Here is a 105,783-nt window from a genome sequence, read left to right as displayed (position 1 = left end):
TACAGGGGGGACCTCTCAACCCTCTACTGGACCTATTGTTGTTTGCCATTGCTTTCATAATGGTACAGAGTTCCCCCGTGGTAAGTTCTGATTAATGAAGTCCTCTTTTTCTCTGAAACTCAGTTTCTTCTTTGGCAGACAACATTGTGAATATCCCTTTTAAATTGTATTTTTCTCTTACACAGTAACCTTGACTGCTAAATCAGTACCAAGGAATTTGCAGCATCACTAAAATAAGCCTGTACCCGTCCGCAGTAGTTATACATATCTCTATGGTTATTTTAGTTGTATTTACTGACATTAGTTCCTGGGCATGATGTCATGGCTGCACAGGCCACAGGTAATACTATTCCTGTGCGCATAGTGCCTCATCGGACAAAACAAATCATACACATAATTTCATAGTTTAAGGAAACGTCTAGGTAGTTTAGTTGGTTTTATTTTTTATTCTCTGACCAAGCCTGGAGACATTGGTGTAATAAATTCAGGACAGGAAACAAAAACTGTCAAATAATTAGAAAGTTTACAAACACACCCCAGGTTAGCCATATGTGGAACACAAAAGGCTATTTGTTCCTACAAAGGTCATTACTGTCAGGACGGTTTGCTACAAGTCGAAGGCACGAATTGGATTGTCAAAGTTAAATTTGGCAGTTAAAATTTGATTGCCCCCACAAATTGATCAGCTAATTCGCTCAAAGACACAGTCCAATATGTTACTGTTATATATCATCACAGCTGGTCATTTACAAGCCAAGTTACCAAGCATCAGCATTTTCATAATGGTCTTGTAGAGAGAGGATGGCGAAACTTTATAGACAACTCAACTAACTCTGTTAACTCAGCAAGACTTATCAATGATGTAAAATACTGTATATACTGTAAACTGAAATATATGATATCACATATGGTGTAGGAAATGTGACAAACTTATTCTCAACAATCTTCCTGTGCCTCATTTTCAGGCTCAATAGTCTACAATGAGACGGACCATGATGGCTACTGTTACATAGGGTACTGCAATGAGAACTGTACAGTAGTGCCCATACATCACAAGTGTCCTATACCACCAATAGACTGTGTCAATGTACATCCTCCAAGAAAGGTACTTCTTTAAATTTGTTGCATACATAATTAACTTTTCTTTCTTCACTCAATTGTTAATTGATTTTAATATGGTAATCTATGACAATCCAACCCCCACCCCTCAGGATGGTGAAAGCTGGAGGGAGAGTAACTGTAGTGTAGGAACATGTGAGAATGGTAAAGTGACCTACAACCAGCCACAATGTCCAAATCAGAAGCCTGTAGTGTGCGCAAACAACTACCATGCTATTGAAGTGAAGGATGATGACGGATGCTGCTCTCACTATGAATGCCAATGTAAGTCTGACCTACTAAAATGTTGCTTGGTTACCTAACCATTAGGTTACACCTGTAAAAGCTTAACAGTTGCAATACTTTGTTTTGTGTATATTTATTTGACCTATATTGTATTTTACCTGTATTATATATGCTACAAGGGTTACTTTCGTATTATTCAACCTGTACCAGATTTTCCCATGTTCTTGGGTCTAAGTGACTAACGAGGACAACAATTTTTTAAAATTGTTCCAGTATCAAGCGAGACTGCTGCAAAAACATGTGAAAATAGGGTCCACACATACTTGTCAACCCTCCCAATTTTTGACTCCCGCTCTTCATCGCTCTCTTCCGTTGTCCTCCTGCAGTCACATTTCTCCCATATTTCTCCCGATTTATGATGATTTTTCACACTTTCTCCCCTTTAAATTATCATGACATGTTTCTGGCACTGTTCAGCGTGTGGTCTGCTGTACTGTTGTGCCTTGTCCTCCTCAGTGAGTGAAAGACAGACAGAGAAATGAGGAAGAGAACAATTATTTAAACAACTGTTAAATGCCCTGGAGGGAAGAATTGAGGTTTCCTACATAAAGTTTAAAAGGAAAGAGCCTGGGAAATCTGCCACGTTGATTGTAAATCACAAGGGTCACAACCCCTTCGATCTCCATTGAGAGACTGACAAACAGGGCACTGGCGTGCACAGACTCTCAGGGGCAGGGGCAAAAAAATATGCCACAGATTTATGCAAGTTTACTCAAGAGAGCAAACAACTCTGCATGGTTTTCTGAGAATTTAAAGTAAAATTAAAATGATTTGACACAGAAATGCTGTTGCAATTTACTTTTTACTATTTCATTCAGGAACACTCTCTTCATTGATTAAAACCATTTATTGCAACAAATGGTATACAGTTAGGCTTGGTGCTGAAGGCTCCGCTCCATAAGCTCCCTGGATTTGACAAGCAGCATGCTAAGTCACTCCAGGGAGCGCAATGAATACCCCCCTGCAGGAGTAGAATCGAAGCAACTAGATAAATAAGAAGCCATTTTAGACTCAGACTAAGCAGGTGGAGGCTGGGGTGGTGGTGGCAGTTGTGAGTGCAGCAGTGTTGAAGGAGAGATCAGTGTATGACAGCTTAGATTTAAATATGGATATGATTGGTCAGTGACTAATGCTGATCTGATCAGATGGCTGTCAGCTGACTACAGCTGGAGCTTATGACTTCCATGTCCTACATGAATTTGCGCTATGCTTCATTTTTATATACTACTTTTTTTTTTTTTTTTTCAAATCTCAGCAGAATGCAATAAACACAGTCCTTGAATTTCAAATTTTCCGGCGGCTCAATCCCCCATCCTGATTTGGTTTCAATATCCTCTCTATTTTTGAGGTCTCAAGGTTGGAAAGTATGGGTCCAGGTTGAAAAATATCAAGGTTACCATATAACAATGCATTGGCCAGATGACTTGGAATATAATTTTAAAAATGTAATATCTGTATTGTATGAAGGTATCTGCTATGGTTGGGGAGACCCCCATTATGTCACCTTCGATGGAACCTACTATGGTTTTCAAGGCAACTGTTCCTACTGGCTGATGAAAGAGATAATGCCCAGATACAACTTCAGCGTTATGATCGACAACTACTACTGTGGTGCACTTGATGGCCTGTCCTGTCCACAGTCCATCACTGTCTTCTACAATAGCTACAAGATCTTTATTACCCAGAAGAATATTAATGGCATTTTCACAAACCAGGTAATTAAACTATCATCATTAACCTTGCAGCAACTCTTTTATACATACATTTTCATGATGTACCTGTCAATGAATCATCAATCAATCTTTATTTGTATAGCGCCTATACACAACAAACATAATCTCATGACACTTTCCAAATTGAGCAGATCTAAGAGAGAGAGAAAGAGGGAGAGAGAGAGTAAAAGAAAAAGCTCAAAGAGCCCTACATGCAATTAAGAGAACATTTTATAATTTCCAAATTCCAGTCAAAATCTGGCTTAAAATATGTGATAGTGTCATCCAGCCCATTGCGCTGTACGGTAGTGAAGTATGGGGTCCACTCAGTCATCAGAGCTATACTCACTGGGACAAACATCCAACAGAATCTTTACATGCAGAATTCTGCAGATACATTTTACACGTAACACAGAAACACACCAACAAATGCATGTAGAGCAGAATTAGGCAGATACCCACTGATAATTAACATTCAAAAGAGAACGCTCAACTTTTTTAACCACCTGAAATCCAGCTCCCGAGACACCCTCCACTCCAAAGCCCCCCAAACTCAAGAGCTGAGCCCAGAAAAGAGTCCCCTATGTCAGTTGGTACTGAGGCTAACTGCCCCCTCTCAGACACAGTCTGACCAGCCTCACAACAACACTGCTCTCCAAACACCAATCAGAGTAAAGCAAATTATAATACAATGTAAAGAAACCTACCTGGAACATTGGAAAGAAGAAACTAAAAGCCAAAGTAGATTAGAATATTATGTAGCCCTAAAAAGAGATTATGAATTAGCAGAATAATTTTGACATATCAAAATTAAAAATACTCCTGGGAGAAGGAGACGGGGCATATCTGCTGCCCAATATGTGTCAACATGCCACAACCTGAGGGACAGTGAATGACCGACACACACACACACACACGCAGGCACACAAACACACACACACACACACACACACACACACACACACACTATATATATATATACTGTATATATATTTAATGTAAATCAATCTTGGTGTTGTGTTGGTGTTCATGTTGTTATTCATTGTGTTCTGTCCGAGTGTTTGGACAGATGCTTTGGCAACATTGTCGTAAAACTTTCATGCCAATAAAGCCCCTTTGAATTGAATTTAATTGAATTGAGAGATGGAGAGAGGGAGAGAGAGAGAGAGAGAGAGAGAGAGAGAGGGAGGGAGGGAGGGAGAGGGACAGAGAGAGGGAAGAAACAGTGGGCAAGACAGTCTCTGTAACAGGATGTTGGTCAGTGATGGTCAGTTGTGTCAAAAGCAGCACTAAGATCTAACAAGTGTAGCAATGAGACAAGACCTTTGTCAGATGCAATTAAGAGATTGTTTGCAACTTTAACCAATGCTGTTTCAGTGCTATGATGCACTCTATAACCTGATTGGAAATTCTCATATAAACTTTTGTTAAGTAGAAAGTCACATACCTGATTTGCAACTGTTTTCTCAAGGATCTTAGCGAAATATGGAAGGTTAGATATATGTCTATAGTTGGCTAAAACATCTGGATCAAGTGTCGTCTTTTTAAGAAGCGGTTTAAATACAGCTACTTTAAAAGAACTGTGGTAAGTAAAGGTAGAACTTCTTTAAGCAATTTAGTTGGGATTGGATCTAACAGATGGTTGATGGTTTAGATGAAGATATTTTAGTTAGCTGGTTATTAATGCTGAATAATAAGTTTCTCTGGCATTACGGAGAGCTTTCTTATAAGTTGTCCAGTGATCATGTTCATGATATACTAATCTTTCATAAAGAAGTTTGAAAAGGGTTATTTCTTACATTTATATCATATGCTTTTTGTTGCAGATTTCTGTGAATGACAAGCGTGTAAGTCCTGCTTATCAGAATAGTGACTTCCGTGTAACCACAACTGGTATTGATACAGTGCTCGTCATCCCTAAAATACACGCCAAGGTCACCTTCTCCGGACTCATGTTCAGTATCTACCTGCCATATAGTAAATTTGGTAACAACACCTGGGGACAATGTGGTGAGTTCTACAGAAAATATTAATAGCATCTTACTGTATGTAGAGTCTAGAGATCAGAAATGGCAGTTAGAACCGATTGGACCAATTTAACACATTCTGCATCCAGTGCTGAAGTGTTGAAGTGTTGAAAAAAGAGCTTGCCATTAAATGGTTTCTACATAATTCTAGCAATTGTAGGAATTTTCCATGAAAATGGTAGTGGGCTGACTCGTGTTGTGTCATGGTTTTACTAACGATGAGGCTTTCTCTAGGCACATGTGACAACAACCGGACAGATGACTGCATGTTGCCCAGTGGCAAAATTGATCCTTCATGTCCTAATATGGCACACGAGTGGCATGCAAACAACAGTTACTGTGAACCTCCAGTTCAACCCACACCAACCCCTGTGCCTAACCCCTGCAGTACATCCATCTGTGACATCATCAAAAGCAGGTACTATAAGGGGAAATTGGGAAAACGTGTCAAATTTCATCTCTGCAAAGGCCTTATTTGACAAATTACATTCCAGCTTTGAAACACACCTGCTATGCAAGACATTTCTGGTTTATTCACTTGTCTCAGCTTGATAATGTGCAATAATGCATTTAGTTTGTGTCCTGTGTCAATACTGACTATAAATCCCATCTTCCCCAGTGTGTTTGAAGCTTGCCACAAGCTCATTGACTACACTCCATTTCTTATGGCATGTGAGTTTGACGTTTGCCACATGCACATTGATCACATTGGCTGCACCAGTTTACAAACCTATGCTGATGCCTGTGCTGAGGCCGGAGTGTGTACTGACTGGAGGAGTGCCACCAAAGGACTCTGTGGTATGCAACTAAAATACATAATGTCAATGTCAAGCTTTGTAACACACTCATAATTTAACAATTCACCAACAACATCAATACAATGACCTCTACTAAAAAAAATATTTCTTTTCATCTTTTAATAGAATATAAATGTCCAAGTCCTAAAGTGTATCAGGCCTGTGGCCCTCTGGTGGAGCCTACCTGTGATTCCTGGTAAAGCAATTCACCAACACATTGTTGTTGCTCATCACAATCAATCAATTTTTTCATTAATGTATGCGTAGACTCGCAACAAGGTGTGCCCTTCACATGGTATGCTGTTGTCTCTGCAGGTACAACAGAAAATTCATCTATGCTGTCAATGAGTTCAGTGCCATGCTGAATCTGACAATGGAGGGTTGCTACTGCCCAAATGACACCTTCCTCCTCTCTTCCAACTCAAATGAATGTGTGCCCAGCTGTGGTAAGAGCAGATAGCACTACTGTATGGTGACAGTTTCATTTAAGAATATCCTGCCTGCACTTTTTGACGGCCTATAGAGCGCTGTCGGGATGGTGTATTTTGTAGGATGTTATGTTCCCTCGACGAAAAGCTTGTGCGATTATTGAATTGGATTTTGGATTTTGCAAGATACTCTTCACAGATTAACACTTTAAGGATTTTTGAAGTATAACTGAAATTGCCAGGAAAACAAACTACACTCAATGACTTCAACGTCACCAACACTAAGCATCTTATGACGCTATAGTATACACACTTTACTATAAACTGATCAATCTACAAGTTGTAAAGTTCATTATTTAGAAGTAGGGTATTTATTGACATATTATATTTTGTTGAACCAAACGTTAAAAACTCTAAAGCTTCTGTTAACCCCAGACCTTATTTCAGACAAGTCACAATCACATTCATTATTCTATCATCAAATTCACAAGAGGAAAATGAGCTGTGTGAAATTGCTGTGTAATGCATCAAATTTGGTGCCATAAACCCAGTTTAGCAGCTCACATCTTAGACATACAATTAATGTAGGCTGTTTTTACCTTGACAAGAATCTATCCCTACCTTTAACCAAGTGTTTTGCCATAACTAATCATGAGGAAAACATTCAAAATTTCCATTATCCAGTGTTGCAGAACAGTCAGAAGCATTTTCTTTCCTTTGTAGCCTGCACACATATACACATTTCTGCTTTGTGTTTATGAGTCTCTTCAGTCTATTTATGTAAACAAAAGATGGAGCTAGACTAGCAGTATTTCAGGAAAGCTTGGATTCAAGCAATCAAAGATGTAGTCTGAGTCTGTCGGCAGACTGTGACAGCCAACTAAAAGGAGGAACATGCAAACTGACTTCCTGCAGCTGAGCAAGTACAGCAGCCCTTGGCTCCAACACAATGCAGTGCCTTAGCAATGGGTGAAGGACTTTTAATCTTAGTAATTAATTGTAATTGTAAACCACTGTTTAAGAATATGAAGTTCTTTTAAAAATTCATAGAAATAATTTTAAACCTAATTTCAGAGAGAATACATTCAGCATAGCCTTAGCTCCTGAGGTAGGTAAACCAAAGTCCTCACTAATGAATGGTAATGACTTTATGCTTTATCATTTCTCCTGATAGAAATTTGTCGCATGTCAAATGGAAAATGGACAAAGGTAAATTATCTGTCTTCAGTGCCAGTCATTTTTACATAACCTTGTGACAGGCCAGGATAATGACATGTCTCTTGCCATAATTCTACAAAAATCATTGTATCCTCAGGCCAATACAACATGGACAGAAGGCTGTGAAGTGTGTGTATGTGAGGAGGACACACTGCAGGTAACCTGCCGTCAAGTGTCCTGTCCAACACAGCCACCCCTCACCTGTGACCAAGAAGGTCAGGTCAAGGTCAATGACACTGTTGGCTGCTGTCAACAGGAGAAGTGTGGTAAGTATGTACCAAGTAGGAGCAACCCCTGGATTCACACTGGTTTTATAAGTCTATACTGTATTTAGAAAATGTACATGTACTCCTGTACAACACCTGTATTCAGGATCAAGAGGACTCCTGAAAGGGACAGTTCACCCAAAAAGGAAAATCATCTACTCCCCTCCTAGCTGATGGAAAGTTGGGGGAGGATATGTAGTCCATTGAACATTTCTGGAGCTTCACAGCAAAACAGCATTGCAGCATTATCCTAAAAAATCGAAGTAGATGGAGACTTGTTTTCAAATCATAAAAAAAAAAAAAAAAAATGAAATGGCTCAATACAGTCTGTTGCCAGAAGATCAAAGTGGATGTTATTTACACCCTTTTTAAAGCTGAAATCTTCACTGTGGCTGCTTGATCGAAAGTGATAGCATGCACCATGTCTGCAATGAGTGCATGAGCTCAACTGTGTGACAAAGGTGTAAATAATTAGATTAAATTAGATTACATATGGCAGGCTGGAGGCCTTAGTGGAAGTGGGATTAAACCCTTATCGTATCGTAACAGACCAAAAATGAAGACAACATGCTTTTTTCCTGCCTGCTATGAAAACCACATGCCCTTTGGATTATTTATTAAGGGCTCACTTCTCAGTTGTTGTATTGGTATGAACATTCCCTCCTTCCTTAATTCATTCAATCATTCATTCATTCATTCATTCATTCATTCATTCATCCATCTGTGTCTTTGAACAGAGTGTGATGTTGAGCAGTGCTCTGGTTCAGTGCCATCCTGTCCTATTGGTTTTAGTCTGAATGCCACCATGGGAGTCTGTTGTATCAATTATACCTGCGGTGAGTGTGTGCATGTTGCTGTAAGTGCATAGCCACATCTAACTTTTGCCACTGTGACATTTAAAATGCATTCATCAATTGGTCTGTTTCCCTTACAGTGAAAAAGGATGTGTGTGTTTTCAACAACCATGAATATCAGGTGAGACCTCACATTTGTCGCCTCCATGTCAAGCTCATGTGAATACAACTGACCAGAATACGACACAAAATAATACAGAAATGCTTTGTTTAACTTTGTTGTTTAAAAACTGTGAGATTGTGTCATGATTCTTCATCCAAAATCTTATGTTATGACAGAGATTTGAAAGGAAATTTCTAGACTGATTACTGGTGGTAAAGGTGAATAGTTATGTCATGACTTTTAAAGGTTATCTAAATCTTGTTTGGAAATAAAAGGCTTTGTAGAGGAAGACAACAGTCCACACCTACAAATTCTTTTTCATCATATGACATGGTAATAGAATATTAAACAGAACATCAGTCACAGCCATGAATGTTATGTACCACACCTGGTGAAGAAGAAGGTGTGGAATATGTAGATATAGTGGAAAAATGATAGATCCATCAGTGAATCCAGGGAAAATAATTTCTTCTTTGTCTAATTGTTCAAGATTTATATGACTTACCAAACGCTCTACAAAGTGCCCTAGATCATTTGAGGACAAAGATAGAGGTAACTTTACAGTCAGTAGTTAGGGTTTCAGATAAAGTGAGGCCACGTAACTTCTGACTTCTTTTCTTTTAAATTGACAAACTTCATATGTGTAATTCATGGCACAATTCAAACTCGTGAAAAATATGTTTGTTTCTCACTAATAACGACTGCACAAAGCGAAATAAGGTCCCATGGGGCAGACTGAAAGAGGCAGGACTTCACCTCTCTGCTCCACTTTCCTACCTAGACCTTTAAAACCTTAAGCAATATGCTACAAAAGCCATACATCCTCCTTTTAGAAGGATGAGAGTAACTGCATTTACATGGAGAATATTTCTTTAATCTGATTGAAATCATTCTGATTAACTGAACTGTTTACATGGTTGCTAAAAATAGTCTGATAAAGATGGGTGTTTACATGCCGCAAACATTTAATTAGAATATAACTTTTTTGACATGCGTTGGCTGCCTTCAAACTTCTCCAGCAGTTCTTGATTGGGTCAATCGTTCAGGGGATTCTGGCTTCATCCAAATTTTCAAAAGCTTGTTTGAACAACTTGTTTTTGAGCCTTTCAACTGTCAAGGCAATCTTTAACTCCAACTAGTACGTTTTCTTTTTCTGTGCTGATGTTGATGTCAATCTGTGTTTAAAAAAAAGGTGCTATATAAACACAAGTTTTACTTACTTATTGTCCTGCATTATATTGGTGGTGTTATTATGTTTTACCCACCACATTTAAAAACCAGAGTATCTGTATCTGTGCTGACCTTCTCACCCTGCGCCAGGTTGGAGAACTGGTGCCCATGAAACCATGTGACAAGTGCAGTTGCACTGACCAGACGGATGCCAGCAGCCAACTACACACAATAGAATGTCAGCCTATACCATGTGACACCCACTGTCCTGTGGTAAGACTAGTCTCTCTTTCACTTCCCTCCTTCTCTGACTTAATTACTTACATGTATGGAAACTCATCAGTCGAGCAAAACCATTGGATACAAAAGAGCACTAAACAAATTTAAACACTGATTGTTTTACAAGACCAGATCTGAGCGTATACACCAACAGATTCACAAGTGCAAACATGATTTCAAGAGTGAGCAAGGACAGAATGGTGAGTAAGATCACTTTGTCAAGTTATGTCAATGAATTTGGACAAGCAGCGTCTTTTTTAATCATTACTCAAAACATGCTGTTCGGCGCTAATGTGAGGGGTTTACAGATCCAGTCTGAGGCCCCCTGAACCGCTCACAAACTCATCGGGGCCAACCCCGATAATATCAGACATGTGACATTGATGTTCACGATTTAAAATCTGGATGGTTACATTGGTACTTTTCGAGTTGGAAAACAACAACCGATGAGAAAGGCATCTGACGGTGCTGCCATGCAACGGTAAACATTGAAGCCCTTGAGGCTACAATATTAGCTAGGATTCTATAGTTGACATAAACTTAAAATCTCAACTCCAGTTCTTGCTGAAGAATAGAAAACCTGTGTTGACCACATCTCCCCACTCATCCAGACTCACTTAACCTTCTGCTTTTGTTTTTTCTCACTGCATCATTTTACTACAGCAAGTTGTTGCACCACGCTCATCTCAGTTTTGTTTATGTCTGCTTCTCCATGAGATCACAGTAGAGGGATCATGTGATCTAGCTTCAGTCTGCAGAGCCATGAAGCCAGAGCGCTTATTTATAATTAATTGATATTGAATGTGTCATGTGTCTAAATTGCACCAAGTTTGACACTGCATGTCCCTGGGTCCTCAGTAACAAACCTTGCAAGTGTGAAGTGGATTTGATAAACGGTTCTTGAGATATGCAAATAACATCCTTTGCAAAGCTTTTATCCATCATATGCAAGCTCAAACAGCTTTTTCTTTTGTTTGACGAGTTTATCTGTGAAAAAGTTGTGAGTTTAAGTATCAGAATGTCCTGCTGAAGCCTTTTGGTAAGCACCTTCTCACATTCTCCAGAGTTGAGCATCTGACAAGTCATCTATAGAATGTGAGGACTGAGGGCATGTGCCGTATAGACTCCCCTCAGACCCTCAAATGCAAAAGTAGTCCTAAAAATTTTCCCGTCATTAGGGGGCTCCTTAAGAACTTTTGTGTAACTGTGAAAGGTATGGGATTCCTGTATTTCGGCTACATGTAGTCTATCATCGGCTATAGACTTAATTATTATGGTAAAAATAATATAAATAAATAAATAAAATAATTATTTGGGTTTTTTGGTTAAAAAACTGTATTGCTTTTAAATATTAAAACTATCAGTATTAGCACTGATATCTATCAGTGATACTGGTCTTGTATTACTTAGATATCAGATCGAAACAAAATTTTGTGCTATCCCCCGACCCTAGTATGACGCACTGCAGACACGGAAGACAGGACAGACAGGGCGCACTTTAGACATGAAAACAGATACTCTTTTCAAGGAAAGAAACATGTTAATGTTTTGCATTTAATGCAGAATATACAAGAAGGCACCAATGATTTAGAATTTGCCATAGCTGTTTCTCCAAGTTTTTGCCAAGACTTTACCAGAATGCTAATGTCAACCCTAAATGGAAAACCTGACATTAAATAGCCTCCTTCAGACCTTATTGCTGATTTTCTAATTTCATATTTTGTTTATATGTTGAGTTTATCTTTGTGTTGCTATCCAGGGTTATGAGTACCAGATGACTAACCAGTGCTGTGGGAAGTGCGTCCAAACAAGCTGCGTTGTCATGCTGTCGAACAACTCCACACACACATTAAAGGTTGGTATATGTGTGTGTGCATTTAGTGTGTGCGTTTGAAGAGAGATAAGGAAAAGAGGAGGAGATCAGATTGCATATACTGTATCTATCAGGTCACTGAGGTCTCCAATATATCTACAAGTAAGTACAATAATGATGCTACTGGATCACATTGCATTACTTTGTGCAGGTTCATCTGCATGTGTCACATATATACGTATGATGGCAGCTTGAAGTCAAACAAGCCACTTGATGTGCAGTTGCAGACGTTTTGCAGTTGCTCTTGGTGTTGTAACATGATAAACAAAAGATTTACATAAGTCAAACAGGATCAAATCATTAGAATTGAATAGAATTTCTTTTTATCATTTAAAATCTAGAGCAGACTTTTCAAAAAAGTCTGGTGATGATGTGATGGATAATCTTTCTTACTCAAATATTTTGTGAAATGATTATCAACCAAGGCCACCTGAAATAGAGGCAAACATTATTTAGGATTTAAAAGCCAACACAGAAAAGTCCAAATATGTTGTTATCAGGATGGTAGTGGTACATCTGATGCAGCCCTGCCTGTGAGATCATGTTCCCTAATTGTGTTATTTTTTTAGCCTGGCACCATTTGGAGTCCTGCTGGGAACCCCTGTGTCAAGTTTGAGTGTGTGCAAATCATCAATCAGTTCATCACTGTCGAGGCCAAGACTGTTTGCCCTCCCTTCAACCTTGATGAATGCATACCGGTAGACTGCACACACACACACACACACACACACACACACTAGGAAGATTTGAGTCATGTTCATGATGGGATATAAAACATACATTCACTCAAGACTTGATGCTAATGTTTCAGGAAAAGAGGTAGAGAAACACAGTGGTGGTCTCTCTACCTGGTGTGAGCACACTGCTACTGTATCTACTGACTAATGTAAATCTCTACAGTCTCTACAACCTCGATATGATGATGATATGGTGATATGTGAAAAAATCATTCTCTTTTTCATAAAAGCATGAAACTTGGTACAGTTTGACAGTTTGGAGCCCTGAACATTTTCAGATTTCGACCCATCACAAAAATGCCATCTGGCGGCCATGGTGGCCATTTTACTCTCCGCCATAACTGAATTATGTATTTTGCATCATATCTCCATGACACATAATAATACAGACAAGGTGATATCTTCTCCTATGTTTTTAACGATATGATATATAACATCATCAATTGTTCAGGTGAAAAATTAAAGGTGAATTCAGGTACTTTGTGAGAAGGAAACTAGATGAATGAAACATGACCCAACATCATCCTGATGTAAATGTGTTTGTCTCCTGCAGGGAACAGTCACCACAGCTCCGGATGGATGCTGCCGTGCCTGTATGTATTGCTTCCATAAGTCTTTGATTCCTGCATATTATTTACACTCCTGTGGCCTGACATGTAATCATGATGCCTTATGCCTGCTCTTATAAGACATAATAATGTATTATGAAGGCATCTGTCTTATATGAGATTAATGAGCCCCATAGGGGCTCAACCTAATAATTGCCAAATATTTTATGGTTAAAGCCACATACCGTACATTCAAGACATCATTGATATATTGAGCCTCTTTATATAGCTATTTGTTCATTTGTTCTTAGCCTGTTCATTGGTATTGATTCAGAGCAGTTAACTAAAACTGAAGAGATGAGGCTCTTCCTGCTGAGGTAAAATGCTGTAAAATGCTGTGTCGACAGATGCTATAATCAGTAAATCAGGTCAAATTAGATCTTCTTCACTTTCAACATGTGTCTCCTGCCTTCCTCAGGTGTTCCGAAGGGTCAACCATGCAATGTGTCCACCACTGTTATGTACCTGGAGAGCCAGGGTTGCCATTCCCAAGAGAGGGTCAATATCACATCCTGTAGTGGAGCATGTGGTACCTTCACCTTGTAAGTCCACCTATCATTTCTTATCATCAGTTTATTATTAATATCTGCAAAGAATGTTTCTGTTGTGCTTTTCATCAAATTAAAGGGGAATTTTCATCAGGTAGGGTAAATTGTAAAAGACATTAAATAAAGAATGGTCAAAATCTGTCCTCCTTGGATATCCTGTTCATAATATTGCTCAAGTTTAAAAAATGCTGCATCCTATACATCCCACAATGCAATGCCATACTATCTCTTTATGACACTCCCTGGTCTGCAAAATACGATGTAGTTGATAATTCACAACCACAGACTGATTCTTGTAGAACTAGCTAAACAGCATACCAACCTTAGGGAAGACATGGCCATACTAAATCCAAGAAACGATCAAGCCCCTGCAAGCTTCAGTGGAAGAATTACGTAATACAGTCAACTCTTTTCAAGGCCGTCTTACCACAACAGAGGCTCTGGCAGGCGAATACTTGGAACTGCTTTTTACAGCTGAGGCCACCATCAAATCCCTCCAGGCCCAAAACACGTCTCTATCGAACCGCCTTGAAAATCTGGAAAAAGTTCTCGCAGAGCTAACCTGCGCATCTTAAATATCCATATCCTACATTTGTATCCAAGCTGCTGAAAGAAGCCGTGGGAGCGGACGTATTTGTAACCCCCCAGGAAACTGGACTGAGTGCTCCGCTCACAGGGTCCAAAGCCTGTGGAAGGACTACCCCCAAGACCCTTCATCCTGTGCTTCCATTGTTATTGGGAGAAAGAGGGAACTACACGAGGGAACTGAGAATATATCCAGACCTCAGTGCCATCCTCACTAAGAAACGATCTGCAGTTAATGGGGTTAAAAGGGGGTTTTACCAAAAAGGAGTACAGTTCCATCTGCTTTTTCGAGCTCGTCTCAGACTCACATTTGAAGGAGAAAGTCTCTTATTTGAGACACCAGAAGAGGCCCAAGATTTTTCTGATTATGTTGTTTTTTTCATTTTTTTTCTTTTTACAGCTGAAAGCCCAGATTGTGCACGACAGGTACACACCTGTGTGTGTCTTTTATTTCGTCTCTCTCTCCTTAGTGATTGGACCGACCACTGCGAACATTAATGTTAATTTACAACCGGACAGTTTTAACAAGGGCTCGTCTTCACACTGTACAATGGCTGAGGTCTAAATACTGTGTCAATTATGTTCTTTATGTTCACGGATGCTTACTTACTCCAAGAACCAGACAGACAACTGAGCAATTCAATTTGAAGTCTTACTTTGTTTTTGTTCTTTTGGACAGAACAGTATGGGTAAACTATATCCTATATTGAGTTATGACATCGTCAGATAATGTGTTTAAAAGAGCTGATTTTTTGATGATCACTGTCTGATTACTGGTAATGTTAGCACTCTAGAACTGATATGTACAAGGTGCTTTACTGAAAGAGAATTTGACTATAAAGGAATAGTATCAGTTGGATATAATGGCAGTTGAGAGGTGGAGATAAACATCCTATTGGCTATTAGTTTGATTCCTCCAACCCTGACAAGACTACACAAAGCAAGTAAAATGTTATCATATATTGCCTTGATCACCGCCATATTCTTGTTTCTATGTTCAGACAAAGAAACAAGGTTCTCAGCTTGAAAGGTCATAATGTTAGGTTGTAAAGCCAAAAGTGCTGCAGTGACAGGCTTGGACCAGGTAGGGGCACTGTTGTGACTTGACCTAGGGCCTACACACACACACACACACACATACACACACACATACACACACACACACACACACACACACACACTCACACACACACACACACACACACACACACACACACACACATACACTACTTGTGTATTTGCACTCACTGTTAAATTTTGTTGGTTTATAGTGAAATTCCCCTACACAAGTTAATTGGGAGCCCTTTCAGGTTAGTCAGTGAGAGGATGGTATGTCATGAGGCCTGTGAGTTGAATAGCAGTGTGCCTCAGTTGGGGAGGATTGGTTTTAATGGGTTTTAGGATGATTACTGCCGTAGGAGACGATGTAGAATATATTTATATATATCTGTGTTATGGCCTTATATCGTTCAAGCTCCAAATCGTTATCTCCATCTAAGAGGGCTTGTGCTCTGTCTACATTTATGAACGAAGCAAGGTGCATAGATCCTTGACTTTTTCTCTTTCCACACAACAAAGAATTTTCTTATTTTTTGCATGAACATCTTTCTTTCTTGATTTTTTTTTTTTTTTTTTAATAGATCAAACCCTGCTACCCTCCGTTCAGAAAACTGAATATTCAGCCATTGTAGAATCGGACCATTCACCTGTATTGCTTGATTTGTGTTTTTCATTTAACTGTACAGAACGCCCCGATTGGAGATTGGATTCAATTGTACTGGCAGATAAAGATTTCTGTAGATTAATGTCCACTGCCATAGATGATTTCTTACAAACAAACAAGTCAGACTCAGTGTCACCGTCTATCTTATCGGAGATGCTCAAGGTGGTAATCAGGGGAGAAATAATATCATAGACTGCAAACCGTTACAAAACCAGAAAGCTAAGGCAGGAGCAACTAGATTCTATTCTAGAATTAGATCAGAGATACTCCATGTCACCTTCTCCTGAATTATACAACGAAAGACTGGGTTTACAAATGCAATATAACCAACTATCAACAGACAAAACTGAACTTTCCCTACGCTTCATATATGAGCATGGTGAAAAGGCAGGTCAACTCAGCTGAAATGTAAATCTGCTGCTCAACTTATAACACAGAAGACTTCCAGTGGATGACTCGGATATGCTTGAATTTTTAGATAACTTAGATGCTCCTTCCATAGATTCGGATATGAGAAAAGATTTTGCCTCTTACATTACAGGAAATCATGGGTAGTTTCTTTCCTGTGCACTCTTTTCTTTCTCTCCTTCACTCCCTCTCTTTCTCCCTCCCACTTTCTTGATCTTTCAGCGGGGTAAAGGAAAATCATGTCATCATATTTATTGATAATTATCAAAGTCAAACTCCATGTTAACAGACAGGGCAGTCAGGTGCCGCGCTGCAGCAGCAACGCAGCCCATGTGAACCCAAACGAATAAGCAGCAGCAGCAGCAGCTCAGCAACGCAGCCGCCACGTACTACACAAGCATCCTGTGAGGCTCTGATGGTGTGAAAGCACTGATGAACTATCATCAAGTCTGGCGGACTTTGATTTGAGATTTGGCTTTGCTTATATCTTTTACAATTGAAAGGTGCTTATAAAATAAATATACCTCAAGAAAAGTACAAGGTACACATAACACTGCTGATTTGAATGTTTATCATAATGTGGATCTATGATAAACGTGTGATATTAAGTGGAATTAAATGTGTGAGAGCCCTGACCTAAAATGTTCTATACATTCACAGGTTCTCCTGTCAGGTTTCATTGTATAGATCACAGTTTTGTGTGGCAGTTGGTGTCTGCCTCTTTCAGACTCCATTTTGTGCATATGCACTGTTTATAAATGGCACCCTGATCTCTATGTGTGAGATTGTTGGAGTGCCCCTTTTAAAACAATTAATAAAACTAAGATTTAAATAATAATAATGAAATGAAAAACATCTTTGCTCAGTTCAGCATAAATGTGACTTTAAAGAGCTTTCTAAACTTGTAGCTCTGTTGTCTTAAATTAAAGTTTTCTTCAACTGAATTTAATTTCTCCCAATGTCCTCTCTTGTCTCCCTCACCTCGCCCTTTTCCCCTTTCTCTGCTCTCTCTCTTCTCTTAGCTACTCAAACAAAAAGAAAACCTTGCAGCACAGCTGCTCTTGCTGCCAGGAGTTGGCCACATCTGAGCGGCAGATCCAGCTCTCCTGCCCTAACAACACGGAGATCACCTACACCTACACCCACATTGAAGCCTGCGGATGCCTCAAGACAGACTGCTCCGTGCCAGGCCGAAGTCAAGAGACTGCCACTCCGTCCAGCATCAAGTCACGTCGAAAGAGGAGATAAAGCAAAACTCCCGACCAGCACATTGTCACTTATTAGCATGATTTTTTTAGGACCATAACTGAGCATTCATAATTGAATGAGTCTCCGCTTCATTTGCATACATAATTCTTCTATTTATGTCTAATGTATTAGTTTAGTTAGATTGCGCTTGATAGAATGTAAACCACAAAGAGCTCATGAATAAATATCATCATATATCACATCATTTAGCTGCAGGCTGAGCATGTTTGTTCATTTGTGTGTGTGTGTGTGTGTGTGTGTGTGTGTGTGTGTGTGTGTGTGTGTGTGTGTGTGTGTGTGTGTGTGTGTGTGTGTGTGCGTGCGTGTGTGTGCGTGCGTGTGTGTGTATTGTTGAAAGCCCCCCTCCAGTCAGTGATTCTTCCAGTCTAAAAGTCAACGTTCCTTCTCAAACAGAGAACGGGGTCATGGTTAATAGTCGTATGTAGTTATTACCATCACATCCAGACTGCTGTTCTAACAAGATCAGCGTCATTAGCATCGATTAGTGATATTATTGATATTAGCATGGCAGCATGAATATTAGCAGGGACAGTGCTAGCTGTCACTCAAACAGAAGTTCTTCTTGTGTATTGAGTAGCTGCAGAGTTTATTCATGGTCTGCATAATTTACAAATCATTTACAATAATATTGTCCTTTTAACCTCATAACCTTATTATAGACACTAAAATATAGATAGACATTTGAGTTTGGGTAGTAGTGTTGAGTTCAAAAGCATGTTTTTATTAATTCATAATCAGAAACTTTATGACATGTTTTCCATTATTTAATGTTCAGTGTGGACCTGATATGTACTGCCTCAAAGACTGCCCTCAACAGTAAAACTGAATGTAACTCCATGAATAGAAGACAATTAGGGCCACTGTAAAAAAAAAATTATACAAAAATCAAATCAAATAAAAAAAGAGTTCTGACTTCTTTGTCAGAATTCTGAATTTTCTTCTGAGAATTTTGAGATAAAAAGTCACAATTTTCAGAAAAAGTCAGAATTATTTTGGAGACTGTTGTTCCGTTGCAAAGCACATTGTCTCAGTACTGTCAGTATTTCTGGGAAACAGAACACAATACATGTATGAGGCTTTTGATGGCAAAGCAATCGTGTGTGTGTGTGTGTGTGTGTGTGTGTGTGTGTGTGTGTGTGTGTGTGTGTGTGTGTGTGTGTGTGTGTGTGTGTGTCAACAACTGGCCTCGACCTTGACCTGTGTTAACACTTCACATCAAGCAGTTGTGTGAGAAACCTATCACCTCCATACATACAGGCTGAAGCAACATCCTGCTTCCAGTTTACTTCTCAGCCCTGAGTATTTGCTCATGACGTGCAAGATAAAGGTATCACATAAAGAGCATGGCAAAGCTGTGATGACAGAACTGAAGAGAAAGTTACACACAAAGTCTCCAACAAACACTCCCATAGTGACACAGTGCCTTTGGGCAAGGCGGTCCCACACAGCACACAACTTCTAGTCAGATCTTTCACAGGCTAATGGGTGGAGAGAACATGTATTCATAGAGTCTTGGGTCAACAAGGATGTTTACGAATTTAACATTTATCTAACCAGATACGTCAGTGAAAGCAAATTATCAAGACTGACGTCTCAACACCGCTATGATTTAGAGACACAGGCAATTAGACTGCAGAAGAACTGTGTAGCTGTGAAAGACTCAGTAAAAAAAAGTAAAAAAAAACATCAGTATCACCATGTTTCATTGAAAAGAGTCAGATAAAAAACTCCTTACTTGAGGCAATTTAATAATAATAATAATAATAATAATAATAATAATAATTGTGGCAATTAAATACACAGCTGAGTCGGGTTGAGTTAGATCAACACATTCAAGCATGTGGATGTGAGGAGGTACACCAATTAATCACAAGCATTTACATTTATATAGCATGCAAATCTTTGTGACAGATTCACTCTGTGGTTCCAGTACAAGCAATTTAATCCAGCACTTGCAAAACAGGCTGAGTCTCTCTTTCTCCTTAAATAATCACTCCTCGTGTTTAACACCTGCAGTGGATCAAAGTAAGAGAGGTGTTCTCTCAGTAAAAACTAGTACGAGCCCAGTTAGTTAATCATCTATCCTTTGACCTTGAATAAATGTAATTCTTTTGATGGAATGGAAAAAAAATACTCATTACCACTGAATAAACATTGTTTTTAAAGGTCCAGTATGTAGGATTAAGGGGGCTCTAATGGGATGTAATATCCGTAATTATGTTTTCATTCATGTAAATCACCTGAAACTAAGAACTGTTTTTGTTACCTTGGAGTGAGCCTTTTATATCTACAGAGGGAGCAGACTCTCTTCCATGGAGTCATGTGTCATCACCATGTTTATGTCATGGGTTGAGTATATGGTTTAGTTATTTCCTGTAGCCTAAAACAGACAAACCAAACACTGGTTCAAAGGAGGGACTTATGCTTTATTTTTTGCATGTTTAGCAACCAACGCATGTGAGGGTGAGATGAGGTGCATTCAGCTGGTTGCACTCTGTAACCACATCACTCATTGCCACTAAATCCTACACACTGGACCTTTAGCCAATAATTTCATCCAGACTTCTCATATACCAGTAATGCACTGCATTTATTGCAAGTTGCTTTGGACAAGTGAATGCCAAATAAATGTAATGCAAGCAGCTGGTTTGTACTCTGAAATATGTTGGACCTTCGCTCTGCTCACTAGGGTGACATTAAATTCTGCAGCAAGACCAACTTTGTCTCTCAGAGATGTTAAAATGCCCGTCATCTGGATGTGATTAATAAAAGCATCAACGTAAGGTACACGTTAGACTTTTAGACCTCCAGACAAAATGTTTTAACAAACACACTTGCATGACTTAAACACTGAAAAGTGTTCATCAAGGTATTTGTTGTAATCGTAAAAAGGTGATTGTTTCAACAACTCCTTCCCTCATTCTATATTTTTCCTATCAGCAAGGCCATGTCTGAAAATTACGGCCATTATATTTTTATTTCAGTATTATGAATCTAACTGAGAATTTTTTTTTACATAATAGTGCTCTCAAAACTCCCACCCCAATGAAAAAAGTAGTGTGGTCACAAAAAAGACTCTTTAGAGGATTAACTACTATCGCTACATTTAGACTAATTATGTTTTCCTTCTCTTTAAGTTTATTCATTTATGACCTTGATTCTGAAAAAGTTGGGGCAATGTGTAAACAAAATGCAATCCTTTGCAAACAAACAAACCCCAACAAAAAGTGTTTAACTTTAAAAAGTGTTCATGAGCCCATGTAGTACCATCCTTTATACAATCATTTGTTTCACAGAGTCCTTGCTTGTGAATGACTGAGCCTTTCGTGGATGCCCGTTTCACATCCAATCATGATACGATCACCTATTAGGATACAAATGAACCTGTTTACCTGTGGGATGTTTAAAGCACAAGGTGAGAGTTACGTGAGAGCCAATGGGAGCTAAAGTCCCATAAGGTAGGGTCTAGGTAGGGTCCCGTGAAAGCAGTAAAATCATCTGTGGGGTCTCTAATACATTACCAACAACCATTATTTTAATCACATTATGTTTTACATTAGTCATATAAATAAGTTAAGAATTATGTTTTCCAGAGGACTACGGACCATATTCTCTGGTGAATGACAGTGACAATGACCATGTAAGTATCTCTCTCTGGGGGGTGCACTAGCTGTCATACCTGTTCATAATGTAAATTAAATAACTGTTGTGATCTGCTTGCCACAATTGTTGCAAGAAGTGGGCTGTTGTGTGTTGCGTTAACAATCTAGAGACGGGCATGAACAACAGCAAGATCAGATGAAAGTGTCAAAGTAAAGGAGGAGCTGAAAAGCTTACATTGAAAAGGAAGCAGGCTCAGGCTTTCAAATATAAAAAGATCGACAGACTGTGTGGCCATTAGGGATGCAACAATATTCAATATTTTATTGAACCGTTCAATACGCCCTGTTAGGTTCAATACACAAAGGCAAACAATACAATACAATACAGTACAATACAATACTACAATAATGTTTGCTGTTTAACTTGATTGGATAATGCATATGTTTTTTATGGAAGGCAATTAAGATAAGTGTTAATTTTTTATAATAAGGTTTGTGGTTTGACTATATCTGCTTTTAATTATTTTTACATGCAATATTGCCTTTGCTAGTGTGAGTAGTTTTATATTAAGATATCGAAACCGTACCGTTACCGTGGCCCAAAAACTGTGATGCATACCAAACTGTGGGAAAACTCTACCGTTGCATCCCTAGTGGCCATCATGATCCTCAAGTGTTGCACTGTTGATTTGAAGAGCACACGAAGCATTAAGAATGACGTTTAATTAATTCTAGGCTATAGAAGCTATGTGTTTGGTTAAAATTTGTTTGATCTTACAGAATGACCCCGCTGACACACAAGTTGGTATTAGCCTGCTATTTAATGCACATTAGTGCGTTTTACCAGTTTCCTTTCAGCGCCTCATGAAATGTGTCCTGGAATACAGGTAGACTTTCCAAACTTTCCATTCCAAAACCCGACTTGACGTTCAGAATCACCTGTCATCATAAGACTAGCAACCAGCAAGTACTACGCTGCTGAAGCTAGTGGGCTATGCTATGTCCTTTATGCCTTTTTTCCATTACATCTGCCGGCCTGGCTCTACTTGGTTTGACCCGGCACGGCTGGGGTTTTGTATTTCCATCACAACCGGGCTTCCTGCTTGAAGGTGTGTCTTAAACCAATGACACTTGTCCCGGTCTGTGCAGAACTATCAACGAATCACCGCTAACAAGGTGGCTCCGCTAATTCAGTTACAAACACGTTTCATTCACGTTTCTTCTTCACAATAAAAGCCCCTTGTTATTTAGGCATTTAAAAGCTTTCATTATGAAGCAGCACTACAGGAAACGTTGTGTTTTCAGCAGCAGTAACTAAACATGACTCAGAACCAGCTGAAAGTGAACACGATGAAACAGTAAAACACAGCAGATGTTTGAAAGAACAAACAGGATGAGAGAAACTAAAGAGATTCAGTTAGAAGCTACAAAAGTACTGAGAGATGAACACACTGACTATTAAAATCGTCTTTCTCTCAGGTTTCCTGCACAGACAGGAGTTCAGTATTGCTTTCAGGTGGAGATGGGTGCTTGTTACGGCCGGCTACAGTAGCGAGACATCACTGCGGCCTGCTTGGAGGCGGGGCGGCTGCGGCTTGGCCCTACTCCAGAGCTGGTCCATTGCTGGCTCAGCTCAACTTGGTGCAGTAAAAATGGTAATGGGGAAGCAGATCAGCGCGGCTCAGTTTGACTCAGCGCAGCAAAAAGTGCTACTGGAAAAATGGCATTAGAGTCTAAGACTATGTATTTAAAAAAAGGCTCTGTATGAATAAATCCAAATAATGCAATGATCTTATTGAAAGATTCTGCAGTCACACTTCTCTTTTTCACATTCACTCATGTAAATCTAACAATAACAATGTAATAATAATAATAATATAAATAATAATGATAATAATTAATTGTGGTTCTACATTAAAAGTTGTATGTTTTGTGCCCATATCATGCTTGTTTAGTATATGATAGGACAGCATCATTGTATTTCTTTTAGGTCATCTTTAGGATTAATAGGATCTGTAATATAAATATGATTATTTATTTTAGGACATTTTGTAGGAAAGATAAAAATAATATTATCTTTGCTACAGATATTAACTTGTATTTAATTTTTACAAATCCAGTAAACAGTTATTAATATAGGCTGCTTCTTTGGAGAAAGTATAAAGTGGAGAAAGTCAGGAGGAGTTCTGTATGAACTTTATGTGTCTGTGTACTGTATGTCACTTTTTTGTGAAACACTTTCTACAACACATTCTTAAATACTTGTTCATTCTGCAGTCCGACCTGCTCAAGTCATTGTGTCTGCTTGTCATCTCCCCTCTCTCGTCATCTCTCATGCTCTCTTATCAATAAGGCTTTTTTTATGTTTGGCAAAGAACCAGTGACTCTGGATGTTTTAACTGGACCTAAGCAGTAAGAGTTACACACTAAAATAAACAGAAGGTATTTGCTATTGACCTTGTTTGAAAGAGTCTGGGGTTAGATGAGGCAACCTGTCAAATCCTTATCCTCCAACTCTTCACCCTCCAGTCTGAGCTGCTCTGTCTTTGCTTGCAGTCTCAAACATAATGTCAGACTCAATGTGTACAAACTGTACTCAGAAGCAGGGCTGGAGGTAATGAATTATCTTTACTTTTTTGTTTACTCAACAAACTACTTTTTTGCGTACGAATCAAAATTTGACTCATTTTGTAATTTACTGCATAACAATAATAGTTTTCTGTATTGACATCACAGTTACATTAATGGCATTTGGCAGAACATAAGTCCTTATTGACACAACACAAACACTCTAGTTGGTAAAACAAAGCAGAGTTTTTATTAAAGATGCACCACAGGATGCATATCCTGGACTGAAGGAGCTGAGTCACGGTGGATTATTTACGCAGGCCTCCATCATGAACACCCAACAATCCTTCACCTCCTTAGAGCAACACACATTCTGTTTACACCTGAACAATACACCATATTGTATCTCCATACTCGACTAACTGATGGGTGCGGACCTGTGCACATTAGGATGTCTTACGCACTGAATAAACCACTGATTAGATATTCAGAGTGCAACATGTTTGGGTTTGTTATTCATTTCTCTTAAACAGTCACAGTCACATCAGTGTGTAGATTCTCATTCATCATGGACAGACTGAGGGAATGGGCCCCCACATACAAAAGTCCCCTTTCTAACACATCTGCAGACATCTCATACATATGTTCTTTTCTGTCCATCAGACTAAACATGGCTTTGGACTCAGGGTCGACTGATATGTGCCTATACAGATTATTAGTTATCAAGGAGGCCGATAACAGATACTTGGAACTGATATGAGCATATCTGGTTTCAGTGTCAGTTAGCATGGCCATAGCATACACTACCGGTTTTCTTTCCTGGAAACATGCTGTCAAGTCCATACTGTGAAGCATCACAAGTGAGTGTTTACGGACAGGCTTATGGACATCCTGCTAAAACAAAACTGGTGGCTATGATGTGTCTGTTTAGTTCATTGAAAGCATTCTGCTGCTGTACATGCCAAGTCCATTCAGTGTCTTTGTGTGTGAGTTGCCGCAGTGGAGCTGTCAGCTGGCTGTAGTTTGAAATAAATTTTCCAAGGTAGGTGACCATCCCCAGAAATCTTTGCAGAGCTGAGACATCTGCTGACTGTGGCATCTCACTGATAGCTTTTGTTCTGGAGGGATCGACCTTGAGGCCATAGCTTTTGAAAACATGGCCAACGTAGCTGACCTGGTCCAGCCTGAATCTGCATTTGAGAAGGTTTACCCTTTAGGTAGGCTTTATGGTTACCTCTCTGGCATAGTTGAGCACCTTTCCCAGGTTGGGATCGTGTTCTTCCACGTCTTTCCCTCTGATGATGATGTCTATGATCGCAAAGGGGTATCTTTTCTCTGGTCTTCTCAAAGCAGTGATGCATATCCTGATTTCCTGTTGGTCCTTTTTGTTGGTGGCAACCAAGGATGACACCCAATCAGTCAGCTCAGAGACAACAGTGATGATGCTCAATGTCTGCATCCTGTCCAGCTTAGCTTTGACTATGTCTTTCATAGCCACATGTATGTGATATGCAGGACGAACAACAGGTCTCACATCTGGGTCAAGTGTCATGGAATAGGTTACAGGTAGCTTTCTGAGCTCATGAGTAAAGAGATCGCTGTACTCTGTTTGGATTTGATCAGTCAGATTATCATCAGTGGGGCTTAACTGGTGAACTGCTTCACTGAAAGAAACAAGTCCCATCTGCCTGCAGGCACGTAGCCCTAGCAGCAGCATAACATCCTCTTCCAGAATGTAGAATGGCAATGTGTACATCTGTCCCTCTAGATGGCAGAGCAGTTTAAACATGCTGACTGCTTTGATTTTGCTTCCACCATATGCAACCACATTAATGGATTTGATGCATGCGCTTATCTGTTCATCAGTCATTTTTGATAACACGTTCATCAACTTTCATCTCAACCGATCTGTAATTAACATGCACAGTGACACAAGCTTCATTGTTTTCTTTTTTCTGTGCAGCAGTTGAGTCAATCTGCAGTGTTATACCATCAACATAGAATGTTTCATCTGTAAAGGTATCAGCTGGGTCAGGCTCAAGTTGGTGAAAAGTCCACCTCGGTCTCTGCCTGTTGTTTATTGTTTGGACTTGCAACACTTTTTAAAGTGATTCCACTTTTTGCAGGTATGGTACTGTTGACCAAAAGCAGGGCATTTATCTCTCTAGCTGCACTTCCTCCACAGTTGTTACAGTTAGTGATAGACTGTGTTCCAGATTTATCTGTCTGGCTTTTCATCTCCAAAATGACAGCTTTTTGCTTTGATTCTTAAATCACTGACATATGATTCAACTGTCTCACCAACTTCTTGATTCTGTGTGTTGAACTTGTGTCTTTCCATAGTGACATTCATTTGTGGGCTGCACATCTCTCAAAATTTATTTTTGAGGCATTCCAGATTCCCTTTTTGGACACTGCCTGCTGGGGCAATAATGCGTCCTCCGTTGCCTGACTCTCTCACTTCCTCCGCATACACAAAAGGCTGCTCATGTTTGCTGGCCAGTTGAGGAGAATGTATGCTTGTGTGCGGGTTGGCTTTTCAGAGTGTACCGCCTCGGTTATAATGTCATAGCCTTGCTCAAAGATCCATCAGTTTTTTGGCGACATTACCGTCAAAGATGAGTGGGTCAGGCCTCTGGAATGCATCTGCCATCACTGTTCAGCTGCGTCCAGCAGGCTTAATTGTCCTCGCTCAGAAAAATAAATCCTGTTTGATAAAGAAAAGTCCATCAGTCCGTCTCTCTTTTGACATCATGTTTGATGCTTGCAGGAATAAGGCAACCTGTTAACTTGAGAACCACCACATACACAAACACATAATACACACACACATTTACACACCAAAATACTAGTCGCTAACATATTAGCAAGGGCACAAAACACATTGGAGAAGGCTGGAAGTTGTCCCATTGTCTCCATAAAAATATTCACTGGTTTCACACTCACAAATGTTGAAAGTCAGGTCATAAAAATGAAATGTGAACATGATATTACATGTTTTATAGCAATGTCAACATGGTAAGTACTTTTGAGCAACACATGATTAAATGATGGTGGTTTAGTTATATAATGAAACCTCATGTTTCAAGTCAGCATTGACTTTTTCTGCATTAAACTCTCATTTACTGGTTTATACTGCCATGTTCTGTCACACACTGACATTCATGTGTAAGAGCCTGATGAGCTGCCAGACATTTTTGTATTGATGAGAAAAGATTAGCCACGTTCTGTAGTTCATTAGAGGTCTGGAAGGTGAATAAGCTTCTAGTGAAGTGATGGAAGTGATGACATGTTTGATGAGCAAACATATAGGAACTGCTTCACACTCCCCCCCCCCCCCCCCCCTCTCCCTCTCTCTCTCACCTGAGGGATTAGGTGTAGCTCCACCTTGACTGGCAGGTTATAAATGGATTCATCCTCCAGTTCTCTCACAGCAGGAAAGTCCTCATGGCCAACATGCAGACTGCAGGACTCCAACCCACAATATGGCTCATTTACTTGATGCTGCTGGTTGGCTCACTCACTCAAACTGGTGAGAGATGACCTGAACACTGCTTACAGCTTCACACTGACTGGATACACAAGATGATTAGTGAAGCAGGTCAAAGTGCGGAGGACTAGATGTTGTTCTTTTAACAGAAGTTCATTTTGGTGCATGGTAAAAGAAGGAAAAGCCGCTCAGCTCATGTGATTTCAGATGTTTTATCTCTTCTTGATAACTTCTGCATTTCTCTTGTCTTTCTGTTTTCCTCTTGTATCATAAGAAACCCTAAAGATGTGTTTTCTTAGTTACTTACTTTGACTTCTAAAGTTTCATCCAAAGCTTAAATTCTAGAGCTTATTAAACATATGTTATACATAATGTTTTAAACATATAGAAGACAAAGATAGCAAAGATATTTAATATTTATGAGTTTTATGTATGAGTTCAAGATATCTGAGATCATTCCATATCACTGAATACTCTATTGCATCTTAGGTTTGAATATTTCAGACACTGTGAGCATTATACAAAGGATAGATGTGTGCTAATAAAAAAATATCTGATATATTCTGTACATGCTGTGCAAAAATGTTTTTAAAAATTGGTTATTTCTTTTCTTTACTACAGTAACCCTGATTCCTTCGCTAAACAAACAGATCCTGGATTCAGGTAACAATGCAAATCCCAAATTGTATTTTTGCTCAACTGTTCATCGTAGTTTGTACAGATGCTTGAATATGTTTATTCTGTTGTAGCTAATGCCTCTCACATCGGCCGAGTGTGTACGACATGGGGACATTATCACTGGAAGACCTTCGATGGCAATTTCTTCCAGCTGCCCTCCACCTGTAACCATGTCCTGGTCTCGCAGTGTAAGGATAACTACGAACATTTCAACATCCAGATGAGGCGCAAGACAGTCAATAACATCCCGACTATCAGCAGCATCATCTTGAATCTGGAAGGTTCTGTGTTGGAGCTCTCCAGCAGTTCAGTAGTTTTCAACGGACAGGGGTAAGTTCAATACAGACCAGTCAACCGTATGTGTCCCCGACACACTCTGCCTAATATGTTCTGTACAAACTGACACTGTTTACGCTGTCAGGAGTTTTGTTCAATCAAATATTTGCATCCAGTGCTGCTGCATGGAAGGACGAGTTCAGCCTGAAAGTTTGTTCTCTACCTTGACAAAGTAGCACGACGAAAAACAAACAAAAGTGACAAAAAGTCTACTTGTTAGCTCTTTTCTGAAGCTGTCACTGACATAGCTATCTCTATCTCCTATCTTCATCGACCAAACTCAATTCACTAAGGATTAAAAGCTTCAAAAAAAGACCATGAGTTAGTCATTATCATTACTTCATTAGTTAGTTCATTAGTTCATCATTAGTGCCCTTCTCAAAGGCATTTCACATCAGACTCCTGAATGCTTCAGTGCTTCATTTTTAAAAAAAAGGTTTATTTATTATGCAGAATATGGTTGGTCTCGACCAGTGAGACAATGTCATAGTCAGAACAATAACACAGTGAAACCAAGGGTTGGTTATCGTTTGAATTTTATCGATTCCCGTTCCGATCTGCTTATCGATCCTGGTTCTTATCGATTCCAAGTTTCGGTTCCAATATTGGGTGGAAAAAAAGAAGTCAAATGTTTTGATAAAAAATATCTTTATTCTTTAAGTGTTAACTGAACATTCACAAAGTAAATAAAAATGTATCATCCACACACAGACGTGCATTACAAAACATTAGAGTGAATGTCAAACTGCCATTATTGAACCAAAGGTGAATGGAGCCTTGACCGACGCCAATAACTGTACTTTATGTTACACTGGGCAGCAGCAATGATGCCTTAAGGTAGACAGGCAACATTACAAAAGGAAACCCACACTCAATATGCTGGAACTAAAGTGCATTCAGTGGAACAACTAACTGCAATCACATAAAGTCAATAAAACATAACACCAGAGGGACGTGTTAAAGATGGCTGGATGTAGATGCTTGCGTTGTGCCGGCACGGGCTGAGGCTGACGCACCGCTGACATCAAACACGGTACACTCGTTTACATCAATGCCATGCTGCCTTAAATGTTTCCTCAGATTTAACATGCAGCCTGACTTGCAGCTAATGAACTTCCCACATGCATTGCACTCTGCCTTGTAGTCTTTTTCTTTTACAAAGTGAAGCCACACTTTTGACTGTTGTCCATAGTCCATCTTTTGCACTGTGACTGCTGCTGTGACACGCTAGTCACGCACGCGAGCTCTCCAGCTCGCTGCTGTGTTGACGCGTGACGTAACAGGGCCTGACTCCTGCCAGAGGAAAAAAGGTCCTGGAAGGTAGCCAGATGAGCTGTGGCCTTGCAGATACAAGTAATCTTTGTTTGCACTGATTCATTTGTATGTCACATTCAGGAACCGATAAGCGGAACCGAGATGTATTTGTACCCAGTACTCGGCTTCAGTACTCGGTTCTAATTTGGAACAGAGTGTCAGTTCCCAACCAAGACAAGTCTTTTCTTTTCCTAGCCTACATTCTTGAACCTGTAAAGCGTTAACCATATAATTAAACCCTCAGAAAGTTTGTTATACCTGACGAGGCTGCAGGGGAAGAAGGAGATGTTACTTCTGATGAGGATGAAGAGGGAGGAGGTGTTGCGGTGATTCTCCAGTCGGCCTTTGCTGGCATGGGGTCCTGCATCTCTCTCTCTCTCTCTCTCTCTCGCCCTGTCATGAAAGTTGTGCTGTGAACTGATAAACATTATTAATTCAGTATGAAAATGTTGAGTGGCAACTGATAAGCATAACATATGTTGATGTATTGATTATCTTTGAACGGGCACAATGAAATGAAACAGAGAATTGTTGTCCGAGTGTTTGGACAGATGCTTTGGCAACATTGTTGTTAAACTTTCATGCCAATAAAGCCCCCTTTGAATTGAATTGAATTGAATTGAATTGAATTGAAGTGAAGTGAAGTGAAGTGAAGTGAAGTGAAGTGAAGTGAAGTGAAGTGAAATGAAATGAACACACTATTGTCCCAGGATGATTCCTTCCTCTCTTGGATGAACAGGGCTGGAAAGTGAGTCAGCATTAGTTATTCATTGTTAAAGTAACCAATAAACTAAAGTTATGATCAGCTGCTGCACAGGACTCGCCTCAGTTTCCAACTGACTGAAGTCAGTTAAAAAGTCAATGTCAAAAATGAGCATAAAAGTTTAAATATGAATCTAGAAGTAATAGAGACTCTCTCTAGAAATCAATACTCAGTTTGTCTGGTATGAAAAAAATATTGTATATTGTAAATGGGCAGTTTATTAATGTAATTAAGCATGTTAAATAAGACCCTCTTCCATATCAGTGCAAATGAAAACATTTGGAACAGAACAGGTCAGCAGAAACAGGTCCGTGTATCATTCATTTGATATTCGGTTGAGAAAAAAAAGGCAAGACACCAAATCTCTTGATGACGCACACTCACATGAGCCGCGCTATATGAACATGTCCACTTGTGTCGCACGCCACAGACCCACATCCGTCCAGTCAGACCATATTCACAGCCCTTTTCTTCTGACATCATGCTCAGGTTGGGAAGCTCAAATGTTGAACTGATGTGTTTCAGGTTGCAAGTCTTATAAATGCAGGGAATATGACAAATTGTTATAATTTCACTGATTCCTGATTGAATAGCATTTGAAAAGATGATGGATGGTGAAAATGTTACCTTGAAATACGTCACATTGTCTTTTGACTTTAACAATTTTGAAGCCATGAAATGATAATAATTTTTGTTTGTCATTGGGCCACAATATTGGTACTTAGCAGCTGCATCTTCTAACATGCTGGTACAACTCTGAAGTTATTATTCCACTCAAGTAAGCCTTATGACTTTCTGTCATTTTCCGCTGATGCTTCCTGTTTTATTCACACAAGCTCTCTGTGTTTACTGCAGGGTTTCTCTGCCATTTTCCACAATGGGGGTGAATCTCAAGCGGACCACATCTAGTATCACTGTCGAAGCTAAGCTGGGAATTAAAGCGATCTGGAACCTGGATGACTCCCTGGATGTATGAGGCACACTCCTACATGTGCACACGTCTGTCCTCGGTTTTGTGTTCAGCTGTATTTTCACTGGGTTTTAAACACACTGACACAGTTAAACATTATGAGTCAGCTGTAAACAACTCAACAGGATCTGGCTCCAGTGCATGAGTCTGTTCTGACACCTGCTTCTTATGTATGCAAATGCATACAAAGAAACGCACTTAAGCTGTCAGGTTGTTTGTTTAAAGGATTAGGCTGATGATATCTCATTATTTTAATAATATTATCAGCAAACCCCATGAAAAGACCAAAACGAACACTGAACTTATCTGTCTATCTTTTGTTGCCACAGTCTCAGAGCTTATCCCTCTTTGCTACTGAAAACCACTGATGTCAAAAAGCTTTTGAAACCATATCATTGTGGTGCACTGTGTGCTGAATAGTTCAGCCCGATCCATTCATTAAACTAGTAGCTTCATAGTTGTTTGCTCCCTTTAGAGTGGAGATATCACTCCTCCTGGTGCAATGCAAACTAGAGCATGGTACTCGATTTTGTTGGGCCAATGCCGATGCCAATATTAGGAAGTAAAAAATTCAGATATCAACATATCAGCCGATGTACACACATTTTTTTGAGTGGTCTCTAAAATATGGTTATCAAATACTTGTGACAAAGGTATGTAATGGAGGCAAGATATTTCACTGTTGAACTTAGTGTCTAAAATGACTAATAACTGTAAACCTAACTGGGTTTTTCATAATCATAAATTACCCTAATGTAATCATATTACAGAAAAATATCATATTGGACAACACAGACAACAACATGTGATAGGCCAGCTGATTAAATAAAATCCAAAAATGTGCTTTCGGTCAGTAAAGTAAAACACCTTGCAGTTAACAGCAGTGTAGCACTGCAATACACTCTCTGATAACATATGAGCGCTGTGACTACTGAGCTATGGCCATTGTCACCCAAATCTCCCTAAAAAATCAAGACATCCAGGGTCAAAAGAAAAAACAAAAAAACAAAACAAAGAAAAAATTTAAAACTACGTTACAAATGTCAGCTGTGTTATCCACACCAAAGTCAGTTCTCCCTTGGCCCCTGGCTTAACTTAACCCTGGAGTCACTGGTGACTCTGTATGTCCTGGAAAGATAGGCAAACAATAGTATTTAGCCAAGCCTGAAAAACCACAAAGCAAACATAGCTGTTTCAATAAATATTTGACTGTGTGCATGACTTCATGAGCAGAAGAGTATTTGCTGAGGTTGGGTGGGAGACATTTTTATAGTTAATACATTCCTCATTTCAGACTGATGGATGGCATTAGGCAGCAGTTACAATATTTGATCTTACAATTGAATCTTGACATTACAAATATGTTCTCTTTATTTGCAGACTAAATTACTTGTCATGCACCAGCTGGAAAACAAACGCTTGACTCTCCTGTAATAGCTGCTCTAGCCAAACACTGCTACAGCCAAAAGTTTGATCATTTCAGAGCTGACACATCGCACACTGAGGTTCCTGGACAGATTTAGAGCAGCGTATCTTCCTATATCAGTTTCCCAAATGGATATAAATGAAAAAATGACATGTTAGATTTTCATTAATGTGTTGAAATTTTAAAAACCTGTTTTATGAAGTAATTAACATATTCACTTGTAATTTGCTAATAACAAGCTTTAAAAAGTCTGTTTGTGTTGTGTTCACAGATTGAAATAGATATCAAATACCAGAACCAGACGTGTGGACTCTGTGGAAACTTTGACAGCATTTCCAATGATATCACGAAAAACGGTAAGATCCTTTTTGGCATTACGGAGGAAAAATACACCGTAGATTTAACACAGAAAAGCAACTTGTACCCACCTACAACTACCATCTTCACATTGACACAGCTCAGTACTGATGTGTGAACAGTCTCTCTAATGTTAGACATGCCCCAACCCTATTTTTGAATCACAGTGCTTATAGTCCTTATAGTTATGATATTTAACACTTATTGCTTGATCAATTGACATGATTTACTAACTTAATTTATTAAATGATTTAGAAATCCAATAATAATTGCACGTGTGAGCACTCACTCATTTCTGGTCTGTATTTACACTAAAGAGACACGGTTGACAACAGTTTCAGCCTTTCAGCCTCAGTCAGGATTCATCTGTTTTAGTTTCAGTTGGTGCTGCCATGATGTCATGTGAGGTTTTTAAGAGGCATAAAGTTGTGTAATCTCCAGAGCTAGCAGCTGCATTAAAGTGTCTCCAAAGTGTCAGACATGAAAGCCTGTAACTCCTTTCTCTCACTAAGTCCTTCCTAAGAGAGAAAAGGCAGACTCAAGAGAATATTTTCATTCTGATCAATGCCATTCTAGACTGTGTCCATAATAAAACAATGAGTAAATACATGATTTCCAAGACAAAATAAGCACCCATTTGGTGACATTCACCATTGTGGAATAACAGTAGTGAATGAAGGCAACGACTCACGAGATTACTGTCATTAAATGTGTGATGGCAGTGAGAATGTTCTGATGCATACTGGAAAGGTGCTTTTTAGAAGGCAAGTGGTTTACTAATGGATATAGTATTTCTATTCTATTGTTCATTATCTATTTATTTGAGTATACATATATTTTTTTTATTCTATTTTATTTTTACCTCACGCTGCTACTTTCTGTATTGTTTGCACACTGTTTGTGCCCTTTTGCTGCTGTGCCAAACATCTCATCTTATTCTAATACATTCTAATTTGGGATGGAATGTTGTCGAATGCTTGTGTTCTTCTTCTCAAATATTCTGTTCTATAACATAGAAAAATAATTCTCAGGTCAAAGAAATATGCTGAGGTTCAACATGTATACTCAGCACTTTCTGTTTAGGCAAGGCAAGTTTATTTGTATAGAACAATTAAGACACAAGGCAGCGCAAAGTGCTTTACAGGGGCATAACAATTACATTAAAAGAAATTAAAAATTGCATTTAAAATACATTAAAAACAAGTAGGAAGACATCAAGAAACGAAACATTAAAACAAATTAAGAAATAGGAAAATAAGCTAAAATAGAATAGGTTTAAAAGAGACGAGACTAAAGAATGAAAGTCACAGTGTAGTTCAAAGCCTTTAAATTGCTTCAGTGAAAGGCAGTGGCAAACAGAAATGTTCAGCCTTGATTTAAAAGAGGTGAGAGTTGGAGCAGACCTGCAGTTTTCTGGCAGTGTGTTCCAGATATGTGGTTCATAATAACTGAACATGTTTAGTTTTGACTGTAGGGACTGAAAGCAGACCTGTACCTGACAACCTCAGAGGTCTGGATGGTTCAGAACGTAGCAGCAGATCAGAAACCAGTCAGTGCTTTATAAAGCAACAGCAGGATTTTGACATCTATTCTTTGACTGACAGGAAGCCAGTGTAAAGATGAAAGAACTGGAGTGATGTGATCTACTTTTTTAGAGAGTCCTGTAAAGACACCATTACAGTAGTCGAGTCTGCTGAAGATAAATGCATGGATAAGTTTTTCCAAATCCTGCTGAGACATAAGTCCTTTTATCCTGGACATATTCTTAAGGTGATAGTAGGCTGACTTTGTAATTGTCTTAGAGTGGCTGTTGAAATTCAGGTCTGAGTCCATGATCACACCAAGGTTTGTGGCTTAAACACTCTGATATATGCCGTTAATAATAACAATGGAGTTTAGCCATAGGACAAAATAATCCTAACAAGGTTCAACAAGAAAACAGTACAGGAGCTGGTAGCTTACTTTACCTAACAGAAAAAACATTGTGCACTTAAATATTTGAAAATATTTGTTAAACATATTTCCCTGTTGACCTGAAATTGTTGAACATTCCTGCAATTTATAGTAAATGTTTCTCAACTGCAAGATACTGGGCTGAATAATCATACCATTGTCATTGTTGTGTGATTGACCATGAAATACTGCAGGAGCTCCACTGTCTATAACAGACTTTGCTGAAACCTACAAGGTGAACGGACCGACAGAGAGCTGTGAAGTGCCTGAGCTCAAACCAGTGCTTAGTTGTGACGATAAGGTAACTGTTCACTTTTTATCATCCATTGTTATATTGAACACATCTCATGAAGTCACATGTGAGAAGCAGAAGATGCTTCTATCTTATCTGTGCTGAGTTTGAAAAGAAAAACACTTCGATCAAATCAAACACACTCATACCTGCTCTCCCTGCAGGAAGGTGCCACAACACTGCATTTTGTGTAAAGTCATCCAAAGTGCACACTTCTTCATCAGTCCCTGTTAGGATCTCTGCTCTGTGTGTGTGTGTGTGTGTGTGTGTGTGTGTGTGTGTGTGTGTGTGTGTGTGTGTGTGTGTGTGTGTGTGTGTGTGTGTGTGAGAGAGAGAGAGAGAGAGAGAGAGTGTGTGTGAGAGAGAGAGAGAGAGAGGGAGAGTGTGTGTGTGTGAGAGAGAGAGAGAGTGTGTGTGTGTGTGTGTGTGTGTGAGAGAGAGAGAGTGTGTGTGTGTGTGAGAGAGAGAGAGAGAGAGAGAGAGAGAGAGAGAGAGAGAGAGAGAGGGAGAGTGTCTCAGCCCAGCCCTTGTTTTAACAAACAAACAGACCTACAGCTCATAACACAGGCACAGCAGATCAGAGAAGACAAGACAACAATGTAACCTGGTCACTACTGTTTGAGTCCAGACGTTACCCCCATGTGCTGTTTTTGGCTGGGCGATGCAAACCAGTGCCCAAAGGCTAACGCCCAAAAACACTGTGAACATAACAAAATTGCAAAATGCCAGCAGATGAAAGGTCTTTGCAGATAAAGACCCATCATCACTAGAGTGTGAGCACGTCAACTGGTGCTTTAGTTCATCAGGTGCCAATGGAAATGTTCAGTTCATGTTCAATGCATTTAATGAACGCTCTTTTAGCATGTTAATGCAGAAAAGTGGCTGTTTAATTTATATTCTAGCTTATCTATATTTGGAGAGGCTCTCCAAATAACAAGAGTGAGGTTTGTATGAAAAACTATGAGAAGTCTTTCAGAATTAAAACACGTTCTCCTCCAGCACACCAAATATTCGACTATCCTTCATCATTCACCACCAAACTGTTGTTGTATGTGTTCACACAGTTAAAAACAGTATGCAAGCAAAATAAATCATACATGTATCTATAGATTGTATGGACTCCACACTGAATATTTATACAGTAACTGATCGATTGATTTTGTTTTTCTCAGAAATTCTGTGAGCAGATATTCAGCAGTGCTTCGTTTAGCAGTTGTCGAGATCGTCTGGATGTGGAATCCTTCATTAAAGCCTGTAAGGCTGATATGTGCAACACTGCAAACAATACTGACTCCGTCCTCTGCAAAACCATCTCAGAGTTCTCCAGACAGTGTGTCCATGCAGGTGGAAAGCCCCAGCAGTGGAGGAATGCAACTTTTTGCTGTAAGGGTTCATTTGAATGTTCGGCCCTGCATTACAGGAATGAGTTGCACTGTTGTCTGCCTCATGTTTGCAGAATTGTTTGATTGTCACTCGTACAGCAACATTCAAGTGTTTGTTTCCACAGACAAGAAATGTCCGTACAACATGGAGTTCTTGGAGTGTAGCAGTACATGTCCTGACAGCTGCTCCAACCCTCAGACCAGCCAGACATGTGACAGCCACTGCCAGGATGGCTGCAGCTGCCCTGCTGGTATCCACACACAGTTTACACTATGGTCATGAGATTACAAGCACGTCTCATGACGTCACAGACAAAGAACATGATAATCATGATTATTATGATGTCTCCTCCCCTCTTCAGGAACGGTCTTTGATGACATCAGTGGGACTGGCTGTGTTGCAGTGGATCAGTGTCCATGTCAGCACAACGGCAAAGTGTACAAATCAGGAGAGTCGTACTCTTACAACTGTAGAAGCTGGTGAGATGAGAGCTTGCCTTATTGAAGTATCATATACAACAAAATACAACTGAAGTGAAGATATTTCACTCTTTTTGAACTGCTTTCTGAATTCAGTTTGTACTTCAGCGTATTAATCATTTATCCGGGCAAATTCCTATTAATAAAAAAAAGTTAGTGATCATATCCTTACTGTTTAGCTTTTGTGATGTGTGAAAATAAAAAAATAATAAACCCTTACATTTAGAGTTTGTTTAAATTATTAGTGAATCACAATATTACCTACCGAGAAAAGTACAGTGAATTTTTACTGAGGATAAACTCCTCATCCTCCCTGTTTACTGTAGATTAGTTTAATTTGAAAAATGTTGATCTGTATTTCTCCTTTTCATAAGTCATATTAACAGCTGAAAGGGAAAACATGTCATGGTCTTTATGGAGGATTCAAACTGCCAAAATCAGAAATAAATACAGCAAAAGTCAAATGAAAAATGTAGGCTTTAATAAAAGTCTAAAATGTGACATGAATTAATATTGCTGCTTAAATTTACTTCTGCAATTATTTAACTCTGTATTAATACAAGTATTTATTTAGTTTCCTTTTTAATTTTCCATTTTTTGATTTAATCATTTTTAAATGTATTAATTTATTTAGTTTCTTCTTTTTTGCTTTGTTTTGTTTCTCAAATTTGCAGTTAAATGCGTTCCAGTCCAGAGCATTAGAACAATTGGTTATAGCTGAAATGAAGCCTGATGTTGTCTGGTCTAAGTCTGGACCTGACTGAGACCAATGTTTGAGGGCTAGTACTTGAAGACCAGCATTGCTAACAAGAAGTTAAATGGTACACCAGGACTCTAGGTTTCATATCTGCACTGGTCTTCAGTTACTCCAGCGTGTTCAAGAACTACTAGCAAAGGCAAATGAAGGAAAACACCGTCAAACGTTACGTTTTGCCTGAGGAACAGTACTCAGCCTGAACTTTTCTATAGTTAGCAACCAGCTTGTCAGTTGTCTTCATGTGTGTTCAGGGCAGAGCAGGGAGGAAGGCAGGTCCTTCCGGGGGGCTTGGTGTGGTTTCCTTCAGTAGCTGCAGGTGGCAGACATATGAAGATCCATGCATAATGTAGTATGTCTGGAGACATGAGGCTCTTCATTCCTAATTTGTTGTTAACAATGAAAAACTAAGCCTGCTCAGCAAGGAGTGCAACAGTCTCACCTGTGTTCCTCTGCCTGGAACATGCTTCATATAACACTCAACCAGCCTAATTCCAACCAAGCTGACAATTTAATCTTACCTCCTGTATACACGACAGACAGAGGAGGATGCAGTGATTCAAAGCAAAAAATGTCCTTTGGTAGATGTTGCACAAGTTTAATATAAATCTTTGTAGCATAAATAATATAGCTGCTGCCAATGAATATTTTTGCTGATTGTGTGTATGTGTGTGCTGACAGTGTCTGTGAGAGTGGCAAGTGGAAGTGTACAGAGGAGAACTGTCCAGGAACCTGCTCTGTGGAGGGAGGAGCTCACATCAACACCTTCGATGGAAAAGTCTACACCTTCCACGGGGACTGCTCCTACGTTCTGGCTAAGGTAGCAAACACCATCACCTGTAGTATTGCATACTGCAGTTATATCATTACTTACCTAGAGCACGGATTGACAAATCATGTGCACAGAGAATGACCAACACATCATCATACTGCAGAATTTGATGTAATGAATGTGCTGTAAGATGGACTCCTTCTAATAGTTAATGAACAGACTTATTTGATTTTATCCTAAAACAAGGTTTGTGGTTGGTGACATGAGTGTGATGTATCTAACTTACTCTGCTGTTGCCAGTTTTGATGTTTTGTCCCAATGTGTGTTGCAGCAAAGTAACAGCTCCCTTTACACTGTGCTGGTGGACCTGGTCAAGTGTGGTCTGGCTGACAGTCGGACTTGCCTCAGAGCAGTAACTCTGGCCTTGTACAGCAATTCTGTGGTAAGCACCAGCCACACACACACACACACACACACACTTAAGGCTTTAACACAATAGAGGACTTTGAAAGTCGTCATTCCTGTTCACACTACACAACGTTTTGCCTTGTAGTCAGTCTTACAGTTGTTGTGGTTTTCACACTACATGACTGATCAGCAACAGCCATGGATTATAATGGGATTATTTTTGTACTGAAAACATGAAAATTGCCTGGTTATGTTGTTGTTCAGCAAGGATTCACGTTGACATGAAAAGCCAAGTATGTGACTCTATTCTGATAGAAACCCTGCTATTATTGCACCCGCTCCATAAACACAGATGCCAGATGAGACTGGGTTCAGAGAGCTGCTGCAGATGGCAGCAGAGGAGAGAGGTAGAGAGGAGTGTCTCCTCTCATTGGCTGCAACTTGTTGTGAACTTGGTATTAGGGTTATTCTATTCATTTCCTGCCCCCTAACCCTAACCCTATGCTGAACCTTAACCCAAGTCCTCAACCTGAAATTTAATTATGTTTATTATGGGGTCTGGCAAACAAGACCACATACACACACACACACGCACGCACACACACACACACACACACACACACACAGACACACACACACACGCACAGCGTGTAATCAAAATGTGTCTTTCCACAAACCAACAGGTTGTCAAAATCCAAGCATCTGGGGATATCCTTGTGAACCGAATCCATTCTCAGCTTCCCCTGTTTACACGTGAGTTATTCAAATGGTTTTACAGAACACACACAGCAACTTTTTTAATATTAAAAAAAAAGAAGTGAAGCTACACTAGCAATGTTGGCATTCTTTGTGATTTGGCGCCCCCAGTTTTTGAGTGCAACACCACTGTCGTAATGTAGATGCCAACTACATATAAAACTCATTGCATCATAATAATGTAATGTCATGAACATGAGAATGACCACAATCTAACAGTAGTGTGAGTATTTATGTGACTGATTGAACAAGTTGCTGTAAATTGAAATATTTCAATGATGCTGCAGCGGAGCTGAGGGCCTTCAAGCCATCGTCCTTCTACATCCTCATAACCACCAAGGTGGGCATACAAGTGATGGTCCAGCTGTCTCCCGTGATGCAGGTCTTCATCTCAGCTGACACTTCAGTTAAAGGAACCACCTCTGGTATGCCTCCTTATGGAAAAGGCCTCCTCCACATTTTTATGTGTAGCTTAATCATGAGTTCACCAGTATTTACAAATTAATCAACCCATTATATTCAGAACAAAAGTGATGGGAAAGTTTTTTGGTTTTTAACATTGTGTAAATGTATGTCACCTTATCCAACAGGTTTGTGTGGTAACTTCAATAACATAATGAGCGATGACTTCAAGGTGATGAGTGGGCTGGTGGAGGGTACCGCTGGAGCGTTTGCCAACACATGGAAAACCAGAGCCAGCTGCCCTGACATCACAACACGCTATGGACACCCCTGTAGCCAGGGCATCAGCAGAGGTACAGCTATACTCTCCTCCAAAGTCTTATCATGTTAAATCATATCATGTAAAAGCGTACAGTATGAATGAAACTACACCATACCACACTTTACAATTATCCATGACAATTTTAGGACATGATGTTTTGTAAACATTTCAGTTCTGTATGATTCTGTTTCTCAGAGAGTTATGCTCAGTTCTGGTGCTCCAAACTAACGGATCCCGAGGGAGAGTTTGCTCCTTGCCACTCTGTCATTAGCCCCTCCACATACAAAGACGTACGTCTTCACACACAAAGCTGTAATGAAATTAAACTTAAACCACAGTGACCTTGTTATTAAGCCCATGCCCACTGTGCTTCCTCACAGAACTGCATGTATGACAGCTGTAACTGTGACAAAAGTGAGGACTGCATGTGTGCTGCAGTCTCCTCGTATGTCTACGCCTGTTCAGAGGCAGGAATCCAGATCAGTGGCTGGAGGACGGCAATCTGTGGTGAGTAAAAAACCAAGCACCTTTTTATTTTACTGTGGTAATAGAGGGATGCTGGGTTTGTAATAAACAGCTGATCACATGGAACAACAGCAAATCCAAATCCAAACTAAAGAAATGATTAGTTTGTTTATTGCAGCAGTTAAAGATTCAGTGATGATTAAGCACAGCACATACAAAGTTGCTTGTACAGTATTGAATCAAATCCATCGAAGTACTATTGTAATAATGGGGGCCTGCAGGACCGGGTGCAGTTGCACTCATTGCACCGTCTGACTTTTTGCCATTACTTTTCTGCAACAACAAACAATTGACCTACATACAAAATGTGATTCATCCGGCAGATACATTCTCAATCAACTCTTATCTCTCCCACCAGGCAAATTCCTTGCATCATGTCCAGCAGGTACAGTGTATGACTACAACATGACCAGCTGCAATCGTACCTGCCTTTCCCTGAGCCAGGTTGACTACTCTTGCCAGACCACTTTCCCCAAAGTGGATGGCTGTGGCTGTGCCCAGGGAACCTACAAGAACGAAATTGGGATATGTGTGCCCAGTGAGAGCTGTCCCTGCTATGAAAAAGACACCATTATTCCTGCTGGACAGGCTGTCAGCAAAGATGGTGGTACATGGTAAATAATAATAATAATAATAATAATAATAATAATAATAATAATAATAATAATAATAATAATAATAATAATAAAAATAAAAATAATAAAAATAATATTAATAATAAAATCACCAAAGTCATTAGAATACACCTTGAATGTCTAAGGCCAATTGACAGTGTCCATACTCACAGATTTTGAGCTGTGCTCCCGGTCTGCCAGGGTTTATTGTCAACTGCATGAAGGCTCTCTCACAGACATGTTGAGTACTTTATGGCCACACTATAAGTATGCATTTCTGCAAGCGTTGGGAATTACCCACACTTCATAGCATTGTAATATAAAAAATGTCTCATCGCAAAAACAAAAACAGATAATAGATGATGGCCCTCTTAAAGGATGAGCTCACCCAAAAATGTCAATTCAGTCATTATCTACTCACCCCCATGCAAATGGAAAGTTGGATGAAGTTTTGTAGTCCACAGAAGCTAACAATGTGAAGCTTCACAGTAAAACAGGGTTGTAGCATTCTCCTAAACCAGTGAAGTAAATGGGGACATTAAAATGTAAAAAAACACACACAAAAAAAACAAACTGACATAAAACATAAAATGGTTCCATACGGCTCCTCTGACATAATCCAAGTCTCCTGATCCCCAAGAATCCATATTCAACTGAAAAGACTATTGACGCTCTTGATTTGCAGTCAAGTTCTTTACATTTTCATTGATTTAATTATTCTATCATAACTTTTTTTTCACTAACATACATTTTCTAAATGTCCACTATCCCATTCCTATTAATACCATTGCAACCCCTTGCAGCCTCTCTTGCTCAAACCAACTTATGTCAGCTAAATCTTTGAGGGTTCAGGGCCTGAAGGGAGGCTTTGGGATTGGGCCTAAAAGGTAATCCATTAAGTGAGAGGACATTGCAGCCAGTAGAGAACATCACAGTATGTTATTAAGGAATTCTATTGACAGACAAAGACTGAATTTGACGATTCTAGCTGATGACATTAACTCTGTTTCTCGTGTCCCTTCCTACCTGTTCTCTCAGTATCTGCAGACATGGGGCTCTCAGCTGCTCAGGAGGGACTGGTGAACTATGTAGGTTTCCACATAATCCAATCCCTTTAATTCTAATAACCATACACAATGTAAATGCTTTTACGCTTAACTGTTGATCTGAATGTGAATGATATAATGATGAAGTGTTAAACCTCTTACTGACCTGTCACTGACACTCTGTCAGTTATTGCAGATGCCTGTTGAGTATTGTATATATATATATATAGATACATATGTATATATACATGCTGAATGACAGGGTTTGCGTATATGACTTATCCCATTGTTATTGATTACCCAGCCCCATCTTGCATGGCCCCAATGGTTTACTTTGACTGCTCCACGGCTCAACCTGGGACCTATGGTACTGAGTGTCAGAAGAGCTGCAGCACTCTGGACATGGCTTGTGTAAGTAAAGCATAGCACCGATACACTCAAATGTATATGCATGGGTCCTGTTTGGCTCACATCTGCTTTTTGTCCTCTGCTTTGGTTGGATACAGATAAGTACAGGCTGTACATCAGGCTGCATGTGCCCTGCTGGCTTGGTGTCAGATGGAGCAGGAGGCTGTATCAATGAGACAAGCTGTCCATGTCTGCACAATGGACAGGTCTACCAGCCTGGACAGACACTGACTGTGGACTGCAACACCTGGTTTGTACAGTGCTTAAGATACACACCAGTCTGAATGGAAGTGCACACACTAAACACTCCTTTCAAAGAGTTTGGCCAACACAATGGTTTTAGGCTGCATTTTAACTTGACAAGCTGAAGACTAAATACTAGTAATTCTACAATCAAGTTCAAAGATTGCCAATAGTGAAAACACAAAAATTAAGATAAGAAATAAAAGACGAGACACTGGTCAAGACATAATAAATAAAACATATGTAAAGAAACAAACAGACTAAACAGACAAATTCATTGAGTTAAAAAGGGCCATTTGTAAGATATGACCACACTTTGTTAAAGGTTTAAAACACTCAAAAAACATTAAATCAACATAATGTAAAGAAACAATGTTGCATTTGTATAGAGATATCTTCTGAAATTAGCATGCTAACCAGCTAGCCCCAGCCCGTCCTGTCCCATAATACCTCTTTGTACAGCGAGAGGCTATAGTATGACAGTCCATGGCTAACTGAGCCATGAGCTAATCAGTAAACGGTAGCTCACTACAACCAAGTCTAGCTAACACTTTTCACAAAAAGTCCAACACACATTCATTTGAACTGTAGTACATAGAACTATTATGTCTCAAGTCGGGGCACATATTTGTGTGAAACCATGTAATTCTAAATTCCATCTCAATTTAAGTGAGATTTGCTCTGTGGTTTGAAGGATTGGGGTTAGATTAAAGGATATCACTTACTCAGATTTGTACTAGGTGGTTTTAAGCAATTTTTCACCAATATCTGACAAACCCCTGCATCCAACAGTTGGTCTATTTGCTGTGGCTAGAGGACAATGTTCACTGTTACCACTCTAAACAGAGAGATAAGTGAGAATGTAGTTTTGAATTCCTATTTGCCCAATAGATAATTTTGCCCAACAGCCACCTATCTGCATCAAATAGTAGTCACTCATAGCAGCCACCTAAATATGGCTGTTTAATGAAAATGTTGAAAAATGCCCTGGGTCAAGGTCAAGGTACATCAGTGTCAGATCGCACCATCCATCGCTGTTTGAGCCAAAGTGGACTTAATGGAAGACGACCGAGGAAGATTTAAGCAAATCTTAAAAAAGCGAGACTGGAATTTGCCAAAATGCATATTGACAAGCCACAAAGCTTCTAGGAGAATGTCCTTTAGACAGATGAGACAAAAATGGAGCTTTTTGGCAAGTCACATCAGCTTCAAAATGAAGCAGTACCTACTGTGAAACATGGAGGAGGCTCAGTTATGTTCTGGGGCTGCTTTGCTGCATCTGGCACAGGGTGTCTTGAATCTGTGCAGGGAACAATGAAATCTCAAGACTATCAAGGCATTTTGGAGCGAAATGTGCTGCCCAGTGTCAGAAAGCTTGGTCTCAGTCGCAGGTCATGGGTCCTCCAACAGGATAATGACCCAAAACACAGCTAAAAACACCCAAGAATGGCTAAGAACAAAACATTGGACTATTCTGAAGTGGCCTTCTATGAGCCCTGATCTAAATCCTATTGAACATCTGTGGAAGGAGCTGAAACATGCAGTCTGGAGAAGGCACCCTTCAAACCTGAGAGAGCTGGAGCAGTTTGCTCACGAGGAGTGGGCCAAAATACCTGTCGACAGGTGCAGAAGTCTCATTGAGAGTTACAGAAATCGCTTGATTGCCTTTTGTTGTGCAACAAAATATTAAGTTAAGGGTACCATCATATTTGTCCAGGCCAGTTTCATTAGTTTGTTTTTTAAAACGATTCTGTTGAACCACAATTCAAAAGCAATGTCTGATTTTCATTAGTTAATTTCAGTAAATTTTTATTTATTATGACTTTTGTCAGTTTCAATTTATTTCAGTGAACATTGTGGGTTTTTCTTTCTTTAACGGAAGGGTACCAACAATTTTATCCATGTGTGTTGGTATATAAAAAAAACAACTATTTAATGATTTTTCTACACAGATTTACATGATTTAAAGTTTGTGTCTGATGTGTGTCTCCCCAGCTACTGCAGAGACAGGAAGTTCACATGTACCACCAATGTGTGTGATGCAGTTTGTGGGATCTATGGCGATGGTCACTACATCACATTTGATGATAAGAGATTTGACTTCAATGGAGACTGTGAATACACACTCCTACAGGTAAAGTGGCAGATGGACAGTAATTAAAGTTGTAATCCATAAAATGTTCATCCTCGTTGTTTTGGTCCGATGGTAACAGCAAATGCACTTTAATTACAACAGCAAATGGTCAAATATTCCAGCCTCTTCTTTCATGACATGAACGGCCATGATCTGAATTCATGCTGCACACAGTGTGAGTAGTTCTGCACACAGTGCGAGTAGTTCTGCACACAGTGCGAGTAGTTCTGCACACAGTGCGAGTAGTTCTGCACACAGTGCGAGTAGTTCTGCACACAGCAGCAACAGCAGGACACAGTAAATTGGTTACCTTGCTGATAAGTTGAGGGTGAGCATGCCTCTATGCCTGCAATAGCTGTGGCCAGAGGCATTGTGTTTTTGGGTTGTCCATATGTACGTCCCATTCTTGTGAATGCGATACCTCAGAAACTCATTGAGGGAAATTCTTGTGTTGGTCAGAGGTCAAGGTCACTGTGACCTCAAAAAACAAATTATTGGCCATAACTCATGAATTCATACAATAAGTACAATACAATTTGATGCACAAATGTCAAATAAGTTATGACATTTCATATCCAAAAGGTCAGCAATTAAATGTACTGTGACTATATAATATTTTGCATAAATGTTTTGGCCATTATTCAGCACCATAGCTCTGGAACAGCAACTTGACAGGAGTATGGATGCATACAAAGACAATGTGGTAATTCTAGTTTTATAGATGTATTGTAGATGAATGGTCACAAATACATTGACCTTCCTGTGGCATCTTCAAGCTACCCTCTGTTTGGCTAGTTGAACACTTAATGTGAAGCAACAGCAGAAGGAAATGTTGTGTTAGCATTAGCAACAAAATCTTAATAAAGCTGTGATATTGATGTAGGAGAATAATCGGTAAAAAGGGAGGCAGCTATCAGTCATCTGAATCAACCACAGGAATACATTGAATGGTTATTTCAGAAAACGGTCACATTTCATTTTACAGGTCTGCAAATTTCTCGGTCAGCTTTTGGAAATAACCAAATGACATATTTGGAATTTCTTTTAAATATCCTCCTAAATTAGCACAAAAATTCATTTAGATTGGTTGAAAATCATCCCAATATGATTTAATAATAATATTCTGCTATTTCCCAATAGGCAGTTGATTAGCTTGTAGTTTCTCTAATACATTTCCAGGAAACTTTCAACTGGTTTCTGCATAACCTCTGCTGATCATGACATTTTAACTTCCGACTTCTGCAGGTCAGTAAATTAAACTATATTTTTTTAACCATTTGCATTTTCAGCAATTTCTATCACTTCAGCAGATCAGTCCCACTTTGAAAAAATGTACTAATATCTTTTGTAGTTAGTCACCGTAACTTGCTAATTACAGATAAATGCTACTTCATAATTAAGAATCAAGTTCCTAATTTCACATTTTAAATGTTTTTATTCTTCAATTCAGTTGTTAAATGTCACTCTTTTATATATTTGAGACAACAATACATTAGCAAATAAATTAAAAACAGGAAAAAAGTTAATATTTACAATCATTTAAGTACCTGTGTATAATAATAACTCAGTTACCAGCTATCTATTAATTGCTTATTGGAAAATAGCAGAATGTTTTTATTAAATAACATGGGGGAATTTTCAATACATTTTGAGGTAATTATTATGATAATTTGGAGGAAATTGCAAAGACATTACAAATACGTTGCTTGGTAATTACCACCTACTTACCACGGAATTCCCAGACCTGCAACAACCAGGTCTTACCCAGAAAACATTATTGTATCTATGATAATAACTGTGTCGAGTAATAGCATCTTGTGTCTGTCCCTTATTCAGGACTACTGTGGCAACAAACAGGGTAACAACAGCTTCAGAATTATCACTGAGAATGTTCCATGTGGAACGACAGGAACCACCTGCTCCAAGACCATCAAGATCTTCCTGGGGGTAATCAAAACACACTACTACTACAACTACACATGTACTACCTCAAACACTAGATCAGAATGCCAACAGTAATGTTTGGCTAGGATATTGACTGAAATGATAATCTGTAGGGCTGGACCGATCATTTTTACAATGCCTCTGATAAGTTAGCAATAAACCAAAATGAAACGTATCTGTATTTGCTTCATACCATAATTGGAGGCATAAGGTCCACTGTAAAATCAATAATAACACGGAAACATGCAAAAACAGGAAGCAGATTGTATACTCCACTATGAACGAGGCAGGGGAACATGAATCTGGATAAAAACATTCTAAGCACCCTGTCTCTCTTTTCCATCATTGTTTTACCAATATCTGTTTGTGTCTTTTAGATATAACGTTAAACAGTATAATATCCATTCCGTTGACTCAAATACTTCAATGTCAAAACTCATACTCACAGTTAACATTTGCCAATGGTGCTACAAACACTGATAAACATGTGCATCTGCGTCATCGTTTCCAGAAATCTGAGGTTTTGCCCGTCCAGACATAAACACTGAAAACAGTGCTTCTGAATAAATTAACCCTGGCCAGAGTTTTCCAAAAGCCCTATTTTCAGTGACCTGATGTGTGCATGGACGGCTAAAACACATAGAAAAAGCTACATTTTAAGAAAGACCCATGTATGTGTGGACAGGGCTGAAGTCAATTGCATAATTTATGCTTCACGGCTAGTTTGGCACATAAGAATTGATTTAGCACAGCTGTTCTGCTGTTGTTAGACGTACTGGGTCTGGCACCTGTGAGCTGACTAATCAGAGCAGACTGGAAATTCAGGAGCAACTGGCCTTAAAGAGACAGGAGCTAAAACAGTGTTTCAGACAGGAGGGGGAACACAGTGCTCCAGCACTGGACAGTGTGTTTTTTGAGCATTAAAGCATGTAAACCTATTCCTGTACTAAAACCAAATAAAATTATGAACCTGAAAATGACGGCTGTAGCTCAGTGGGTAGAGCAGGTGACCAGTGACCAGAAGGTCACTGGTTCGAACCCCGGCTCGCCTGGGCGGAACTGAGCTACATGCCGAAGTGTCCTTGAGCAAGATACTGAACCCCGAAATTGCTCCTGACGCGCAGTTGGCACCTTGCGTGGCAGCCTCTGCCGTCAGAGGGCCCTGCGATGAGCTGGCGACTCGTCCAGGGATATACCCTGGCCTCCGCCCATATAAGAACTGGATTTGGCCCCAGTAACCCCCGCAACCCCCCGAAAGGGGGGGATAAAGCGGCAACATCTCCGCGACCCTCACGGATAAAGCAGTCAAGAAAATGAACTGAACCTGAAAATTAGTATAATCTGTCTCCTTTAATAAATAGCATTGAACTTTTAAGGTGAAAATTAAAAAAACTAGAAATTTTGACCAAGTGATTGTTTTTTCACTTAAATGGTGCATTATTAAAATCCATGTTTATTTCATTTGAATTTCCACAGGATAATGAATTTCAACTTAAAGATGAGAATTTCCAATTGGTAAAGGGCAGCGTGCAGGTGTTGCCTTCTCAGGTACACAAGATGGGTATTTACCTGGTCGTGACGATCAAACCGGGACTTGTGCTCATGTGGGACCAGAAGACCAGTCTTTTCATCAAACTCAGCCCACAGTTCCAGGTAAGAGATCAAACCTGCATTTTTTGATTGACAGCAAGATATTTTGTTCCACAAAGCAACTTACATTAATCAGTATTTTTTATTAACATATTGATTAACAGATATAAAGATTAAAAGGGGTTACTAATATCACTACAGCCACAAGACTTATCACCAACTCAGTCTCTTTTAGCTTAAGTCTTTGGGTTGGGTGTTAGCTGCTCTTGTCAACATTGCATCTAGCTTAGGGACAGGATGTTTTCCTCAGGACTGGGTGGAGACAAAACAGAGCTAGAAGGAGAGTTTATATGGGAATTAAATTTGTCCTCTAATTTGAAACATGGCAGGATTCTCTTGCTTTCTGCTTACACAGTGGTCGTAACTATTGTCAGGACTATGATGGTACTTGTTTTAAATTTTTCTTGACTCTAGAGAAAATTGATTAATTCAGCTTTAAATTTACGGTCGTGGTCAAAAGTGTACATACACTTGTAAAGAACATGTTCATCATGACAGTCTTCAGTTCCAATGATTTCTACAGCTCTCGTGTTTCTGTGATGAATGAGAGGAACACAAACTACTTTGTCACAAAAACATTCATGAAGTTTGGTTCAGTAATTAATTTATTATAGGTCTTCTGAAAATGGGACCAATTCTGCTGGATCAAAAATAAACATACAGTAACTTAAACGATCAATTTTGGTGATAATAGAAAGTTGTGTGAATCAAATTTACTTTGTAGCATGGCCTCTTAATTTCTTCTGAGTTATTTGGATTGATAGCTGGTGACTTTTCTGGGTCCATTCAGGACTTGTTTGATACAGCCGTGAGACTCAGCCACAAAGACTACAATGGGAAAGTCTAAAGAGCTCAGCATTGATCTGAAAGAGCTCATTTAGATTTGAACAAGTCAGGAAAGTCAGTTGGAGCCATTTCAAAGCAGTTTGTAAGTTGAAGTACATGGCACAGTTGTTGAAATAGTAAGCAACATGTTGATGAGCGATACAGCACTAAGAATTACATGGCCAATTGCATCACTGCCAAAATCAGGAAGAAAACACAAACTATCACCTGCTGCTGAGAGAAAACTGGTCTGGTGGTCAAGAGTCAACCAAAAACCACCAAAAAGCAAGTCTGCAATGAATTAGAAGCTGCTGAAAGACAGGTGTCAGTGTCATGAGCTGAGAGGCTGCTGTGGAAGAAAGAAGCTCTTGATCCAGACGAGGCCCGTTAAAGCTCGACTGAAGTTTGCTGCTGATCACATGGACAAAGAAAAAACCCTCTGGAGGAAAACTCTGTGGTCAGATGAAACAAAAACTGAGTTGTTTGGTCACAATGAGCATTAATATGTTTGGAGGAGAGAAGGTGAGGCCTTTAACCCCAAGAACACCACACCTACTGTCATGCATGGTGCTGGTAGTATTATGCTGTGAGGCTGTTTTGCTGCCAGTGGATCTGCTGCTCTACAGAAAGTAAATGGAATAATGAAGAAGGACGATTATCTCCAAATTCTTCAGGAAAACCTAAAATCATCAGCAGAAGATTGGGCCTTGGCTTTAGTTGGGTGTTCCAACAGGTTAATGATCCAAACACACATCATTTTGGAATGGTCTTCACAAAGTCCAGACTTGAACCCCATCAGAACATTTAGACTGTGCTGAAGAAACAAGTCTGTGCCAAGAAGCTCACAAATTTAGTTGAACTTCACCGTTTCTGTCAAGAGGAGTGGTTAAAAATTCATCCAGAAGCTTGTGGATGGATATCAAAAGCATCTAACTGAGGTGAAAAGGGCCGAGAGACATTTCACCAAATATTAGAATTACTGCATGTATATTTTTGATCCTGCAGATTTGGACACATTTTCAGAAGATCTATAATAAATTAATTACTGAACCAAACTTCATGAATGTTTTTGTGACAAAGTAGTTTGTGTTCCTCTCATTTATCACAGAAACAGGAGAGTTGTCTTTACAAGTGCATGTTAACCTTTGACCACAACTGTACATTTCTCAAAGAAATGTAGCTTTAAAATCTGATGTTACACTCCGAGGTATTTTGTAGTCAGCAGCTCTTGGGTAATCATATGGCAATTTTAAAGACAGGACAAAGTTTCATGTGGCAAAGGCCATGGGTTTGCTAAATGTTACATACAACATTGGCAGCACATTGTCAGCTGGACAGTAAAGACTTAAAATGAAAATACCAAACCTATGATTCTGAAGTGAAGTATATTTTAGTAACAACAAGCATTGGGTTCCTCCCTCTCAGGGTCAAGTCTGTGGTCTGTGCGGAAACTACGATGGCAACAGTCAAAACGATTTCACCACACGCTCCCAGGAGACAGTGGCGGATGTTCTCGAATTTGGTAACAGTTGGAAGGTTTCATCCACATGCCCAAACGCCCAACTAATCACTGATCCCTGTGCTTCCAACCGCTACCGTGCAGCCTGGTCCCAGAAACAGTGTAGCATCATCACCAGTGTCACTTTCCAGAGCTGTCATTCACAGGTAACTATGGTGAAAGCAAATATGCTGACATGGCTACACAAAAATGCACATAAACAAACGTCAATTTAACTGCAATGGTATCCTTACAAAAATGTCAAATGTACAATTTGTGTTTTCAAATGTGAAAATCACAATATCACATGTGAATTAAAATTTTAACATGTGAAAAGAAACTTTCACATGTGAACTTGCCTTGTTTTCCACATAAGAGCGAAAATTTCCACATGTATTTTTTCTACATGTGATTTACATACATTCATATTTGAGTAGCTTTTTCACACGTTGATTAGAATTTCCATACAACAAAACATGACACGTTAAAGTTGTTATTTCACATGTGAATTCCGCATTTTCCTATGCAATTGGCTATTGTCACATGTCAACTTAAATTTCAATATGTAAAAAATAAAGTGCCAGTGTCATTTTCACAAGTGATTGGCTTTTTTCGCATCTGAATGAAAATTTCCTCATAAAAATGGACATTTGCGCCTGTAAATTATGTACGTCTATTTTCAGTTTGTTTTATTCATGTGTGAATTAGAACTTCCACATGCTGAAACTTCTAAATTGTATTTTTTTCCATTTTCTCTTTGGCACTAAACACTAATTGCTTTGTGTGTTGATCAGTTGGCTGGTCAGCCTTTGCATCCAATAAAAATGTTGGTCCACTATTACACCATTACACTGATGATAAAGTCTGTCTGCTGTTGCTTCAATTTCACTGCTTATAGGGTTACTTAACAGAACATTATTGTGTGCTTAAGGTTGATCCTGGTCCATACTTTGATTCTTGCGTGAGAGACTCTTGTGCTTGTAACACTGGTGGGGACTGTGAGTGTCTCTGCAATGCTGTGGCTGCCTATGCCAAAGCTTGCAATGAAGCTGGGGCCTGCGTTAGATGGAGAACTCCAAAGCTATGCCGTAAGTTTGGCAACCATCACACACCAGGCTAAAGGATTTATGGACTTAGGGCCACTCTTGGATCCTCCAACAAAATCAGAAGTTTTATATTTAGCCTACAGATTTAATGAGTAACACCCTGACTTTTGTAAATGTAACATTTATTTATCTGTTGCAGCTATTTTTTGTGACTACTATAACTCCCCTGATGGCTGTGAGTGGCACTACAAGCCCTGTGGAGCTGACTGCATGAAGACATGTAGGAATCCATCAGGAAACTGTTCCAACCTCATCACTGCTTTGGAAGGTAAGTCAGACAGAATTTTGTCTGTGTCATCTTCTTGATTTGTGTAATCTGTGTTAAAAGACCAGGCGTTAAGTGGCATTTTCTATAGGGTGTGGATGTTATATAAAATAACTAATAACTAATTAACTTGAAAACTAATAGTGATCAATTCAATAAATTTACTTTTTAATTAAAATATAAATCTGTGGGAATGACATATGAACAAGCACCATAGGCTACTGGAGTTTTATTTACAATTTGTGTATGCTTTTTCATCAATAACTTCACTTCTGGGAATATTTTACAGAATCAACTGTGTAGATTTAAAATATGGGCAGTTATACTAAAATTGATGGCAAATGGAAAACATTTCAGGCTTGAGTAGCCCTATAAGTGCCTTTAGGGGTAGCTAGCTAGCTAGCCAGCTAACTGCCTCGCTGGTCAGTTTACAGACCCCTCTAATCCCAGTTCACACAGACCACTGCAGCCAACGCAGCGGACTTCAGCAACATTACTGTCTACTGCAGACCTATTCAACTGGTGGACCGTGGACCAAATGCAATCCTTTAACAACCTCATTCTGACTCTTTGCTCATTTTGTTAGAAGGCTATTTAGCTCATTCATTAGGCTAGTTGTGTCGGCTTGGCTGTCCTCCCCTGTCCACACCCTGGGTACCCTGGTAGTCCTGCTGTAAAACCAGAGGAAGGGAGGGAGCTCATAAGTACGGAAGCCCTAAAGGGCCACGCATTCATACATTTTATTTCCTCCGTTTTCCCGTGATAACGAGTTAATTTCATTTGTTTTCTTGAGATCTCGAGTTATTATCTCGAAATAACAACTGCCGTTTTCCCGAGATAACGGGATAATTTGCTCGAGATCTCGAGATAATGAAACTTTGTTTTCCCGAGATAATGATATAATTAATTTGAGATCGAGCTGGTGGACCAATAGAAACCTCACAGTCATTCTACTTTGTGAACATAGAAAAAAGATTCTGTGCACGTGTGACACCTCCACTGCTTCAACTCCATCTTAGGGGAAACCATGTCCTCATTCAAGCTTGCTATGTTGTTGCTCTGCTGCAATAGTGCTATAAATCACAGATTCCCAACCCTGAGCCGCAGAGATGCACCAGGCAACAACACAGAGAAATAATATAATTAAGCAAAAATGCAGCACTTGATTTCTAAGTGCCCCCTCACACCATCCAGCTCACTATCTGTCATTTTATTTATTATTTATTCATTTTATTTATTTTATAATTTAAGGCTTATTTGTGTGTTGGCAGGATAGCAAAAAATCTTCCACTCCACAGTTATACTCTGCAATTATTGTTTCAAATGATAATTTCAGAATCTTAAACACAGGAGTTTTTAACTTTCTTTCACTCACTTTCAAAACAAATGCACATGCTAGTTAGTGGTTAAAGTCCCAGCTCCTCCTCTCCACACACTGAAATGTCCTTGGGCTGAACCTGTAGTTGTAAGGCCACTATCTTGTGTGTGTGTGTGTGTGTGTGTGTGTGTGTGTGTGTGTGTGCATGTGCGTGTGTGTGTGTGTGTGTAAATGGGTGGAGGAGATGCAAATTCTAAAGGGCTGTATGAATGCAGAACATTGAAATCAGAAAATTGTAATGGTTTTGCAGGCTGCTATCCACAGTGTCCCCCAGAAAAGCCCTACTTTAATGAAGACACCATGAAGTGCGTCCCCAGGAACCAATGTGGCTGCTATGATGACAAAGGTACCCAATACAGCATCGGAGATAAGGTTCCATCGGACAACTGTTATGACTGGTAAGTCTCATATGGAGATAACTGAGTAGAAAATGTTTTATGTTTTTGAGTGATTGTATCCTTACTTTGACCAATCAGTAGAGAGGATATTGTCAGACCAATAAAATAGCCGCTGACTATGGAATCATGCCAGTATGCAATGCATGGATGAAAACCTTATCATTCAACCCAGAAGCACAATAGCCAGAGAATTTTAAGCTCTTGTCCTACCTTTGCAGCAATCTTTAATCAGGTTCTGTTCTTTTCTTACCACGCAATTTTTGGTGAGTTAAAGTGTAAGAATGTGGCGGACAAAAAAAACATGTTGTTCTGCGATTTCATAATGTTAATCAGGTAACGTTATTGCTGGTTGGACACCTTGAATTATGAAAGGCAGACAGTGGGTTGTTTCACTTGAGTAATGGGGCTTTATAAACCAGTGGCCAGTTCCGGCCCATGGACCATCTCGATCCAGCCCCTGACATCCTCAAAAAATTAAAATTATCTCCAAAAAAATCAATAAGGCACATTAATGAATCTCAAGGCGTACGACTAAAGTGAGTCTGCATGCTATTTAGCTTGATTCCAACAGTGGGCACTGTCTACGTTTCAATTGGACAATAGGCCTCAAGTTGATTCCTGCTCACTCACTATATGGATAACGCACAACCAACATCTTCTACCTGGAGATTCAAATCTTATATGCTTAAGAACCCCAAATTCATTAGTTTTATGAGACCTCATATTGACTTATTCATGGAAACTAATATAAATTCTTCTACTCGTGCTATTATATGGGGGGCCTTAAAAGCATATATTAGAGGTCAGATTCCTCCATATAGCTCGCACAAGGTAGGGGCTTAAGGGCTTTAAAATGGGTTCAGTATAATAACTTGTGTATTAACAAGGATGAGGCTGATTTAACAAGGACCAGCTACCACTACTAGAGATTTGAAAACATGACTAGCAAGCTACTAACATGGCAAATTAAAAGGGAAGAAAATGAGAGAGTTATACACTCAATTATTACAGATGGTGGAAGGTCCCTCTTTAATTCAAGTGATATCAATCATGAATTTCAGTTGTTTTATGAGACACTATAAGACAGAACATGAACCAGCATTCTTAAATTCATTAACCCTGCCTAAACTAGATTCTAATGACAGTAATTTTCTAATTCTGTCTAACTTCTCTGATAAGCTTCTAACCCATTTAACAAACATGCTTAACAAAGCACTGACTAATAAGACTCTCACTAACTCTCTCAAAAATACACTTTTGAAGATCCTTGCCCGGTCTTGCCCGGTTTTGGCAACAATATTATTGTAGCCAAAACCAAATAAGAGAACCACAGTCAACCGGGAGGATCTTCTCATCGTCCCCTCAGCCTTCTGAACTCAGACTATACAACGAAATTGGGTCAGTAAGGGCATAAAAACAGTTGAGGATTTATATTTTCAAGCTACATTTTCAATTTTTCAACAAATGAAAGAGAAATTTAAAATTCCAAACCATAACTTATTTAAATACCTTCAGATTAGACAACAACTATACAGACTTTCCTTGTATCCCCCCAGAATCCCCGTTTCAAAAACATTTATTGTGTGAAACATTGAACACTAGTAAGGGGCAGATATCTGCTTTTTACACCATTTTAAATAGTAACTGGGCAATTTCCAATAAAATTGACAGGAAGAATAAATGGGAATCAGATCTTGACTGTAGGTATAATGACAGTGGCTGGTGTAATATCCTTGAAATCTTTCAGACTGTACTAATTTTTAACAAAACACAAGACAAATACAGTTTAATGTATTTAATAGAACTTATTATACTCCACATAGACTGCATAAAATACACCGTAACTCATCTCCAAATTGTCAGAGATGTAAAACCTGTGATGGGACTTGCATCATATGCTCTGGAATTGTCTTCTTCTGGAAGAATTTTGGAAATACATAATTAAAATAACTTAAATTAGTTAACTTAATTAATAACTGCAAAAACCAAGATCCCACCTGACCAGAGAGTATGGATTTCGGGAGGTATACAAGGCCTTAATATGACTTTCACAAAAAAATATTTCATATTACTCTCAGCACAGCTGGTAAAAAGTGTATTCTGCAGAATTGGAATTCAGAGCTTCCTCCATTGCAGAGACAATGGTTAAATTAATTAACATCATATAACACACCTGAAAAAACCTTATTTGGTGTGAGGAGGAATCCAAAAAAATATGAGAAAATATGGGGTTCTTTCCTGGCTTTACTACCATCATCACATAAACTTAACTAGTCAGTATAAGACCTGCCCCTTCCATTATTATTCTGTCTACCTAATGTTTGTGATATACATTCTAGCAACACTTGGGACCTCATACCTTACTTGATTGTATTTTATTTTGTTTTCTGGTTGTAACCATGGGAGACGTTCATTGATTATTTATTTTTACCATAACAGGGATGTGGATGGGGGGTGGTAGGCTTACTGTATTTGCTTGTGTTTGTTTTTCTGTCTGTCTTCTCTCGTATGTAATTATATGTGAAAAATGCCTTCAATACAAATAGACTTTTGTATTCAGGTAAATGTAACACGAAAATGTTGTGGTATAATTATTTTTTAAAAATTGGAAACTATATCCTTTTTTTGTCTGTGTGTGTAGATCTCAAAGCAATTTTCCAAATAAAATACTACAAAGTCATAACCTGATCACAATAACTTTCTTGCTCCTTTCAAAGCTCCTGTACTGACAGTGGAATAACATGCAGCTACAATGTGACCTGTAAGTACATATATGTGTCTTTATTCATTCTTTGTTTTATTTACTGTGGCAAAATGGAATAAAATATAATCTCTTTCTGCAGCTTGTCATTGTTACATCAATGGAAAAACCTACAAATATGGGGAAACCATCTACAACACCACGGATGGCCTAGGACACTGCATGACAGCTGAATGTGGGGCCAATGGGACCATAATCAGGACCCTGAATCCCTGCTTAATTACCACCACCCCTGGCCCGACAACAACCCTATTTACATTCAGCACACTTGGAAGTACAACTTCAGGTGGGAGAATCTAACCAGCTTATTCACTGAGGTTCCTTTTTTAGGTCAAGGACTGCAAAAAATACAAATTTCCAACAAAAAAATTTGTCTACAAAAGAATTATTTTTTATTATTTTTCACCCAATTTGTTTTGTCACAGTTACTGCATCACCATCTGTTGGGACCACGACTGCTTCAGAAGCAACAACTGTAGTTGAGACAACAAAACCACCCAAGGAGGTCACCACAGGCCCTGGTACAACCTCTAGCACAGCTGTTGTTGAGACTACAACCTCAGCACCAGGGGTCACAACAGCAAGCCCAAAAACAACTGTTGTAACATCTAAACCATCTGTTGGGACCACCACTACTCAAGGACCATCAGCAACAACAACTAAGGGAACCACAGCCAAACCTGTAGAAACAACTACTTCAGAAGCAACAACTGTAACAGTTGAGACAACAAAACCACCTGAAGAGGTCACCACAGGCCATGTTACAACCTCTACCACAGCTGTTGTTGAGACTACAACCTCAGCACCAGGGTTCACAACAACAAGCCCAGAAACAACTGTTGTAACATCTAAACCATCTGTTGGGACCACCAGTACTCAAGTACCATCAGCAACAACAACTACAGGAACCACAGCCAAACCTGTAGAAACAACTACTTCAGAAGCAACAACTGTAACCGTTGAGACAACAAAACCACCTAAAGAGGTCACCACAGGCCCTGTTACAACCTCTACCACAGCTGTTGTTGAGACTACAACCTCAGTGCCAGGGGTCACAACAACAAGCCCAGAAACAACTGTTGTAACATCTAAACCTTCTGTTGGGACAACGACTACTCAAGTACCATCAACAACAACTACTAAGGGAACCACAGCCAAACCTGTAGAAACAACTGCTTCAGAAGCAACAACTGTAACAGTTGAGACAACAAAACCACCTAAAGAGGTCACCACAGGCCCTGTTACAACCTTTACCACAGCTGTTGTTGAGACTACAACCTCAGCACCAGGATTCACAACAGCAAGTCCAGAAACAACTGTTGTAACATCTAAACCATCTGTTGGGACCACGACTACTCAAGTACCGTCAACAACAACTACTAAGGGAACCACAGCCAAACCTGTAGAAACAACTGCTTCAGAAGCAACAACTGTAACGGTTGAGACAACAAAACCACCCAAGGAGGTCACCACAGGCCCTGTTACAACCTCTACTACAGCTGTTGTTGAGACTACAACCTCAGCACCAGGGTTCACAACAGCAAGCCCAGTAACAACTGTTGTAACATCTAAACCTTCTGTTGGGACCACGACTACTCAAGTACCAGCAACAACAACTACTAAGGGAACCACAGCCAAACCTGTAGAAACAACTGCTTCAGAAGCAACAACTGTAACCGTTGAGACAACAAAACCACCTAAAGAGGTCACCACAGGCCCTGTTACAACCACTACCACAGCTGTTGTTGAGACTACAACCTCAGCACCAGAATTCACAACAGCAAGTCCAGAAACAACTATTGTAACATCTAAACCTTCTGTTGGGACCACGACTACTCAAGTACCATCAACAACAACTACTAAGGGAACCACAGCCAAACCTGTAGAAACAACTACTTCAGAAGCAACAACTGTAACAGTTGAGACAACAAAACCACCTAAAGAGGTCACCACAGGCCCTGTTACAACCTCTACCACAGCTGTTGTTGAGACTACAACCTCAGCACCAGGGTTCACAACAGCAAGCCCAGAAACAACTGTTGTAACATCTAAACCTTCTGTTGGGACCACGACTACTCAAGTACCAGCAACAACAACTACTAAGGGAACCACAGCCAAACCTGTAGAAACAACTACTTCAGAAGCAACAACTGTAACAGTTGAGACAACAAAACCACCAAAGGAGGTCACCACAGGCCCTGTTACAACTTCTACCACAGCTGTTGTTGAGACTACAACCTCAGTGCCAGGGGTCACAACAACAAGCCCAGAAACAACTGTTGTAACATCTAAACCATCTGTTGGGACAACGACTACTCAAGTACCATCAACAACAACTACTAAGGGAACCACAGCCAAACCTGTAGAAACAACTGCTTCAGAAGCAACAACTGTAACAGTTGAGACAACAAAACCACCTAAAGAGGTCACCACAGGCCCTGTTACAACCTCTACCACAGCTGTTGTTGAGACTACAACCTCAGCACCAGGGTTCACAACAGCAAGCCCAGAAACAACTGTTGTAACATCTAAACCATCTGTTGGGACCACGACTACTCAAGTAACAGCAACTACAACTACTAAGGGAACCACAGCCAAACCTGTAGAAACAACTACTTCAGAAGCAACAACTGTAACAGTTGAGACAACAAAACCACCAAAGGAGGTCACCACAGGCCCTGTTACAACTTCTACCACAGCTGTTGTTGAGACCACAACCTCAGTACCAGGGGTCACAACAACAAGCCCAGAAACAACTGTTGTAACATCTAAACCATCTGTTGGGACAACGACTACTCAAGTACCATCAACAACAACTACTAAGGGAACCACAGCCAAACCTGTAGAAACAACTACTTCAGAAGCAACAACTGTAACAATTGAGACAACAAAACCACCTAAAGAGGTCACCACAGGCCTTGTTACAACTTCTACCACAGCTGTTGTTGAGACTACAACCTCAGCACCAGGGTTCACAACAGCAAGCCCAGAAACAACTATTGTAACATCTAAACCATCTGTTGGGACCACGACTACTCAAGTACCATCAACAACAAGTACTAAGGGAACCACAGCCAAACCTGTAGAAACAACTACTTCACAAGCAACAACTGTAACAGTTGAGACAACAAAACCACCAAAGGAGGTCACCACAGGCCCTGTTACAACTTCTACCACAGCTGTTGTTGAGACTACAACCTCAGTGCCAGGGGTCACAACAACAAGCCCAGAAACAACTGTTGTAACATCTAAACCATCTGTTGGGACAACGACTACTCAAGTACCATCAACAAAAACTACTGAGGGAACCACAGCCAAACCTGTAGAAACAACTACTTCAGAAGCAACAACTGTAACAGTTGAGACAACAAAACCACCTAAAGAGGTCACCACAGGCCCTGTTACAACATCTACCACAGCTGTTGTTGAAACTACAACATCAGTGACAGTGCTCACAACAACAAGCCCTGAAACAACAGCTGGTGTAGTTACAGGAAAGCCCCAAACTACAACTGTAATTACAAAACCTGTTTTGAAAACAACAACTGTGGCTTCAACTGTTACTACAGTATCAACAACTGAAGCTACAACTTCAATTGGACCAATAACACAGACACTTCCAGGCACCACAAATGTTTACACATCTGTCAAAACAACGATCCCAGAAACAACTGTTGTAACATCTAAACCATCTGTTGGGACCACGACTACTCAAGTACCATCAACAACAACTACTAAGGGAACAACAGCCAAACCTGTAGAAACAACTGCTTCAGAAGCAACAACTGTAACGGTTGAGACAACAAAACCACCCAAGGAGGTCACCACAGGCCCTGTTACAACCTCTACCACAGCTGTTGTTGAGACTACAACCTCAGCACCAGGGTTCACAACAGCAAGCCCAGAAACAACTGTTGTAACATCTAAACCATCTGTTGGGACCACGACTACTCAAGTACCATCAACAACAACTACTAAGGGAACCACAGCCAAACCTGTAGAAACAACTACTTCAGAAGCAACAACTGTAACGGTTGAGACAACAAAACCACCCAAGGAGGTCACCACAGGCCCTGTTACAACCTCTACCACAGCTGTTGTTGAGACTACAACCTCAGCACCAGGGTTCACAACAGCAAGTCCAGAAACAACTGTTGTAACATCTAAACCATCTGTTGGGACCACGACTACTCAAGTACCATCAACAACAACTACTGAGGGAACCACAGCCAAACCTGTAGAAACAACTGCTTCAGAAGCAACAACTGTAACAGTTGAGACAACAAAACCACCCAAGGAGGTCACCACAGGCCCTGTTACAACCTCTACTACAGCTGTTGTTGAGACTACAACCTCAGTGCCAGGGGTCACAACAACAAGCCCAGAAACAACTGTTGTAACATCTAAACCATCTGTTGGGACCACGACTACTCAAGTACCATCAACAACAACTACTAAGGGAACCACAGCCAAACCTGTAGAAACAACTGCTTCAGAAGCAACAACTGTAACGGTTGAGACAACAAAACCACCCAAGGAGGTCACCACAGGCCCTGTTACAACCTCTACCACAGCTGTTGTTGAGACTACAACCTCAGCACCAGGGTTCACAACAGCAAGCCCAGAAACAACTGTTGTAACATCTAAACCATCTGTTGGGACCACGACTACTCAAGTACCATCAACAACAACTACTGAGGGAACCACAGCCAAACCTGTAGAAACAACTGCTTCAGAAGCAACAACTGTAACAGCTGAGACAACAAAACAACCCAAGGAGGTCACCACAGGCCCTGTTACAACCTCTACTACAGCTGTTGTTGAGACTACAACCTCAGTGCCAGGGGTCACAACAACAAGCCCAGAAACAACTGTTGTAACATCTAAACCATCTGTTGGGACCACGACTACTCAAGTACCATCAACAACAACTACTAAGGGAACCACAGCCAAACCTGTAGAAACAACTGCTTCAGAAGCAACTACTGTAACGGTTGAGACAACAAAACCACCCAAGGAGGTCACCACAGGCCCTGTTACAACCTCTACCACAGCTGTTATTGAGACTACAACCTCAGCACCAGGGTTCACAACAGCAAGCCCAGAAACAACTGTTGTAACATCTAAACCATCTGTTGGGACCACGACTACTCAAGTGCCGTCAACAACAACTACTAATGGAACCACAGCCAAACCTGTAGAAACAACTACTTCAGAAGCAACAACTGTAACGGTTGAGACAACAAAACCACCCAAGGAGGTCACCACAGGCCCTGTTACAACCTCTACCACAGCTGTTGTTGAGACTACAACCTCAGCACCAGGGTTCACAACAGCAAGCCCAGAAACAACTGTTGTAACATCTAAACCATCTGTTGGGACCACGACTACTCAAGTACCATCAACAACAACTACTGAGGGAACCACAGCCAAACCTGTAGAAACAACTGCTTCAGAAGCAACAACTGTGACGGTTGAGACAACAAAACCACCCAAGGAGGTCACCACAAGCCCTGTTACAACCTCTACTACAGCTGTTGTTGAGACTACAACCTCAGTGCCAGGGGTCACAACAACAAGCCCAGAAACAACTGTTGTAACATCTAAACCATCTGTTGGGACCACGACTACTCAAGTACCATCAACAACAACTACTAAGGGAACCACAGCCAAACCTGTAGAAACAACTGCTTCAGAAGCAACTACTGTAACGGTTGAGACAACAAAACCACCCAAGGAGGTCACCACAGGCCCTGTTACAACCTCTACCACAGCTGTTGTTGAGACTACAACCTCAGCGCCAGGGTTCACAACAGCAAGCCCAGAAACAACTGTTGTAACATCTAAACCATCTGTTGGGACCACGACTACTCAAATACCATCAACAACAACTACTAAGGGAACCACAGCCAAACCTGTAGAAACAACTGCTTCAGAAGCATCAACTGTAACAGTTGAGACAACAAAACCACCTAAAGAGGTCACCACAGGCCCTGTTACAACCTCTACCACAGCTGTTGTTGAGACTACAACCTTAGCACCAGGGTTCACAACAGCAAGCCCAGAAACAACTGTTGTAACATCTAAACCATCTGTTGGGACCACGACTACTCAAGTACCGTCAACAACAACTACTAAGGGAACCACAGCCAAACCTGTAGAAACAACTACTTCAGAAGCAACAACTGTAACGGTTGAGACAACAAAACCACCCAAGGAGGTCACCACAGGCCCTGTTACAACCTCTACCACAGCTGTTGTTGAGACTACAACCTCAGCACCAGGGTTCACAACAGCAAGCCCAGAAACAACTGTTGTAACATCTAAACCATCTGTTGGGACCACGACTACTCAAGTACCATCAACAACAACTACTGAGGGAACCACAGCCAAACCTGTAGAAACAACTGCTTCAGAAGCAACAATTGTGACGGTTGAGACAACAAAACCACCCAAGGAGGTCACCACAAGCCCTGTTACAACCTCTACCACAGCTGTTGTTGAGACTACAACCTCAGTGCCAGGGGTCACAACAACAAGCCCAGAAACAACTGTTGTAACATCTAAACCATCTGTTGGGACCACGACTACTCAAGTACCATTGACAACAACTACTAAGGGAACCACAGCCAAACCTGTAGAAACAACTGCTTCAGAAGCAACAACTGTAACGGTTGAGACAACAAAACCACCCAAGGAGGTCACCACAGGCCCTGTTACAACCTCTACCACAGCTGTTGTTGAGACTACAACCTCAGCACCAGGGTTCACAACAGCAAGCCCAGAAACAACTGTTGTAACATCTAAACCATCTGTTGGGACCACGACTACTCAAGTACCATCAACAACAACTACTGAGGGAACCACAGCCAAACCTGTAGAAACAACTGCTTCAGAAGCAACTACTGTAACGGTTGAGACAACAAAACCACCCAAGGAGGTCACCACAGGCCCTGTTACAACCTCTACTACAGCTGTTGTTGAGACTACAACCTCAGTGCCAGGGGTCACAACAACAAGCCCAGAAACAACTGTTGTAACATCTAAACCATCTGTTGGGACCATGACTACTCAAGTACCATCAACAACAACTACTGAGGGAACCACAGCCAAACCTGTAGAAACAACTGCTTCAGAAGCAACTACTGTAACGGTTGAGACAACAAAACCACCCAAGGAGGTCACCACAGGCCCTGTTACAACTTCTACCACAGCTGTTGTTGAGATTACAACCTCAGCACCAGGGTTCACAACAGCAAGCCCAGAAACAACTGTTGTAACATCTAAACCATCTGTTGGGACCACGACTACTCAAATACCATCAACAACAACTACTAAGGGAACCACAGCCAAACCTGTAGAAACAACTGCTTCAGAAGCAACAACTGTAACCGTTGAGACAACAAAACCACCTAAAGAGGTCACCACAGGCCCTGTTACAACCTCTACCACAGCTGTTGTTGAGACTACAACCTCAGCACCAGGGTTCACAACAGCAAGCCCAGAAACAACTGTTGTAACATCTAAACCATCTGTTGGGACCACGACTACTCAAGTACCATCAACAACAACTACTAAGGGAACCACAGCCAAACCTGTAGAAACAACTGCTTCAGAAGCAACAACTGTAACGGTTGAGACAACACAACCACCCAAGGAGGTCACCACAGGCCCTGTTACAACCTCTACCACAGCTGTTGTTGAGACTACAACCTCAGCACCAGGGTTCACAACAGCAAGCCCAGAAACAACTGTTGTAACATCTAAACCATCTGTTGGGACCACGACTACTCAAATACCATCAACAACAACTACTAAGGGAACCACAGCCAAACCTGTAGAAACAACTGCTTCAGAAGCAACAACTGTAACCGTTGAGACAACAAAACCACCTAAAGAGGTCACCACAGGCCCTGTTACAACCTCTACCACAGCTGTTGTTGAGACTACAACCTCAGCACCAGGGTTCACAACAGCAAGCCCAGAAACAACTGTTGTAACATCTAAACCATCTGTTGGGACCACGACTACTCAAGTACCATCAACAACAACTACTAAGGGAACCACAGCCAAACCTGTAGAAACAACTGCTTCAGAAGCAACAACTGTAACGGTTGAGACAACACAACCACCCAAGGAGGTCACCACAGGCCCTGTTACAACCTCTACCACAGCTGTTGTTGAGACTACAACCTCAGCACCAGGGTTCACAACAGCAAGCCCAGAAACAACTGTTGTAACATCTAAACCATCTGTTGGGACCACGACTACTCAAGTACCATCAACAACAACTACTGAGGGAACCACAGCCAAACCTGTAGAAACAACTGCTTCAGAAGCAACAATTGTGACGGTTGAGACAACAAAACCACCCAAGGAGGTCACCACAAGCCCTGTTACAACCTCTACCACAGCTGTTGTTGAGACTACAACCTCAGTGCCAGGGGTCACAACAACAAGCCCAGAAACAACTGTTGTAACATCTAAACCATCTGTTGGGACCACGACTACTCAAGTACCATTGACAACAACTACTAAGGGAACCACAGCCAAACCTGTAGAAACAACTGCTTCAGAAGCAACAACTGTAACGGTTGAGACAACAAAACCACCCAAGGAGGTCACCACAGGCCCTGTTACAACCTCTACCACAGCTGTTGTTGAGACTACAACCTCAGCACCAGGGTTCACAACAGCAAGCCCAGAAACAACTGTTGTAACATCTAAACCATCTGTTGGGACCACGACTACTCAAGTACCATCAACAACAACTACTGAGGGAACCACAGCCAAACCTGTAGAAACAACTGCTTCAGAAGCAACTACTGTAACGGTTGAGACAACAAAACCACCCAAGGAGGTCACCACAGGCCCTGTTACAACCTCTACTACAGCTGTTGTTGAGACTACAACCTCAGTGCCAGGGGTCACAACAACAAGCCCAGAAACAACTGTTGTAACATCTAAACCATCTGTTGGGACCATGACTACTCAAGTACCATCAACAACAACTACTGAGGGAACCACAGCCAAACCTGTAGAAACAACTGCTTCAGAAGCAACTACTGTAACGGTTGAGACAACAAAACCACCCAAGGAGGTCACCACAGGCCCTGTTACAACTTCTACCACAGCTGTTGTTGAGATTACAACCTCAGCACCAGGGTTCACAACAGCAAGCCCAGAAACAACTGTTGTAACATCTAAACCATCTGTTGGGACCACGACTACTCAAATACCATCAACAACAACTACTAAGGGAACCACAGCCAAACCTGTAGAAACAACTGCTTCAGAAGCAACAACTGTAACCGTTGAGACAACAAAACCACCTAAAGAGGTCACCACAGGCCCTGTTACAACCTCTACCACAGCTGTTGTTGAGACTACAACCTCAGCACCAGGGTTCACAACAGCAAGCCCAGAAACAACTGTTGTAACATCTAAACCATCTGTTGGGACCACGACTACTCAAGTACCATCAACAACAACTACTAAGGGAACCACAGCCAAACCTGTAGAAACAACTGCTTCAGAAGCAACAACTGTAACGGTTGAGACAACACAACCACCCAAGGAGGTCACCACAGGCCCTGTTACAACCTCTACCACAGCTGTTGTTGAGACTACAACCTCAGCACCAGGGTTCACAACAGCAAGCCCAGAAACAACTGTTGTAACATCTAAACCATCTGTTGGGACCACGACTACTCAAATACCATCAACAACAACTACTAAGGGAACCACAGCCAAACCTGTAGAAACAACTGCTTCAGAAGCAACAACTGTAACCGTTGAGACAACAAAACCACCTAAAGAGGTCACCACAGGCCCTGTTACAACCTCTACCACAGCTGTTGTTGAGACTACAACCTCAGCACCAGGGTTCACAACAGCAAGCCCAGAAACAACTGTTGTAACATCTAAACCATCTGTTGGGACCACGACTACTCAAGTACCATCAACAACAACTACTAAGGGAACCACAGCCAAACCTGTAGAAACAACTGCTTCAGAAGCAACAACTGTAACGGTTGAGACAACACAACCACCCAAGGAGGTCACCACAGGCCCTGTTACAACCTCTACCACAGCTGTTGTTGAGACTACAACCTCAGCACCAGGGTTCACAACAGCAAGCCCAGAAACAACTGTTGTAACATCTAAACCATCTGTTGGGACCACGACTACTCAAGTACCATCAACAACAACTACTGAGGGAACCACAGCCAAACCTGTAGAAACAACTGCTTCAGAAGCAACAACTGTAACGGTTGAGACAACAAAACCACCCAAGGAGGTCACCACAGGCCCTGTTACAACCTCTACTACAGCTGTTGTTGAGACTACAACTTCAGTGCCAGGGGTCACAACAACAAGCCCAGAAACAACTGTTGTAACATCTAAACCATCTGTTGGGACCACGACTACTCAAGTACCATCAACAACAACTACTAAGGGAACCACAGCCAAACCTGTAGAAACAACTGCTTCAGAAGCAACTACTGTAACGGTTGAGACAACAAAACCACCCAAGGAGGTCACCACAGGCCCTGTTACAACCTCTACCACAGCTGTTGTTGAGACTACAACCTCAGCACCAGGGTTCACAACAGCAAGCCCAGAAACAACTGTTGTAACATCTAAACCATCTGTTGGGACCACGACTACTCAAGTACCATCAACAACAACTACTAAGGGAACCACAGCCAAACCTGTAGAAACAACTGCTTCAGAAGCAACAACTGTAACGGTTGAGACAACAAAACCACCCAAGGAGGTCACCACAGGCCCTGTTACAACCTCTACCACAGCTGTTGTTGAGACTACAACCTCAGCACCAGGGTTCACAACAGCAAGCCCAGAAACAACTGTTGTAACATCTAAACCATCTGTTGGGACCACGACTACTCAAGTACCATCAACAACAACTACTAAGGGAACCACAGCCAAACCTGTAGAAACAACTGCTTCAGAAGCAACAACTGTAACCGTTGAGACAACAAAACCACCTAAAGAGGTCACCACAGGCCCAGTTACAACCTCTACCACAGCTGTTGTTGAGACTACAACCTCAGCACCAGGGTTCACAACAGCAAGCCCAGAAACAACTGTTGTAACATCTAAACCATCTGTTGGGACCACGACTACTCAAGTACCATCAACAACAACTACTAAGGGAACCACAGCCAAACCTGTAGAAACAACTGCTTCAGAAGCAACAACTGTAACCGTTGAGACAACAAAACCACCCAAGGAGGTCACCACAGGCCCTGTTACAACCTCTACTACAGCTGTTGTTGAGACTACAACCTCAGTGCCAGGGGTCACAACAACAAGCCCAGAAACAACTGTTATAACATCTAAACCATCTGTTGGGACCACGACTACTCAAGTACCATCAACAACAACTACTAAGGGAACCACAGCCAAACCTGTAGAAACAACTGCTTCAGAAGCAACTACTGTAACGGTTGAGACAACAAAACCACCCAAGGAGGTCACCACAGGCCCTGTTACAACCTCTACCACAGCTGTTGTTGAGACTACAACCTCAGCACCAGGGTTCACAACAGCAAGCCCAGAAACAACTGTTGTAACATCTAAACCATCTGTTGGGACCACGACTACTCAAGTACCATCAACAACAACTACTAAGGGAACCACAGCCAAACCTGTAGAAACAACTGCTTCAGAAGCAACAACTGTAACGGTTGAGACAACAAAACCACCCAAGGAGGTCACCACAGGCCCTGTTACAACCTCTACCACAGCTGTTGTTGAGACTACAACCTCAGCACCAGGGTTCACAACAGCAAGCCCAGAAACAACTGTTGTAACATCTAAACCATCTGTTGGGACCACGACTACTCAAGTACCATCAACAACAACTACTAAGGGAACCACAGCCAAACCTGTAGAAACAACTGCTTCAGAAGCAACAACTGTAACCGTTGAGACAACAAAACCACCCAAGGAGGTCACCACAGGCCCTGTTACAACCTCTACTACAGCTGTTGTTGAGACTACAACCTCAGTGCCAGGGGTCACAACAACAAGCCCAGAAACAACTGTTATAACATCTAAACCATCTGTTGGGACCACGACTACTCAAGTACCATCAACAACAACTACTAAGGGAACCACAGCCAAACCTGTAGAAACAACTGCTTCAGAAGCAACTACTGTAACGGTTGAGACAACAAAACCACCCAAGGAGGTCACCACAGGCCCTGTTACAACCTCTACCACAGCTGTTGTTGAGACTACAACCTCAGCACCAGGGTTCACAACAGCAAGCCCAGAAACAACTGTTGTAACATCTAAACCATCTGTTGGGACCACGACTACTCAAGTACCATCAACAACAACTACTAAGGGAACCACAGCCAAACCTGTAGAAACAACTGCTTCAGAAGCAACAACTGTAACGGTTGAGACAACAAAACCACCCAAGGAGGTCACCACAGGCCCTGTTACAACCTCTACCACAGCTGTTGTTGAGACTACAACCTCAGCACCAGGGTTCACAACAGCAAGCCCAGAAACAACTGTTGTAACATCTAAACCATCTGTTGGGACCACGACTACTCAAGTACCATCAACAACAACTACTAAGGGAACCACAGCCAAACCTGTAGAAACAACTGCTTCAGAAGCAACAACTGTAACCGTTGAGACAACAAAACCACCCAAGGAGGTCACCACAGGCCCTGTTACAACCTCTACTACAGCTGTTGTTGAGACTACAACCTCAGTGCCAGGGGTCACAACAACAAGCCCAGAAACAACTGTTATAACATCTAAACCATCTGTTGGGACCACGACTACTCAAGTACCATCAACAACAACTACTAAGGGAACCACAGCCAAACCTGTAGAAACAACTGCTTCAGAAGCAACTACTGTAACGGTTGAGACAACAAAACCACCCAAGGAGGTCACCACAGGCCCTGTTACAACCTCTACCACAGCTGTTGTTGAGACTACAACCTCAGCACCAGGGTTCACAACAGCAAGCCCAGAAACAACTGTTGTAACATCTAAACCATCTGTTGGGACCACGACTACTCAAGTACCATCAACAACAACTACTAAGGGAACCACAGCCAAACCTGTAGAAACAACTGCTTCAGAAGCAACAACTGTAACGGTTGAGACAACAAAACCACCCAAGGAGGTCACCACAGGCCCTGTTACAACCTCTACCACAGCTGTTGTTGAGACTACAACCTCAGCACCAGGGTTCACAACAGCAAGCCCAGAAACAACTGTTGTAACATCTAAACCATCTGTTGGGACCACGACTACTCAAGTACCATCAACAACAACTACTAAGGGAACCACAGCCAAACCTGTAGAAACAACTGCTTCAGAAGCAACAACTGTAACCGTTGAGACAACAAAACCACCTAAAGAGGTCACCACAGGCCCTGTTACAACCTCTACTACAGCTGTTGTTGAGACTACAACCTCAGTGCCAGGGGTCACAACAAAAAGTCCAGAAACAACTGTTGTAACATCTAAACCATCTGTTGGGACCACGACTACTCAAGTACCATCAACAACAACTACTAAGGGAACCACAGCCAAACCTGTAGAAACAACTGCTTCAGAAGCAACAACTGTAACCGTTGAGACAACAAAACCACCTAAAGAGGTCACCACAGGCCCTGTTACAACCTCTACCACAGCTGTTGTTGAGACTACAACCTCAGTGCCAGGGGTCACAACAACAAGTCCAGAAACAACTGTTGTAACATCTAAACCATCTGTTGGGACCACGACTACTCAAGTACCAGCAACAACAACTACTAAGGGAACCACAGCCAAACCTGTAGAAACAACTGCTTCAGAAGCAACAACTGTAACGGTTGAGACAACAAAACCACCCAAGGAGGTCACCACAGGCCCTGTTACAACCTCTACCACAGCTGTTGTTGAGACTACAACCTCAGCACCAGGGTTCACAACAGCAAGTCCAGAAACAACTGTTGTAACATCTAAACCATCTGTTGGGACCACGACTACTCAAGTACCATCAACAACAACTACTAAGGGAACCACAGCCAAACCTGTAGAAACAACTGCTTCAGAAGCAACAACTGTAACCGTTGAGACAACAAAACCACCTAAAGAGGTCACCACAGGCCCTGTTACAACCTCTACCACAGCTGTTGTTGAGACTACAACCTCAGTGCCAGGGGTCACAACAACAAGCCCAGAAACAACTGTTGTAACATCTAAACCATCTGTTGGGACCACGACTACTCAAGTACCATCAACAACAACTACTAAGGGAACCACAGCCAAACCTGTAGAAACAACTACTTCAGAAGCCACAACTGTAACGGTTGAGACAACAAAACCACCCAAGGAGGTCACCACAGGCCCTGTTACAACCTCTACCACAGCTGTTGTTGAGACTACAACCTCAGCACCAGGGTTCACAACAGCAAGCCCAGAAACAACTGTTGTAACATCTAAACCATCTGTTGGGACCACGACTACTCAAGTACCATCAACAACAACTACTAAGGGAACCACAGCCAAACCTGTAGAAACAACTGCTTCAGAAGCAACAACTGTAACGGTTGAGACAACAAAACCACCCAAGGAGGTCACCACAGGCCCTGTTACAACCTCTACCACAGCTGTTGTTGAGACTACAACCTCAGCACCAGGGTTCACAACAGCAAGCCCAGAAACAACTGTTGTAACATCTAAACCATCTGTTGGGACCACGACTACTCAAGTACCATCAACAACAACTACTAAGGGAACCACAGCCAAACCTGTAGAAACAACTGCTTCAGAAGCAACAACTGTAACCGTTGAGACAACAAAACCACCCAAGGAGGTCACCACAGGCCCTGTTACAACCTCTACTACAGCTGTTGTTGAGACTACAACCTCAGTGCCAGGGGTCACAACAACAAGCCCAGAAACAACTGTTATAACATCTAAACCATCTGTTGGGACCACGACTACTCAAGTACCATCAACAACAATTACTAAGGGAACCACAGCCAAACCTGTAGAAACAACTGCTTCAGAAGCAACTACTGTAACGGTTGAGACAACAAAACCACCCAAGGAGGTCACCACAGGCCCTGTTACAACCTCTACCACAGCTGTTGTTGAGACTACAACCTCAGCACCAGGGTTCACAACAGCAAGCCCAGAAACAACTGTTGTAACATCTAAACCATCTGTTGGGACCACGACTACTCAAGTACCATCAACAACAACTACTAAGGGAACCACAGCCAAACCTGTAGAAACAACTGCTTCAGAAGCAACAACTGTAACGGTTGAGACAACAAAACCACCCAAGGAGGTCACCACAGGCCCTGTTACAACCTCTACCACAGCTGTTGTTGAGACTACAACCTCAGCACCAGGGTTCACAACAGCAAGCCCAGAAACAACTGTTGTAACATCTAAACCATCTGTTGGGACCACGACTACTCAAGTACCATCAACAACAACTACTAAGGGAACCACAGCCAAACCTGTAGAAACAACTGCTTCAGAAGCAACAACTGTAACCGTTGAGACAACAAAACCACCCAAGGAGGTCACCACAGGCCCTGTTACAACCTCTACTACAGCTGTTGTTGAGACTACAACCTCAGTGCCAGGGGTCACAACAACAAGCCCAGAAACAACTGTTATAACATCTAAACCATCTGTTGGGACCACGACTACTCAAGTACCATCAACAACAACTACTAAGGGAACCACAGCCAAACCTGTAGAAACAACTGCTTCAGAAGCAACTAATGTAACGGTTGAGACAACAAAACCACCCAAGGAGGTCACCACAGGCCCTGTTACAACCTCTACCACAGCTGTTGTTGAGACTACAACCTCAGCACCAGGGTTCACAACAGCAAGCCCAGAAACAACTGTTGTAACATCTAAACCATCTGTTGGGACCACGACTACTCAAGTACCATCAACAACAACTACTAAGGGAACCACAGCCAAACCTGTAGAAACAACTGCTTCAGAAGCAACAACTGTAACGGTTGAGACAACAAAACCACCCAAGGAGGTCACCACAGGCCCTGTTACAACCTCTACCACAGCTGTTGTTGAGACTACAACCTCAGCACCAGGGTTCACAACAGCAAGCCCAGAAACAACTGTTGTAACATCTAAACCATCTGTTGGGACCACGACTACTCAAGTACCATCAACAACAACTACTAAGGGAACCACAGCCAAACCTGTAGAAACAACTGCTTCAGAAGCAACAACTGTAACCGTTGAGACAACAAAACCACCTAAAGAGGTCACCACAGGCCCTGTTACAACCTCTACTACAGCTGTTGTTGAGACTACAACCTCAGTGCCAGGGGTCACAACAAAAAGTCCAGAAACAACTGTTGTAACATCTAAACCATCTGTTGGGACCACGACTACTCAAGTACCATCAACAACAACTACTAAGGGAACCACAGCCAAACCTGTAGAAACAACTACTTCAGAAGCCACAACTGTAACGGTTGAGACAACAAAACCACCCAAGGAGGTCACCACAGGCCCTGTTACAACCTCTACCACAGCTGTTGTTGAGACTACAACCTCAGCACCAGGGTTCACAACAGCAAGCCCAGAAACAACTGTTGTAACATCTAAACCATCTGTTGGGACCACGACTACTCAAGTACCATCAACAACAACTACTGAGGGAACCACAGCCAAACCTGTAGAAACAACTGCTTCAGAAGCAACAACTGTAACGGTTGAGACAACAAAACCACCCAAGGAGGTCACCACAGGCCCTGTTACAACCTCTACCACAGCTGTTGTTGAGACTACAACCTCAGCACCAGGGTTCACAACAGCAAGTCCAGAAACAACTGTCGTAACATCTAAACCATCTGTTGGGACCACGACTACTCAAGTACCATCAACAACAACTACTAAGGGAACCACAGCCAAACCTGTAGAAACAACTACTTCAGAAGCAACAACTGTAACAGTTGAGACAACAAAACCACCCAAGGAGGTCACCACAGGCCCTGTTACAACCTCTACTACAGCTGCTGTTGAGACTACAACCTCAGCACCAGGGTTCACAACAGCAAGCCCAGAAACAACTGTTGTAACATCTAAACCATCTGTTGGGACCACGACTACTCAAGTACCATCAACAACAACTACTAAGGGAACCACAGCCAAACCTGTAGAAACAACTGCTTCAGAAGCAACAACTGTAACGGTTGAGACAACAAAACCACCCAAGGAGGTCACCACAGGCCCTGTTACAACTTCTACTACAGCTGTTGTTGAGACTACAACCTCAGCACCAGGGGTCACAACAACAAGCCCAGAAACAACTGTTGTAACATCTAAACCATCTGTTGGGACAACGACTACTCAAGTACCATCAACAACAACTACTAAGGGAACCACAGCCAAACCTGTAGAAACAACTGCTTCAGAAGCAACTACTGTAATGGTTGAGACAACAAAACCACCCAAGGAGGTCACCACAGGCCCTGTTACAACCTCTACCACAGCTGTTGTTGAGACTACAACCTCAGCACCAGGGTTCACAACAGCAAGCCCAGAAACAACTGTTGTAACATCTAAACCATCTGTTGGGACCACGACTACTCAAGTACCATCAACAACAACTACTAAGGGAACCACAGCCAAACCTGTAGAAACAACTGCTTCAGAAGCAACAACTGTAACCGCTGAGACAACAAAACCACCTAAAGAGGTCACCACAGGCCCTGTTACAACCTCTACCACAGCTGTTGTTGAGACTACAACCTCAGTGCCAGGGGTCACAACAACAAGCCCAGAAACAACTGTTGTAACATCTAAACCATCTGTTGGGACCACAACTACTCAAGTACCATCAACAACAACTACTAAGGGAACCACAGCCAAACCTGTAGAAACAACTGCTTCAGAAGCAACAACTGTAACGGTTGAGACAACAAAACCACCCAAGGAGGTCACCACAGGCCTTGTTACAACCTCTACCACAGCTGTTGTTGAGACTACAACCTCAGTGCCAGGTGTTACAACAAGCCCAGAAACAACTAGCAGTGTAATTACAGGAAAGCAACAAACTACAACTGTAATTACAAAACCTTCTGTTTTCAACACAACTAGTGTTGCTTCAACTGTTTTTACTGGATCTACAGCTAAAGCTACAACTTCCATTGGACCTATAACACAGACACTTTCAGGCACCACAAATGTTCACACAACTGGTGCAACCTATTCTGGACCAACCACAACCACAGTTGTTTCAACATCAGTTTTCACCACAAATACAACATTATGTGTCTGCTTTGCAAATGGAACTTCATTTCATCCTGGTAGGTGATTTTCTAATTAGTATTTTCACATTCATCATTTTTCCTTTAGTTTGTTATTAGTAGTGTTACAAGTCTTTTTTTCACTAATCAAAAATTGTATATATTATACAACTGCCTTTTTGAGAATTCATTGCACCTGTTGTCTTTCTTCTTAATCATTTTGTTTTCCAAGTGTCTTTTTCTTCATGCTAACGCTGTTTTTGTATTTAAGATTTTGGCCCAGTCATGGCAGCCTGCCTTTTATTCATCTTCATTATACATTAATACAGTACCATTAACATACCCTACATATACCTGAGACGTTTTCAAACAACACACCTGCACTAAATGATCATCCAAAAAAGCACTTTAGTTGGTAACACGTTATGACACGAAAATGTGATTAGTAACCAAGGAAACACTGAGAAAAAAATCGGGAACCAACTGATAACCAATGAGTTGTCAAAAAGTAGCTCTAAATAAACTTTCCTAAATTGAGGACTACATAGTAAATTATGATTAGTTACTAGAGAACAGACTAAGAGATACCATATCAATATTAAAGCAACAAAGTGTAACTTCCTGAAACAAGATAGTTAATTGTTGAGTCTCATTCTCAACTTATCTTTATCCAGAAAGTTACATTTTGTTGCTTTTGGCAGCACACCTGATAAAGTGTATGAACCATAGACAAAGGGCTGAATCCGTACCTCAGCAGCCAACTAATTCTAGCCTAGACCCTTGGTGTGTGCCATCCCTTCTTTCTCACCCCACATTTTCATGCCTGTCACTATCCAAATAGAGGCAAAAAGCAAAACATTTAAAATGTTGAATTAAATATTTAAACTGACAATAGACAACTTGAACTTATCATTATGACGTCAGTGTTGATAGCACAGTGTAGACGCCATAGTATAATGGCACCATCTGCAGGTAGATCAGTTCCCTCTCAACCCTGCTTTAATTATGCAGATTGGTTTGCCATGAACACGAGAGCACAAGCACAAAATCTCCTGGGAAAATGAAGGTTGACTGGTGATCCATTTTTATCTCCTTGCACATCTCCATTATAAATTTGCACAAAAACTTGCACTATGTTGTCGGTAGTTTCTACTCAGAGGAAAACAGAAAGCTATCCAGTTTGTTTTGCGACAGAGGCGGAAACAATAATACCTAGTGGTGGGTAAAAAAATTGATTCACATAAGAATCTTGATTTCTATCTCCCCCAATTCAGAATTGATTTGTATAAATTAATATCGTAATGTTGACAGAACGGAAAAAGCATCTTTAAACTAGAAAAATTTCTCAAGAAATTTGCTTGTGCTTCATGCTTGGTAAGTAAATAACTATTAATAGAGATAGTCGTTTCCTTTTTGTTCATAAGCCACACCCTGTGGCTGTGTCCAAAATCACTGACTTCCCACTATATAGTGGACTATAAAGTGAATTTTCCGTTTTGTAGTGCTGTCTGAATGCATACCCTACATAGTTGACCGAAAGCATCCTATAATGCATCATGAAAAGTAGTGTACAACCGAGGGTCAGCAGCCAATTATATACAATTATGCATTGCGCTGAAGGAAAAACATGACCCGAGTGGTGTCCAAAGGTGTTTTTTTATTTGACCGATGAGTTCACCATAAATATCATAATATAACAGTAATGTAATGTGATAAAGCTTAGATGGAAATTTGTTAATTAAATCAAGTGGAAATAATTGGTAGATCTAAGCAGTGCATATTTTTTTAGGGCTACAGCTGTCTTAACAATGAGCCAAACGTATTTAAAAAAAAAAAATCTATGAATGTAATTTGTGAATGTAATAACAACTTGACTCATTCCTAAATTATCTCCCACTGACAAAGGAATACTCTGACGTTTTTTTGCACATGAACATTTCATATCCCAGAATTCATAATGTAAACTCTACCACTGACTCTTAGTAATAAATTGGCCACATTTTCGCACCTTACCAAACATGGTCCAACCATATACTAGGTTTTGACCAAGTCTTGTTTTATTTGGGGCTATTTCCTTCCTGAATAAATATCTTGCTTATTAAATACTTATGTATGTATATGAATAACTAATCTTTCAATTTTGTGTGCTAAACCTTTACCTGATTTTTACAGGGGATATGGTGTACAATGTCACTGATGGCCATGGGTGGTGTTATGTTGCATATTGCAATGCATCTTGCAAAATTGGTTCACAACTATATCCATGTCCCACAACACCAATACCAAGCACAACCAGCACCACTACAAAGGCCACAATTTCAAGCTCAGTTCCTCTCATCACAACTATTCCCACATCTGCTCCCACTCCATCAACAACTCCATCTACAACTACCTTGGACTGCAATAATGTCGATCCACCAAGAAAGGTAATTTGTAAAATGTATTTTTTTCCCATGATTGTAAAATTCCTGTGGGGACTCAATGGGTTCAGTGTTGGTGTTTGCATAGAGTACAACTCTGTACCTGAAATTGTATTTTTCATGAGTGGTGTTCCCAGTAATTTAAAAAAAAATCCTACTTTATTTGAGGGTCAACACCAAGATTATATTTATGTCAAAATATGAAGATTAAAGATATATTATGCAGGAATTCTGCATTAAAATGTCTAAAAACCACTAGACCTATTGTTGAGTTGTAAGTTGTACATCATCAAAAATGTATGGTGGATTTCATTAGGTCGCGGTCGCTACTTCTGGCTAAGGGAAGTTAACAAATGAGACCAAACATAATTAAACTTCAAAACTACTTTGTGTGTGAACATGTGAGTCACATTAAATAGATTTTCATCAGCAGTGGTGGTTGTTCAATTGTTATTAATCACCAGCAAAGCAAACTTGACTCTCTGAGCAGCTGAGCAGTGGCTCTTCCCCACATAAAACTCTGCAGATCTTTTGTGTTTTGTTTTGGAAGGGGGCCCTCTAGCAGCAGAAATTATATAATGAACATTTAATACACCTGTGATTCCAGTATGAGTTATTGCTTCTCAATCCCCATCCAGAATGGAGAATCCTGGACGATGAGCAATTGTACAACGGCCACATGTACCAATGGCAAGATCGTGAAGACACCTAAGCCGTGTCCCACAGTTTTCCAACCCATCTGTGCCAGTGGAAACACTCCTGTCAAGATCTATGATAATGATGGATGCTGCTTCCGATATGAATGTGAATGTAAGTTGAAAATATAGCCTTTAAACACAGTTTACCATACACTTTCATGTGCAACAGTGGATCTTGTCCGTGTGCTAGAGTGTGTGCTGGTTTCCTTCAATTTGCAGCTGCAATCAGTTTGTACTCAGCACAGGATTTACTAGGTAGCTGCCCTTTACACAGTCAAATCCTGGAGTGATTCTAGGACAGCCCTCCAGACATGAAGGACAGCTTAAAGGCGATCCCATGGCATGGGGTATAAATACCACACCGTTTTTTAGATTTCTATGAACATTTTGTGTGTCATTTTAGGCATTTCAAGCTAATTGTGCGCTAATTGTGTCATATAATGCCGACGAGAGATTGGACGTGCAAGAAAGGATGAAGTCAGGTGTCCTTTGTCATCATGGTAACAGTTATAAACACGCAGCTAGCGTTGTGAAATGTCGCTGTTCAAAACTACTTGTTTAGGTAAAGGAGATCATAGTTTGGATTAAAAAACAGTTGACTTACTAGCACTGTCATCAGTTTACTTCAGTTCACTTTTTCCTTTATGAGTGAACCCTCTTCTCATAAATAAAGGATCTCTAAAACATTTCCCACACTGTCAGACTGGCCACACTGTCTGCATGAGCCAAAATGAAAAGCAAGATGTAAAGGCTGGCCAAGACTGGCTACGTGAGCAGCGCGTGTGCTTGACGTAACGTCTTGCTTTTCATTTCGGTATCCATGTTAGTGAATTGTGGACTGAGCCCTCTCGGGCTTAATTCGTATGTACAGTGACGTGTTCATTGTCATCACATCAAGTTTGTGAGTGTGTGATTGTCAATACTGCATTTAATCAAAATTGTGACACCAAGCCTCCAAGCCTAATATCCTCCAAGCCTAGTATCCTCCTTTTTTTTCCAAGTGTCCAACGCTTCTGTGCTAACAGTGTATACATCAGCACTCTGGTGACATGCAGCCCCTATTTGTTAGTAAGACGAGTATGAATGCAACAGGTGGCTAATCCTTACATTTTGCACCTTTTAAATGACATCAAAATTGCCTCTGTAGTAGGAGCTACTATAAAGCAACTAACTAGTAAGGCTATTCTGTGGTAGATACTGACTGCTAATAAAGAAACAGCCATCTTGGTTTAAGTAATTATGTTTTCTGCTTGTTCCTTTTCTTATTTATTTTTTCCATATTTGTTTCTTCTTATCCTACAGGTGCTTGCACTCTCATGGGTAGAACCCACTACGTAACATTTGATGGAAAATCATACACTTTCAACGAGAACTGCTCCTACTACCTGGTCAAAGAGATAATTACTAAATATAACCTGACTATTATGGTTAATAACAGTGACTGTAGTTCTTCAGACACAGCTTCCTGTCCCCAGGTTTTCACTGTTATATACCAGTCCTACGTGGTAGTTTTCTCACAGTTGAGGACTTCAGATGGATCTGTTAATGTGGTAAGCAAGGAATCAAATTTTCAACATGTGTTGTTTAAAGGTCCTATTTGTAAGAAAGTTGATTTTTGAGTCTCATTCCCAACCTGTCTAAAACTGACAAATAGGACCTTTAAGTGTCAGTATCTCAGTTCATTTACTATTCTGTCTATACTGATTAAAGGAACAGTGTGTAATATATGGAGTATTTAGCAGCATCTAGTGGTGAGGTTCTTGATTGCAACACTCCCTTGCTCAGCTCTCCCTTTCTGAAGACGTTAGAGAAGCTCCAGAAGCTACAGTGGCCCTCACAGACAAGAAACCAATTTTCTAACTATGGACTCATTCATAAGAGCATTGAGTATTTCTACTAATTCAAGTGATGAGGTGAAGATGTATTTAGTTATTTAGTCTATAAGACTATAGGTTATAACTGCCGCCCACTAAATTTAAAAACGTGAAAGGAGCTTACTGGTGCCAGGTTTGTCTGTTCTGGGCTACTGTAGAAACATGGTGGTGCAACAATGCACCTCCTTGGAGAGGGACCTGCTCCCTATGTAGATATAAATTACTCATTCTAAGGTAATGAAGACACAACAACTCTTATTTTCCTGTAGTTATACAGTAATTAAAACATACTTATGAATGTTATATTCCATATCTGCCAGGTCTGTTCTGCTAGATGCCACTACATATTACACACTGTACCTTTAATCTGTCAGTCAAACTGGTGTGATGGTTGGTGCAGTTAGAGATGATAATGTGCATAGTACAGACTTCTCTAATGTGTTTTTCGTTCCTTGTCGTATCATGCAGGTGCATGTCAATCAAAAACGAATCTATCCAGCCTACAGCAACTCTGTCCTGCGCCTCACTGGCACAGATATGCTGACCACATTGGAGATACCAGAGATCAACACAACAGTGATCTACAGAAGCGGCTCAATTAGCATTGAACTTCCATATTCCCTCTTCCATGGGAACACTGAGGGACAGTGTGGTGAGTCACCAGATGTCTTACCACTGATCCTTTGCCCTAATCCTATTCAGTGACCCTTAGTCGGCCAAATCATGGGGTTAAAGAAATAAGAAATATTTAGTTTAGGGGAATTTCGTTCACAAACATGTTACTAAAGAGTAAAACGAATTTCAAAGTGTGGAGCTTCAAGTTCTGCTATCTGAAATAATCAGATGAAAACATAAAAAGTTTACTGGTATCAGAAGTCGAATGGCACAGGAATGGGTCCAATAGCTTAGAAATGAGTAAGCATTTTCACACTTCCGGCTGCCTTGTCTCAAAGTCAGTGGATTTTTTTGAATGGGTTTTTGGTTAGATGCCTTAAATAAGGTCTGTGGTTAACACAAGCTAAAGTGATTTTCAACAAGGTGCTAAATTAGACTACAGAGGTTGTCGGCAGAGCCATCGACTCTCTAGTCCATCTTTACAAGCGGACTTTAGTTTAGACTTAGTATTCAAAATCTAACTGTACAACTTGTAGACTGATCAGTTTGTAGTGGTGTAAAGTATAGTGTAGTAGGAGGTGTAGTGTTGGTGACTGCTGTGTGGTTTGTTTATAGCCTAATGTTCGCTTTTTACTTCTGGTTATCGCATTTACACTTGAAAAATCATTAAAGTGGTGTTCAACTGTGAATATTATCTTGCTTAACAAAGCCTGTAAGTATCATAAACATGTGATCACCACAGAGCTCATTTTCAGCAAATATCCCATAGGCTGTTTGTCGAGGGAACCAGGGCAAGACTAATGTCTGGATTAGTTTACAAATATACATTATCCCTGCAGCACTCTATTAGAAATTAGACTGAAGAACAATTAGTTGTTTAGAATATTTAATAACTAATATTATGATAAAATAAGTATTACAGCTGTCCATGAACAGTCATCAGAGCAGTATGCCCTGTACTCGAGGTCTGAAACACATGTGAATCACATTAGCACCTTTAATACTTGAAAATGGTCAAATGTCACAAATTCTCTTAAATTTCCATACATGCTGCAAAAGAATAAGTCTGTTAGTACAGCTGGTTCTTGCATGAGGCCTAGTGCTCTGGCTTCATCATGCTGCCTCTCATTTTCCAGGAACCTGTGACAACTCCCAGACCAACGACTGCCGTTCTCCCAATGGCCAGGTGGAAAGCTGCAAAGACTCTGCAGGCCAGTGGCAGGTCCCAGGTACAACCTGTGTCACCACCAAACCCCCAGCAACCACAACAACACCCACCACCTCAAGTTCACCAAGCTCAACAACAAAGCCCACTTGTGCCATCTGTGATCTCTTGACCAGCAGGTGAGAGGAGAGAGACTCCTACTATAGCTATTGGAGTGTTTACTACTGTGGAGTAGGAGCCATCTGGTGCATACAATATTTAAGTAAAAGTAGTTTAATAACTTGAATATATAAACCTTCTTGCCTTAGTCTAGACAAGAACCTTAAAGTAGTTGAAAAATGTATTAGATGATGTTGGGATTTTTCTGGTCAGTCAGTGTTTGCAGAATCTTCTGATCACTTTTTCTGACATACTGTCCGGACTTCTATGTCCCCCTCTAGTGTATTTCAGCCGTGCCACTCAGTCATCTCACCAAGGCCATTTGTGGATTCCTGTATGTCTAACAATTGCTATGATGGCAATAACACCTGCTCGAGCCTGGAGGCCTATGCCACTCAGTGCTCTAATAAAGGAATCTGTATCGACTGGAGGAATGCTACAAATGGACAGTGTGGTAAGATATATATTAAACAGTGTACAATACTACAATTGTTTTTTATGAAGTTCTAAAAACTGTATATATAAAACTATAACCATCTTACAGAGCACACGTGTCCAAGCAACAAAGTGTACAAGGCCTGTGGCCCATCTGTAGAGCCTACATGCAACGACAGGTAAAGCATGTCATTCAATATGATTTCTTTTTGTTTTTTAGGTAACTAAAAAGATAACTCCACCACTCTTGTCACGTTACAGTGTGTTCACAGGTCTTGGGGGTACTACTGCATATGTGAAATAATAGTATAAAGCCTTCTGTGGCTCCAGAGGAAGCTGCATGTATTACATGAGCTGCCTCAAGTTGCTTTGTTGGTAATGTAGATGCTAGTTCATGAAAAAGGAAGAAGAATGTGTGAAACAAAAAAGGTGATATCGCTGATTCTGCTGTATCGATTTTGATCATTTGTTTTCTAACAGTGTCTAACAGTGTTATAGGTATCCTGGACTGCTTTTCAAAATCTAGCACCTACATTAACCAAAATCAGTGATGGAATGTAGCTAAGTATAGTTAATCTAGTTTTTCTGCTACTTTATACTTCCACTCTACTACATTTTGGAGGCAAATGTTGTACTTTATACCCTACTAAATTTTCTTGATAGCTTTAGTTACTAGTTACTTTGCAGATTGCATGTCACATCAGAGCCAAAGTTGCACATTTTTAAAATAGTTTATTTTATCTCCAAATAATGCTGATTCCAGGCCAATAATCGTTTGACCAATAGTTTACAGTATATACATTCATGTGAATATATGTATAATTTACTTTATTTTTGATACTTGTATTAATCACTTTTTTACTGGCCATATTTGAGCAAATGACATTAAATGTGACATGACATTAATGAGATTAAAAATGAGACTATCCTCGTCTCTCCCAGTTGCCTATATAGGCCTGTGAACAATTTGTTGAAGTTGTTTAATGCTGCTGTACTTTGGTTATTTTTTTTGAAGGACTCGGGTTAGATTTTCTCAGACGATGGGACTTTATGCACGTTCTGGAGTGCCTTGTATTAGTGCCTCTCTCTGTGCCGCTAACAGAGAAAGAAAGAAATCCACAAACAGTCAACTAACATGAACTAATGTACTCAACAGAGCCCCTTGAAGGACATTTTCAGTTAGACTCTCAGAACCCTGTTGCGACAATCAAAGCACAGTCAGACTACAGTCTTCACAACCCTGTAATAACCAGTAATTTTATTTCTGACATCAGATACAACAAGCTGTACCAGGCGGATACAAAGGATACTAACAATACAAAGGAGGGTTGCTTCTGTCGTCAGGGCACCACCTTATTCAACACAGTCTATGACACATGTGTTAAGTCTTGCGGTAAGAAGGCGTCCTATTAAAAACTTAATTTGACTTGGTCATGGAATGCTTTGCACGAAAGCATTCGCTGCCACACCTGCAAACCTACAGACAATTGTTTGTGTTTGAATTTCAGATTGTGTTGGACCTGATGGGAAACCCAAACAGGTGAAAACTCTGCCAGACACACACATTACTGTATGCTAACAATGTACGAGCTGTGTGTCTGAACTGGTTCCTTTCTCTTAACCAGCCTGGTGACAAATGGACAAGTGACTGCAAGTCCTGTATGTGTGACAAGGACTCCATGAGCGTCGAGTGTGTGCCTATTCAGTGCCCATCCATAGAAAGCCCCACATGTGGAGAGCCTGGCCAGCAGCTTGTCAACAAGACAGATGGCTGCTGCCCTAAACAGTCTTGTGGTCAGTTGCAGTGTCTCAGAAAATGTGATTCTGTCACTTTGGTGGTAGTGCACTTTCTGCACCTTGACATCTGATGTGTTGGGTACACTGGCAGGGCAGGTTTGGTTATTAGCAGTTAGTAATAACTAATAGTGGTGATTAAAAATAATGATAAGACTATTAATATAAATGAATAATTATGGGGCACCACCCTGGAATCAGGGACCAATAATCAAACGGGAAACAGTCTCATAAAGGGGTGTTAACTTTTTTTCAGGTGTAAATATTTACAAAATATTTAACATTTAAAGGAACAGTGAAGGAAATTCATTCAAGCACTGACCGACCACTGTTACTACAACACACATGCACAAATATCACAGGAAAACAGAAGAAAAATATCACAAAAAACTTACCTGTACAGTATCATAGTCTAATGAAGGGGAAGCGACCATCTAACAGGAACACAAAATAACTCCACAACTTAAAATAGTGGGTAAAACTTTATACTAACCGTCTTTAATATATGGTAAATGTATAGCTAATTAAACTTTAGTTAATAGTTTTTTTACTGTTAACAATGGAATTCTTTATCAACTTTTTATTAAACAATTGTAGAGGTTTATAAACATCAGTTTCAACTTAATAATGTTTATAGATGAACTACACAGTATTCATTAACCATTAAAGACAGGAGGCACAATTTTACAGTAAACAACTACTTAATAAATGGTTTATAAAGCATTGCATTGTTTCTAACTATTAACTACAGTTTAATTAACTATTAATTTAGAATGTATTAATAATGGTTATTATGAAGTGTTACCAAACAATATGCTTTGTTTGAAATATTGCTAAGCAGTGATATTGGGGCATTCGCTGAATGATAGAGAAGTGGGCTAGTGACCAGAAGGTCACCCAAACAGACGGGATTAATCTGGGAGCCCATTAGCCAGGTCTTTATCCCCCAACTACCTCAGTGAAGCTGCACTGTAACCAGCAAATCAGACTGATCATACTCGACAGCTGGATGTAGAACTGCTCTTATGGTTCTTTAAGTTATTGTTATCACAGGAAGTTTGAGATAAATCTGCACCTTCACATACTGATTATCATCCTGTCATTTTGTCCCCAACAGAATGCAATACAAACCTGTGTCCTATGCCTCCCACCTGCGGTCTGGGTTTCGAACTCAGCGTCACTAATGGCACCTGCTGCCAGTCCTACACATGTGGTATGTGACTCTTGCCTATCAAGCATTATTAGCATTATGTACAGAGAACTATATGTACTGATTACATACTGTATACATATCATCAGCTTGTACAGTAAGAGGTTTGTTGTGAAAGAAGTCCACGGCAGCTACAAAATACCAGAGAGATAAACAGAAGTTCTGGCATCACTGTTGTTGCAAATACCAAAGTTAAATACAGCTGCAAGCAATATGAAAAGACTAATTGCAAGTTGCACATTTCCCCTCAGAAAGGTACTAACCAGAAAGGTAATGACAAATTATGACTAATGTGTCATAATATTTGTTCACAATTTATTGTCTATATTAAATCTGAAACAGTTAATCTTCACATTAAGGGCCTTCCAAACAAGTTCAGGGGAAAAGTTTTTTTTAGGATTACATTGATATATCAATATCAATTTGCTTCTGTGCATCCAGTACAAAGATAGATTAGCCTAGCTTCTACATTACTAAACTGTCATAGTGTCAGTGTTGACCTAACTCATGTCTCGTTTTTCTTTTTGCAGTTCCAAAAGGTGTATGTGTCTATCACAATACTGAGTACATGGTAAGCATGCAGTCCAAAGTCCAGAGCTTAATATATCTGTCAAGGTTCAGGTACAACAGGGAGGGTTATCCCAATACAGACACAGGCATGCAGAGTCGGTTGAATTAGTACAAAAAAATAAGTCCTTACTTTAGTGAAGTAAATGTCAGTGAACAGGTTAACAAATCCAACAGATAACAGGCAGTAGTAGTTCGGCTAAATGAGGTGATGGGTTAGGTGTGCTGGGAGGGGCAATATCTGGATCATACCAGACCTCGAGGAAGACAGAGATGTGGGGTTGAAAGTGGAAGAATGAGAAAGCGCTGGTGTCATCGTAACTCCTCTTTTCCCCTAATTAAATCCAAAGTCAGTTACTCCCTTCTTTATCCCGACTAACTTATTGTGAATGAACACAGTTGGCAGCATGGAGTCATAAGGATGGAGAGGTAACCCACTGAATAATTTTGGTGTTATATTGTGGACCTATGTCAAAACAAACTCTGCCTTTGACTTTACTGTGTCTTACGAAGCTTTGACCTCACAAAGAAAAGGTGGTGACAAGCTTTAGTAGTCAAGAATGAATCTCATCTGTTGTAAATAATGACAGACAGGTAGGAACAGGATGAGAATGTAGTTGCTGTTGAATACTTCCCAAAATACACATATAGTAGTCAAGCAACTCTCTATTTTAACCCCTTTTCACTTTCTGATGTGTCAGGGAAAACCTCAGTACTCAGTATACAGTGTTGATGTGCATATGTGTTACCATGGTTGCCAAATGAACTCGCAACATTATAGAGAAGATGGTTTTCTTGATATGAATCCAAAATCGATCAGTTACATGTCACCTATCTTCTTATCACTGTGCCGTGTTTTGGGTGGTATACGCTGAACACTGTTTTAGTGCCTGTCTCTTTAAGGCCCCCATCCCAAAAAGCCCAGTCAGCTTTGATTGGTCAGCTCTCAGGCACTACACACTGTGTTTCCACAACAGCTCTGGTGTTTTTGCAACCACAGTCAGTGGGGGCGTGGCTGTGGGTGACAGTATAATTTTGACATCACAAATTTACAGAAGTCCTAACGGCTTGTTTGAAGGCATGCTTTCTGAATGCGGCCTGTGTGCATTTCTCTGTGGATTGATCATTTTGATACTTTGACAGTAGATGTGCTCTATTATCAAAAAACATGGAAATATCACTTTCTACAAAACGAGACCGTTAATGTGAAACACATGATACAGCTTCAAATTATGCACGTTTGGTGACCATGATAACCTGTATGGGATTTTCCCTGACGCATCAGAAAGTAAAGAACAAAATCCTTATTTATGACATATAAGGTCTAGTTGTACAACCCATGGCCACCTATTTCTATATCAGAACAAATGAACTTAAGTACAGTGTGTATGATGTGTATTCTACAGCCTGGATCCAAGATACCAACACCAAAAGCACCATCAGAAACACCAACAGAACCACCATTAAGCAAACCACCAAGCTCAGGGGAGCCATCAACAACATCAGCACCATCAGCAACAACATCAGCACCATCAGCAACAACATCAGCACCATCAGGAGCAACATCAGCACCATCAGGAGCAACATCAGCCCCATCAGGAGTAACATCAGCACCATCAGGAGTAACATCAGCACCATCAGCAACAACATCAGCACCATCAGGAGCAACATCAGCACCATCAGCAACAACATCAGCACCATCAGGAGTAACATCAGCACCATCAGCAACAACATCAGCACCATCAGGAGCAACATCAGCACCATCAGCAACAACATCAGCACCATCAGGAGTAACATCAGCACCATCAGGAGCAACATCAGCACCATCAGGAGTAACATCAGCACCATCAGCAACAACACCAGGAATGGAGTCTTCAATACCTGGACCCTGCCAGGAATGTTACTGTGGCCCCAAAAAGGATCCCATCACCAAGCTGAACATCATTGAGTGCAAACCTATTGTCTGCAACAACAACTGCTCTGAAGTAAGTTCAATTCCAGGACATATTAACAAACACACACACAGAGACACACAAAGAGATTCTCAGCTCTTACATACAAGCACTCTTGTTGGAGCCATTGACTGTAAACAGTGGACAGAGCCACCGTGAGTCCAACCATAGATTTCTGAAGAACCAGAATGGAGCTCAAAGAGCTCCCACAGTGGCAGAGTGGCCGACTTCATTTAGCTTGCGCTTGACATTGCGCTACCTAAGACTAACAAGAGGTTTTGCTGTGAGTTCATTTGGCCAAAACAGACAGCATCTCTGTGCATCCATAAATTAAAGTACATTTCAATTCAATTAAGTACATTACAGAGGACACAACAGCGCCACACACACTGCTGTAGACCACTTTTTAATCCCAAAGGTTTAAACATTAAAAATGTGCTGTCCTTGACTCTGGGAGTTTGCCCACAGCTGTCTCCTCCAGAGCTCACCAGCTCCAGCAACTATCTGCCAGGTGGAGGTGAAGATCAGTGACTGGAATTAGCTGAAGTGAAGCCAAGCAGACAGCTCATGACTAGCTGTCACTTTTACAATTTACACATTTTTACAGCCTGGTTCAAAAAACAGTTTTGGTCTCTAAAGCCAATTTCCCCACGCATTTCAATTGTACGGGGGGAATTTTTGATGTAACACACTGGTTTAAATTCTATTACGGCTTAAAGTTATGTATAATTAGGGGAGTGGCCGCATTGAGTGACAAGTACCCACAAGCTCGGCTCACCACAGCTAATAGAGTGGTGTCGGGCTGACGCATTTTTGGAGGCTAACTTGGAAGTTAGCATTGCCCTAGTTCCCTCCACAAAAAGCCTATAGGATTTTTGAATTGGATTTTTGAATATTGCTGAAATAAGCTCTGTGACCAACACAAGTTTATGATACTTACTTCAGTAAGATCATCTTCACAGATGAACACCACTTTTGTGACTTTCGAAGCATACTTTATATCATAAAGTAAAAAGCTAATGTTAGGCTATAAACAGACTACATTGTGGTTGCATGACTGAAACGTCACCACCACTAAGTGTCTTACTACACAGTTACTATACACGTTCTCTATAAATTGACCAATGAACAAGTTGTAAAGTTAGAATTAGAACTGAAGTCCATCTGTACAGATGGACTAGTGAATAGATGCGACTCAGTGGATGGCATGATGACATTTAATCTCCCGACAGCTCCCAAAAATGAGTTGAGTACAGACTTTGATTTTAAACCTTTGGGATTAAAAATGTATTTATCTTCACTGCGGTAATGAGTCACAGAGGTGCCAAAAATCCACTGTAATGTACTATAACTCCCTTATTTGACTGCTGAACGGAGGGTAAATATAGCATCTTTAGCTACCTAATGACTGTGTAGAGATGAAATGTGAAAAGACGTTAAGGGTATGTACAGGACAACAGAAAGAACGGAGCATCTGGTGGGTGCTAACTTTGCTCAGATTAAACACTAACACACACCCTCTGTGCCAGTTGTTGCTTGCTATCTTGTGGCTAATGTACAGCTAAGTATTCTGGCTGTTTGTGGCAAATACAACCGCACTCATACTCAGGTAAGCAACGTGAGGCGAAAAGTGCTGACAGCTAGCAAATTTTTAAACACAGCCTTTTAGCAAGCCTGGTAGCTTCCAGACAGGTGGGCTTGTTTAACTAACTAGGCTCACTTCAGCTCCACCAACGCTTCAGCTCTGAGCATAGCTTTATATTACTAAACCTATGACCAGGAGTCAGGTGGAGTCAGGTACTGCACAGGTGGGGACCAGGTGACAACGCACTTTGAGCTTCATTCTGGCTCATCAGGAACCTATGGGTGATGTCACGGTGGCCAAAGACACGCCCCTTCAAGTTTCGCCCATGGGACCTTATTTCAGAAAAAATATGTGTGGTAGTGAAGAGAGAAAGACAAATAACTGTTTGATATAAGACTGTGAAAGTATGTAATTATAAAGACTACACAGCCAACAGTCGAGTTAGTGACACTGTCTTGTTGAATGCTCACCAAAACACATATATGAAATGTTGTAGAGCCGATCCTGTATTTGAGCTTGCTCACAAAACTAACTAACAAGACTAACTCTCCTAATAATACACATAAATGGAGATGACTCACCTCCAATTAAAGTAACGTTGGAAGTGGTGCAAAGACTGACCTGTTCTGTTCCTCCTCCTCAGCTCGTAGTTAATGGTCATAATTAAGCACAAATGGCTGTCGAAACAAATACAGCTTTTATAATAAAGTCACAGTGGACAGATTATAAAGCAGCAAATAAAAGTGCCTTAATGACAGAAAAGATGATAGATGACACAAAAATGACCTGGACTTAAATAAGGTAGTTGTGAGTTCACTTTGACTTGTCTTTGTTTGTCCCTCTCCTTGACTCTCTGTCGCTCTGTCTCCAGGGTTATGAGTACCAGACTGTAACTGGTGAGTGCTGTGGGACATGTGTTCAGACGAGCTGTATTGTGACCACACCTGACAACAAAACCCATATCATTAAGGTCAGTGCTGCAGCTGTTTTCTCACTTTTTTAGGTATGAATATGAAGAAAGACAAACAGAAACATATTTGTTTTTAATGTGATTAAAAGCTAAAAGTACAACCAGCCTAATTTCTAAACATGAGAGATGTTTGATGATGTTGGTTCTTGTTAGACTTTGTTTACTCCAGAAATGTAGAAGTATTTAGGACATGTGTTTGTATGAGTCATGTCTTTGTTGAATATCTGACTTTAGCTTCTGTTCTTCCTGTTTTATAGGTTAATGACACTCTCACATCCCCCAGTGACAAGTGCGTCATTTATACCTGTGAGAAGGTCAATGGACAGCTTGTTACCAAGGAGATCAAGACCACTTGTCCTCCCTATAACCCCTTGGACTGTGAACCTGTAAGTATTAATACCCCTCCCTCCGTGCCCTGCCTCATCACATACTGTCTATATCTAACACACAACATGTCTTTGTCCTCCAGGGCACAGAGACAACTGACACCAATGGATGCTGCAAAACCTGTAAGCTAGTGGAATCACAGTATTGATCTAATAAGTCCTGAGTATCATGTGCTATTTTGTAAGCTTAACAGTCGCTTTGTGTTCCAGGCAAACTGCGGAGCAAATGTGAGATCCAGAGTAAGCAGACAGTCATCACGGTGAATGGCTGTAGTAGCACAGTCAACATGACATCCTGCGCTGGACACTGTGGAAGCTCATCAATGTGAGTCTATTCAGCACCAAATTTGTAGTTTAACTTAATCGGCAGTACCACGTTGTTTTCACTATAGTTTGAAGTTCCTCTAATGCAACAGAAGTATATTTTCCATGTACTGTATGTACATCTAATGTTAACTTTCTTTTTGTGTCATAATTTGTGTCAAACAGTGTTACACTATTAGACAATATGTTCTTGAGGGGCAGGGGCTAAAAAAAGGGCCAGTTTGTCATGTTTTGTCCACTTGAGGGCACCCTAGAGGCCACTATATCATGTTTTATCTACTTTACTTCATATACTTGTTGCATAAGCGTCAGTTACTCGAGAGTGAGTTTTCTCAGTTTGTGTGAAACTTTTGGCACATTATCTGTGTTTGATAACTGTCTTGTTCTGATTTGAACATTGTGTCACTTTTCACTGGATAACCTTGTTGGCAGGACCCAAAAAACAACTATTAGCAATAAGAACCATTGTCCCGCCAATAAGACAGGGTGACAGGATAAAGTAATAATAAAACACATGGTAGATAGAGAAAATAAGAGCTGTTGTCTATGGTGTGTGTTTACAGATATTCTGCGGAAGCTAACATGATGATGCACCAGTGTGAGTGTTGCCAAGAGGCCACCACGAGTCAGAGGCAGGTGGAGCTGAGCTGCGCCAATGGCTCCAAGGTCCAGCACAGCTACATAGTGGTGGAGACGTGCCGCTGTAACAAAGCAGAATGTGTGGCTAGAACAACGCCCAAGCCTCAGCGCCGCAGGAGACGCTGATCAATTACTTCCTGCTTCACTCTGGACTGACACCTTATAAACACTAAGCATGACTTAACCTTAGACTTCTTGAAACACTAGCAAGACTTAACCTTAGATCTTTGGTTGTATTATTTATAGCTCTCTTTTCATGTCAAAACAGACTTCTGTGCTGTAACTTTCTTCAACTTCAGATTTCTTGGATAATAATGATTAAAATGATATTTCTGCAATATGAACACTTGCATTGTCTTTGTTTTACATTGTATTGAATGGTGACTATCAACAAGTTAAACCTTCAGAGGACATCTAAGAGAGTGGTAAAAAAACAAAAAAAACAATGTTGAGTCAGTTGCACACTTTGGAAGGCATAGCCTGTCATGTAAAAAACTAAAATCATGTACTACCTGATGTTGTTTTCTTAGAATTTTCATAGACTAACATTTAAAAACTGCAAATCAAATGTAACACCCGTCTGAACTTCCAAATGCTGTGCAGTAGAGAAGTGAAAATAACAGAAACACGTGACATGGAGTAAAATGACTGACATTTTTAAGAATCTCATTTTTGAATCACAAGTCAAACATCACATCCATCAGACAACATCTCTCAAATTAAACCTTTGGCAGACAGCACAACAACAACAACAAGACCTTGTAACCTACAAGTGTAAATAAAAAGCTTTAGGAACTACAAATAATAAGGCTAAACATGTAAAGCTCTGTTTGTAGTGTTAGAAGCGAAAGCTTATGGGGAGCACACTAAGTCAAGTCACTGTCATCTCAGGCCTCAGCTGGGGATAATTTAGCTCATTAAAAGTGGACTGAATGAGTGTTCAGGTCTCCTCTTTACCCGAGTCACTGAACCAAAAACTCTAAAGAAAACATCCTGATAAAAGTGACATCTTCATTCTCATCATGCCCACCGCATCTTTATCAAAAGTCATTTTTTTAAAAAGTGACTCGACAGGATATTACTGAAAGAAGCTATTGCAAAGATTTTTATTGAAATAAATGTTAAGTCACTATCGCATAATGAGGTGATTGAGCTTTGAAGTTTTGAGCTGGGTGTCTGTGGCCACACTTCAGGAGAAATGTTGTTTTAATTTACAACAAATTAAAATCCAACATTTCCGACTGTTGAAGCTTCACATGAAAAGCATTTTACTGGTAAAACACAAGTTGTTCTTTATAATGAAGTAGTCACAGGAAATGCAGTTAGTTTGTCAGTGAACTTGGGAAACAGCTGTCAATGTGTTGTTTACTGTAATTATTGCTCTGGGCAATAAAATGCTTTTTTTGACAGTGGATTAGTTTGAAATATTGCAGGGAGTAATGGAACAAGGAGGAGCGGCCACAGTGAGCTGCAGGTGTTAGGCCCAAAAAATCCAGCCATGGTTGCTCACAGAAAGATGGAAAAAGGCCAATTACTGCCTGACATATTTATTAAAATGACAATCGTTTGGTTTGTTGTCTCCAGAATTCTGTGACCTGCAGTAATAAACCACATATGCTGTTACCACCAGTAACGCAAGCTGTCACCAAATCAACGAGGACTGAAATCTTTGAGATTATCACTTCAATAACTTTAAGTCTTCACATCCTCACTTCACAGACTGAACATAGGTTACATCAAAACTTTTAAAAGACACAGTTATCACCGATAACTTCAGTTGGGATATTTCTTCTCACCCTAAATGCCTCAGGTCATTTGTTCATTCTCAGTTCTCTCATCAATATATAGGAATTCTATATAATTTAATACATCCATAATAATTTATCAGATTTTAAGTGCACTAAACATTTTACAGCTACACATGAAACAGAAGCAGTTCATTGCAGGTTACTATAGACAGGTTCTCCACACTATTAACAACAACATCACCATAAACAGAAGATGGACTGAATGTGACTCACTACAGCTACAACAGTGCAAATCAGCAGGGGGAATACAGATGGGTCACCATGGATACAGTGAAAGATTGTGATGTTGAACCAAGACAGAATGTTTTGGGCTAGTAAGACTTACAATGCCAATTAAGTCACATTACTGCCGATTCAATACCTAGTTTGGTTTTCTACTGTGATGGAAACCTTCATGATCCGATCCCAAACATCTGCCATCAATATCATCCTAAACCAAAGGTGAACACTTGAGGATATACTGTCAGTTGTGACAGACAGCTGTGTGTTAGCAGAGACAGCCCAGGCTTCATGTACTGTTGAGCCAACAAGGAGTCAATAGAAAGAAGGAAATAGATCTCTGTGGCGACCAGCTGAGCTCCTGGGAGCTCAGGTATGCAGTGTGTGGGAGGACTCTGTGGATGTGTGTGTATGCAACAAGTGGGCGGTCTTTCCATGAGTAAAGACTGTTTTTACATAACTGTGTGCATGCATAAGTGTGTGTGTGTGTGTGTGTGTGTGTGTGTGTGTGTGTGTGTGTGTTTGTTTGTTGGCATGTCCACTGTGAACTTGTGTTCTGCAGTTAGAGCTCCTCAGCCATCTGCAGCAGAGAGTTGATGGCAGCATCCTTGTTGCCCTGCTGTGCGTCCAGCACAGTGCGGACCACCTCCTTGTCCAGGTTGGGGAACATGTCCTGCAGAGCCTTCAGGTCTTCCTCACTGCACACTGGCCCCTGGCCCCCAACAACTGGCATGGTTGGTGGCATTGCCATGGGCACCATGCCCTGGTTGTAGACTGCAGGCACTCCTAGGGACACACCACTGACAGTTTTAATGGAACAGTTACAAGGTTTGGTACGAGATGCATCAGTTTTCAGCCTAAGCTGCAATAAACCTGATGACATCACTATGACATCATTAGGGCTGACATACATTAGCCTATTTTCCCAGGGTGAGTGGTGAGCAAAGAAGTAAGTGTACTGTGTGTGTGCGTGCGTGTGTGTGCGTGTGTGTGTGTGTGTGTGTGTGTGTGTGTGTGTGTGTGTGTGTGTGTGTGTGTGTCTAACCTGCAATGGGCACATATCCAACTCCTTGCTGATAAACAGAGGGCATTAGGACAACGGGCTGAGTCATCATCCCTGCTGGTAAGGACTGGCAACAAACACACAGAGATGACAATCACATCACTGCAACTTCTGCACTATAGAGGTAACACCCACACCAGCAGAGGGCAGCAAAGTAAATAATGTACAGAGATGAGGCCCTGACATACCCAATGGGTGCATCCCAATTCTCTTTAATTGCAGCTGCTTTCCCTATAAAAGTAAAAGTATCCCTCTGACAGAGATTTCTACCGGCCATTTCTGTGCAAAGCTAAGTGAACCTTGCGTCATATTAATATGATTTAAAGACTATTAAACTTAAAAAGGTAGAACCAGTAGGATTCCTCTCGCTGTGTCTGCCGTGCTTGATGTGCACTGATAGGTTGAAATCAGTCTTGTGATGTTGGGAAGATGGTGTGTCAAGACGCAAAATAATCCATAATTTCCTCCAGAAAATGCATTTAAACTAAATTAATGAGCCTGTTTTGAAAATGTAAGGAGTAGAAAGTACAGATATTTGTGTTCAAATGTAGGGAGGAAAAGTCAAAAGTTGTCAGAAAAATAAATACTAAAAGTAAAGTACAGACACCTACTTAAACACAGTAACGAAGTATTTATACTTCATTACTTCCCACCTCTACCCACCGTATCCGTTTCACAGGAAAGTTGACACTTTTGAGAACAAAGTGGTGAAATCTTGCACTTAATTTTTAAAAAAAAGGCCTTTCCCTAGATTTAACACTCATTCACTCATCAATCTTGAACCAACCTCAGTGTAGGTCTTAACAGTTCCACTCGGTTCCTATCAATCCTAACCCCAACATGTGTTCTCAGGCTGGGTTCAAAGGACTGATCATTTTTAAAAATCAATTTATTCATGTTTGGTTTGGGTTGGTTTCATACACATCTGTTTCAGCTCAGGTGCTGCAAGATTTGTTGACTTTTATGACCTCTCTAGACAAAGTCTGTAGTCTGTAAATGTACTCACAGCAAAAGACATCACCAGGTTGATCATGCCCTCCTTGTCATCGCCCTGCCTGCCACTGAGGCTGAACCACTCATCCACCACACTGCCCTCCCTCAAGCCTTCTGGTATGGTGACATGAGTCCATGCTATCCTGTCGTCCATGGAGAATGCTCTCTGGATGGAACATCAACAAAAACACATGGATAAACACAACAAGCCACATGCTCATCATATCACTGAATACAACATGCAAAAAGAAGAATAAAGAGAGTTTTTCATTGGGCTGTTGCTCCGTCAACAGTGGCATTTTAGAGTTTGAGACCATATTAACCCTTTGTCTCTACAAACCACAATGCTGTGATGGTATAGAGTTTGTATTTGCCCAAATATTATGTGCCCCAAAATAATAATACGGGTGAACTATTTTTAACAATATTGTGAATCGGAAAAATAATAAAATCTAAAATTGGAAATAGTACACTTGTGTTGGTTCTATGTTTTGTCTGTCTATTTCAGTATAAACCTGACTTTCCCTGTGCACATCTTTACCTTTTAAACCCTTAACTGTCTTTGTTCCTTTTTAACTCTCTATATTTACAGGTTTATTACAGCAGATTCACTACGTCCTAGCTACTTATATCTTATACTGTTATTTTCAGGAAAAGTTAGGCTTCTCACACATCAAACAGTGGTGGTGTTCTGGGATGTTTCCATGTGCCTGAATATGCACAGGTTTTTAGGCCACCACATATAGGCCAGCTGTAGCTCAGGAGGTAGAGTGGGTCATCTAGGAATTGGACGGTTGCTGGTTCGATTCCCTGGCTCCCCCAGCTGCATGTTGTAGTATCCTTGATACTAAACCCCAAATTGATGCATGTCAGCACCTTGCATGACCTCTGCCATTCATTGTATGAATGTGAATGTGTTGTAAAGTGCTTTGATGAGTCAGTAGACTTGAAAAGCACTATTTATCATGTATATGTAGTGATATAAAAAATACTGACTGAATTACTAAAAAATTTTAATCAAAAGTCTTTATCACTTTAGTTTTTTTTAATTATCTTATTTTTTATTCCTATTTCTACGTACTTTGACCACCAAATTCCTACCAGCTCATGCTCAATCATAGTGGACATTTCTACCAAATTTGAAGAAATTCCCTCAAGGTGTTCTTGAGATATGGCGTTCACAAGAAAGGAAGGGATGGACGGACATACAGACAGACAACCAGAAAACATAATGCCTCCGGCCACGGCACAGAGGCATAAAAAGAAGAAGAGTGTGTTCCTCATGTGTCAGCCAAGGTAGTTATATTACATCTGGACACAGTGTTGGAGGTGGTGCCCCATTCATTCCTATTAAAGCTGCTCAGTGGCGTTTTGAAGCCATAAAAGCTTGACTTCCTGGGTATGAAAATGTGTGGCCCATGTTGTGTGGCCCATAGCGTGCGCACTAGAGATTTCCACCGACCGAGCCAGCTAACTTCTGGTTTAACACCTGGCTAACTTGAATGGGGATAAAATGATTTAATCGTGCGGCTCTTCTACACTTTCCAAATGTTGTTGGACCGAAGGGCTCCAGTTATGACAGTGAAATGAGTCATTTGGTGAGGGCTCTGATGTTCAAAAAAATGTGTCCACTGTTTTATAGATGCTTCTTTCAAAATGTTAGCTTATGGGAAAATGTCTTTTTGGGCCACAGTGCACGATGTGACGATGTAATTACAAGGTCTGGCCACTACGAAAACTGGCTTCAAGGCTGGGCACTCTTCCTGGGGGCTTGGGTGTCAGCAGACAGGCTTACAACGTAGCAGTTGTGTGTCACAAAAATGTAATACATTAATATTTCAGTTCAGTTGTGAGAACAATTCCCACAGCAGTTTTATCGAGGCCAGTACTGTATGCCTTATGGATTACTGATATTGTAGGTTTTGAGAAGACACACTTCCAAATACCATTTACTGCTTGTATAAAACGTCAAGGCTCTATCCTTTTTTAAAATTAATTAATCAGAAGCCCACATGGCCTATTACTGTTTGTGTAGTTCTACTCTGTGAAAGGTGTGTAAAATGAGCAAACTGAATCTACAAACTTGTAATCATCTGTGTACCTGAAGTTTATCTGCAGTCAGTTGAATCCGACAAAGCAACAGAGGCCACATACTGATGTACATGTTAAGGAGTTCAGATGGCCACATTACTGTGGCCTCTATGACCTCATCCACCTCCTCACCTCATCAAAGATCTCCAGGTAGAAGGAGTCCACCCCAGGAGGCACCGTACACTGGATCACCTTGTTCCAGCGTGGGTTCTTTGCTCCGTTGTGAGCAGTTGGTGTCTCGTAGACTGCGTAGCCCAGTCGGACTCTACAGTACGGATCCATCCGGGTCATACCATAGTTTTTTGCCAGCTTGGCCTACACAGCAAAACAAACAAGGTGGCTTCAGTTAGGTGATACATTCAAGCTGTCAGAGTCCAGCTGGCCCCTGTATTCAATAGATGGTTGTAATGGATACAGTTTGATTATCTGAAATGTGTGATGAGGAGTCTAGTTAGATTTCACCCACTAATATCACCTGTGCAATAATAAACACTAATTGGGCCATATAGTGCTTTATAGTTAACAACTACATAGCCCCTTAACACTGAGGTATAATGTATATCCATATTTACAGAGGTGATGCTATTACAAAGTTTAAGAATTATTTTTGTTGAAATACTTGTAGCTTTCATCTAAGAGATGTAATGTACTGTCATTCTTAATGTGCTTTTATACCTAAATATGGACATATATGTTATTGGTACAAATATCATATAATCCATATTTGTACAAATATTAAAATGAGACTAATGAAAAAGCTGAGCTGTGTTTACCTGGACAACAGTAATGCTGAGTCGCCCCACAGTACCTATTGAGCCTCCATACTGCAGCTGTCTGGCTGCCTGGGCATCCATCTGGACCTGCTGCTGCTGTTGTGTGGGGGTGATCCGGAGGAAGTCCTGCGGAAGCTCCCCAATATACACCTGAATACATACATACATACTTCAATTCAGATCCAGACTGAAAATGTAAAGAGAACAAACACCAATAGCAACAACAACTTCCAAATGTGTAATAGTTTCATCTCAAATTGTATTTTACATCTTATCTTATTTACCAAAAAACACAAAAAAAAACTTCATTTGAATGGGATTTTATCTACAGATGTGTTCATGGCTTATTTTTTAGGAGATTTATCAATGAGTCTCATCTCTGTTGTTTTGAGTCTATAATATAAATTATTCTGTTTTTCTACATGTGTTTTTATTTATGTCTTTTATTGTCTATATGACAATATGAGGAACCCCTAACTGAAAACTTGGTTGTAAAAAACAATCGAACCGTGTGAACATAATGTGAGTCTAAAGTTACTTATCCTAATAATAGGGCCTTCTTCTGCAAGTCATATGCATGTGATCAACAGCATGTGGTATGTATACCATCGACTAGCACAGTGCAGTTACATGCCTGCAGTAAGAGACTGATTCAAGTATGGCAGACTCACAGAATCACTAGATGCTCTCATCTATCTGATCACACCTCTAATCTATCTGATCACATCTTTCATCTATCTGATCACACCTCTCTCATGACTTATTCATGTAAAACTCCCATGTACCCATTTGGACTGGACAGACATCAGGGGCATCACAGTTCTCCAAATCCACAATTTGATTGACTTTCCATTTTAAAAGGTCACGATTTGATTTGGTTGTTTGATTTTAAAAGATGTCAGCACTGACAGCTATGCTATTGTTTGATTTAGACTTTTATGCCCTCACAACTGCCATTTACATTTTCAAATTCCTCTTTAAAAAGATAGGGGTAATTTACAACAACAGCTTGACTTTATTCTGGTGCTATTTGCAGGTTAGAGTTGGACAAGTTCAATTAATATTCACTAATAATAAAGACTCAACAAAATAATACCACCCTTCAGTGACTCATCAATAAACAACAAACTGTTACAGAGTTTGGTGTCTCAAACCTGTCCGCAGTGAACCATCTTCTCAAGTAAATTAATCAAGGATCTTTGGCAATGTTATCAGTTTAGTTCAGTGCGAGTTTTTCCTCTAGGAGTGAACCTGATGAGTCTTCTCATCAGTCGCAGTGCACTGCATTCCATTTTGAATGATTGTTTGCTTGACTGTCAATTATTGAATTAATCAGCAACTATTTTGACAATTAATTACTCAATTTAAGTAATTTTCTAAGAAAAATCAAAGTTATCCAATTCCAGTTTCTTTAAGGTGAATATTTTCTGCTTTTTTCTTCTCTAAGACAGTAAACTGAATATCTTTGGCTTGTGGACGTTATCTTGGGTTTTGGAAACACTGATCAACATGTTTCACCATATTGTGACATCCTAAAGACCAAACAATTAACCAATTCATCTAGAAAATAATCGACAGATGAATCAGCATTGAAACTAATCATTAGCTGCAGCCCTAATGTTCAGTGAGGTCCTGTGCAGTACTACACAGACAGGAGTGTGCATGTTGTGCATGAACAGGGTGCATGTTCACTTCTGTCCTTTAGGATCCACCCACATTAAAAGCAGTGGCTGTGTTGTTTTACTCATTAAATGACTTACTACTCAAGTCTTTTTATCATCAGATGCAACTCAAGTAAATAAACTTAATGACTACTTTGAATCCTACAGAAGTTTGTACAAAGTCTAACATGACTTTTTCTTGAGTACAGTTTTGAACTAGGTTCCTCTAGAGATAAGCCACCTCACGAACTCCTGCTCCTCCTAAAACTCACGGACAGGAAACGGTCTCAGTATTTTGCTGGCTTTTAAAATGGGTTTATTTCGTTGTTTCTGTCGTTATATTTACAGCCAGTACTGCGTCAGAACCAGGTATTTATTGGACACCTTAATCTGCGCATGAGCTGCTGCAACTGTTAGCTGTGCATTACACCCAGAGACTGTTAGCCGTTATAAGCTCACATTAGCTCGTCACATACTGTGACAGGATACTTCTCGCGAACAGCAGGTGACAGCGACAGTGTTGTCGACCTTCGTTAAAGTTAATGTTAGTGACTTATCACAGATGTTAACAAACTACAGTCCAGCTAGTTCCGCCTAGCTGTGTGCCTGTAATCCTCACAATAACCTGAGTAAAGTCAGAGCCCGCTGCCTACCTGTCCCCGCTGTGTGCTGATGGTGGTCGCCATGTTGTCTCCTCGGTGTCTGATGTCTGTTGTCTCCTCTGCTTCTGTGATCACACAAGTGTTTTTAGCAAATTAATAGCAACTTGAAAACTGCTGGACTTGGATTACAGTTGACACGGAACTGTTTTTCTTCTTCGTCGGCTTCTCCTTGTTCTTCTTCTGGTGATTTTTCTGGCGCTTGTCATCCATAAATATTTCATTGCTGCCACCTGCTGGATTGTCACAGCTTCACAGTACCTAATAACGTCCAGGGTCCACCCAGTGTGCTCCATCCAGACCCTGTCCACTCATTTCCTGCCAGCGTTCAGTACCAATACAATCCTTCCATTTTTCTATTTTTTTCCATCTAATTCATAATCCAGCCTGCACCCCTAATATTACTGCGTCATTTCAGGACCACACAGGAGAACAGTGGACTCTTTATAATCCAGCCTGCACCCCTAACAGTGCTGTGTAATTACAGAGTAACAAGGAGAAAACAGTCTGCATATTTCCCCATGCCCCCTCCCAAACAGCCAGTCTGCTCTAATTGGTCAGCTCACACACGCCTGAGCCAGCACTGCTCACAATGTCACCAGTCAGCTGTCATATTTTCAGCTTCCAGTTAACTTCACTTCTACTGTAAGTATAGGCCTAAATTATGCAAGTGTGTGACGTAGTGATGAGTTTAGGGGTAGACCCATTATCGGCCCTGGATAATTATTGGGGCTGATATTCACTTTTTTCAGGGTTAGGGTTAACCACTTTTTTCAGATCGGTATCTGATCATTTATTTTATTGGCAATCTGACAAAAAAAGAAATTAATTTCTAAATGTGCTACTTTGACTCTGATGCAGCATCCTCTCACACAATGTCCCACAACAACATCTGACTGGTAACAGTCCCAATTAACAGTCTGTAAACACTACAAAGTAACTAGTAGTGTTGTGACGTTCACGAACGAACCGATTCTTTTGAACGGCTCATTAACATGAACGATGGGAACCGAGTCGCAGCTGGGAACCGTTCTTTTTTTTAAATATATATATATATATTTATATATCACTGTGTGTTTCACGCAGATGCACACACAAGCTCCTCCTTTGCTCCTCCCTGAGTGGGACAGAGAACAGGAGGGAAAAAAGTTACATGGGGAGGAGCGCAGCTCAGCTGCACGGTGCTTATTAGATATGCAAATGTAGCACGAGTCCACCTGAGTTGTGCACGCTGCCTTTGCAAAAACAGAAACACGTGACTGCCCCTGCCTCAGAGAGCAGAGCAGCTGCAGCGGTCTTAATTAGGAGGAGGACAGTCAGTCTGTTGTGTGTCTGACGTCGTTGTTTGGACAAAATGAGCCAAAGGAAGCGGAGCAGCATTTGGATGCACTTTTCTCTTGTGGAAGACAGTGATATGGTGCAACCTTGTGGAATATTTACAATGAATCCAGATCAGACTTTAAAATCTAGTCCACACATGTCAAATGAGGTTATAATCAATATTTCAGAATAATTCAAACTCAGATATTGGTGGGATATCTAATTTTGTATTATTTTGTTCCAAATCTCACCCCATCAACCTCCCAGTGATGATTTCCAAGATAAAATGAGTTACCACGAGGCTGGCCTCTTAAAACTTAATATAAAAATCAGTCAAATGAGCCAGTTTTTTGAACGGCTCTTTGAAAGGAACGGCTCACCAAGATCCGGCTCCCCTCAAAGAGCCATAAATCCCATCTCTAGTAACTAGTAAAATGTATCAAATAACTGTAGTGGAGAGGAAGTATAAAGTAGCAGAAAAAGGAATTACTCAAGTAAAGTACCTGAAAATTTTACTGAAGAACAGTATTTGAGTAAATTGTACTGTATTTATATATTGTAATATCAGTTTTCAGTCTTATTGATTTCTAATAATCGGTATCGGCCTTGACAAAGCCATATCGGTTGACCCCTAACGTAGTCACAGTGTCACACCGTGGTGAGGGGTGTCTTGTCTTGGGATTTTTTTGTCTTGTGAATTTCATGTTTTATTTTGAAAAGTAACTCTCCTCTCGTTTCAGGTCACTTGCCCTTCCTCATGTGTCACCGGTCTGATTGTCTCCCCTGATCCCTGATTGTTTCCACCTGTTTCCCATTACCCTCTTGTGCTTATAGTCTGCGTCTCCCCGTTGTCTTGTGCCAGAGTATCTCGTTTGTTCGTGTGCCTCCAGCCCCATGGTCATAGTTCTCGTCTCGTTCTTGTCCTCAGCGTCAAAGTTGTTTTTTTTTTTTTCCTTGTCTCCTCCTCTTAAGTAGAGTGATTTTGTGTTTGTGATTCAGTGATAAAGCTAGCCTTGTTTTATAACCTTTTTTTTCCCTCTGTTGGAGTGGTTTTGTGTTCATAGTTTTTTCAGAAATAGTGTAGCCTAATTTTATAGCCTTGTACCTCCCTCCGGTTGGAGCGCTTTTTGTTATTAAATTTTCATAGCTAATATTCCTCGTCAGAGTAGATCAGTTTTCAGCCTTTTTGTTTCCTCCCTTTGGAGTGATTTTCTGTTGCGTTTTGAATTTTATTTTTTTCCCTGTGCCTTTCCAGATAGTCTAGAGTTGAGCCTATTTTTTATCACTCTGTCTTAAGAGCTGAAAAGTGAATTCACAGAATAAAAGCCTGCTTGATCTGCGAAAACCTCTGCATCTGAGTCCTCTTAGTCCAGGCCTGACACACAGAAGTAAAAGCGGGATTATTGATGAGGCATTTCAGCCACTTTATGAGCAGCGTGTTCTGTGGGAGAGAGGAGCTCCTGTTGTCGTAGACTTTTGGCTTTTTAACTTTCAAGACCTTTTACACGAACATAAACCTATATAACATACTGAAGGAAAGAAAAAGGAAAAAGCATGATATGTCTCCTTAAGTACCAGTAGGAACCGGTAAGTATTTTATGTCAGGGTATATGCAGGAATCCTGAAGTTAAATTTAATACATTTTAAGACCTCATCACCACTTCAAGTTCTGACCAGTGACATCGGTGTCAAACTTTAACCTACATTTACTATATATTGATTGTAAGATAGCACAACTAAACAGTCTTAGTTTGTGGTAACTCCTTATCAATACAACATAATTCAAACAAAGCACGAGAGAATGAACTGAGTCGCTAACCCAACATAAGGTTTATTAGAAAGAAACCATTAGAAACCAGTATTTGACCAATAACCAAAACAATTGACAAGACTAAAAATGAAATAGATTACACTTTGGTGAGCTTCAGGAGGGTCAGGCCATGTAGGAACAAATACCATGTGCTGGAAGAAGTATTAAAATATTTTACTCAAGTCAAAGTAGCAATACAACAATGTAAAAGTACTCAACAGGTCAAAGTCCTGCATTCAAAATCCTACTGAAGTAAAAGTACAGTATTATCAGCTAAAAGTATCAGTCAACTTGTTCTGTAGAAAACTGGCCCTGTGACTAATATAATGCTAGATGTATCATTAGATTATTAACATTGCATCAATTCTGTTGTAGCTGTAATTACTTTATATACTATTTGGTAGTTTCATCCAGTGGTTCCCAACCTAGAGGTTGGGCCCCTCTGAAGGTTCACAAGATAAGTCTGAGGGGTGC

General features: G+C 40.5%; 2 protein-coding genes across 2 annotated transcripts; one reads left to right on the top strand and one right to left on the bottom strand.

Annotated features, from left to right (window-relative positions):
- The first annotated feature begins 27,635 nt into the window (after window positions 1–27,635).
- Window positions 27,636–93,038, top strand: LOC140994834 (uncharacterized). The gene is made up of 53 exons (XM_073464645.1): window positions 27,636–27,711; window positions 28,291–28,332; window positions 28,419–28,677; window positions 31,616–31,730; window positions 33,428–33,512; window positions 35,661–35,767; window positions 36,931–37,141; window positions 37,266–37,391; window positions 37,503–37,620; window positions 39,056–39,194; window positions 39,478–39,588; window positions 40,238–40,307; window positions 40,598–40,735; window positions 40,901–41,065; window positions 41,230–41,324; window positions 41,415–41,541; window positions 41,918–42,173; window positions 43,212–43,261; window positions 43,524–43,630; window positions 43,726–43,877; window positions 45,866–46,004; window positions 47,841–47,951; window positions 49,425–49,601; window positions 51,849–52,088; window positions 52,853–53,009; window positions 53,167–53,295; window positions 54,921–55,068; window positions 57,786–57,829; window positions 57,912–58,091; window positions 58,951–60,573; window positions 60,811–61,271; window positions 61,650–66,506; window positions 66,609–66,821; window positions 76,038–76,179; window positions 78,292–78,545; window positions 79,178–79,349; window positions 80,540–80,787; window positions 81,580–81,763; window positions 82,863–83,070; window positions 83,332–83,504; window positions 83,595–83,664; window positions 84,760–84,878; window positions 84,994–85,025; window positions 85,111–85,279; window positions 86,397–86,492; window positions 87,020–87,060; window positions 88,463–88,523; window positions 88,836–89,041; window positions 91,465–91,563; window positions 91,821–91,949; window positions 92,033–92,072; window positions 92,160–92,274; window positions 92,837–93,038. Exons 1-53 carry the CDS (start codon window positions 27,636–27,638, stop codon window positions 93,036–93,038), a joined length of 13,788 nt encoding a protein of 4,595 aa, XP_073320746.1.
- Window positions 93,039–93,552: 514 nt separating this feature from the next.
- On the bottom strand, window positions 93,553–102,364 carry tollip (toll interacting protein). The gene is made up of 6 exons (XM_073464426.1): window positions 102,174–102,364; window positions 99,860–100,009; window positions 99,219–99,401; window positions 97,009–97,161; window positions 95,985–96,069; window positions 93,553–95,725 (listed from the first exon to the last, which is right to left on the bottom strand). The coding sequence occupies exons 1-6, from the start codon at window positions 102,204–102,206 to the stop codon at window positions 95,502–95,504; spliced, it is 828 nt and encodes a 275-aa protein (XP_073320527.1). The 5' UTR covers window positions 102,207–102,364; the 3' UTR covers window positions 93,553–95,501.
- Between the last annotated feature and the right edge of the window lie 3,419 nt (window positions 102,365–105,783).

Source organism: Pagrus major, chromosome 4 (genome assembly GCF_040436345.1).
Source record: "Pagrus major chromosome 4, Pma_NU_1.0".
In the NCBI taxonomy this organism is placed as follows: domain Eukaryota; kingdom Metazoa; phylum Chordata; class Actinopteri; order Spariformes; family Sparidae; genus Pagrus; species Pagrus major.
Note: the sequence above shows the minus strand (reverse complement) of the source record. Positions and strands in the feature narration are given on the sequence as shown.

Excerpts from the sequence above, each read along its gene's own strand:
- LOC140994834 (XM_073464645.1), top strand. The coding sequence starts at position 27,636 with ATGCAGACTGCAGGACTCCAACCCACAATATGGCTCATTTACTTGATG. Across the intron at positions 43,262-43,523 it reads AGGAGGGACTGGTGAACTAT|CCCCATCTTGCATGGCCCCA; the intron begins GTAGGTTTCCAC and ends TTGATTACCCAG. Across the intron at positions 55,069-57,785 it reads TCGGACAACTGTTATGACTG|CTCCTGTACTGACAGTGGAA; the intron begins GTAAGTCTCATA and ends CTCCTTTCAAAG.
- tollip (XM_073464426.1), bottom strand. The coding sequence starts at position 102,206 with ATGGCGACCACCATCAGCACACAGCGGGGACAG. Across the intron at positions 100,010-102,173 it reads TCAGCACACAGCGGGGACAG|GTGTATATTGGGGAGCTTCC; the intron begins GTAGGCAGCGGG and ends GTATGTATTCAG. Across the intron at positions 99,402-99,859 it reads TCAGCATTACTGTTGTCCAG|GCCAAGCTGGCAAAAAACTA; the intron begins GTAAACACAGCT and ends TTTGCTGTGTAG.